The 144,179-nt window shown below is 38.5% G+C and overlaps 2 protein-coding genes and 1 non-coding gene across 3 annotated transcripts in view; 2 read left to right on the plus strand and 1 right to left on the minus strand.

Moving 5' to 3' along the window:
* Positions 1 to 10,508: 10,508 nt before the first annotated feature.
* SFMBT2 (Scm like with four mbt domains 2) lies at positions 10,509 to 65,675 on the minus strand. The gene is made up of 20 exons (XM_089487089.1): positions 65,669 to 65,675; positions 62,810 to 62,904; positions 60,604 to 60,844; positions 40,840 to 40,928; positions 39,207 to 39,453; positions 38,840 to 38,937; positions 36,614 to 36,715; positions 36,013 to 36,160; positions 35,099 to 35,181; positions 31,440 to 31,566; positions 30,715 to 30,828; positions 27,982 to 28,024; positions 23,689 to 23,768; positions 22,654 to 22,793; positions 18,379 to 18,488; positions 13,880 to 14,055; positions 13,312 to 13,481; positions 11,969 to 12,211; positions 11,396 to 11,524; positions 10,509 to 10,649 (listed from the first exon to the last, which is right to left on the minus strand). Exons 1-20 carry the CDS (start codon positions 65,673 to 65,675, stop codon positions 10,509 to 10,511), a joined length of 2,583 nt encoding a protein of 860 aa, XP_089343215.1.
* Positions 65,676 to 129,140: 63,465 nt separating this feature from the next.
* Positions 129,141 to 129,222, plus strand: TRNAS-UGA (transfer RNA serine (anticodon UGA)). The gene has a single exon. It is a non-coding gene; the product is annotated as a tRNA-Ser (tRNA).
* Positions 129,223 to 133,109: 3,887 nt separating this feature from the next.
* Positions 133,110 to 144,179, plus strand: part of LOC149298786 (store-operated calcium entry regulator STIMATE-like) — a 55,581-nt gene continuing 44,511 nt past the window's right edge. Inside the window, exon 1 of the mRNA XM_089487090.1 lies at positions 133,110 to 133,326. Within this exon, the coding sequence (XP_089343216.1) occupies positions 133,110 to 133,326 (217 nt within the window). The remainder of the gene's footprint in view (positions 133,327 to 144,179) is intronic.

A 144,179-nucleotide genomic window follows, 5' to 3' on the forward strand; every position in this document is an offset into this window, starting at 1 on the left:
ATGTATGGCTTGGGGGAAAGAAGTGGGAGGATGTAATAGAATTTAAATACTTAAAGGAATTTAACAAAGTACAGGAGGCAAGCCTATCTGAAAGGAGGAGAAAAGTTAGAACAAGAAATCATGGTCTCAAACTAGAAAGTCAGAGGCTTAGATATAGTGTTTTACCTTACTAAGTGAGTGGTAGATAAATAGAACAGCATAAGTGATGGAGGCTAATAAAGTGAATTTAAGCAGGCATGTGATAGACATAAGGCTATCCTTTCTATGTGATCAGGCCAAGGACTGATAGGGGGTTTAGATCGCTTACATCAGGAGAAATGGAAAAAACTAGATGGGCCGAAAGGCTCTCATCTGCTGTCAAATTCCATGTTTCATTCCGAACATGCTGTTCGAATGTGCCTCCAGCCCGGTTTTCTTCTTGAACAGACCCCGCCCACTTCTGGAACCATCTCCTTCCTACCCCTTTCTACTCCTGATTTAGACACCTGAAATCTTGGGGTAGTTATAATGTGTTCCAGCATAGAATGTTCTAGTGGTGCCTAATTAATAAGTACAGTGAACCTACCTTCATTTTGATTGGCTTGCAATGGGTATAAATACATTAGAAAAGTAGACCCCTGTCTCATAAAGCTAACAGTCTTGGTCTGTCTATTTTTGAACATGACACAGTTTGAATATATAACGTTTAGTGACTGTTGTTCTAATGTTACCTGAACCTAATTATTTTCAACCCCTTATTTCAAAAGGAGGAGGGTTTTTAGAAGTTGTCCTGCATTTTACAGATATTATCCATATGTGTCCTATCTCCTAGATAAAGACTTCTGGTACATGGTAGTACATGGTTATTCTTCTCCTAACCATACTATTCACCATACTTTACATAAAAACAGATATTGATGTAATATCGAGATGTTTTAATACAATTTTCTTTTGTCAAACATTATTTTATGGGGCTGACTTCTTTTTTTTTTTTTTTTTAAACTGCTTCTGTAACTAGATAGTGTCTTGTCTATTCTGGGCTAAATGATGAAGAAATTAGTGCATTTTCTAATGAATGCCATTTGAACTATCCACCACCCCCTTGACTTGTATTCAGTTGATTCTCATGTTCAAATAACAGTTGCCTCAAATAAGTATTTGGAGTTAGCAAATTACTTGTTATGTTCACTAACATTGTTTGTATTATATTTCTGTGATTTTATGTTGCAAAGAAGGAAACATGGTTTACAACCTAAATGATCATTCTACGTAATTGGGGTGTTTAGTCAATTTGTAAAAGCATACCCATTATTGCTTTTGCCATAGCCCTAAATAACAATACTTGGTTAGTAATGTTGATTATTCCTGAAAAAGGTTATTGAGATGAACAGAAACGCTTTGTTCTTTCTTTCAGGAAGTTCCATATATGTACTGCAAATATTCTCTTTTTAGGAAATGGCTGTGAAACAAACTGACTCTTTTGATCATGGAAATTCCAGCATGAGGTGTCATTTTACACGTTTTGCTGATTCCTACTAACCAAGGAGCCCTTTATACTGCGCTGGGAAATATGCGGGCCAAACAAACATTACACACACTGTCTACTGTAATGTATTTAATGTGCTGTTGTCTTATTTTACTATGTTTCATTTTCATGATAATCTGTAGCTCCAATGAAATTGAAGTTTAGATTAAAATATGAAGCATATTATTTTGCTACTTTATATTAATGTGGCCCCAAAGATAGATATGAACCCCTTCAGGACAATGGGCGGTCCCAAAACCATTGAAAACAATGCATTAAGGGGTTAATCATTACAGAAAAAGAACTGGCTATATGTTATTTTTACATTTTTACATATATTGTCAGTATGATACACGGAAGGCCCTAAGGTTTCTAGGCCCTAATGCTGCTCCATGCATGCATTTGTTTGCTGCCATAAGGGAGAACATGTTGGCAATAATATCATTTGGGAACAGTCACTTTAAATTGCTATGCAAACTATTACGCAAAAGGAGACAGTTTCAAATAAATAAAAAAAACTGCACAAATCCTTAAAATAAATAACTAAATACGTGTTTGCCATAGCTTTAGAAAAACACATTTACATACTCTGCTGACTCAGTAGCAGCTTTATTCTAGACAATAAATGAAAATGCAAGAACAGCTCGCCGCATATTGTAGGTTATTCATTTAGTCTTTACAGAATAAATCCCATTATACTATTCAGATCATATTAGGTACCCACTGAATAGGGAGTATCATTCATTTATAACACGACTAAAGCTAAGATACAGTTCCTGCGTGCTTCTGTGTCATAGTCGAATTCAAATTTATTAGGACGGCCATGCTGCCTTTATACACATGGGTCTGATTTTGAAATTTGTTGTAACTAGGCTGTGCTACGGTTATTGGCACGATAATTTGACAGGTTATATGGTTTTATAACTTGTCACAGATCACTGACACAAAATAGGCTTGTCACAATATTATATTAGCCCCAATACATTAATCTTCCCTTTAGTGAATAAACCTTATTATGTTCACTGTAGATATGAGTGGCACCTTTATACATCTTTCCACTTAATGTCTTGTTATATTCAAACTCAAATGCATTTTTTTTTCTTCCGGACATCCCGTTACTTCAAAATCCAGACCATTTGCTTTCCCTTTGTGATTTGAAGATGAATAACCCCTCGTCAATGAACTTCCAGTGACTTTTTGTTTGATTGTTCAAGAGTAATGTTTTTATGCATTGTTTTATTTTCAAATGTCAAGTGTGGTTTCTAAAGGCAAAATGTTTTTTTTTTTGCAAAATCACATTACTATTCACTGTGTACTTGTGAAAATGGAGTAAAAAAATCAGGAGGAATATTTCCTGCATACTTGTTTTGCAAGAACCCAGCCAATTTAAATTCTTTTCAATGACAATGTACACTTATGATCTTTTTGTGTCTGAGACAAAAAAAAGGTTTAAATAGACCTACCACATACATTTTTTGGACCTGTTAAATTCATTTAGCAACACTCGTAATTATTATTATTATTTTAGCCAAAGTTGGGGCTATTTACATTCTACTAAGTCTGTAGGAGCAAAATGAAGTTGGGGAACAGAAATTGTTCATCTGGTCTTTTCATTTTTCCAGTAAAAACCCAAACTTTAATCGGTCCTTGATCTTGTCTTAGATTCAGGATAGCTTTATGCCTATTCCTTGCATGTTTAAATTCCCTGTCTTAGCCTCTACCACTTCTGCTGGGAGCCTGTTCCAATCATCTACCATTCTCTTAGTGAAGTAAGGAAATGTGATAACAGACTATAATAATCATACCCCCCAGTTTTCATTGGACAGTCTTGCTATTGTGGGTACTAGTTAGGGAGATCCTCTGATCTCCATTGACCAGTCCAGGCCATTACTCCCACTCCAGCTACTTCTGGGCCTGGCCCAACACTGACTTCCAGGCCATGCCTCTTGGGACACCTGATATAGTTTTACTGTGGCCAGCTAGCCCATAAACCATAAATATGTCAAAATCCGTAGTCTTTTGTATAGTTCCAGCGGTTTCTGCTCCATCTTTAGAAAAGGAGGAACTTCTCTCACTATTAACAAAAATATACACTCTCACATTTTGTCCCGCTTTAATAAAATACTAAAAAAATCAGAAATGGAAACACAATAATGTTTCATATGAAAAAAAAAAACAAAGAAACAATGTTGTTAATATCACTTTATTAACATGATGGTTTGCAATTCTTCAAGTAGAAAAGGTGTTTTTTTTTTTAATACAAATTAAAATAAAACTCTGAATATAGATTTTTTTTTTACGTATTTACATGAAAACTTATATACAGAATGCAGTCTTACAGAAAATCAGTAACATGCCTTTGGCCAAATAAAACCAAATACAAAATCTAACATATGACTGTATACAACTGTTAATACAAACCACTGGAAACAACAAGACTCGACATTCTGCTGTAGTACGTGATTGAATTAATTTATTTCCAGAATTACTGCAGCACATCTTAACTAAAACCACTCACATTATATCAAATTATATTTTTCTTTGTAAAGTATTTTAATGATTGACATAGGTTAGTCTGCCATTGCTTGATACAGAGGCTGACAAACTTGATAATGAGGTCTACATGGTTTGGAATCCTGGCAGCCAACGGCATATTAGATAAAATCTATGTGCCTTGTAAGTCATAACTAACATTTTTATCACCATTTCTAAACACCTATTGACTGTAGGTTAATCGTAGAATAGTATGGTTTGCTAAATCCTTAGTTTTAGATTATGGTTTAGTACAGCAGCAGACAAGCCCCCTAAATAAATTGTGCATTTGCTGGAATGAATTTGTAATTATACTGATTAGAGATTGTCACTATATTACTCTCTGAATCATGAAGGTTGCACATAGAAAATAAAATAAATAAGCAAAATGTTAATTCTCGCAATGTAACAATCATTCATATGCATTCATATTTTAAATTGAATGCTTTAACTGTTTGAAAAGGTTGCAAATAATTTCTGAAAAAAACAATCTCTTGACTGTATGTATAAACTACAATGTATTTAATTCACAATTAATGGTTGTAATGTGAAACATTAAGCATATTCATTTTAAATAACTTCATCAAGGTTTATTGATCGAACATTGTAAAGGGAATTTACACAACCTTTCCATAATTTATGTGTGTGTGTTTTTTTCATTTACTATTTAGGCAGTTTTCTGTTTTGAGACAAAGGTTACATATATATATATATATATATGTATATATATATTTTTTTATCTTAATCACATTTTATTGTTTACTGCAGTCTGTGGGTTAATACCAAGTGATACAATTCAGTGTCTAACGACTGGAATGTTTACAGAGAGCAGGTGTGAAACATGTCGCTTATGACAAGTTAATTATTAATAAGTCATTTTTCCTGATATTGTTTATAATTATGAACCATGTAAGTTTTCTTGATAGGTTTGTTCATTGTATGAATGTGAAGTCAAAGGTTTATGTACAAAAAGACTTGATAAGATTGATAGTTATTTTATGCATCCCATAAACTATAAAGATCTTTATGGTGCAATACATATAACGAAGAGTATTCAGTTTTAATTCTACATTGACAAGTAATGCATGAAAAGAGAATTTCATGGCTTCCAGATACTAAAGGTGCGACAAAGAAAGAATCTCTTTATTACCAGTTTTGTGTGTGCTAGCTACTGTCTGAAGTACTGATACCATTAAGGAACAAATCTGGACAAAATTGCACAATCAACTCATAAAGTTATTTGGTTTGTTGTTTACTTTTAAATTATATGCTATAATGTTAGGGGGATAATAGAGTTTAATTCAAGAAAAATAATAAACATAGACATGTGCTGATCGTCACAAGCTAAGCAGTATCTGTTCTATATTAGGTTGTTTTTTTTCCCGAATTGTAGAAACAGAGAAATTTAACAAAAAATTCCAGTTGGTGACTCCTATAATGTCTGCCATTTATCTAATCATTAACCACAAAACGTGTCTTATTTTGTTAACATATTTGTTCCAAGTTTCTCAGATTCTTAGATTATTACACATAACATTACATTTGAGGTCTTCTAGTTTAAAGGGACCTCACTCCCACCACACCTATTACACATCGTTCCCATCATGCCTAGCAGACAAAACACGTCGCACATATGACACACATCAGTCCCATCACAACTATCACACAAAAAAAACTCACACCTATTACATATCACTCCCACCACACCTATTACACAAATCACACATCACTCCTTTCACATCTATCACACAAAAAAATCACTCACTCACTCAGCCATTACTGGACAGTGTGGCCTTTACTGTGCATTATGAACTGAAAAGCTTTGCTGTTTTACATGTATGAGCATGAAATGGCAGGTGAGCGTAGCTGTAGTGGTCAGACTGCTGTGAGGTAATACATAGAGGAGGGGCTTTGGAGGAATGACCTCACTCTGTTTCTAGGTAATTGTAGCATTTCAATCCAGGGAGCATTAAAGAGGAAAATAAAATGACAGGATTGATTCTACTTATCGCTACGTGACGCAATAGTTTAAGAGGCCCCCTACGTGAAAGAGCACTCTTTGAGTATCAAAATGATGGTTTTCTCAAACTCATTTGTGCACAAAACTTTGTCTGCCAATGCCATGCAAAGGGAACCTGCATATATAAGCAAAATTTCATAGGCAATAAAATGAATCGCTTCATTAATGCAGTTTTATCATTATAAAACATGTTTTGAATTTATTTAATATTTAACTTAAGCAAACAATGTGTTCAAATCCTGAAATGCAGCTCTATAGCGTTAACAATAACTAGTTATATTTACTGTTATTCTACGTATTTTACATTTACTGATGGCAAATCATAACTACTTTCTAATTATATGATATAATATGATATAGCATAATTTATATAGAAGACTGCTTCTTTAATACCATTATCCAAAAAAAGTGCCATGAGTTCACTAAGGAAGAAGAGCACAGAACATATAAGTACCATTACCCTTTATGCTCAATGTTGCTTTCTTTAAAAACCTAGATTAAGAAATACAGAATAAATAATACTTAAGATGGCTACACCAGCAGGCTAAAATTCAGATAAGTCTAGGATTGATATATTATTCTAAATTTCACATTTGTATTATATCAAAAATAGCCTCAATGTTGCAAATGTGGTGCAAATTTGATGAAAAATGCAGAGGAATGGGTCTGAAATTAATTCTTTACCAATATGTAAGCAATGCTGCACACCTTGCCAATGAGGCTTACAGAAAACAGATACAGCAAAACACCCAGACCATGCTCTCATTATAATTGGAGTCTGACACGGATGCTGGGAAGGATAATATGACACTCACATTATCTCTTCTCCTAGTATGACAGACATCTTTCTTCCACCAGAATCACACACACACACGCTCAGTATAATATACAACATACCGCTATTTTTATAATGGTCAAAGTATAGATAGAAGAGAGGAAATGGAGGAGAAATGCCATAGCCTAAACTTAGAACGCCCTATATGTTTTATAAGAAATAACTTCTGCACTGGAAACATGGTGGATACGTGGAACAGGTTTCTGGCAGGATTGATAGAGATTAGTCCTCTGACGGCAGCCGCTGTCTCAAATATCACCAACTGCTGTCAGCAAAGTAAATAAACCCTCTACAAATATTTTTCACATCCACTCTTGCAAAGTGATTTTTACAGACAATTTAGGAGGAAAAGAGCAAGTGTGTGCTACTTAATGTAAATGCAATTCACATATTATTATAATGGTACCAGAGATTAGGTTGGCTGTGCATTGTATTGCATAAATGCATGTCAGATGGGGGGCATCATTTACAAGGCACCAGCAAGCATTAAAAGAGGGGTAAGGGGTAGAAGATGGGAGAAGATGTAGAGATCTAAATATGTACCATAGTGCTGATTTGATTGTAATACACCCCACATTGTACATGTTGCATGTGTTCCTTGTCTAATGGACAATCTGGTCATTGTAAACCACATTGATGATCCAGAATTCAAAGAGAAAACTAAGTTTATCCCAACCATCAGAAATTAAACATAACTTTAATTTGCCTACAACAGAAAGCTACAGTTTACCATCTGTTAAACTGAAATGTAATCTGCTTCTCGCTGAGGTTCGTGAGAGTTCCAATTCAGCAACAGCAGGTTAGCTATCTCTGCTTGAAACATGTTACTGTAAACTAATATGCATTGACTCCTGTCCTTCATAATAAAATCAATAGTGTCTACCTCTTGTGTTCCCTTCCTGTGAATATAATAAATTTCATTATCATACCTTAGTCTAGTTTACAGCTAACTGATAAAAATAAATGTGGCAATTCATATTCATAAAACATATAGTACACGTAAAATTTAAACAAGTTGAAATACAGGAAGTGCACGTAAAAATATTTTCTGTATGTATATTTAAGCCAGGAATTACACAAAATCAGAGAGATTTTTCTAATTGACTACTCTACTTGAGTAATGAATTTTTTTTGCATGTTTCTTTGGTAAATCTTAATATAGGATTGTAAAAAACAGTTTGTTTATGAAAACTGTAAAATTTGGAATTAAAGAGACTTTATACTGGGGTAGCTTTGTTCGTCATGAACTTTCTGCATTTCTACACCATTTGAAAAAATGAGAAAGCCAAGAAAAGGAATCAGATGAATATCTTGTTCTAAGAAAAAGAGGCTCTTGTGGGGCAAAACATCGAATAAAATTGGTTATCACTATAGTTTCTTACTCTAAATGGTTGTATTTTGTTTTGTTTTTTTTAAATGCTAGCTGTTTGATTTAATTTGGCAACTCTATATATCCTGGGTCGGTCGTAATCCAAACAGCACTCCAGGTAACATGCATTTAGAATACCAATGTAGGCAAAGACTTCATGTGTCCATCCCTATGGTTGTGGGAGTTTTCTCCCCCCCTGGCAAGCTTCAAAAACACACATTGGAGCATTTTCACATTTTCTATGGTAACAGATAACATCCCACTGGTTAAGGGGCTAAGCAGCTGCTTAAGTAGCCTGACACCAAGACCATCTTACCTTCTAAAGTATTTTTAAATAGGCATGTTTAACAATTTACTGATCATACATTAAAGATAATTGCAAACATTTTCAGAAGGAAAAACTGACCTTATTCTGACACTGACAAATACACTAGCTGCATAATAAAATGAGTGGAGCAAAGCTATTCCTGGAAACATATATTTTAGCAATTTGTGCATTTTTATTAACCAACTCTTAATTCTTTAGTAAGGTAGAAAAGAGTAAAAAAGTTGGTAATCTTTTTGAAAATATTTTAGAGCCAACAGCGTAATGTTTATCATGACAAAAATAGAGTGCTAAACTTTAAAAGGGAAGTATTTCCCTGTTTTCATGGGTAACAGCTCCAAATGTTGCATTTTCTTCTGTATTACATATGGTTTGCTTTAATAAATTTGGCCATGAGTGTAAAGTGTTAACAACAGCATAACACCACATAATGATGAGCTTTCAATATACTGAGGGGAATGGTATTTTACGGGTTACTCTAAAAAATACCATATATGGTAATGTGATCCAAAGTTTAAATTAAAAATGTACTCTCTTTCACAACCTGCCCCCCAGAACTACATAATACAAAGATCAAGGTTAGGCCCACATTGCGGTTAAATGCTAGCATAGAATCCCCCTGAATAATTAGAAGTCATGTATTTTCCACCTACATTTACATCTTCAGCTATAAAATGTCTACCACCACATAGTACTGTAGATGGACTGGCATGGGTCTGAATGAGGAATGGTGGGCATGATTTTCATGCATCCCCACCTCAGTAGGCAGGAATAACACACACCTCTTGGCAAAAGCAATGTCCACTGCTGCCCAAATGTGACACAAGCAGCAGATTAGTGCTATAATAAGCACTACACAACAAATGACACATGAGAACCTTTTTAAAGAATATATGCAAACCAATGTCCTAATATACAAGTCTCAATATGTTACTAAGATAACCTCAATAAGAGACCATAAATATATGTTCCTTAAATTGTTGTTATCACCAACTAATGGAGTTCTCCAATAAGAAGGATCATTCAACTGGTTGTTGTGGTAAAAGGACCGCTTTTCAGACTTTGCACCGGAATCACTCTTTACACATAAACTCACTTGTGAGTTAATTCGTAGACTGATATATTACGAGATCTATACTTGAGTTCACTCAGATTTGAGTTACAAAATTGGTAATGTGCCATTCTATGTCCTCCTTCTCTTTCAGTAGTATTATTATTCATACCCAACAATGTTTATCAGATGTAACATATTTTCAAAATAGCGAATGAGGCAGTTTCTTGTACTATCAGTTATTATGTAAGTAGAGCTTGGTGCAACTTCCCAAGTCATTGGTAGACTGAGTAGAGCTGAAACCTCCATATTCTTCTTTAAGTACAAAATCTTAGTCAAGGTCTTTCCACAATACACTGAAATGTAGTCCTAACTATGTACCATATACACCGCTGATGCAGGAATAAAATGGCACCTTAGTAAAGAGCATTCTTGTAAAAAAATTAGAAAAAAGCAATAGTAGGAAGTGTGCTAATCACTGATATCAAAGCTTTCATGTAAGCCACGGATCACAGTAAAAACAACCACACACTTTCAATATGAAAGAAGATTACAAGATTTGCTAAAAGATCAGACATGCTTAAATATGCCCAAAGTCAGACAAACAGGAAGCCTGATACTTAACAATAATTATTTTTTTTGGCTTTTTTTATAATATTTTATAATTGCTCATGTGCGTTGGTTCTTCCATTTTTACAATTCTGAGCTATGTAGAAACAGAGCTACTTGCTGTACAATAGGAAAAGGGAAAATATGGCCTTTACAGCAAGCTTTTTGTACACATAGCAGGGCTCTTCCTTTTTTTTACATTATATCACAGCATACATATTATTTTTGCAACCTTAGACACACCGAAACAAGCAAAAAGAATTTCAGTTGGCATATTGTGCATAAAATGCCCCCTTAACTCTTTCTATCTGATGGCACAATTTGATGGCTGGACCTAGTTTCAGTTCCATACATTCCTGAACTGTGGGTAGAGTCAAAAGCAGAAGTGCTTGTCCATCAATATCCTAAAAAAAGAGTAAAACATGTCAACTACATTGTTCTGTAAATATCTGACAAAGGCTTCTCGAAAAGTGGCTTTAAGAGAAAATATTATTATTATAAATATAAATACTGTATAGTATAGCAATCAACAGTACAATAGTTGACTGCAATGTTATTCTTTTAGTGAATCTGACTTCATTTGGCAATGTTTCAAATAATTTTGTTTTTCTAGCCTAATTTTATTGAATGTTATAGTACTTTTTCAAAATATGGCATGGGTGGCTAATCAGAACATTCCAAATTTATATTGCTATGAAATATATATCAGATTAAATATATATCAGTTTTTGTTTAATCTTTCTATCAAACAAATATATATGGGTTATTGAATTGATATTGATTAATATTTTAATTTTATATTGAGAAAACAAACACTCAAAGGGCAAGTTTTGGTGCATCAAAGTGGATGTAATATGTTTAAAAGCATTAACCATTTTATCCTATATAGAATGTTATTGTTTTGAGTTAACCGTATCCTTGAATTAAAAGATATCTGTCCATAAATATGAGGTTCCATTTGAAAAGAAAGCCAACGTTAGAGACAAGAGTGAAATTCTCCTTAATAGTAACATCAAACCTGGTGTTTAATATAGGCATTTTTCTGCTTATGTACATGACAGTACTACTTGTTTAGTGACTTAGTACTAGAAGATAAAAGTAAAATATTTCATAACATAGCCAGGCAGGAAGAAGATGACAAAATACATACTTGTTCTTGAAAGATTTTTGACAAAGGAGCACAATCTGTGGATTTTATAAACCGAACAACATCAGTTACTGTCCATTCCAGAGGGTTACTCTCCAGGACAAGCTGCTCTTCTTCTTCCACCTGTTTGTCCTATAGCCATATAGTATAGACACAAAAAGTGTTGTTTTATGGAGAACATTCCATTACTTTTCATAACGTTTAGTTAAAAAAAAAAAACATACACATTTGACTGTATTTCATTTGTGAAACAAATTAATTTCTGCACTTTGACTAAACTACATACGCAAGATTTTAGCCCAAATTTGGGTGTTTATTTTTCACTACACAATTTATCCCCATACTGATTTCTTAAATTAATTAATTTGTCCTGTATTCCTTATTCAGTATCTATAGGAAGTAGTTAATAACAGCAAAGAAATAACTTAATTAAAACTTATAACCATTGAACTCTACCGATGCCTAATGAAAAATTCTGAGCCACTGCTTAGCGTGTAACTTTTACAAAAGGCTTCAAAGTGAGATCATTAAAAGTTAAGAGTTTTGTATGTTGGTATGAAAGTAAAAGATACATACATTTATTCCACTTTTGGTTTTGTCTTCCTCACGGCTAGAGAGGGAACGTGTTTTCCTCTCTCTCCTTGTTCTGTCTGCTAAAGGAGGCCTGTCAGACTCTACACTACTTCTCAGTGTCACGGCTCTGCGTGGCCGAACAGACTGCACCTCAGTGGAGGATGTGTCAGTGTGGTCATCGCGTAGCTCGGAACTTGTTTCTTCACTTCCTGTTTCTTCCTCCATTCCATCTTCTTCACCACTTTCCTGTCAAAGGATATTTAATGAATATTGTAAAACAATTATAACTATTTCACAAAAAATCCTAATGACACTGTTAATAGCCAATTAACAAGAATATAGTTGTGATAAAAAAAAACTTGAAAATTGATTTAGAAAAGCTAACTGTTTTTAGTAGAAATAAACTTCACCACTTTCTTATTACCTGGCAAAAGAAAAAATATGTTTTAACTTTACCATGATGCCAGTATATTGTTTCAGGTTCTCTTTAGATTAAAGTGGGTTTTGCTGAATGGTAGACATGCTAATGGGCCAAAAATGATTCAGACACATTTTTCGGTTAATTTTTGGCGCATTCATTTTCAAGCAATGAATTCTGTTTCCTGCTCATTTGTTTCCAATGAAAATTCGGAAACAAAATTTGTTGTCCGAAGCTTCTGGGCATACCCTCTCCTCAATCCGCCAGTCAGCTGGAAGCTCTGTCATTTTTGCGAAACACCAGGAGGTCATCTCTGTGGAAATGCAGACGAAGGAGGAAGACAGAATAGGGAAGAAGGAAGAACTAGAAGATTAAGCAGGTGTGAGAAAAGAAGAAGAGCTGTAAGACGAGGAAGCGGCTGACGGGGACATTCAGATAGTATGAGAGAGTTAATGACAATGAGAGTTTGAGAGAGTGGAAGTGAATGAGCCGATGACATTCGAATAAAAATTCTGAGCTTTTTGCTTCATTTTTGTTTGTTTTGTGGAGGATTTTGACCCACTTTCAGAGATTTGTTCAAATTGCAAAATTTGTTACATTTGCAATTCACATAAATCCAAATGATAGGTAGACCAATTTAACATAGTTAACCTATATTTTTTATTTTGTTTTATAATAACATTGTGTGCTGCCCTGCTGTGCTCGTGACATTATAATGCTCTATAGTTGCAAAAAAAAGTTGACAAGTCCTTTGGTGGACATGGCAAATACTAGGCAATATAACATGAAGAGCTTTACTGACATTCCTACATTCATTGAAAAACAGAGATGCATATTATGTATTATCTTAAACTGATGAGAATATAACACACTTTCATTATACACCAACTTGTGCAACAACTACTAAGGTAATTTTCAAAAGTTGTACCTCTGCTGAGCCCACTGGAGTGACATCTACTGTAGAAGTCCGCCTCTTCTTCTGCACAAAGATGGATTTCCTCCTTTTTCTGCGTCTTGTTGGTTTAGCTTGAGTACTTTCCATATTCTGTTCTCCAACTGTGGGCTTTGATATTTTTTTCCTCTTTCCATAGTAGTAAGCTGAAGTATAATTTGTGATTGTAATTAATATTATCTATACAAATATATAATTATCTAATAAAAGAATCAACAATGTATGATTATGGACTGATAAGCAGTTTGTGCTAACCTATCGCCTCATATTTAAACAACACAGACATCATTTATGTAAATCTATATACTTCACCTTTTACTTTTCTTGCTTTCTTGCACACACCATTACTATGAGCATTCAGATGAACAAATGGTACATTTCTTGACCATCAAAAATAAAATGAATACACCATTTTCACGTTACTTTGTTACATAACGCAAAATAAAATGCAAATGCAGGCAAAAAACCCTGAATCAAATTATTATCAATATCTCTACTAGTAATCCATCACAAACATTCAAATCCCTACACATTAAATACTCACTATATTTGGTCTTTGTGTGAATGGAGCAGTTCTCTGGACATATTTCTGTGACCTGCATTGAACTAAACAAATTAGGGCAGCATTCCAGTTTTGCACAGACTCTCCGGCAAAAATCAGCAACTTGATCTGACGTTCGGACAATCTTCACAGTTGCCCTGTAAGTTTTCCCTTTGTATCTGGAAGAAGAAAATGGCAGGCATAAGTGATGTGCGTGCAACTTTAAAAGGCATACAGGTTATACTACCAACTGAAACTTAATTTTGCCACTCCATTGCATCTATTACATGGTAGTTAAAGATTCTCCCTCTTGCAAACAAAATCTAAAAAAAATATTTTCAATAATTATACAAAATAAAAGTAACATTTAAAATTAGTTACATAAACAGACATTATATGGGGTACCATTTGGTTATATCCTTGAAGTATATAAAAACCCCAAAGGGATCGCCAGTTAAAAAATTAAAAATAATATTAAAACATGAAAAAGGTTAAAAAATTTAAAAACCAAAAAAAAACATACCCCTCCCACTAGAAATATAAATTTAAAAAACCTTTCCCTGTCCCAAACCCAAAAGTTCAAAAATAATAGAAAAATAGTGTAATACGCAAAGGGGTGCATTTTGCTCCCTTATAAAGTTACAAAGCCTATGCTACTGGGTTATTCTACTCCTTGGATGTTATCACCTAACATGTGGAAAAAATCCTAAATAAAATTGCAAAAATGCGTGTTTTTCATACTTTTTAACATATTACTTATACTAAATTATGGATTAAATAAGAAGCTCTTAAACAAAATATATAAACTATGTATGTAGACTAAACATAAAAAATGTTATTCACCTCACCGGTTATAATGTTATGGCTGATCGGTGTATATTAATATGAACTCTGTAAAGATGCTCAAGTTGCCGGCATTACATATTGTAACCTGAACCACATTAAAATAAGGCTGAATTGAAAAAAATGTGTTATTCTGCTACCCAAAGGTATTAAAGCCAAGTTAATTTTGACATCCAAAAGGTAAGGCTTTCCTTGTCTTAGACAATAACAAATAGATCAAACTTACATTTTCACATTTTTTCCAGTTTGTTTTCTGCTGGTTACAATATGACAGTTTGTATTTTAGAAAAGGAAAGTATATGTTACCCAATGACATATACTCCTCTAAAGCTACAGATCTAGGTGACATTCAAGGAGTTCCAAAACCCTTCCTTATATAGGTACATGATACATGAGACGCCTTGCTCGCTGCTTGTCCCTGACTAGATAATAGATCAACATAATGAGGTCTTCAGCACTAGAAATGTGTCATCTTTTAATTCAATAACAATTTAAGGTAATACAAAAAAAAATTTATGGGTGCCAGGAAAAGGAACTTAGTCAAATGATAAACCTTGTAGCAGGGGCGTACCTAGAGTATTTGGCACCTGGGGCGGATCCTGTATGTGGCAACCCCCACAAACACTTTAAAACTGCATAGCTTCTATCGTTATATACTGGCGTAGACATTGAAGGTGGTACAGCATTACTGTTATCATTATATATTGAGGCAGACATTGACGGTGGTACAGCATAACACCTACCACTATATACTGAGGCAGACATTGATGGTGGTACAGCATAACACCTATCACTATATACTGAGGCAGACATTGATGGTGGTACAGCGTAATCCCTATCACTATACATTGAGCCAGACATAGTGCAGCATAACTCCTATCACTATATATATTAAGTCAAATATATATATATATTATATATATATTAAGTCAAATGAAGTGGTAGGCCTACACCACATTGATGTGGTGTAGGCCTACCACTTCATTGTCTGGCTTAGGGATGCACCGAAACTTCTGGACTGAAACCGAAAATGCAGCATTTACCTATCCGAAACCGAATATGACCCCCCACCATAAAAAAAATCTCACACTTTTATTTAAAGTAAGTAACACAGCAAAATAGGACAAAAAAAATTCATTAACAATATTAATATATATATATATAATTGTTAACAGCAATCACACTCCTATCATGCCCAGGTATACCCAGATTCCAGCATGTACTAGCTGACTTGGCATGATAGGAGTATGATTGCTGTTAGCATCTATATACATCTATGATATACACAAACACTTTAACAGTCACTCACTAATTCACACTTTCATTCACATAATTAATTCACACAATCATTTATTCTCTCACCCATTCACACATATTAACACATTCATTAATGCATTCTCACAAACTCATTAATTATCTCCCTCATTCAGACAATTCATCCACACATTCACTCATTCTCACTATCTACCTTTCCCCCTTTTCTACCCCTTCTCACTATCTAACCCCCTCCCTCCCCACTATCTACCCCCTCTCCCTCCCTCCCCACTATCTACCCCCCTCTCCCTCCCTCCCCATTATCTACCCCCCTCTCCACTATCTACCCCCCTCTCCCTCCCTCCCCACTATCTACCCTCCTCTCCCCACTATCTACGCTCCTCTCCCTCCCTCCCCACTATCTACCCTCTCCCCCTTTTTAGTTAAAGGTTTTGGACTTATATATATATATATATATGAGGTCATATTTCGGCGCTCAGCATGAGATGCCGGCAGCACGACGGAGTTAGAAGCCTCGCGAAGGAGACTGAGGGGCACTGAGCGGTTGCTAGGCACCCCTCTGTCTCCTCCGCGTAAAAAAAAAAAATGGCCACGCTGCCGGGGATCCAGGCAATCAGGGACATGTGGTCACCCTAGCCCATGGCACCCCCCTGATGAGCGACACCCAGGGTGGACCGCCCCCCCCGCTAGGTACACTACTGCCTTGTAGACATATAATCATGCAACCTGATAACTATATGGAAAATTGCACTACTCTGTATTTGTGGTTTCTATCTTGTTTTAAGGGACATTTGCAGTGCATATATTGACTCTTTAACTCCAAACTCTGAAAAAACAAGTGAGGGATCCTCAATTTTCTAATACAACTAACCTGAAATAGAAGACTATACATAAAGTCATATTGGTCATATTGGTGTTATGATAAAAGCTCGCAGGTACCTTCTAAATTGTTACAATTAAAAGTGGTTAATTAATAACAAAAACACAATTATATTTTATCATATAATTGCAGATAAGCAAATCAGTGGTAAACTATTAAAATCTTATTCGAGTTCTTGGCCCCAGAAACACTTAAGAGAATGGCAGGTACAGATGCAATGCACGCTGTTTCATTAAAGTCATGGCTAATTAGATTAATTAGCTTTGCTTACAAATGTGTAACCTGCAAATGGAGTGATTCATGTTACAAAGCTTTCTGAGTGAGTAGCACAAGAAAAGTAGTTAAGAAACGTGAGAAATCACATTGTAAAAATTATTTTATTTGAATTTTAATGGTGAGGGTGATAAAGACCTGCCATTTGGATTGTAAAAAATTGAGCATCTTGGGAACAACCCATGAGATAACTGCAGGTAATAAACATTCAACTTTACTGCCCTATGTTCATTCAAACAATAAACACTTATATATATATATATATATATATATATATATATATATATATATATATATATGATATATATTCTACTTGTTATACTATGATATAAGGAGTGAATTAGATGCTGGTAATACCCAATTTAACAGTGAATAAAACACACTCACTCCGCGTAGACAACTTCCGCTGCAGCCGGACTCAGAACTGGCAGGGACTGGCAGAACAGCCTAAAACAACCTCATTAAGTACCTTACCAATTATACCCCTAATACATTTTCATTGAGGTTGCATGTTTGGGTCAAAATGAGTACATGAATGGAATTAAGTACCAGTAAAATATTAGTTTGAGGATTTGAAAGCACAATTTGATTACAGTTTCTATATAATCTATATTTGTATAACAGAGAGTAACGGCCCATGTTGTATGCGAGAGATTTTAATGACACTATTACCAAATATTGTATCAATGTTTTACATACAGAAGAAGAAAGATATTTATCTAGAAGATTCAATCCATTCCCATTCCTAATCCAGGTCTGCAAATTAATTTATTTTCTTGAGGGCCACAAGCACATAATCTTAGAAATAATTAAAACACTGGCTAGGTGTGGGCAGGACTAGTTTATAACAAATTAGGAGTAACAAGAAATCCAGATCACTAGAAACCCGCCTAGTTTATAGAGTAGACAGTATGTCTATTTACTTTGATATAGTGAGTATCTGAAATACTATTTTACATTAACAAATGAGTTACAGTTACATGTCATGAGTCTACACTAGCTACCTGGGATGTCCTTTTCCAGAGAAAATAATATATATTTGCAATACTTCCATTACCAAAAAAGATCTACTAATCTACAATAGAAAAGAAAATCACAAAAATGTGATGTGAGTACATCGTACAGTCTACACTACAGTAGACAAATCTGTATTGTTAGATGATTTAAAATACATTACTGTTGTTATTACATAATTTTATATTGATAAGTGGATGACATTTTGGTTACTTACTTGGCTTTCAGTGTTTCCTCCTGGAAATTCCATGATGTGTCTTCCACTAACTGGAGCTCTCGTAAAACCCTTCCTGGTTTGTAGGCAGCATTAATTACCATACTGAGGACCTGCCATGTAAAGATACAGTTAAAATACGTTTATTTCTTTGACAGTTAATGTGGTTTGTGCTTAGGGTACACGGGTCCTAGCTCTGTACCGTTAGACCTTTAGCTAGGATTATGGAGACATTTTTAACAGGAGTAACGAGGAGGGGTTTTGTGGCTGTAAAATCTGGAGCTTAGTCTATAATTGCAATAGAACTTTAACAAGCCATCAAACACATAGACACAACACCCAATTACATAGACTTTTCCATACTACCAAGCATTGTAATCATTTTCTGCCAACTGATGCATTCTCTTGGGTTTCTGATCCCCAATTCCCCTAAAAGACTTAATGTTTCCTACATAGAGCTAAAACAGTAGTATGAACCTAGATCTATTGCTGTAAAGCCCAGCTAATACACCACAATAAATTCCAAAACATTATATTGCAAACCATGAAAAAATTAACAATAATTAGCAATAATCACATGTTGGGACAGAACATCACACTGTATTATAGTAAAATATAGCAGAATTGAAGAGGTTCTTGTCAGAAGATGACAACAATATGTAATATGTAAGACCATCCTTGGATCCCAAGGCATACATAACTCTGTGTGTGTAATGTGGAGGTATACTATTCAATAATATAGCTTGTGTTGCTGCAACATTGCAGCAACACATAAATAATTTTCAGTATATCATACAAAACCCTCAAGCTTTTTATTTAATCAAGGGGCTTCCAGATAGAAAACAGAGGCATATAACATGGGGTATAAATCATGGTGCAACAAAACAAAGGAAATATAATTTGAGCATGTTTTTGCGACAATTATCATGTACAAATGAATGATATGTCATGGGACAAACATTGTAGTGGGAAAGACCTCTCTGGTTGCTGTGTTATAATATAGGACATGTAGAAAAATAATACTGGATAGATTTCACTAAGCCTAAAAAGGCCACTAATTCACATTACACATTTAACAGTGTTAAAAATTATAACGCAGGTCTATTTATTTTTCTTTTTTATACTGGATAAAAGAAATCCTATCTGAGTTGCTCTTTATATCGCATAACTCACTTTATCTAATAAGCATCACTCAACCTGAGTATGTTAAGATTTGCACTATAAATAAATACAGTGGTTTTGCTTTTCAAATTACCACATTTGCTAGTAACATATGTTTTATATACAATGTGAGTCCAGCTTCTGCAGCTGCCTTAGTCCTTAGGAGGTTATAAAAGATTCATGAATAATTCTTAAGTGGTCAATGTTCCCTTCAGCAACTGAAGACAGACTTTACTGAGGTTTGTCTAAATAACACAGAATATATTATCCAAATATGTTCCTTAAAAATACAGGCAAAGTGACCTGTGTTTCTGGAAGCATTTCAGGAAGGTACAATGAAGCACATTCTACAAACCCTCAGTTTTTAATGATCTGGCACATTTTATGCAGCCAGGATTCTACCGTGCATCACCAAAATGTACAAAACATCTTTCCTTCTACAAATTCCATCCTATTGCACCATGATACTCATTTCAAGACATTGTTGGCATGCATCACTTTAACATTGTGATTCAAAGTTTAGTTATTCAAGTCAAGAAACGTTTTGTTTATCCCCAATTCTTTCTAGAGTTTTAAGGGTTGCTCATTCCAGTCAAGAACTGACATTTTTTCAAGTGGGAAATATTAGAAATTTTGTTCCATACAATGACCAACTTTTTGTGGCAGTACATGTACGCTGGGCAAGTGGCATTGCGGTGATGGCTTTTGACAGACAATAGAAGCCTTCTACGCATGTTTCAGCCCGTTAATCAATATATCCAGCTCTATAAATATATATATAGATATTTCTTTAGAAATGCTAGGAATGCTATATATGGATCTATATACATTTACATAAAATGTTGACAAAATATTTTGAAGCTGTGTTGGAAATAAAGTTCTATGCTGGTTCTATTCACCAAGTTCAATATACCAAATTATAATAGCTAAACTAATGTATGTGTTCATCAGTCCCCGAGGACACAGAAACCACATAGGAGGTGACAGCTTTCAGCGAAGTTAACTGCAGTTAACTGGTCTACAGGAGGTCTAACGAGATTTCCCGCATGCACATGCACAGAAAGTGCCCGCATTAATTGGTTTCAAAAATGTTGAACCATGGATGAGGTGGGGAGTTCTCCATAAGGTAGGTATTAGATTATTAATAAAATAAAAATTATAAAGTATAAAAAGTACTTTAATATACATTACTTAGTGATGTGGTGCTGGTATAACATTTTGTTACCGCTAGCTTGTTTTTGAACCACCCACCGTCACCAGTTCAACACCCTAGTCTACCTATTTTCTGATGATTAGTCATGATCAATAATTCAGTTGGTATGAGGCTCACATTCACTTCCTGGGGGTTTACTTTCTTTATTGTTTGGAGAAAAAAAAATCTTTGTTTTGTTAACTAGATTGCCTTCAAAGTGGACCAATATAATATATTCCATTGCATTTGCACTTGCAGACAATTCTACACGTCATTCTTAGCATACATATTAAATAAGCAAGTGTTGTTATAAAAGAATCTAACAATTTTTGGTTGGAATTTTTTTCTGCTAAATTACCTGGAAAAGATGCCCATTTGAAAATAAAATCACACATGGGAACATTCCAAATTTGCCCTGGAGAGCCCATGTATGGCAGGCTTGGCACCTCATTGCTGGCAACAGTTAAGACTTCTTTGGGACTAGAGCTGGACAAGCCTGCTCAGCCTGGCACATGAAGCATTAAAAGGTGCAAGCTAGCCCATGCTCTGCCACTTGTTTTGTATGTTTTGGTTGCTCCTTGCCTGCTGCATATCTCCCAAGTGTCCCTGTTTGGGACTCAAACCACCAAGTCCCTCTTCCCTCCTCTGTCCCTCTTTTCAGAAAGAAAAGTGTGTTGAAATTCAAAAAGACAACAAAAAGAAGTGTTTTTCAAGTGCAACACTGCTTGTTTTGGCAAATGGCTGGACTGAAAAGAGACGGAAATGAACTCTCTCTTTGTTCACATAAATAATAGCACCATTTATATACATCTTTATAACGTGAGAACAACTTGATGATCTACCAGACATTCAAGATTAGGCATAGAAATATTATTTTTGTATACATTGTTTGAGTAGAATTTTATGGTACAATTAAAATACTATTCTCAATATGGCCTCTCTTAAAAGCAGTATATAAAAAAGGTTAACAATTAATATGGTTCTTCACAAGATCTTGATAGCTGTAATTCATTTACACTAGAGTGCATTCACTCCCAAAACCACATACTGCTACTTGTTGATTTCATGAGAAATTTTCCCGAGTAGAAACCCTTTTTCAATGCATTTGAATGCCAACTATGCTTGTGACTGCGTACAGGCTCAGAAAATCAGTGGAGTAGCATGCCACTATTTTCTAGTGTACTTGATGTGGGTGCTGGGATTATGTTAATTGTGTTCAATTTATAGTTTAGAATAATTAAGCCTTCTGCAACTGGAAATAGCATGCAGTTTGCCACTTCTGGTTTAATGTAATGAAAAACAAATGTCATTGTCGTAGCATGGAATCCGGCCCAGAAATTTTACAGTTTGGCTTTGACGCCTTCTTGGGGATTAGCCAAAGTTCAACTCTGAATGATTATGTAGTATTAGTGATATTTAACGTGTAAGGACATGTGCCTGTATCACTGCAGATACACACTAAGTATAAAATCAACAAGTATTACATCACATTCTACAAATAGAACCTTTAACCAGCTCTTAGAATCCTGTGTGGGCTTAATTACCTACTGCTTGGAAATGGCATGTTTATGCATGACAATAATATTTAATTCATTATTAGGTTTGTGGTCATTTTATGGTCTCTAAATGAATTCACACACAATTTTCTAGTTATGTTTAACTAAGTAGTATAGCATACTAGTATTTAGTATTACATAAGCGCACCTCACAAAAATATGTTTTTGATTTTTATATTTGTAATGTTTTGATTTTAGAATGTTACATATTTATCTAAATAAAGTGGATTAGTGCAAGGGTAAGCATCCAATGGGGGAACAATGTTGGGTTGATGTTGTAAGGGAGTAAGCTATGATGTATAAAGGTTTAGCCAAGTATGATGTACAAGCTGAGGTTATTATTTAAGAAATACTGTATTTTGAACATACCTCTTTAAGTACTAGCACACATTTGCCAGGGCCAACTGACTGAGGAAGTTCTGCAATCCGTCCTTTATTTAAATAAGGTCCTGAAAAGCAGCGGTGATTGATGAACAGCTGAGGGCAACAATATTTGCCATTGGTGGTTCCTAGGTAACGGTAGTAAATAAATTAGATGTTTTCATGGCGATGTGATCATGATAGCACTCTATCAAACAACACAGAGGTTAACAAATGAGGACCTAATTTCTGGAGCTGCAGTGAGTATACATAGACCTATCTCAAATAACGTGGCCCAAAATAGACCCCACTCTACTCTTAGGCTGTTCTGTGATTAGTCTCAGGATGGCTGTAATACTTTTTTCTGCATTACTTAAAACTCAGGAGACTTCAAGATTTTAAGCATTCGCTTATGTTTTATTACGTCTTCAAAATAGTTTCAAGGAAATTATCTGAAAACAAATTACTCATGTATTATTTCGTAAATTTCCAAATCATCTTAATATGTGAATTTTCCTTTACACGTTCCACAAACAAATAGAAAACAGCTTATTTTGAGAATATCAAAAATAGTGTCACTATAATTAATGATAGCTTATAAATTAAACATGCGATCAAGGGTTATATCTCTGTTAATTTACATAAGGACAAATTTGTTTGCAAATTTGTGGACTGCACAAGTAAATTAAATTGATGTTCTTTGGGAACAGTTCATTTCTTATATAATCCCCTTAGGGACGAATGCAAGAGAAATTTAGGCATTTTCACTTTGTTTTGTTTGTTAAAATCATATTAATATTTATGAGCCATCATTCAGTATGAAAAAAATATAAAAAAGAGAAACATTATTAAAATATGCATTTTAATTGTACATAACACAAATGAATAAAAATACTCCAAAACAAATTATTTTACTGGTCCTGATTTTGGAAACACTACAATTAGGCCAGCCTCGAACAGCCAGTTTATGTGAACAGAATTTTGACAGCACATAATACTGGAGACATTCTACTAAATAGACATTTTGAGAGCAAACCTGTATACCTGTTGTTGAGTAATTATCTGACTGAGGAAAAGGAGAAGGGTCTTGAGGGATTTTCTCTACAGGCACTGAAGATGGTAACCTGTGGAGGGAAAAAAACAGATTTAAGTGGAATACTTTAACAGAAGTTCTTGTTTAACAGAAAGGAAAAAAACAGCTTATGATAATATTGTGTTTGATATTTTAGAATCAAACAATTGGCTTAAAAGTTTAACGTCAACAAAAATGTGTTTCCTTGTCTCCTAGATTGTGTTCTAGCTTTGCCTTCTATGTTTTAGTCCTGTAGCAACATGCTTTTTTTAATGCCTTAGCCCCTCATCTTTTAATACTTTTTCTGCTTATAGTTTAAAATGTGGACAATTTCCCTAGCATTTCACTACATTTAATTTTTAATGTGCCATCAGACTCCAAAACATTAGCCAGATCAGTATTCCAAAATACATGTCAGGACTCAACAGTTGGTGACACTGCTTCCTAAACCCCACCAATAAATTTATAAAATCCACTAATATCCATCTTGCCAATTGCAACAATTCTTCATCTGGTATATGGAACTGATGAAAAATAGCTATAGTGTTAATCATGTGCCACTCAACACAGCCAGCTCGGTTCATAACCAGGACTGCCATCTGGCTAATATTCCTACTGAGTAAGACTTGGCTCCTGATTATGATCTTTTCAAAATCATAGTACGCTAGTCAAAAAGAATTAGGTTGTTTAGTATGACTCAATTTAGCCATGATGCTCTGAAAATGAACATTTTATTGAACCTTACTAACTATGGTTGCCATTATTTTTGGTAAATTATATTTCAGGAGAAAAGGGCAATATTTTAAACATATTTTTAATGAACGTAATTATAACACCAGACGGCAAAACTGAAATGGTTTAAAATACTCCAACCAAAGTTTGCAATGAGCATAGGGCTACTTTTAGTAGAAAACAAAGTAGTGTCACACGGTAATGTTTTTTTTACTGTGAACATAAATTGGAGATTTTATTTATATTGAGCTTTGTGTATGTTTGTGGGTGTGATTTTGTTGTACTTTGTTGCACTTGAGCATCAATCAGGGAACCTATTTTACTTTTTACTTACATAAAGGCATGGAGTGAGCTTGTGAGTGTGTAACTGTCAGTGTATAAGCACGAGTATATGTAAATGTGTGTTTGTTAGAATGTAGAATATGAAGCTGTAGTTATGGGTATGAATTATACACAAGTACTTCATTTTTACGTACAAAATTAACCCCTTAAGGACAATGGGCAGTCCCAAAACCCATACATGTACGGGCTTTGTCATTAAGGGGTTAAATTTAACTAAAAGTTAAACCTGCATATTATACCTGACATTTTACTGCATGCTTCATTAGACACTTGAATTGTGGGTGAACCTGCTAGGGAAATACACATTATGTAGGTTCCATATTATATATTTTGGGTGAAAATGTGTGATGAGTGATGATTTATATCACAGAAGGATGCTTTACATTTCAAGGGACGGATGCCTATGGTTTGCTTAAGGTTTTCAGGTTGGAAATATATCTATATATATATATATATATATATATATATATATAAATATATATAATACATTTAAATATCTTATAATTTTAGTTTTTCTGTAGAGAATATTTACTGTTTTAGATTGTAATCTAGTTGTAACCAGCATCCTGTTCAGCCTAGGCCTGACCAAGAGCGGTGCCCACAGCCACCCTCTCAACAGAGTATGCTGCTCCGTACTGAAATATGACATCATTATGGGATGATCTGCTCCCAGACTTTGTCGGCTTAGGCCAGACTACTGATCGGTACTTGGTTTAGTAGAAAATGTGTTCATGTCTCTACATTTATCTATCATGTAGACATCGAAGCTAAGTTAATTTTGGGGTTCCAAAAATGTGTGTGTATAGTTTTAAAACACATAATAAAAAGGCATTTTTCAGCAAATGTGAATTTCTTGGGAGTCCCTGAACCTGACAAAGAAACATTTTCTTAGTCCTCTCAAAACTGTGCTTTTTCAGTTCTGTTGTGGAAAATAAGAAAAAAAACATAGTGTATTTAATGTTTTGATTATCTGGCAGATTCCTGCAGATGCTTTTATGAAGTTGCTTGTGTTCTTTGAGTTTATTCAATTTTAAGAAGACACAGTACAATTTAATTAGAATAATTATTGAAACAGCATCATAAAGATACACTGTGTAAGGCTCGTCTTGCATAGACCAAATATATATTTTGTTAAATCCCTCCATAATCACATAAACATAACAATAAATCCAGGCATTAATGTTCCATTTACTAAAAAAACACTTTATAGCTTTCCTGATGCCAGCAATGCCAAAATGACTAAATAAAAGACAATATTGCCAGGGAATTGTCTCTGTAGGTTTCCTGAGTTCTCATTTCAATTTTTTAGTTTTACAGCATCAATAAAAGTAGCATTAAAATCGGCAACACAACACTAATTCCACCCCGAAAAGTTATATTTGCTTTTTAATGATGCATGTAATGGATGAATATCTATTTTATGAGTTTCCTGACATTAATGTCAAGACTAATGAATACAGCACTAGATACTCAAATCATTGATATACACAGCCGGTTCTGTAAAAAAAAACAATGGGAGTTGTTGAAGTACTTGTTTATTGAAAACAAAGTTCCTTTATACTGGAAAAGGGATACACCGTATTTGCTGGTGGTTTGCATTGCATATAATGCATAGAGATTACCTTGGGATACAGCACCATTGGGGATTTCTGTATTGCTCAAAGAAAGAAAAAGCCTAAAAATAGTTTCCTACTATATAATTCCTGCTACTGTGTGATGTATGTCCTTTTTACTGTTTCCATATGCTGTCTGCAGAGATCTCGACGTGAACAGTCGCCTCCGCAGCATTAGCATTATTTGAGTATTAAAACTACCAATAGATTTTCTAATTTTGTTAGTGTGACTGATTTTTGGATACTTGAATTATGTAAATGATTGCTTTACCTCAAGAATGCTGATGAAGTGTCAAAACTAGTTTCCTTTAATGAAATCTTCTCTTTATATGGAAGAGTGTAAAAGGTTCACAGTTCTTATTATCTTTATGGCGGGAAAATGTCCACCAGCATATCAGACTAATTCCAGCTAGGAGAGTAGTATAAAACCAAAATACGAGACAAATTTGTCTGCCTGAGGGAACCTCCAAAACCAAGCATAAGTTTTAGCCTTTTCGAGGCCTTATGAATGTGATGCCTTTGGCATTCCTCTATGCTTGAGTTGGGGAACTCCGCTCTGTGAGGGCCACAAACAGGCCAGGAATTAAGTGTGTGCATCCCTGCCTTAAGGCAAGTAGACCGGCAGAGATGACTCTACGCAAACTGTTTGCGGCCCTCAAGCTCTGGAGTTATGCAGCCCTCTCTAAAGGCTTTGTGATTTTCTAGATTTTTTTTACTCTTATTAAGAAAGCCAGAAGAAACTCAGAAGAGTTCAAAATTTTAAGCTCACATGTGCCATTACAGAAAAAAAAATCTCCATCAGAACACTTAACTAACTTGGTATATTATCAAATCATTATAGGGATTTTTATGAAGGCCAGTTCTGTCACACATTTTCAAAAGCAACTACGGCATGGTTCAATTGGCAGCAACATTTGATTAGTTGCTATGGTAATGAGAGCACCTTATTAAATTCTGCACCACAATTTACATAGTTTACAAATGTGTAAGTTAACACGTATGTGTTGTATAGCCTTGCAATAGCGCAAAACAAATAAAAAATAAAAATAAAGATTTGTTTAACAGTAAGCTTTTCTTGATTAATTACACACTTTCAAACATGGAGGGCGTCTTTTAATTGCAAATTAATTATGTGACAATTGTTTTAACCTTGATTTAAAACATTGTTAGTCTTTCATTAAAACACCTTATAATAGATTAATATAGTTTAGTGACCATACCACATACAAAATCTGACAAATATGCTAATTTGCAGAAACACAATCTGTGGAGCTGAGAAAATTGTTTTTGAGGCAAACACGCCTTTTGCCAATTTTGTTCTTTCATTGCGCGTTTTCAAACAAAGTTTTCTAGTAAATGGTATATTTAGCAATATGAATCAATTCTGATTTGGCAACATAATTTCCTGTAACAACTCTGTGTTATATAGCATCAATGAGATGATAGTTCCAAAAAAAAAAAATCATTCAACAAAATGTCTTGGTCTCAATTAAAATGTAATTTAATTATTGTTTGCCTGTGGCATATTTTCACAGCAGCTGAATGTGAACTGAAAATGTAAACTAATAAAGGACTTACTGTTTCTCTGGCTGAACCACAGCAATTATTTTTTTCTTTTTCACTGTAAAAATAATATTGCAAACCCATTAGTGTCATTCAAAATGTAGAACCATTATACACATTACAGATTAAGAAGCAATGTGGGGCAAGTTTGATGGGTTGATGTGAGAAATGCAAGTTAGAGAAATGCATTATTCATTTTTATAGCCACCAACTGTCTCAAGCTTCCCGGTTCAGTCCTGACGACGCAAATTATGTCCTGGCTGGCCGTTGTCTCACCAAAGCCTCATTTAAGGTATTCAAAGTACAATATGACATTAGCCTGCTCCCTATGTATTGTGGGTGAGCCATATGCATGGGACAAGTTAATAAGTATACAAAGGTACTTAATAGTTAAGATACAACTGCACAGACTATGGATAGTAAATTATTATTTCTTATTCTTAAGCAGGATTCCATCTTGTTTTACTTATTTTATAGTTTGCTATATCCAAAGAGAAAGAAACTTAAAAAAACTAAGAGCGAAATATCCATCAGCATCCGAGAAAAGAAAATTGAGATGCTTACACATTTTACTATCGCATATGATAGAAAAATGAAGCACAACTGCATTTTGTCAATTGAATTCTTCTTTTCTTGACATTTTTTTAAGTCCTGTATTTAATTCTAAGAACAGAGCATTTTAGAAAAGTAATTTAAAAACTATGTACTTTTACATTTTATACATAAATAAGTAAATCTTTGATCTTTAACAGTTCAATTCTGTTCAATTCCGATTAAAACATATGCCTTGTAAGATCTGATTGAAAATTAATATACATGGACTAATGCAAGAAAAATCAATTATAATGTATTTATTGAATATAATAATGTTTCATGCGCTGTAATTGCATAGGTGCGCATATACTGTAGCACCCCTCTGCTGTGTGGAGTCTATATTTTCTCTTGTATGATAATAAACACATGTGTTTTGAGTCAATTCCTATTATAAAACAAAACAAATGTCAAATTAGAAACATAGAAAGAGAATTTGATGGCAGAACCATTCAGCTCATCTAGTCTGTCCATCCTTAATGTAAACACTGAGGTCTTAGTCCGTCCTTGGTCTCATCTTTTAATTCCATTATTACATTAGCCTCTACCACTTCCGATTAAAGTTTACTTTTACATTTGTGACTCCATATTACATCAAGAATTCTCCATTTTCACAGTCCTTGATTGTTAATGACTCAAAATATGGAGACAATCAATGAGATCACACTGCTATGACTATAAGTACACCTGCATTGTAGTGTGGAGACACTTAAACTCAGTTCCTTCATCTGTGTGATCAGTAAGGATCCTGCATGAATGATTAAAGAAACACAGTTTGATTACAGCCTGGAGCACTTTTGCCAAAATGACAGGTTCCCTGTTGCTCTGATTATATGGCCCTGCCAGACTGTGCCTGCTTACACATTCTGAGTGTATTACTGCCACTTACAGGAGACACTGGGAATGCCTAAATTGGTCACAGTGCCTTGTGCTTTCCTATGGCATCCAGGCTTGAAATCGGTTTAATTCTCCAGTTTAGCTTTTTTAATGGCTAAGAACATCATTATTCACATTGAAACAAGTGTTTGAAGTGTATTTATGCACATTACAAATATAATGATTTTTGTTGTACATAGGCTGCATTGTAGAACTGTTGTACATGATCTAATTCAAGCAAAAGCCTAATTAGAGCAATAGTAAACTGGAGAATCTTCACTACCGCCATCACAGAAGGAATTTGCTGGCAGGTCGCTATAGCACTATAATATCTTAAAGGGGTATGTATCTGGAACCTCTCCAGCTCCTTCTGAACTTCATTTGCCATGATTCTGATTTACTGGCTGGCTCGCCAAAAGACATTGAATCACAGGCATACTAGTGAAAAAAATAGTTATTCCAGTTTTTAAGAATATATTTAGTTGTAACGAGGTTAAACTAGGAGAATCTCTGTAAAAGATTAGGGAATACTACTAGACACTGAACTCAATTATAGCATATGATGTCAAGTCGCAGCTGCAAAAACAAACAAAATATTACCATGCATAAAATTTGTGGTAGAACAGAAAATTTTATTTTTGCTACTATAAAGCACCGGTTAGACCTTGTCGAGAGTTTGCAGTACAGTTTTGGTCACTGATCTATAAGAAATATATTTTGAAAATGGAAAGGGTACAAAAAAACAGCTACAGAATTAATTAAGGTAATAAAAGGATTGAATCATGAGGAGCGCTAGGCTAAACTGTAATTATTTACCATGGAAAAAAGGCACCCCACATTGTATGTTGAAATGAGTTTAAGGCCAGTAAAAAGCCTTTTAGGGGAATTATTCATTTAACGGACTGAGCAAATTACAATATTGGTATTCTTTACAATAAGAACAGTAAAGCCAGTAAAGCATTCACACTACCATGGGTGAGTGCAGAAAACGTGGATGCTTTTAAAAAAGGGTTGGCATACTGTTTTTAATTAATATGGATTGATACCGAGAGTGATTGCCCATTGGAGTGGCAAAGCAATTGTCTTTTTTGGCATTAGATTAAGGTGGGGTATTTGCCTTCACATGACTAACAGACAGGCATGCATTGATGGACTTATGTATTTTTTTAACCTCGTTAACAATGTAGCTATTAAGATATACAAAGCTATATCCAGTGCATACATATCCCATACCACTTATATGTCACCCAACACACCTTCATTTTAATTCATTGTACTCACCGACTGCTTTTTGCGGGGTATTAAGTGGATAGGAATTTGCTTCACACCAGCCGACAGGGAAAATATCCATAGACTCAACGTCAACAATGTATTCTGGAACTGGCTTCTGTAAGCCTGGAAATTTACCAGATCACTTCAGAAATGTGCACAGAAAGACATTGACTTAGTCATATCTTTAAATTGCTTCAATTAAAATTAATTCAAGCAGTAACCCCTTTAAAAAAAAATCTAAACTTTAAAATTCCACCCACATTTATCATGGCAAAAAAAGATCAGGTTGCAAGGAAAGTGCTGATTTGTGCACTTAGGACACTAGTCTCCCTGTTCCTTACCTCCAACTCTAATCCTAACCTAGGTACCACGAACACAATCAAGCAAAGGACCTTTACCAAAATAACAAAACTAAAGGCTGCAAGAACAGTGAATAGTAGAACCCTAGGGATACACCTTTCTAACCTCTCTGACCTTTATGAAATATATTTTATGATCTTTTTCGTTTCCGTCTATATATATAGAAACTAAATTTACGTCCAAAACAATATATTGCAAACATATGATCTAAAATCACATTAGTTCACAATTCAGTGAATAAATATTCCCCTTCAGTATTGTACTTTCTTTGCTTTGACTTTATACATATATAAATGGGTTAGTTTTCTTTCTCTATGTCTAGCTAATCCTTTGACATTGCATTTTAGTTCATACATTTTTTAAGTTTAAATTACCTTCAAGGTGAAGCCATAGTAATCTTCCCTTCACTTTGGTCACAGATGCAACACAGATATCTGATGGGTTATTGGGGTTGACTGCCTCAAGTTTCATGTTTTTCGTAAAGCCACGAGAGTTGGCTATCTGAAATACAGCAGGTATTATTGTTGAAATAATTAAAAAAAAAATAAAGCTAAAGTATAACACATAACTATTAAAAGCTATTGACTACAAATAGTTAAAACAAATTGTCCCAGATTTTATGGGTCAAAAGATTAAAATAAAGTACTTAAAAGGAAGTGCTAAATGGTGTTCCTCTTAATACCGCTAAACATGGCTATCATGTTTGTCATTTTGTCAATAACAATGTTAGCGATACAAAGAATTGGCCTGTGGTAAAATCACACATAATACATTGTAAGCATATTGATTTCACTAGCACATAACGTTTGATGTGCACATTAATGTCTATATTAGAATTATAATTTAAAATATATATTTAAAGTATTTAATGCTTATTTTGGGAAACAATTTGCAGCAGTAGACTGAAAAACTATACATCTGCATTTTGGCGTACATTTGCTTTTGCATTGCAATATCTATTGTAAGTTTAATAGCCTGGATCCATACATAGAAAAAAAAAATGTTTTTACACATATCTAATAACATAATGCAAGGTTTGATTTTTAAGAAGCAAAGGGTATAAGTACAAATCCAGATACCAGTGTTTACAGATATGTGTACAGTTCTGTGAAGAACAGGTGGTTTCCATGGTTCTTCACTCCAACAACTTCTCTCAAGAGCTAGTTTAAAGCATCATGGCTTTAGGCATTTTCAAGGGTCCTAAGACACTGACGAAACACCTAGATTTGACAGTGGCACACAAACTCTAGACCTAAGGTAAGATCTAGCCTCAAACAGGCAGGAACAAGAGATAAGCAAGGTCAGCAACTGAGGACCAATATCAGGAACAGGTTTGGGGAAACAAGGTAGATGGAACCAGGCAAGGGTGAAAGTCACTGCCACATATAAAGGGAAAGCCAAGATATACCTACCCAAGTATAAAAAGATGGCTTATAAGAAGTTAAATGTTTGAAGCAAGATGCTAGACACTTCCCCATATCGGTGGGGGTTTATGCAAAGAGTGTCATACATGTGTCCTACTTCCGCAGAAAGCTAGGAACAGCTAACGACTGTAGTGTTAAAATACGAAAGCCAAAACTGTGTTAATCTATCCTTTCATAACTTAAAGCGCTGCCTGATTTTTATAGCACTATTGGTAGAGCACTTGTCAGGACAACAAAACTACATATCAGTTTCAAAGCGGTATTACTCTCAGTGCATGTTTACCGATGTCTGCCAGGGAACTATGACAAATAGCGTGCATTGGTCTCTCGGCGAGTATCAGAATGCCTGTGTTTGCTATAAAATCCAAAACAGCTTACGTTATGCCTTAGCATTTATATGTCTCTGACTGTCTGTTGGAGCATCTGCTTGTCAATCTAATGCATTTCTTCCCTTACTATAAAAAAAAGATTGTTTTCTATACTGAAGTGCAGTTTTAGGAAATGGAAAGAATCGTAGATGTAAAAAAATATGGACACTAAAACACAAGGCCCATGAAAAGGCACCGGGAATGTGTTGGTTAGATAATGTTACACAGGTGTACATGGGAAATTAATGATTCATTTGGCAATGATTGGATAATCTCTTAGAATATTGTGTATATCAAGTTAACAATTATTTCATGGATAATTGGATCATTATGGGAACAAGTAAGACAATTTGTATAGAACATCTAGGTCATTTCTCTTCATCATTTATTATGTCCAAATTCCTCTAGATAAGACCATAAAAATCCAATGTAACATTATGGTGAATCCAGACGTAGCACAGGTGTGGGTTTTGAAAAATATAAAAGCAAAGATAGAGAACCTGGCCAAAAAATATTAGATCATGTTTTTCAAGAACTTGAAACCAGCAAGTTATATAGTAATACTGTTGTAATGAGTATTGTTATGGATGAGTTGAAAGATCTTCCAGGTGATCCACATCTCAAAACATAAAAAAGAGCCAAAACCGTGACATTTCATTTATTAGTTTATTTGTTTTTCATATTACATCCGCCATTAACACAACATGACACAATTTAGTAAACTGAAAAATACATAGGTCTAGGGTGAGGTAGGCTAATTAAAGGGCTGGCCATTCTAATGTATTCACCTTACATTTTAATGGAAGGAGTCACGTAACTCTCATTTTTATAAAGTCCCTCTGAGATCTTGGATGGAAGCCCTGCTGGCAATAATCAGTTCCCTAAAATATCAACCATGACAGTATACACAGTTACCAATGTTATCATATGATTTTAAGTTACTGTAAGTCTGACCACAGAAGTATTTTTCCTGCAAATTTGGATACCCTACTGTTTTTCTTTTGGAAATACACTGGAGTTATAAAAACATTTCCTCTTTGTATAGAAAATGCATGCATTTTGATCTGTATGGGAACACAGTTATTTCTTATGCCAGTTACAGGATCCTGAAGCAAAACATATCATCAGCTGGGCAGTATACAATAATTCTCTGTGAAATGCCACCACACCCATATACAGAACACTATGTTTTAGATAGCATTCAACCCTACATTTTTACAGATTGCGCTCATAAAGTATGATGCATTCATGTAACATGGGGTTATTCACGCAGCCATGGGTTAAAATAAAGTGAAACATTTCCATTCACTGACTCAACCATTCATTACAGCGACCCTAGAGAGTTTCTTCTGCAAAAAAAGAGCTATGTTGACCTACATAATACATAGTTGAACCTCGAAGACTTACTGATTTAACAATGCATTTTACAAAACTAGCTCAGCCTTTTATGGGGACTGCTGATCACTTGCAAAAAAAAGACAATATGTAAAAAAACATCTTGCTTCAAGGTGTACATGTGACAATTACAAGAGCAGAATTAAATAGCTAGATAGAAAAATATATGAACTGGTTAAAAATAAATTAGACGCCAAAAGGCTTATTAATATTTTCTCTGCATTTGTTTACTTTAATCTGCTGTACACTTTATGACTGATCACACACTATGACAAGTTTAAAAAGTCACATGAAATATCACTAATACCATGTAAAACTGTGTGTTTCTCCCTTATTCTATACATGGAGCTATCACAATTAAGTCGATAAAATGTAGGACAACAGCATACAGGCCAGCATATACAAAAGCTACTAAGGAGTGACAGCATGTTGAATTATTACATGACTAACTGTTATTCCGTAAAGAGCTGCAAGGACATAGAATCAATTGTGTGGAACAAGATACTATCCCCAAAGTTATTGATTTTGATATATTGTTATAGACTGTAAGATTGCAAGAGCATGTCTTAGTATGAGTTGTACTATTGTCATTTGAATATATTGTCAATTTTAATGTTAATTTTCACTCACTGTATTGTAATAGCGCTATAGAATATGCAGGTACTATGCAAGTAAAACTAGAATTTGATGGTGATCAATACATATTTAAAAGTGACAATTTAATGACATTGTTATTTAATGCACTTATAAGTTAGTTAACGAGTCAGTCAACATGTTTCCATAGTTAAAATGAACATTTTATCAGGTAGAAGAATAATGCTAATATATGCTAAGTGCCACACTTACATTTCTAAAGGCGGTATGTGGTGCAGCGTCCGCTCCACACTGTTTTTGATAATCAGCCCAATCAAAGTCCTGCCCTGGGTAACCTGCGGATAATAAAATACCACGTGAATCATTTATAAACACTTCAGAGTTCAAAATATTATTATTAAATGCTCATGGGATTGTTTTCAAATGCTTAAACCTTTAGTTTGATAATCATATTTAAAAATGTATTTGTTTTATCTAATTGCTGCAATTTAGGGCCAAGGCAATATTTTTATAGCTAAGTATAATAATGATGAAATGATATTAATAAACTAAACAAATTATCACTAGCTACATTAACTACTGCTAATTAAAAATTGCTCAACTTCTCACCTACTTATTTAAATTAATTTTAAAACATATCTCAATAAATAATGAAATGCAGCGCCATTACTAATACATTTTATGGTTAGGCGGTGCATAAGAGATGTCTATTTATCAGAACCTAGCAAGTTGAACATTATAGAAATAATGACTTTCAATATTAGTCACATGCCTCGACCTAAATAACATACATCCTAATTCATAACAATAAATGTCATCAAGCCATCCAAACCAGCTTGTAGCATATTAAAACTAAACACAATAATTCTTTCCTATAGTATCCTTGGCTGATGAACCTTGTGTGCAGCATGAAATATAATGCAAGGTTGAGAAAATAGGTTGACTACAATAACCGCAGCAATAAGCCACATAAATTACAGCTGAGAAGCTGGAGATATAATGTTATTTATCTAATGTAATGTTCTGAAACAATTTGCATGCTGCACTGGTAGCTCTGTATACTGCAAAGATAACAGCAAGCAGACATAACAATAGCAATATTTCAGTTCAAATATACTTTGCATGCTTTCAAATGATCTGAAGAGCATTACTTTATTTAGACCAACCTTTGGGAGGTGTGAGATTGACCCCATTGATAAGGCACCATTGCACAGGCAGGAGGCCCAAAGAATCTGCATGGCACATCATGGACACTTCTCTGGCCTCTGGTCTCAAGTCATCAATAGTCACTTGGAAATATAGATTACTAAAAACCTTAAAACAAATTGTACCTTATTAGACATGAGGCAGAAAAGCTAATAAAACTAATTTAATAATAGTGAAACATCAAGAAGGCACATTGACCGTAAGCTATCCCTAAAAAATTGTTGAGTATTAAATGAAAACACAATGCAACGTCATATCTGGCGTGATCCTGACTGAGGAAAAGGATGGGGAGGTGAGGGGAGAAATCACTTAGGATCCTGAACTTTCTCTTGCACACTTTTTCTTTACAGTAGGAAGACATACACATTTGCTGTGGCTAACGTTTCTGAAACACATTCAAATTCTGAAACACTTTGAGAAATTCTGCAAAACCTAAATATACAAAATGATAATTTAGGCTTCCATTTAGCACAAAAACTCTAAACAAGTTCATGGTAAGGATACTAAACTAATTATTATTGGAACCTAAGGTTCATTCATTTTAAATTATACTACTCTTACCTTGGTCACTGTTGCAGGACGGATATGTAAAAGTTCATTTGGGTCCACTGCTTCCATCTTCAAACCAACAGTAAAAGAATGGCTCCGTAAATCAGCATGATCCTTCATTAAAAAAACACAAATAGTTTTATATAAATAAATGTCTCAATAGCAGTAATACTTCAGTTATTTACGTACATTTGAAAATGTAGTACATAATTAGTATTAGTATGTTTTATTGTTAGAAAGAATGCATCTTTCTCTACACAGTGACCTTGATTCATTGAAAGGTTCTCATAAAATAAAGATGATAAAAAAATGCAAGTAAGCAATTCAGTTCCCAGGGCAGAAGACCAAAACTAACATTTGGTGACTACACCAAATGTGCACAAACACATTTGATGTGTGTATAAAATTATCACAACAGCGTGTGCTGTCTTCATTTTCTAACCACTGTGCAGCTAATAAGATCAAAGGAAAACTTTTAATTGACATTAGGGCAAGTTGTTGCCTCAGCAGAAGCTCATTATAGCCAATCGGGTGCTGCAAATGGTATGAGCAATCTTACGTTTGTTGATGTTTGTTTTGATGTCTATTAACCCATGTGTAAAATATATAAATTTGACTTTTGCCATCAATAATATGTATTAACCAGTGCAGTTAATTTCTAAAATGATTATTATACTTAAGGGCCAAATACAGAGACAAAAGGGTTGCATTATTTGTGTGATATTGATGTCAAACCTTGTACTTCAAGCAGAGATAAAATGGAATCGAACATCTTTATCAACAAGCTGTTTATGTTAAATGGAAAAAAAAACATTGAAGCAAAAAGCAAACTGGGAACATCACAAGGCATCAAAGGACTCTTTACGTTCTAAATAATTAACAACATCGTACCCCTGCTATCAAAAGCAGTGTATAGCAGGAGGAACACATTTGTTGCATAGCTTTTAAAGAAAGAAAAAAATCAAGTTGAAAATTTCCTATACCTGTTTATCAAGAAAATTGCTAAAAATACTAAATTGCTCCAATTTCTCAAAAATCATCTCTGGCACAAATGACAAGATTGTTCCTTAGAGCAACATAATATATTTCAGCTGCAACATTTTGCCTTTTTCCTATGCTAGAATATTAGAAAAATATAAATAGTTTGCCCCCAAGCTGTTTTGTGATAAATAAGGTTTCTTTCATACACTAATGATTGGAGATGTAAAGATATGATATTGCTTTCTTTTGATTTCTTTTAATATTAAATTATGCTTAGAATACAATTGCAGTTTCAAATCCAAAGTAAATTAACACCCACCCTAAATTCATTAGGCAGATATAGGTGTTATTAATTTACAACTCTCCCCAGTGCCTTGAGCAAGACATCTGCTTCAACAATAATTTTAAGAATCCCTACAACAACTAAAAAGTACATTTTACCACTGGTTTACTAGATGGGTACAGCCTCTAAGACGAAACGGCAGAAGTTGCTGTGATGAAAGATATGTATGCATGGCATCGGCATAACATTATTCTCCTTAAAGCCTTACAGCACCTGCTGAGGTCTTACAGCAGGTTAACCCCTTTATGGCCATTTGACGTACTATAGTCAAAATGTCAAAAAGCTCGGTCACTAAGAGGGGTAAAACCCCTGGTCACAAAGGGGTTAAACAATGGACAGAATATACCAGTCAAATGGTTTATATACACACATTATTAAATTTGATGGTCGTTAACGAGATGTTGAATGTAAATGCATTTGATTTTCTATCTCATGTATAGCATCAAATGTGTTGGTAGCTCTAGTGTGGTAATCAAGTAGTCTAAAAATCCAACCATATTATACTTTTCCTTAAAATGAAGTATCACTCAGCACACCATTACTACTTGTATATCAACAACAGATTTGTGGAACAAGAAGGTGAATTTCTGCAACTCAGAGGATATAACATTGAAAATGTGTGCTTCTTTAACACCAGGTATGTTATAGCTGCCACTTCATATGTCTCCTAAATGTTATGACATTTAGTTGCATACAGGCAGGTAATACTGATCCAGAAAAAAAAATAATGGTCTTGGTTGAAAAAACAAATAATGTAATTGTGTTAATGTTTTTATGTTTTATTTTGTTGTTTTTTTTACTTCTGGATAAACTGAATGTAAGTGTAACATTTTGCCAACACAGATGTGTAAATATCCTTCTTCTCAGTGCATTAGGGGCCAAAATTCTATATTGCGGAATCAAAATCTCCATACCTTAAAAACCTCTACAGGAAGGGGACTCCGTGCTGCAGCTGTCAGAGCATTTTCCAGAGCACATTTCCATTCAGACTTGCTCTTGAGCGGACAAATGTCTAAAACAAGTGTACACGTTTATGTTATATACCTGTTAGATTGTATTTGTTAACATAGAAACATAGTTTGTTAACATATAACGTATATATAGTCTGATATGAAATGTACAAATTGTATATGCACATGGATGGTTTTCCTATCTATGGTCTGAAAATTATCGTGGCTTAGTGAACACAACATACAAGTGAGATCTTATTGATGTTTTAACAACATACAATATATTCCTGTCTGTGTTTATGACATAGCTAGTATTTATACTGTAATTTACCTAAAGGAGGATCCATTCTGCATTGATTCTCTTGACACCAGCCAACTGGCCTGAGTCGACAGTCTAAGTAGAACAGCCACTGGTCACACAAATCTGCTTCCTCCAGTCCAACATAACGCAAATGCAGTCTCCCCCCGACGTTCTCTATTACTTGGACTATCCAGTACTGAAAAGGATTCTGCGCATCCTGTAGCTCCATTAAAGAATCTACCGTAATAAGATCTACTGGAGTTTTTCCTCGAAGAGGCTGTTTGAATAAAGGTAAATGTCAGATTTGTAAATATCATTCCACGACAATACAGGAAAAAAATCTCCCAGTATGTTTTTATTTACTGGCTATATAACCAGAGCATTTCACGATTGCTAGTTGGCAATACACATACAGACTTTAATTTATTCCCCATTGTAGCACAAATGTGCTCAAAAGATTAAGTCTCTATACATAACATGGCTCCGTATAGCACAAATAAATTGACTGGATTCAATGCAGAGAGGTAAGTAATTGAAGAGTGTAATAAACTTGCATTACTTTCCAAAGATCACTTTTCGCAGATTACTATCACAATGCAAACAAACATATATTACTGGTCTTACTCAAAAAAGTACTAAAATGTCAGATATGAAATAAATACATTTTAAAAATAATTTTTTTTAATAGTAATATTATTATTATTATTATTATTATAAAACATTCCTATATCAGTATAATACACCATTTTTTATTGACTCTATAACCATCAAGAATTTCTGTTTACAGAATAGAATTACCAACTCTTTAAACACTGTGAAGGAGTATGTTGTAACTTTACAAGTGGACAGCTTTACATTTTATTATCACAGTTAAACGCTGATGTTTAGTCTAGGTCTAGGTCTAAGCAATGTCCTGATCATGTACTTAACAAGAAAAAAAATGTACACATTAAAATCCTAAAGCAGAGGTGAAGAAATGAAACAACGCAAGAACAATTAATTTCTCTTTAAGTGACTTTTAATAAGAGTAATTCATGGTGCTCTGATGACCCCTTTTTAACACACGTTACAGGAGTAATTCAAACACCAGCGTAACCTGAAAACCAATTATTGTGGTGTTCTAAGAACCTGCTATCTGTTTCCATGACAACCGACTGTCCTGCAGGTTGCACGCTCACTAACTCAAAGTTTCCATTCTTTTCAAAGGGTGCATTATATCATCTCTTAACAATAGATAGATTCCGAAACCAGAGTAAACATAATTTATGGAGTCGTTTATGAACCATATGCAAACATAAGTCTTTAAACAGAGGATTTCCTTAGACACGAAAGAACCTCAAGAGCCTTCATTTTACCCTGGCCTCTTCTATCAAACCCAGTGGATTAGTACATTTTAACTCCCAATTCAGCTGAAGCCACTCATCTTTTTTTTATTTCAACAGCTTTTTGTTTATCAATATTCTTCATTTTTGTAATTTAACAGTAGAATACATCTTTTTTTTTGTGCCGGTTCCAAGAGTTTATTAGGCTACAAATAATGAATCAACCACCTTTTTGAGACATTTTCCGTTATCATTCATTTTAAAATATTATTTTTCACTACGAAAAGAACAAATAAAACCTTCAGTATAAGCAATAGTAAATACATAAAACAAATACATACTCCTTCAAGAAGTTTAGCAGGTGCCGTTCTGGAGCCAGTTAAGTCGTGGATAAGGAACTCTGCCCAATCTGTCTGCTGTTCCTTTATTTCTGAGAAGAGAAATGCCATCTTAGTTATATATGTAATAAAACTACCTGTGTAATAGAGCAGACCTTGCCATATGCTTTAGCACCTTTACATTTTAAATAGAGAATGTTCTTGGAGGTTACTTGTTGCTTGTAACTTTTACATTTAAGTTAGCTGCTTTTTTTACCGGTGTCTTCAGATAATGGATGGGATGATATGATATTAAATTATTATATTCAACTAGATGAACATAGTAGAATTTATGGTTTTTTTCTAACAAGATTCAGCCCTGCATAAATGTTAGGATGCAGAAGAAATCCCTGAAATTCCCCAGTCCTTGTTACAATGGCTTCTGTGTAACATAAAATAGTATTTTTATGAATGGTATAGTTAAGGGCTTTATCTATTGCTCAAGGAAAGAGCCTGAGTTGTGTCTGGCAACCCTTTTGGTGGCCAGGCATGCTGGCCATTGTGGTGTAAAAATAGCCACAACTATACTGTTTTCCAGGCCTGGGGTAAACCAGCTAAACCTTTCTAAATCAACAAATACATTTTCATGTATTTTATTGACAAGGAACAGAGGCAGATGATGATGACGTCATTGTCTTCAACCAACAAAGTGTAACATGCATACACAGGGCCGGCCCGACAATGGAGCCGAGTGGGGCAACCGCTCCAGGCGGCACTTTTGAAGGGGCGGCACTTTGCCGCCCCAAGCCCGGAAGATTTCCGGCGCTCAGCATTACAAGCCGGCCCCGAGACCAAACAGGGAGACTCGCCGCAGGACTGCTGAAATGTAATCACAAGGGGGGGGCGGCAGAGACGGAGGGAGAGGAAGGATAGATAATGGGGGGGCGGCAGGGACGGAGGGAGAGGAAGGGTAGATAAGGGGGGGGGGCGGCATTTTGCCTTGGGCCGGCCCTGTGCATACATGTATACATAAGTATTTTGAAATCAGATTTCCAGCAGAAGAAAAGCCTTTTGAGGTCCTGTGTTTGTGTACACAAACACAAATAATTTATCTTTTTTTATATCACATATGTTCCACCTGTATTTTGTACACTATATATGAACACACACTCCAGCACTCATTTACAGATTGATAAAACATTTTTGCAAGCTGTTTACTAAAGGTAGAATTTGCAGGAGAGCTGCAGTTTCAACTTACTGACCTCAGTATGCATCATGAAGGGGCAACCACAGTGGGCTTTTCTCCAGAGAAGAAAAAGATTGACCCTATCTAATTCAAATCGCAAACGTCACCTAATCAACTGAACTATGCATTGTGCAGGGTCAGCTCAGCCCTTCCAGAACAATATCACTGCAGTGGTATTTTTATAAAGTCTAGCAAAACTCGAATGCATCTCTGTTTTAATGAAACAAACCCTAAAGTCTGGTTGATTGTCTTTTTAAAGTCTTCATTCATTTTATCATTCTCAAACCCCATATCATTTAAACAGACACTATTTTCAATAAATGAAACAGTAATATTGTATAAGTGATATAAGTTAGAAAGGAAAGAAAAAAAAACATGACAAAAAAGCTTTCCTTACAGACCCTGTCTGGTATAAGTATGGGATCTACAATAATGTCTCCTAAGATCATATAGCGAATATGTAATATGTATATTTTAATAATCGGACATTAGGTTGGTGTCTCAAGGAGAACAGCACATGCCCAACAAAGAGGTTACTGTTCTCTCTTTTGACAGATTGTTTGATTACTTTAGCAGTGCAGTATATTTCACTTTCAGAAACATCCACTACTAGAGTTATACAGTACTGTGCAAAGGTTTTAGGCAGGTGTAAAAATGCTGTAAACGAATGCTTTCAAAAATAGGTTAATTGTTTATTTTGCAGCATTTAGCAAATTGCAAAGTGAGTGAACAGAAGGTTTTGTTCTATGTTGTGCCAATGCTAAATGCTGAGCTGATCACACTGAAGGACATATTGTGAAGGCAAATAATCATGAAGTGCCTCATCTGCTACACTCTTTACTTTGACTGTTTAATAAAAATAAGCAACCCAGAATTAACCCAAACATGATTTAATAATATTTGAATAAACAAAATATTTTTATTTTTATAAAGACATATCGCCTTTCCAGCTGTTTGCTTTCCAGTTGGCTAAGGCATAGATATTTTTTACTCATAGCAATAAAAGAATACAAAGTTTTACTTTACTTAGAGGTTAGTAGATAAGTGGAACAGCCTCCCAGCAAAAGTGGAATAGGTAAATACATTAACCTATATCAGGAATCTAAGACGAGATCAAGGACCGATCAAGGATTTGCACTTCACAAATAGAAAATATTATTGCACACTAAAGCATTAAGAAGGCAACAAAAGGGTAATCTGAAAAAAACAAAACATTTGTATAATGGCTTTAAGTTTTATATATCTACAACTCTAGAAGCTGCTTTTGCTATAATTCATCTGTACATAAAGAAATTCCAAAGGAATGTTGAGTGCTTCAAGTTCTAGCTCTGGGAATTAAGAGTTTATCGCCATTGATTGTGTGGATCTGTCTGACTAAGAAGTTAGCCTGGAAATCTTACGGTTTCCAACTTAAAAATTACTAAATGGGTAAATTGTGTAAAGCTGTTATGGAGTCTGTGTACGGTCTTTTTTTGGATAGCTCAGAAAACAGAAGGCTTTACTGTTACATTCTGTATTTATGAATGTTGCAAGAATGGAATAATCTTGGAATAAATCTTATGTATGACCCAGATTTTTGTTTGTTTGGCAAGAACAATCAAATATTACTGTACTATCTACCTAAGTGGCTGTTGTGATTGCCAGGTTAGCCAGGCATAGCACCATCCTATTTAAAGTTACCTCAGGCCTGAATGATCAGACTTTTCATAAAGACATAGAATGCCATGAGGATGTTTAGTGGTTTACTTATACCCCTGAAGATACATACAGTATGTCCAAGGTCACAAAGGCTGTGTCTTCTATGGGTTTAGTAGAGTTTACTTAGTGCCCCTGAAGGTACATACAGTATGTCCAAGGTCACAAAGGCCGTGTCTTCTACGGGGTTAGTAGAGTCCTACTAGATTAGCAGCGGGATGTATGAGTTCATGTATCCACTGAGTACTTCAAACTCACTGCTCATATTGGTTTGCTGATATTGCCCCTAAATACAACCTACACACTATCTTGTTTGGTTCCTATTTAAAATTCTTCATTACACAGAGGTGTCCCATGATAAGGCCCATCTACAGCATGATCATTTTTTATTAGCTCCTGTGCCAAAATGGGATTTGCCATTTGTCCTAAATGGTTTATTTGAGGAACCCTTTTAAACACTAGAGTCTAATAATATAAAATATGTACTTTTAAAGACCCTTGGTGACCATCAAATCTGAGAATTACAAACTCTTGCTCTTCATGAGCCTCATCCAGTACTTTTTCCAGACAAGTTCACTAATGGAGTAATATACCATTTTCCAGACCTAAATCTTCCAATCTGGTAAATTAAGGAAGTGAACTTTGTTACAATAAGTAAATTAAAGAACGTCTTAGTTAATGATTTAAAATTAAGGAACACACAGCTAAAACAACATTTATGACTATGGAACCCTGTACACAATAATCAGTAATATAATGCTAACATAATTGTACAATTGTACATAAAGAGCTGACCTTGACACTTTAAAGCATTATAAGAGAAACCTATTTCTAAGGATTACTCACCCCACCAAACAATCTATGACTAAGCCAATGATTTTAATAAACATAACTAGAATTAAAAGGACACTTCCATCATCATGTGCATTTAAATTGACTTTTGTATGCACATGCATGGAGTGATTAATCACAATGCTCTTTTTACAATTATTCTACCTACCCCCCATCTATTTATTTACATTCCAACAGATGCATTCAGCTTAACTGGTATCTTGCCCCAGTGCTGCCAAAGTTCCAAAGGGTCTAGTGAGACCACATCACAGGCTAGTGTACAAAAAGATCTCATGGCATTCACTGTATGGTGACCACATCGGCCCTGTTTTCCAGGACATATTACATTTTTATGTATTGCTGACCAGCCCAGAAAGGAAGGGAACCAATTAGTCAGTTATATGTCAGCAATATGTAAAAATATAATTTTTATATGTGTCCTAAAAAACATGGCCGATGTGGTCACCCTAGTTCAGTGGCAGTGCTTTCCCTGTGCGAGCGGGGCCAGTATGTTGCAGCTCTGGGGCTACAGCATTTTCACCAGGAAAGTCTCTTTTTTTTTTTTTGTTTTCTTATGACAGCCTTTTTGAAAAAATATTTTCAAAATCATTATTTGATTGTGAGGCTGTATGAGGCATTAGACTGCTATCAACAACACCCCCCAAACAAAAGAGACAGATTGAATGACACATATTCATTCACAACCCAAAAACATGTAAAACCAGTAAAAATGTTTATGAAAGGGGTGTGCAAAGTGATAAAACTCTTAAGACCAGTGTAGGCAAGTAGTCATCCAAGGGTTAACCATTAAGACCAGAGGTAGACAAAGGGTCATATAAACCAGTGTAAGCAATTACGCTGAGTGATTTAGTTAAAGATGGAGGACGCCAAAGATGCTGTAACCAAGCACAATCCATCAAATGCCACACATTGTTAAAGTGTCCTACCATGCATTTGACTTCCCAGCCCTATTTAGCCTATTTATTTTCATCCGTAGCTATGATTAAATATTTTATATTGAAATAATATCAATATTAGTTAAAAATAAAAACAAAGTTAACACAAGATATATAGAGTTTGTTATGGTCTAATAACTAATATAAAATAGCTGACAACTAATTCTTTGAATAATTTAACATATTTTGTTTTATTATTATCTTGTTGTGATAGCTGATAAATCTTTATAAGTTGTTTATTCTCAGGTTTGGTAACTGATCTGCTCACACCATCTAAGCATTTGAAAACCACTTAAGTGTTATTAAGTACTAATGATGGATTTGTTTTGCTATCACTTGACATATTTTCCCTGAGTCCTATTACTGACTTCAGGATGTGTTGGACACTAGTAATGTGACACACACAGTAAGCAAACGTCAACACAATGTGACGGTGCAATATTAGGTGAAATAATACCTTTCCTTTGAGAAAATCTATAATTTAATGAGTGATTTGCACATCACCGAACTAATATACCCCTTGTTCTTGATTCCTGCAGTTGCAATTGCAACACAACTTTTTAAGTTACCATTTTATTTAATTTGCTATTTCTTTTTTTGTAAAAAATAAAATAATAAATCCAACTACAGCTACTGTATATTACCCGTGGTTGAGGTAGGATAACCATGGTGGCTGATCTAATGACATGTGAATTCTTAATTCCATTTTCTGTGTGCACACTGTTGACGTCATGGTTTAAAAGTTAAATACATCCATGCGTCTTTCTTCTGGTCCTACTAAACAATTTGTAATATTTTGCAGCGTTTTGTGCTAAGGTGCTTTGTGTTCCTTACTAAAGGGGAAAAAAATATTTCTAGAATAGAAATTCTGAGCAAAACACAGACAATATGTAATCAAAATAGAGAAATAATAGAAACAAGACATAATGAGTAAATATGCTGTTGGCACAGATAAGAAGAGATCCATAACTCCTCCATCATCAAAATGTCTTTATAATTTAACATAATAATAATAATAATGGGACTGCAAGGTTCTGTTTTCTAAGTTTTTAAGAGGAAATAATTTTTGAGGGAATGCTTAATTATCATGTGGGACAAAAGCAGACACAAGAGTGAAAAGCTTCTTAAATGTTACAGTTATGTTCAATGAAATGAAGTCAGATTCACCAAGGTTTATTTACCCAACACACTTAAAATCAATAAGGGGAACAGCACTTTTAAGATTTCATATATGCTTTAAATGTGAAAGGACAAAGTTAGAAGGATAACCTGATGGTTCCCAGTGACTGCAGGTCAAAAAACTGTGTGATCCCTGCTGTCATGCATGATAATAATAATAATATGTAATATGCTTATAGTAATATATTTCGGGGTGTTTTGCTCAACTCAATTATTTTACTTTAATATAAAATCATTAAAAATGTGTGGGTTGTTTTCTTTATATATTATAAAAATGGGAAAACACAGTAAATCAAGGGTTAAGTGCTGAATGGGATAAGCAGGGCTGTCTAAATCACATTATAATTAAATATGCTGGGTGGTTCTGTGCACTGTATGAATTAAAGGTGTTAATATTCACAGCTGTATTAATTACATTTGTTGCTAGGTATGATGCACTGTGTGAATTAAAGGCTTCTTTTAGGCATTTAGAAATGCATAAATTTAAGAGATTAGATTGTTATTGTTAGAGTTGATTGTTATTTAGGAGTGCATTAATAAAATACGTACAAAATAACTATAGAAGAATTCTAGCCATGTGGAGACATCTACATATTACACAAGTTAAATGTAAATTGCAAAGTTGGAAGCATAGCATTGTCCAAAAAGCTGAAGGGGACATACCAAAAGATGTTGGACAATGCTACACTTCCAACTTTGTGGGAACAGTTTGGGGAAGGCCCTTTTCTATTCCAGCATGACTGTGCCCCAGTGCACAAAGCAAGGTCCATGAAGACATGGCCGGATGAGCTTGGTGTGGAAGAACTTGACTGGTCCACACAAACCACTGAACTTAGCCCCATCAAACACCTTTGGAATGAACCAGAGCAGAGGTTGCAAGCCAGGCCTTCTTATCCAACATCAGTGCCTGGCCTTGCAAATACTCTACTGGATGAAGGGGGCGAAAATTCCTACAGAACCAAAATCTTGTGGAAAGCCTTCGCAGAAGAGTGGAAGCTGTTATAGCTGCAACTACATGTTGATGTCCATGTATTTAGATTGCAATGTCATAAAAGTCCCTCTTGGTGTAATTATCAGGTGTCCCAATACCTTTGTCCATATAGTGTATCTACCAGCCTAGTGAAGACATACTTTATAATGACATTTGCCTGTAAATCTCTAATTTTTAAACCCTTGAAGTATTTTTATGTTTCTATCAAAGGCCATATTGTGCTTTGATAATGAAGAAGACAGTAAGGAAGAAGCTGCAAGTAAAGCGATCTATGAGACATGAAAGAATGCAGTGAGAAATGATGAGTGAGATAAATTCATTTGTCTCAAGGTTCTTCAATATTTTGTGCTTGGGGGCTACTTTTAAAATCAATTGGGTACCAAGGACAAACTCACAAGTGGGGTCAATTACAATAACCAAACAATAAAATGCATACAAATAACACTAAGCAAGCCCCAAAAAACAGGCATTTTTCAAGAGGCATGCTCTCTTTCACACTCTGTATAATTCCAAGGACCATGTTTAAGAGTCCTTGAAGGACAGGAGGTTGGGAACCACACTTCAAGTACCGTATTTGCTCGATTATAAGACGACCCTGATTATAAGACGACCCCCCAAAATCTGAATATTAACTCTATTAAATGCCCCCTTAACGCCACTCTGCCTCCTGAAATGCCTTATACCTCCCTATATGCCACTCTGCCCCATAATATGCCTTTTAACCCCCTAAGTGCCAGAGTGGCATATAGGGGTATAAGGCATTCCAGAAATGCCCTATGCCCCCATTTAACACACACAAACACACACAAGCACACACACACTTACCGGTGCTTCCAATTTCCTGCTGTATTGCCGGGGCAGCGGGTTGACGTCCCCTTCCGCTGCAGCCAGAAGGAGGTGGAGTTGGCAGCGGGGGTTTGTCTGCGTCCGTCGTGCATACCTTCCCCGACTGTCAGAGAATCAGAGTGTGGCACCGGTGCGGGGAACTCTGATCTCTGACAGCCGGGGAAGGTATGTGCGACGGACGCAGACAACCCCCGCTGCTAGCCACACCTCCGTCCGGCTGCAGCGGACGTTGTCTACGCGGATCGCGTAGACGTCAACCCGCTGCCCCGGCAATACAGCAGGAAGCACTGGTAAGTGTGTGTGGGGGGGTGTTAAATGGGGGGGGAGACAGGAGGATCCAGGTCCCCTGCAGCGGTGAGGGGGATCTGGATCTTAGTCGCATAATCAGACCTCTATTTGAGGTCTGATTATAAGACGACCCCGATTAGAAGACGAGGGGTATTTTTCAGAACATTTGCTCTGAAAAAAACCTCGTCTTATAATCGAGCAAATACGGTACTACTGTTTTAGTCTATAAATGCTTGTATTGAGAGCCTTACATCCCTGATACTTGATAAATAGCTATTTGCTATTTGTTAGCATTAAAAATGTTACATTTACAGTTTATTTCTCTGTGTGCATATACAAACTATATACAACTTTTCATACAATGACTTTGTTGCTGTTCACTCAATGTATATTACTGTGTGGCACATCATACTAAATTAAAAGGAGCCCACTGCCAGAATTAATCACAAAAAAAAAGTAAAAAAAAAATGCATAATGATAAAAATAATAAAAAAAAAAGTAATTTTAAAGCAGATACAGAAAATACAATAATTTTTTGATTGGAATAGTGGAAGGGGAAGCTATAATAAGGGGCTGTTGTCATGCATGAAAATACCGTATTGGCTCGAATATAGGCCGCACTTTTTTCCCCCACTTTAAGTCTTGAAAGTGGGGGTGCGGCCTATATTCGGGGTCTAGCGCCCGAAGCCCGGGACATGCAGTTCCGGGCGCCGGGCAGGGTTAGGATATAGATCCCCGCAGCGGTGCAGGGGACCTGCATCCTACTCTCCGATACACTGAGACAGCCTCCCCTGCCAGCACTTTCAATGGGGGAGTGCCGGCACGGGAGGTTGTCTAAGAGCATCGCGCAGACGTTCACCGGCAGCGGCGATGTGCGTAAACAGCCCCCGCTGCCAGCACGTCTGCACGATGTGCTTTAACAATCTCCCTTGCCGGGAATTCCCATGGGGGGAGTCCCGGCAAGGGAGATTGTTAAAGCACATCGTGCAGACGTGCCAGCAGCGAGGGGTTGTTAACGCTTGCATCGCCGCAGCCGGTGAACGTCTGCGCGATGTACGCTAACAATCTTCCTTGCCGGCACTTCCCACGGCGGAAGTGCCAGCACCGGAAGCTGAATACGCGTACTGCGTAGCTGTCCCCCGCCGGCCCTGCAAGACCCCGGGGAGTCTGCACCGGTAAGTCTAGGGGGGGACCTCTTGGGGGCAGAGTGGCAGCATATCTCAGGGGGGGATAGAGTGGCAGCATATCTCGGGGGGGGCACATCTCGGGGGCAGAGTGCATATCTCAGGGGGGGATAGAGTGGCAACATATCTCGGGGGGGCAGAGTGGCAGTATATCTGGGGAGGGCAGAGTGGCAGCATGTCTGGGGAGGGCAGAGTGGCAGCATGTCTGGGGAGGGCAGAGTGGCAGCATATCTCGCGGGGGCAGAGTGGCAGCATATCTGTTCCACTAAGTGTTTTTTTTTTACTGAGAAATGTTTTTAGGGTGCGGCCTATATTCGGGTGTGGCCTATATCCGAGCCAATACGGTAACATACAAGTATCTACAAACTCCACATGTGCCTTTGTTGCAGTACTCACCTTTGTCTGCTGCATTTGAAACATGGAAGTGCTGTTGCCTCTGGAACACAATGGCACCTACTGTTGCTAAAAAGAGAAAATGCCAGATTTCAAAATATGCCTTCACACCTGGCTATGCATGTTATAGAAGCTGATACCAAAACACTCTCTTCTCTAAATCCATGTAGAATGCTAGGTAGACATAAAAGGAAATGCACAAGACTGTATGTCAAATTACTCAGAATTGTTCTTAGAATAGTATTTGTAAGTATTTAGACATACAAAATGCATTAATATTTACTGTATTGCAGCATATGATACCATTTAATGACTAATCTTCAATCAAAATGTCCAATTATAGTATGTGACAGCATGGACTGGCCCATCTGGTCTGCCCACTTCGGTTACCTTCTACATATTTTACTTCTTCTTTAAATCCAGGAATACCTTTGCTATATTAGCCTTTAGCACTTCAGTCTATTCTGGGTAGGTACTGCCTTTTCTGTAAAGTACACATTTCCCTTGTGATCCTACAACCTCCAATAAATTAAATTGGGGCTAAAATGGCCTTTCACACTCACAGTTTAGTAAATAAGCCCAAGAATAATGTTTCTTTGCATCTAAAATCGCACACTTGGATTAGCACAATTAGCTTTAGAAGAGACCATTGCCACTTTCTATACAGTAAGATTTTCTATTGTTATCTGTAAAATTTAACTCACAACACAAATATTTCATTTGGAATTCCAAATGAATATTATTGTTTTCCACTGATATGATTTTCTTATTCTGTGAGCCAATCCTTTGGCATTGCACCAGCCAAAACAGGAATTCATTGAATTTGAGATAAAGCACTACAACATTCATAAATGAGCATTTAGTGAAAATCTCAAAATTTAATAACGGCCCTTTAAGATCCAGAGGTGTGTTGTGGTTCAGGTGCACGATATGGCCAGGGGTTGTAATTCAATTCTTCTATGACAGAAGCAATAATTTTCCTGCTGGAAGCCAAGTAATACAAAATGTTGCAACTGTCAAGAATAGGTCTCTCTATAATCACTTCATTTGACTTTAACAGTAACCTTATTTCAAGTCAACATGACATCTTTGCAGCTCTATGGCAATCATGTTGTCATTATCTATTGAGTTTCAGAAGATCACATAATATGCTTACAGATATACACAATAGTTTTGTAAATGTTACCATTAATTACACGTTACATGACTAATAAAATTGTCTGGTTCTTGTTGATATGAAGACCATTTTGTTTTCAGCGGTCATTAGTGATTTGTAAAAATGAAGTTTGTCGATGATAATCATTGATGCCTGCATTTTGGGTATCTACAAAACATACTGTCAAGTAGCATTTGTGTATACAATCTTAAAAAAAAATCTTTGTATACAGAAAGTGGATGACTTCCAACCCCATTATAGCATAGAGGGAAGGATGACCCATTAAGAGTCTTAAGATGAGCATTTTAAGCAACAAAATATGCTTTAAACACTTGCATAGTATATTGTTAAATGAATGTCAATTAGTTGGTAGGAGGGGCTCAAACTAAAATGTCAGGACTGTAAAAGATTTAATAAAAACTTGGAAGTGTAAACTCAAACAGAGGTGGGAAGAAGCAGTGGGATTGACAACGAGAAGTTGAGGGACAGACAATGCACATAGCTTGTCTATTTTTCTTATCTGCTGTTCTACGTTAAACCTTACTTGGTCTTAGGCTTACTCTTGTCTTACGTTCAGGATAGCCTTATGTCTATCTCATGAAAGCTGGGAGGCAAATACACCTATCCATCTCACGCTCAATAAAGGCAACAGTAAATAGGGAATTAAATTATAGGGCTTTGTGAGAAATCAGATGCATAAAGCCCTGTGCATTGCAGATTCAGCTTTTACATAAAACATAAAATGATCTGTACATGTGTGCTGCAGATAAATGTAAAGATGAAGAGAAAAGTAATTGTTGACCATGCACTTTTTCTCAATGATAAGTTGCAGTAGTTTCCTTTGTGCCACACAGAAAATTGCAGTATAGCAATTAAAGTTACATTATTATGACTGTACAAGCCCCGGGGTGGTATATATATGACTTATATTCTAAACATCACCAGCTGCACAGTCAAATATATATATATATTTTTTTAAACTTGATTTTCTGTATACCATACTACTAAGATTGGAATCTTAAAACATATTTAACCTACATTTTCATGGAGTAGGACTGACATCAGGGTTTTATTTATTTTAATGATCAAATTATCAAGAAACGCAATAATGTCATGTGAAAAACTTATACTACTTCATATTAGTCCATGTAGTTTAATAATAAACTATGTCTATCAAAGCTGACATTGGGCAGTTTGGCTGAGAAGCAAAACCATTGACAATAATTAAATAATCATCATAAAGAACTGTTGAAAATGATAAATTATTTCCTTCAAGTGGCAGTCACATAAAGTATCTCTCTGTAATTTCAGCACCTAACCTAGGGTAGAACAGTTCAAACTGCAACAAATTATACCAAATGAAATCCTTGCTGAAAATGTTCCGTTTCCACATAGCATTTTGTTGTGTTATATTTGAGCCACATAATCCTAGTTTAAAGGCACGGCTACTATGGAGGATCATTGCCCGTAGCTAACAATCAACATTTTCAGATGCTTTTCTCTCCTTCAGTTTATCTTTAGCGAAGTCTACCCTCTGAGGCTCAGCACTGCACATGAAATCACTTTTTAAGAATATGACAGAGTACGGTCTACTTCTTCGCTGAACTGCACTGGCTTCAGGCAATCAAGCAATAACTATCTTCTGTTGTAGCAATCAACACAATGTTTTGATACTTGACTGGCGTTTCTTTATCTTGTCTGCAGAATCTTCAACAGAAACAGCTTCTATCTATATACAAAATCATAAAAGCAAGATACAGAAATGTCTGTAGTCACCCAATGTGCAACGTTGGATGATTTTATGATTGCATATATTCTAGTAACTAGTTGTGTTGTGTTAAATCTTAAAAGGGAAGTCTCATTAAAAAAAATTCTGTTTGTTCCAATAAATTTCATGGAGGCTGCCATCGTTGGCAGTCAAGTTATATTTTGGGTGACTTTCTCTACATAATCAGAAAAAATTAATCTCACCGAAACATTTGAGGATCTCCACTGTACAGCTCCCTCTACGCTTTCTGTACATTGTTACTTTACTGTTTTAATAAATAATGTATTTTTTGCATAATTTTAGTGTGTGCACCTTCTTTTTCTTGTTATCATCACATCGCTACACTGAGCTGATTCTTTACGGTAATGCCAAGCAGCCCCTTCCTACGTAGACTTTCATTAGTCGGAATGTTCATCTAGAAGATTAGCCATTCTAGTGTGTTTACCGCACGATAAAGATTGAGGGTGTTTGTCTAGTATATTGGACTAAGATAATAGAGCTTGAATTAGCATATGGCTAATAGACCGCTGCCTGAAAACATTATAAAATGCAAAAGCTGTTTCAAAAAACATCTTATTTTTAATCTATCTATATAAATATTTGGTGGGAGTTCCTCCTTTTATAGCAACCATGTAAAACAAGTCTTTTCAATTGTGTCTATCCTAGCAGAAGAGAAAAGTGTGGTTGCTTACTTTTGTAGAGTCGAGCGAATAATATATTTGGTTTATTTTCTTGAATGAAATTAGGGGTAAAGAATGTAGCAATTAATTTGGAAATGTATAAATATATACATATAATGTTTCATATGGACATTTAAAACAGTATGGCCATTGCTGTTTTCAAACGGGTTGCCCCATAATTAATTAATATACTGCTTCTACGGGAAATGATAAAGGTAGATTCTAAAACTTTCAGAAAATACAGCAACAAGTAACTTCCTGCTTTGTATGAAATATACAGTCTAGCAAAACATATGAAGAAAACACAAACGTGAAGAAAACACAGGCATTACTGTTATGTAGTGATTTCCCGTCACTGAAAAGTCCCACGTATTTCTGAAAGCAATTCGAGTGCCAAATGCTGTATGTACAGCGTTCTGCAGGGACTTTCCATTGCGGTTGCTCCACATTTAAAGCTTTTTCCCTTGATTCGCTCCTTATATGTGTGGCTCGCCGTAACTGTCTCCCAAAAGAAACAGCACATTACAAGTAAAAAGGATTACTAATTGCACCATTAGGGTAACGGCAATGAAACTCTGTATTTATGCTGAACAGACACAAAGAGGGGGATGCATAAAACAAAAGAGATGCTACTTGCCAGATACAAACGTGTAAAGGCATACGTTCATGCATTTGCATCTAAGTTACGATACTGCCAAGTAAGACTTCCAGGTGTTTTTGTGTCAAAACTTTACAGAAACTCAGGCTTGCAGTTTCATTAGAAATCACACCTAAAGCTCTTACAAATGTTTCCCTGGGGTTTCTGTAGGATATTCATCAGCTTTAAAAGACTTATGAATTCCATTTACTAAATTAATGTCACAGTTAAATTTGTTTACTGCAAAATCTTAAGCGCAACACCCAACAATGTAGATATGTATACTAAGTGCAAACTGTGTACAAATTCAAGTTAATGTGTACATACACTGGTGTAACTACAGGGTTTGTTTCTCCTTGTACCGATTTAAAATAGTTTAGAAACAGCCCTTCTGACCCAGACCGCACCGCTTCTTTGCCCCTTGCACCCCCTATGTTGGAAGGGGGTGCAAGGGGCAAAGAAGGCACAGACAAGTTGTTTGGGGGCAATGATGGCACATACCATCTGTTGGGGAGAGCCCTGGATAATTTGGGTTCTGTGGTCACTAGTAATACCCCTATGTACATATGTATGATATAGACCTGATGTCTAAGTTTCCTGTAGTAACAGACAAATACTTTATATGGTAAATTATATAGCGTATCAATTTTGTATGTGTATGTAGCCAAGCAATAATACCTCTAATACTTTCAGCACGTCTCATGATTATTGCAGTATTTAATGATCTTTCAACCATAATCTTTGAGGTTGGGGGCTCAAATCAACTAGGATTAAAATTATTTTAATTCATTTTCTGTATGCTCTGCCACACTACATTCAAAAGTCTTGCAATTTTATTATTTCTCCTCTCTATCCTCAACTTACAGAACATTTTTAGCGTGCAAGAATAAGGTGCTGCTCCTTCTCAAAACAAAGATTACATTGTAGGTAGGATTTGGCTATAATGAAGTAATATTTTATAAAGAGCTATATATCCAAACATTATACATATATCCATAGATCCAAACTACACACTTCTCCAGCATTCACTAATATGTAATGGTTTCATTAGAAAATAATATCTATATCTATAATTATAAATTTTATGGTTGGTGAATTCCATTTAATTGGTTTAGTATTCCAAGTAATAAATGAAACCATTGACATTGGTTATACATTTTATACATTATATGGTCGTTGATCCAATTATTTCTCTTCAATGGCTCAGTAAGTAAAAGGAAGTTGTACACACGTCTAAACACAAAGACAGAAACATATATGCACAATAAAAAAAAAATCAAAATTTAAAAAAAAAATAGAACTTACTAGAAAATAAATTATTTAATCTAAAATTGGCCACTTAGTATGCTTCAGTTACTGTATTTACTCGATTATAAGACGACCCCCCAAAATCTGAATATTAATTTAGGAAAAAAAGAAAAAGCCTGAATATAAGATGACCCTATAGGAAAAAAGTTTTACTAGTAAATGTTAATTCACGTAAACTATGTAAACTATGTTTTTTAATAAAAGCTATGATTGAGAAAAAATTTTTTGGTTTTATTTCCTTTTATTTTCCAACCTGCCCCCCAGTTATGCACATCTGCCCCCAGGCTTGCCCCAGAAATGCCTTATACCCCATATATTCCACTGTGCCCCATGATATGCATTTTAACCCTCTATATGCCACTGTGCCCCATGATATGCCTTTTGACCCCCTATGTGTCTTATGCCTTATACCCCTATATGCGATGGACGCAGACAACCCCCGCTGCTAATGGCACCTCCTTCCGGCTGCAGCATAAGTTGCCTGCGTGAATCGCGTAGGCGTCTATCCGCTGCCCCGACTACACACCAGGAAGTCAGACGCACCAGTACTATTTGAGGTCTGATAATAAGACGACCCTGATTATAAGACAAGGGGTATTTTTCAGAGCATTTGCTCTGAAAAAAACCTCGTCTTATAATCGAGCAAATACGGTATTTGACATTTGATTATTAGATTCTGTTCATACTACAAGATCAGTTTTTTAATGTAAATATTTTCTGTTAGGTTCACTGCAAAAATAAGACAGACATTTCACTTTCACATATGAATATTATATATAGTAGTTATCTATAAAAAAATTATTCTGGGGCACCATTTAAGAATTTTTAAATTAGCACCTAATGAACTAATATTTCTGACTGCTTTTCAGACTTTGTGCTGGAATTTTGTTATATATATTGAATGCCTGTCCCTCATAATATGAATTACAAGGAAGACAAAGCTAACATGTTTTTAAGTATGAGTGCCCTCTCAGCTCACAACACACATCCAATTTCGCACTCAAAAAGACATCGCAACAGCACTGTTTTTCAGGGTAACTGTTCATTTATTCTTAAGGGAAATACAATTAGATAGCTGATGGTAGTTGTTTTTTGTTCTCTGTTGCTGATTCAGATTCCATAGAAGTGCATGACAGTGAACTATTTCTTATCATACAAGTCCCAAAAGAATTTTCTGCTTAAAAAAAAAAAAAAAAAAAAAAAGGAGGAAGTAATTAAAAGTATGTTGGGTAGTCAACTTCAGAAGAAAAAAAAGAAAGAATTCATTGACATTCAAATGTGGGTTTTTTCGTAAAAGATAATATCTTGTATTTCCTTTAACTGCTCTAGGCATAAAGAAAAAATGTACATATTGTGGACTGTCAAAAACCTTCAAAGCCTCTGAAGTTATGTATTCATAGCTGACTTTTCTAAATTACTCGCTGTTTTGCTTTATAAAGTACCATTGATATATATATTGTATATCAGTGCTCTTGACAGACACCGTTTTGCGTTTCCCATCTCTTTTCAACCCAAGAGGCAAAGTTTTACTGGAGGGCTATTTAAATGTTGAGAAGGCATCAGAGAACTGCCTTTTTTTTTTTTTCGGCCTGACCTCGGCTATTTTCCAGACAACAAATTCTTCAGCTCTCCCGGTTTTGACCTTGGCTACCGTCCTGATCATAAATATGTGTGCATCTCCCGGTCCTGACCTCGGCTATTGTCCTGACAACGAATATGTCTGCTCTCCTGGTCTTGACCTCTGCTATTGTCCTGACAGCGAATACATCAGCTCTCCAGGTTTTGACCATGACTATTGTCCTGACCACAAACACGTCTGCTCTCCAGGTTTTGACCTTGGCTATCATCCTGGCAAAAAATACTTCTGCTCTCTGACCTCTGACTTGTTCACCACCAGTATACAGGTCTTGTCCACCCCTTGACCTACCAACTTCTGGACCCCCTGGTATTTGCCACCTACAGTTTATGTACTGCCTAGTTAGGCACCTCTCTATGGCCCGAGGATTATACAGGAGAACCCAGGTCACAAGCTGCTCTTTGTTGTCCAAGAGACTTTTTTCTGACCAAATCTAAGTTCCTCCAGCAACAGAAGGCCAATATCCTCCAGACTGGCTGCTATTTGCATTTTTCCACCAGCTTCTGCTGCTGCAAGTTATCTGTGACAATTTTGTGTTTCATTTGTAGCACCTGTAATTCCTGTCAGAGACAATTCATTCAATATGTGTTTAAGATGGGGGTTAGGATCTTGGCTCTGTCTAGGGCACACAAGTTCCTCCACATCAAACTTGCAAAACCAAGCTGGAACATGAAAGGGCCTGGTTGTAAGCATACAGTTGTTTCAAATGCCTTAGCATTGACATTATTGTTCACTGGGAATAAGGGCTCTAGCCCAAATCCTAAAAAACAGCCCCAGACCAAACTTTTCAGTAGGCAGTATGCATTCCAGTAGTTAGTGTTATCCTGGCATCTTTAATTAGACTGCCAGATAGTCAAGCGTGATTCATTTTTCCAGATAACAGTCTAGTGGCAATGTGCGTTACATCTCTACAGCCGAAACTTGGCATTGCACAGTGATCTTCGCTTTGTGTGCAGCTGCTCAGCCAAGGAAGCCCATTAAATGAAGCTCCAGACACACAGAGCTTATGCTGATCTTGCTTGAAGAGGCAGTTTGAAAATCTGTATTATTTGATGCAGGTGATATTTGCATGCTACGTTCTTCTGCACTCATCAGCCCCTCTCTGTGAGTGTGATCTACTACGTCACAGCTGAGCTGTTGTTAATCCCAGGTGCTTTCACTTCATAATAATAACACTTAGAAAGGGCCGGAGCAGATCTAGCAGGGTAGACATTTCACCAGCTGATTTGTGCCAAAGATGGCATCCTATGCAATGCTTAAAGCAACTGAACTCTTCAGTATGACCCATTCTTCTGCCAGTGTTTGTCTGTGATGATGACACATCAATGTGCTTGATTTTATACACCTGTTAGCAATAGGTGTGGCCGAAATACCTAAACGTAATAATTAGGAGTGGTGTCCATATAGTTTTGGCCATATAGTGTGTATGTAATGGTTTATAACCTAATTCAATAGAAATTTTTATCGGTTCTAATCACCCACACAAAATCAAAAGGTTAATATCTAATTTATATGAAGCAGTAAAAAAAAAACTTGGTCGATGTCCATGAAAAGCCAACCAATGTTACCAGTTGCTGACCATGAATTACTTACTTATTGGTTGTTGTTTATGTAGGTCACCAAGCTAGGGCCAATCTGGTTTTTCTAACCCAGCCTAAGTCAGGCTTTATTTGCTCAATAGATACTATTTTGAAGGTGAATGCAGTTGTCAACAGAACAACAGGATTTTAGTCAAGTAGGCTAAAACTGTTTATGTAAACTCATTTTCATGTAGGGGACACCAGCAGATATTTTTTTTTCCGGCTGTTATTGACAACAATTCTCTTAAAGTCAATAATTATGGGAGGGGAGTTTTCAACAATAGCTGAGTAGTTACCTACTCGGGAAGGGAAGCGACTGTGATCAAAGGGCATTCTTGTCTTGTTAGTTAGTATAGAGACAACATGGCATACCTATGGTAGGGTTGAGAATTTACTTCTACTGAATCAGCCTTGATTGTTGGCTAGTCTATTTGGGAATAAGTTCTCATGGAAGCCTCCGTGCCTTGGGCTCCTGGAGAGTCCTGGGGGCCAGCCTCCTACCTACAGACTATGAGCTCCTCCTTGGAAAGGATTCTGTTTTTGGGGAGGTGGGTACAAGGGTTCTACTTCTTCCCCCTGGTATAGAGTGCCACGTTTCCCCAATAATCAGAGACTCTAAAGACTGTGGAACTCGGACACAGATTTGGGGCACCTGCATTTTGCTAGGGGATTTTATGTGAGGTGTGTTACTCTCCATTGGCTGAGGATTTAACATCAAGATCTGATATCTAGCCAGATTCAGCCAGAAGTCCTGTGTTTACCATCTTCCCCGCAGACTACAATAGCGACCCTCTAGTGGTTTGAAGTGGACCGAGTGCAAATACCGAGCCTGAGGGCCTGATGAAAAAAAACTATGTGTGGTTTTCTGTGACTATTGTATATAAATTACCCCCTTGTACTGTTTAAAATAAAATAAAACTCAATCCTGTTTTCGCCTCAACATTGGTGCTGTCTGATGCTTGGGGTGTGCTGCTGTAATAACTCACTGCACTTTTCAGGACAGTACATGCGCTGAATACACTAAGCTATGGCTAGCCACAGTGCCAATGCATCCCCCATCTCTCTACAACACTGGTTCTGTCTGGCCCTGAAGGGGTTAACCGCTGGTGTTTTGGCAGAAGGAAGCAAAGCTTGGCGGGAGAACCCAGTTGGGGTACAGGACGTACCGTCACAAATTCCTCCCCTTTTTTTTTACTTTTATGAAGATGAATGGAGTATGGCATCCACTCAATCCATTAGGATCCTAGTATGTAATCTTAGTCATTATATATTTGTTGTCTTTTTTTTGGATGCCATACTTTGTTTACATTATTCATGGGGGTGAAAACTATGATGCAAAATATATCTTTTTATATTGTTTTTCCTTATGCATATCACTTTATTTTTAATAAAACATTATGCTTCTTGAACTTACCATCAGGAGGCCTGAGGACTTTATTGTTCTGTGTACACCAGCCCACCGGATGCAGGTCAGCTGTCATGACATCGCACCAGAAATCTGCTTTACGGTCCTCTCCATAGCCACAGTAGCGCAGTAGAAGTAACTGTCCACATGTGGTAATGATAGTAGCTACCCAGTATGTATCAGGATTATTCTTATTTGCCACTTCCAGTTTCATCCCAGGCTGGAAACTACTCTGAAGACTGACTTCCACCTTACAGAAAAATAAGCAGAAAATATTAGGAACACCGTCGTGAATTACATTTGATGTCATATCCCAGTACCTTGTATCTTAAATGTGAGCAGCACCTTTTAATGAAGTCTATAGAAGCCTGTGCTGAGCCGGCACAGCATCAAAAGGCAGGTTGAGGAGGTCAAAGATCTCTCCTGCCACAGGCCCATTGCGCAGCGGGATACCAGGATATCGAGTCGGCCTAGACCACGATACCTCACTGCTAATATGCTCTCATGTATAATATACATGCTTAAGAAAATTCTCAGGAAAACAGTAAATGCTTTAGAAATGGAAAACATATTATACCAGAATTGTATAAATTGATTTGTAAATATATCTATTACAAAGCATATCTGTAGTATTCTTATTGTACATTTTATTTAAAAAATATTATTCAAAGGTGCTGTTCCAAAGCATTAATCACACTCACATAGGTAAAGAAGCAACACAGAAACACAGAAACAGAAAAGCAACACAGAAACTTTTAAGAAGCCTTTTCAGTTTCTATGACAACAGCTTATCAGTGCCTGCTTTTATATTACATAACAATTAATTGTTCCCAGCCAAAATAGGAAATGGGGCAAAACTTTACTTGGTTAAAGAATTGTGTGTTGAAAAGATCTGAGCAGTCAACAATACTATGAATGATATTTGTAACAATGCATTTAGTTAAAAAAAAGTGTTACATTTAGTAGGGTAAGTGGAACAGCCCACTTAGGTATGATATGAGTTGGCATCTGAGGAAAATGGGAAAATAACCTGAAAATACATGTTCTAAGAAATGAGGTAGTTTGAACTGAAAGGAGAAACAAATGAGAGGAAAATTAAATGAGGATATGAAAATAGGAGAACTGAAAATTTTATCATTTTGATCTTGGTACTCCACAAATGTGCATATAATCTGTTTGTCTGAGTTCATTAATTTGATCTAGTATCAATTAAAGGGACAGTATAATACCCCAGTCATCGTTGCCAAAAATGGTACTTTATTATGCATTTTCGAAAAATAATTTAAAGAATGAAAGATAAAAAAACAGGGTTATCTTGTTCTGAAAGGGTTAACTTGTTCTGAAACCTAAATTAATGAAGGCCGTTTTAGCATCACGATGACTGTCCCTCTTTGGCCATTAGGAGTGGAAGGGGCTGTGGCATTAGTTTTCTTTGAATGTCTCACAATTTAACATAAAAAATTATTTTAAGCATGAAGTGTTTAAAATAAATGTGAATGCATTTCAGGACAGTAATGAAAAGTAGAGCAACACTGGTCTAACCACTCAGAAAAGCAAGGCTAATTTGATTTTCAAGCTAGCCCGTTTCTGTCTAGCATTAGAAATGTATACTTAGTTCACGGATTAATTTGACCTTAATCTGACATTCATACAACTACCCCAGTTTCTTTTAATCTAGTCATTGCTGAATATTTGTTTATCTATCAGATCTTCGATTGTTGCTCTTCTTTTGAGAGTTCTGCTCCTCTCTGCTGTAGTTTCATGCATCAAACAAACAAAAACCAAACGCAATACAGCTTATATAAAAAAAATATCAATATGCTTATAATGTGCACATATTACTTGTGATATTTGCAGAATTACTTTGTATCATGCCACTGGCAATTCAATAAGTAGCAAATGCAGCATAAAATTTAGAGCAAATTCGGTAAAGATTATATGTTTATCGGGGAGCTGAAGTATAAGGGATTGCAAGCTTTTAAACTATGGAAAGCTATCTAGGTCACTTCATCAGGCATATTCTATGAACCATGAAGAAGAAACCTTACTTTAGTTAGCCAATAAGTATATATATCTAACATGGTCCAACTGTATAAAAAAAATCTAAAAAAAAGACAACATAATAGTAACGGAAACACACATTCTTTTTATAGCTAGCAGCTCATATGATAGTATGTGGCGAGGTATCATGAAACAAAGTTACATCAATACGTACATGTTTAAAAGATGTGTGCGGAGCCGCACTTGAAGATGTTTCCTCTAGATATTCATCCCAGTTAAAATCTGCATCTTCAATACTGGATCCGTCATCTATCAAAACAGGAACAATAAAAATCAGAGCAATCAACATTGTCACTATGCTCCCCATCCTAGTTGACATCATAGCCAACTCAAAGACAATGTATGACAAGTTTAAATCAGACTCGTAATAAACATACATATACACAAACTTACTGCTGAAAAAAAATGTTTATGGGGCAGAAGATCACAGCCTTTCATCACTAAGTGGATAATTACATTTGTATAAACTCTACATTTGTATCGGTGAAAAACCATTGCGGGACAGATTAACAGGGGATCAATGGCTGGCTAAATCCACTATAGCTACTGTGCGTGTGATCAAGTAACTTGTAAATGCGTAACGTATGCGTGTTCAGGCAGGTCCACAATTACAACTTTTATTGTTTGGAGACTTTTGTGCTACTGAGCACAAAGGTCTCTACACAATAAAAAAAAGAAAAAAACAAAGGTTCTAGGCTAGGCAAAGCACCCAGATAAATGGAAATGACTAGAGCATAAATAGAGATAAACATTTGGGTTTACTATTAGCTCACACTCAACTACCTCCACTGGCACACAAGAAAAAATACAAGCCATTCTTATGAAGAATTCAGAGTAAATGAAATCAAGAGTCCTCGAACAAGTACTGATTAAGTAATAAATATACCAAACTTACAATCTGCACTTATAGCTACTATGGTACAAAAAATGACTATTTTCCAGGTGGTACTAAACACATTCTCCTTCTCTAGGCAAGATCATAGTAAGGTATAGTGATTTATAAAGGTATAAAAAATTATTATTCCAGAGAACTGCTTTCCATTGATAAACTTTAAGCCGGTTAGCGGTTGTTCGATCACAAGATCGTTCATGTTACTTTCATCATCTATCGGAGATTCTCTTTCACTGAGAATAAAGGATTCTGTTCAGAATAATTTATTTCATTAAAAATACAATCATTCAATTTTCCTTTTTGTGTGATTATAATGTAATACAATTTGTGATTGAAGATAGTTGCACATTTTTACTGTTAAGAAGAAGCAAGTGAACACTAATTGTTTCTACAAAGTCTAATTCAGGTCCAGAAATAACTCCATTATAGTTTAATTATGTATCATAGATAACATTTCATCAACATTTCTATTACTTTATCTGATGAAATGATAACCACAGTACATTTCTTTTTATAATTCAGATTGCCTTTGTCATTAATAGTACATTTATGCTAATATTTGCATTTACATAGTAATGCTTTTTTAAAGTAGGCAAATCTGCAAAAACACACAAAAGTTTATTTTGCTTTAATATTACTACGATACTCCATTAACATGTTCATATTTAAGGGTTGGTTTGATTTCCATTGAAAATCTTGATCTCTGTAATACAGACAGGGCTATCTAATTGGAGACCATTTTTTCATGGAATAGTGTAAAACATGGAATAGAAGTATTTCTGCTCCCCTAACGAAAAAATGTTTAATTACACATCACACGTTTTCAAAGGTATCAGTAAAAAATAGTATGAAAGCAAAATGTTTTATCCAAAACCATTAAAGCAGCATCTAAAATGTTATGGTAAACAGAAAAAGGGACTTTAAATAATACATATAAAATAAGCTAATGGCTTGTTAAGAATATTCTTTATTAATATCCTAAAACGGCTGCCTGTTGAGCTAAGATATTTGTGATAACAGCTTTACGGAGCTGGGGGATTGCAAATAATCTCTTGTACTTGGGGTCATGTGCAGTCTACTAAAGCAACACGTATGCAGCCCAGGAAAAATATTATAAGTTCTTTATTGTGCAGACAGGGGGATAACGGAGAAAGATATTGCCCCCCCCCATAAACACACACACACTTCCACCTGAGCATACCTGCATTGCTTAAGCATGCTGCACAGGAGCATATTGTACTAGAGATTCAGATTTATTGCAGTTCCTCTATAAAGCCATTATAGCAAACATTAGCTGCTAATGAAAGCACTAGGCAGTAGCAAGATGGAAGCACCTGCGTACATCGCAACAGAAAATCAAATTTAATTTTATAATAAGAAAACAAAACTGAATTGGTATATCTACAGAATGAATTATGGAATGGAACTATTCTCCTTTAGAGGCAGCTCTTATCTGTAAGCGTAATAACATAATCATAAAAAAAATCTCCTTGTAGATTCTGCATAACTGTATCAAGCAACATAGGCACTATTTCAAAAAATAGCTTCTTCAAATTGTAAAAAGTTTTTTTTTTTTTAAGCACTGGCCGTATACTCAGCAGGTCTCTGCTGTGTAAGCAATTAGAGTCTATCTAAAGTTGGTAGCTGCCAGGTCTCATTATCTTTAGCAAGCCATTCCACTGATCCCAGAGGAATACATTTCAAGATGAACGATACAAAATAAACTGGACTTCCATGCTTCACTTGATAATGGTTTAAGCTGACAAATGAGATTGTAATCATTAAGTGTGATGGTATTTATATTTCCATTTTACATTTTAACGGCGGTACTTAGAAGTTATAAAAGATTTCCAGTGCACAGTGATTGTTTTTGCTTTATCACACACCCAATATAACTATTTGATACACGTGTTTACTTATCAAAGACATTTATCTTGATAAAGTACAAAAAATGGGCAATCTCATAAAATATACAGGAAATGTGGTGCTAACCACTGTGCGAGCAATAAGGATATTTTAAGCCACTTGTGCGTGGGTGACTGCATATTTTTTTTTATCAGGGATGAGAAGGCAAAGCCAAGGTCAAGGAAATACTTGCTTTCTCTTCCTTCAATTGCATACCTTCCATTACGACAATTTATTTAATATACCATTCACAACTTTAATTGCACACCACCTATTTTCATCAACATCCGTCATTATAAATGTCCTTGATTGCCTCCCTGGGAATATTCACTGAAGACTGAGGATGCCCTTGTAAGGAGGTAGTGATCAATGCACCCTCTGGCATTTAAATGGTTAGTGGTCAGCTGACTTCTTCCTAGCTAAAGAAACAGAACTACATGTGCTGATGTCACCAGTAAATACAGAATGATATCACTAGACTAGCAAACGGTGAGATTTTGACCTATTCAGTACAGGACTATTTCTGCATACTTATTTGGAAGTAGGATAATATTCACATATTATACTTTAATGTATCCACAGTGTATTTCAATCTTTTTACATGATCATGGAACTTTTTTAGATGGCATATTTAGATTTAATATGCAGTGCACAACAATGTACATCTTAATCAAATGCATGTACTGTAGGTGCAAATATCTCAACTCCCTTTTTCTCTTTCTTATCTTTGTCAGAAATGTCAATGAATTTGATAATGTTAAAATGTCATTCTAAATAGAGTAAAAGTTTGTATTTCAGCTCCATATGCATTGCAATGTCCTCAACTGAAAAAAAACCAATGGATTAATAATCAGGGCGTGGGGTTGAAGAAAGAAAAAAAGAGGAAAGGGGGATTAATCTACCTCCAGCAGGCAAATGTTCACATGGGGTTAAAGTCACCTTCTGGAAGCTTATGTTAAATCAACGGGTTTCCGTACATAGATTTTAGCTTGTATTTGTAAATACTATTATTTACAATACTAGAAACACAAGTTAACAGTTTAAGCAGGCAAAATGTATTACAAGGACCAGAGTCTATCGCATTCTGTTTTGTGTCATACACTGAGTTGTCATCTTCCCCCATACAGGGTAGAGAGGATTAATTTGCTCTGTTTTACTTTAGCTACAAAGCTATGAAAGTTGCTGGATATATATAGATAAATAGATAGATAGATAGATAGATAGATAGATAGATAGATAGCTAGATAGATAGATAGATCTATATATATAAATCTATATATATTTATATGAAGCATTTGTAGATTTGTTTGAGAAAACATTTTGAATTGCGGAATTCTGATTTGTACAATGTATGGAGTATATAGTTAGAGGGGTATATAGCCATCAATTGTAACAAGTGATAATAATACAAGGACCCTGGGACAGACTGGATATAAGTGGCCTATAAATGACATACATGAGATTGCCTGCTGGATACATGCGGCCATGTGTTCAGCTAGTAACTGTTCACTGATGAACCAGATTTGCCACACAAGCAACAATAAAGCTAAGTGAGCCGCGTCACAAGGCACTGGCCAACTGAATTGCCAGATCGCCAGTGTAGGCCTGAAAGGACCTACAAGCAGATATTGTCCTCATTAATCACTTAATTAAGTACCATTAGTAATTATTATAATTAACTGACTATTAAAGTTAATAAAGTGCTATTAACGCAAAATATAAATATGTGTCCAGCTGTTGTCTTGAATACAGGAATACTTCATCAGCTTTTGCCCGAAACCGTTCCATACATTCTCAAACTTATTTGGAGTTCATTTTAAAGGAACAGAAAAAAATACTGTGCTTTTCCTGACAATGATTGTAAAATCTCTTAATTTCCAAACACCTAATATCAGGCTTTTCGGGTAACAAGTTGATGTCCCCTAACTGTGTGTGTGGTGCCCTTATTAACAATGAAACTATTAACCTGATAATAAAACAAACAAACCATATTTCATAGAGACTGTAATGTTTTCTTTAGTTTCATTAAACTAAAGATTAAAAGATTAAAGTTTCAGTAAATTATTGCCTCTGTCACACAACTAGATAGATAGAGATATATAATATATCACTTACACAATTATCTGTATAACACAACAACAAAACAAAGGTTTTAATCATGGCAATACATTTATTAAAACTACACTCTGAGCCTGTAACATATGGCATTATGTAAAATAATGTTTCAATGCAAAATGTGATATTAAAAGCTTATAAATATAAAAGCTTCGGGTATTTTTTGCCAACGTATTCAATTTTAAATGAGTCTAGGAGAAAAATACAACATGATAGAGCCCTATTTTTTTTTATACCTTTTATCATGACAGCGATTCTATACAGTTGGGTGTATATTTACCTTCATTATTCGTGCTTAAACACTCAAATCACAGTACTAGAGAAAGATCAGGCTTTAACTACATTTTATATGACCTTGTCATTTGTAGTAGGGAGGTTAATAATACTAAGATCATTGAATGACTTACATTGTTAGCAGTGACAGACTGAGGACTGAAATGAGTGCTGGGACTTTAAAATCAGTTGCAGATACAAGTGGATGTTTGCTGGATACACTTGGCTGCATGCTACACTTTCACAGCGTGCAGCAAAGGGGTACATTTTTGGAGCAATCAGGCATTGGCATACCTGAAAACCTCCCAGTGTAGGGACCTGGACATCTTCCTCTTCTAGGGAGTAGGCTTAATGTGGAGACAGGGCACGCCATGTGAGCGCGAGGCTAACCGCACATGGAGATGGGGCTTGTCCCCGATAGCCTTAAATTAGCTGAGAATAGGAGGGGAAGTGGGTCACTTGAATAATTAGAACTGGAGAGCTTTTTGTGGGGTCTTCCACACTTTAAAGCAACTCTAGTCCTCTTTTCTTGTAAAATGCATAGTGGAGTCAATTTTACTGCATGAAAATCAGTGGATACCTTTTTTTTTTTTATTGGGTGAAGATTGTTTCTGATTTCCCTCCTCGCCCTATCTACCTCTTCTAAAACCAAGAAGTACTCCCACTGAAGTATACAGGAGCTAAGCTGCCATTAAAGTCAATCAGACTACTCCCAGCGAGTCATATGTATGCTAGCTGGACCTTGTGATTGGCTGTTCCTACTCCTGTTACTTTTAATGAGAGTACTACAGTTGGTGTGCAGGAGGAGTACTTAAGTATGCTTCTGGTTCCAGCAGAGGCAGCAAGGGGTGGAGGATAATTAGTCTAATCTTCTAAATGAAATTGCTTAAGAATGCATGCACCAATTAACATGTAGTAAAATGTAGTGTAGTCTATTAGAAATGGAGTGCAATACAAAAAAAAGAACTTTGGGAAACAATTCCCCCAATAATAATTTTTCCCTTAAGCCAATTTACTTCTTTTATTATGGTGCAAAGTGCAGTATCAAAGAACTAGGAAGAAGGAAGCATTGTGTACCATTGTGACTGAGTTCCACCTAACAACTCATAAAATATTTGAAATGTAGGTGAAGGGTGTATTGCTTGTGAATGGTATGCCACAGCTCAACTGACTTGTTTCCTTATAGTATTTCATGACTTTCATGTTGAAAGCAAGCATTGTTAAGAAATGGTCACTCAATCTGAGTGATTCCTCGAAAATTAAAGACAAATCATCCACTTTAGGGTAGTTATTAAACAGTTTTTGCTTTTTAAATTTTTATACCACCTTTTCTTGATTCCCTGGCCTCTCCTCTACCAGATCTCTCCTGCACTTCCACTACACACACCTAGCTTTTCCCAATATCTCCTCTGCTTTAACTACACACAGTTGTCCTCCTCCACCCTGCATTTGACATTGGACGTTCACTACCATTTACAGATCTCCTTCAAACTCTCTTCCAACATTATTAACATCACACACCAACCACAACATCTGGGCTAGGACATGGAACACTGAGCGATAGCGCTATGATTGGACCTTTGCCCTACACAGAGACAATTCCCAGGTTGGGCTTTGATATAGACAGAGAGAGATTAGCAATTACAACAATGTAAGAGGACCACAAGAACAAATTGGTAGTAACATTGCTGATCTTCATTACAAACATTCAGTTGGCACAGGACAAAAAAAAAACATGCAGTATATGTAAATCACATGGCAATGCCCTGCCTTCACACTTGGACTATTCATCTGGGAATCAGTTTGTTTTTTATAACCACAAGCAACATCCCTTTCATCTCTTCAAAGTTCAACTCCACCATTAACAAAATGCCTTTTATACTTTGCTTCACAGACCCAACACAGCTTGTTCTTCAGGAAACAATTACATTATTGTATCTGACATAATAAACTGAAATTATCTTTTAAAGATCCTATTTTGAAAAAAGGTGTAGCCATCTTTCAATAAAGAAAAAAAGAATACTGGTACAGGTTTTTCTGGTATCTTAAGTTATCATTGTGCACAGCTTGTATATGTCAAACTCTGCACCTCTAATATGTTTATAAAATTGTGCACTGCCATTTCTCTAAATAATTTGCATCAACAGAAGTCCAGATTCTCAACATTTTGATACAAATTAGCACATTGTTTATTAACGTAATTTTATGCAAAACAACATCTGTAACTAAGCTTTTGTGTTATGCAGTGATGGTATTTTGTCCTCAAAACAAGTGTTGCTTTATACTCCAACTGTAATAAGTTTTTACTACCAAACATCTAAAAGCAAGTCACCACCTGCAGAACATGGGAATTATGCACATAAAATTGCTAGTAAATTAATTTAAATTGTTACGGTTTGCATATTTCCTTGGATACACTTGTAGGAATTTGAACAAAGGCAATATACAATAATGTATTCAGTGGTGCTTACGCTTTGAAAGTGTTAACAACCATTTACAGAGGGGGTGCTTTGTGCTAGTGACACCAACATGTTGGTGTGTTGAGCAAAATTTCCATTGAAATAAAAGGTTATGGAAGATACCGGAAAGTTTTTGAAAAAGTATTTTCACTAAAGTGTCTATATATATGGGACATTGTATATATGATCACCCTTCGCTTTCAAAACAGCATCAATTCTTCTAGATACAATTGCACACTATTTATTAAGGAACTCAGCAGGTAGGTTATTCCAAACATCTTGGAGAACTAACCACGGTTCTTAGACAGCCTCAGTTGCTTCTCTCTCTCTCTCTCTCTCTCTCTCTCTTCATGTAGTCCCATACAGAATTGATGATTTTGAGATCAGGGCTCTGTGGGGTGCTGTACCATTACTCCCAAGACTCCTTGTTCTTCTTTACATGGAAGAAACATCTTAATGACTATGGCTGTATGTTTGGGGTCATTGTCATGCTGCAGTAAAAAATTGGAGCCAATCAGATGCCTCCCTAAAAGTAAGATAGATAAGTATCTGCCTGTACTACTCAGCATTTTGGGAGACCATTCATTCTGACCAAATCCCCATCTCTAATTGCGGAACTACAGCCCCAATAGGGAACCCCTACCATGCTTCACTGTTACCTGCAAACACTCATTATTTTACCGCTCTTCAGGCTTCAATGAACACACTGCCTTCTGCTACAGCCAAATATTTCAAATTTTAACTCATCGGTTCAAAGCATCTGCTGAAGTTTCTGTGTTTTTCTGAATGGTTAAGTCGCTTGGCCTTGTTTTGACCTCAGAGGTATGGCTTTTTGGCCACAAGCCTTTCATGAAGAGCACTTCTGACCAGACTTCTCTGGACAGTAGATGGGCGTACAAGGGTCTGCCAATGCTGAGCTGATGGCACTGCTGGACATCTTCCGATTGTAAAGTGAAGTAAGCATGATGTGTCCTTCATCGGCTGCACTAAGTTTTCTTGGCCATTCATTGTGTTTATGGTCCTCTAATATTGCCCGTTTCTTTGTCCATCTTCAAAACCGCTTAAACAGAGAACCTGGAAACCCCTCTCTGCCTTGAAATATCTGCCTGGAAGAGACCTTGCTAATGTAATATAACTATAGTGTGTCTTATTGCCGTGCTTAGTCTTGTCATGGTGTTTAACTTTTGACATTAAACTGTCTTAAGCAACCTCACCTTGTTAGTGTGTTCGGCTATTCGTCCCATCTGTTTCTGTTTCCTTTAATGGTTATGTTGCAACCGATATATTAAACTGATGATCATAAGCACCTATTTGGTATAATTGTCTAATCATACACCTTACTATATGCTTACAAAATCCAGGACATTGTGCAAGCGTACCTAGAACAATTGATACCGTTTTGAAGGCAAAGTGTGGTGACACCAAATATTAATTTGATATAGATTTTGCTTCTGTTCACTCACTTTGCATTTTGTTAAACAATAACAATAAACTATTAACATGCACTAGTAAAAACAAGAAAAAACAGAACCGCACACTGGCATAGTTCCTTTTTATCATGCTATTAATAGTTCCTTAAATTTAACAATCTCTTTGTATAATGCTATTTTTTAGCAACTCACTATCACCAGTGACTCTGCATTCTGTTACAAATTAGCACATTGTTCATTAAAGTAATGATATGCAAAATAACAGCTGTAAGTACAGTCTCTTTGTTGTGTTTTTTCATTGTGGTATCTATCAAAAAGCCAGCTTTCTCTTAAATTCAAATAAGATTTTTGCTATTTAAAAGTGAAATTGCCACCTGCAGAATATGGGAATTATAAGCTTATGAGAAATTGCCAGTAAATACATTTATGTTATAATTTGGATATTTCATAGTATTACCCAAACAAAAAAAAAAAAAGAAATTATGTGGTGTGAAAGCTATGCTCCAAATAACATAAGCTAAATGTTAATGTCCTCTTCTGTCCCGGGACAACTGTTTCTGGTGGACTAGTGGGAGGATGGGAAGATCAGTTCTCTGGATGTCAGATAATGTCTTTATAATGCCAGTGCTTTGAGAAATGGACACAGATATGAACCAATGGGTAACATTAAAGGCTAAGTGTGTAACCGGGAAAACTACAGGCCTTACTTGATAGACCACATATCTCATATGGGGTGCAGTGGGAATGTGGATCCAAAGACTTGGGTCTGATGTACCGCTGCAAGTGATCTAGTCATACTATGGTCTCTGGTACAGTTATATGTATTTTAAAAAATGGAGAATCAGACAATCTAGTCAGTGATACTTGCAGATTGCCCTGTTGAGCAATCAGACTCCCTGGCCTGACACTGTTGAAAGGACCAGTTACACTATGCTACAGGCCCGTGTATACTATGGAGGACAATGCCTAGCAAGTACAGTCTCAATAGCATGCTGTTCCTAGACACCGCTCAACTTTGGCAGGCAAAGTGCGGGATACAATGTGATATCATGGCTCTTAGCAGTAAGGAAGGAGGCAATGGAGGTGCCAGAGCACTTGAAAAGTTTGTTCTAACTTCTTCCTGCCAAGGCTGGTAGCCCGATCGTTTTTGTACCTAGAGGTTCATAGAATATAAATCCAGCTCTGAGAAAGATTAAACAAATACTGACATCCCAAACTATAATTTATTTGTGCTCTAGATGCTAGTAAAGTGATGAGATGTTAAAAGCTGTGTTTTATGTAAAACTTGAATGATGTTACTGAACATCAACTGAATTACTCTAGTCTATAAAAATGGCAGATTACTCCATTTATTTAACTTACCAGATCCAAATAGCTCTCTGTTTCCATTTGATGGACTGCTGGATTTTTCCAAAGCAGATTTATCTTGATTGTTTAATATTGCAGGCATTCTATTCTCCATTATTAAGGATACAGTTTACTCTTCTGTCCCTAATGCATTATAAAGCGAAATAGTCCTAAAAAAAGAAATAAAAGGAAATTCACAGTTAGCAATATTGTAATTTAATTCCTCTTTTTTTTTTTGCTGTTGTGCTGGAACTGTTCCTTTCTAGACTTGTAAAGGAGTTCTTGTTTCCTAAATTATTCAATGCATTTAAAAGGCTGACACATTTAGAGTTCTTCACACAATGATCATTAAAAGGCATACATGTTAAATAATTAACACATACAAAAAAAACTTACAACATTGTTTCTTTTTCCAAACAGCATCTAATTCATAACATTTATCCGCCTCACTTTTCCTCTGCTATAAACCTCCTAACTTAGAAATAACTACCTAGTTTAACACAATTCCTTGTGGTCTGTATCAAACAATACAAAGCATGCCCATGAGTATTAGTGTGTATTACAGGCATTCTATGCAATTGATTCCTTATCTGTCCCCTTGCTGTACATCAATGTTTTATTAGAGGTAAAACCAAAATATGTTTTTACAAATAGAGCTATCTACTGTTCTACCTCATTGGAAAGTAAAAATAAATTGTGGTATAAGATACAAATGTAAAATCAGCCTATGAGGAACCATTAGCAATTAAAACCATATAATGCTATAGAAATCGACGCCTATATAGAACACAATGGGCCTGACTCAGTTACCTGCCTAAACCTTAATAGGTTTTAACTGACATGATTAACGCATGATTTGTGATCCAAAGTCCTGTCTAAAGTCAAATCCTCAGCGGAAGAAACTAGACAATGACCGCTAAAGAAAGCTATAAAACACGGAAACATCTTACTTTAAACAATTCAATGGGGCAGATAGGAAAATGATACATAGTAAAATGATAACAATTATTCAATTGTGGGTTTTGGGTTTTTTAAATAAACTAGATATGTTATTAAATTGGGCCCAATAGGACAATAATGTAATGATAGTTTGAATATATACACCATCATTTTTAACAAGAGTTTTTTTTTACTTTAAGAAGAAGACGGTCTTTAAAACAGACAATTGCCTTGAAAATCTAGAAATGAAGATCTAGGTGTATCAAGTGGCATCAACATTGTCAATTTCACAAACCCAGAATAAGAATCCTCTATTAAGCAATGGACACTATAGCGCACTTTAGAAGAAGCAACATTTGCACATCGCTTATAAGCTGTTGACAGACCCAGGTTTTTCTCAGACAGGCCAACAACATTTGCCGGTATTTAACCTAGATTCCTGTATGATGGTTTTAAAGATTCTCAGCAGAGAAGGGACATGGACTGCAAAGCTACCAAGGTTCGCATCTATCAAGCCTTACACTTCCTCTGGGTTGATTAAAACACGTTTTGCTAATCACAGGAAACTTTATATATCCATTTTAATGTTGTTATTATTTGATAATATTTTTGTTAAATGGGATTTTAAATCTATATTAATATGGAATGTTTGCCTCTGTGTATGTGCAGGATATTTATGTCATCTTTCTGTGATGTTTTCTCTGCTCTGGAACGTACATGTGAAAACCTATCCATTTAGTCTCACTAAGGCTAGGTTTCCACTTGGGTTTTTGTCCTGCGTTTTTTTCTTGATGAAAAACGCCAAGAAAACTGCCACTGCATTTTCCTGCGTTTTGGCGTTTTTTCTGGCGTTTTAGCCTTTCTGTGGAAATTGCTTTTTTGACCTGAGGAAGTTTTTCCAGCCTTTACACGTCAGAATTTTCACCCAGCTAAAAGGGATTAGGATAAATGGCAAGTATCTGCCCCCTCCTGATGTCATTTCCTTGGTAGAGTTCTACTGAAACACGCCCCGGCGGACCCTTTTGTCGCTTCTGTGGTTTGTAAGGCATGCTTTATTCCGAATGTCTGCTCCTCTAAAAAGATTGGCCCCAAATGATGGTGCAAATTGTTTGCTGTTGCTTTTGGCAGGCAGGATCCAGTTGATGCGTCAGGTACGTTTGTTGTTAATGGCATGTTTGTTCCAAATGGTGTAAAATTCAATATGAACTTTGTTTTGTGTGAAACTGTTTGTTTCCAGCCTATTTCTCGTAGGACACACAGATACTGGGTCCATCCTCTGCATTGTAACTGTGGAAAAAAACGCCATAAAAAACGCCAAGGCAAAACCCACATGGTTTTTTCATGGCGTTTTTTCTCTCCCATAGACTTCTATTGGAGAAAACGCCAAGATTTCCTTGCAAAAAACACCAGAGTGTCAACATGCTGCGATTTAGAAAAACTGCCACAGAGCCCAAAAAAGCAGAAAAACACCAAAGAGGACTGGAAAAACGCCAAACAGAAAAACACCAAGTGGATATGGCATTCTGCGATTTCCTATTGAAGAACAGCTAACATCTGGCCGCAGCGTTTTTTTTCACAAAAAAAAAAACGCCATGTGGCTGAATTGGCGTTTTTATGGGCGTTTTTGGCAAAAAAAAAACAACTGGAAGAGTAGAGGTTCTTTCCAATTGATTTCAATGTAGGTTTTTTTTTAAGAAGATGCTAAAACCACTAGTCAAGGAGTTGGATTGCAAACCATGCATTTGCAACCACAGTTAATACCAATTCAAGTTTAGATGGGTCATTGAATTGAGTCTCCTGTGTTTTCAAATAAACACTTTATTTAGAAAGGGTTAGCTTCAAAACCGAAGAATTTGTGATTATTTTAAAAAAAAGTTAGGATTCTGGGTGCTTCAATGCACACCCCAGTAGTCACAGGGTTAAAACATAAGGGCTTTACAGAACTCTTGGTAAAAAATAATATCACACTGGTTAGTTATTGGAACTGCTTTTCAATTCTGTCCTTTGAGTGGTATTTCAATGAACATTAACTGTCCCCAGAGGACTTTGCTTTTTTCTAACCTATAAACTTTACATCACATTTTCAATTGAATCCTATACATTACGGTACACATATTCCCCTAATCCCCATTTGACATCAAAAACTGATTGAGTATGACTGTAAATGAGCTTGTATATTACCAACAGCACCATATCCATCACCTTAAATTCAACTCAGGGGCAGCTCTTTAAACAGAGTGTGTAAGAGAAGACATGTTGTTAACTGGCATAATGTAAGAAACTGTGAAAAGCCCTCATTATTCTGACATGAATACATTATTAGGTTACGGGAAGCTGTGCAGATGTAACATTTGAGAGCTGTGTGATTTAAAATACACAGCTGTAACATATGCTAAGCACAATTTTCTATGCACACACTAAACATTTTTATGGTACAAATTGGCAGATTTCCACATTCCCGGCAAACGACACATGCTTGCTAAAAGGTGCGTGTTAAATATTCTGGCAACCTGTTGTCTGCCTATAATGCCAAGAGGCATATTTTGCATTTATGTGGGGTGCTGCCATAGGCCTGTCCAAAGGCAGCCCCCCTACACACATATATATATATATATATATATCTTCTGTCCTAGTGTTCTGAGCCCTTCTTGAAGAAGGGGAACTCGTGTTCAAGGCAGGACAAGGAACAGAAAACCAGTGCAGGACTCAGGACAAGGCAATAACAAGGAATAACACCCAGAGACTAAAGATAGCTCTTGCATAGGCAAGGGTTAAAAGGAAAGCGAAGGTGTATAAGGGTAAGGAAGCAAATATAACTGGACTTGTGCTCTCCTTTAAAAATATAGGGCAGGTGTTGCCCTTGCATGCTACTCGCAACCTCACGCTGGCGGCGGTCAACCGTGGCAGCTGCAGGAGAAGAGTATTTGGCGCCGTGTACCAGCGGTATGGTGGGGAAAGGTAGGAATGACATCGCTGTACAGTGATCAGTACATCGCTGATAGTAAATATATATTATATATATATATATATAATACCTTTCATTGCAGTGGAAGCACCTCTATCAAGCACGGAGGTTAGTAGGCTGTTATGATGAGAACAAAAGTGTTAAAAACAAATGTTTAATTTAAAGGACATTTCCAAACCAAAAAATAACATTAAGAAAGTATGAAGTATTTCCTGTCAAACAAATTTCTGCTGTATATAGCACTGCACAGCAGAATAGCTATCTCATTATGGAATTTTAAGACATTTTAAATTTACTGAAGGAAAAATAAAAAAAAATCTCTGGCAGAAGACCCAGCACGTTGATCCAAAAGGCAGAAAAACAGACTAGCACGGTTTTTGGATATGTGTGAAATATGGTCTCCTTTTTGTATATTTATTATTAATTAACTATAGACTTCTAGAAAAGCTAATTTAAAAAAAGGTTTTAAGAAAACTGAATATACCTTTTTAAGCCCCCAAGACTGTATTTTTGCTGACTATACAGTACACATTACTGCCATTATATGATGGCGTTTAGATTAGTAAGCTTTCGTGGAAGTTGCTTTGAGACCAAACCTTACTCTTGCCAGTAGCTTCTGAGAGTTATTGAAGAAACAGTCACATGATGAGAATGAATGGTGCGGATCATATTATTATTATTATTATTATCTTTTATTTATATAGCGCCAACAATTTACACAGCGCTTAATACAATACATAAATTCAAGGGGTATGACAAGACGAGAATTGACAGACTAAGACAAACCGATACATTAGGTGGAGAGAGCCCTGCTCGCAAGCTATATGTAAACTTGGGATGTTTCACTCCAGGTGATACCGATATAACGGTCACGTTGCTAAGACCCGCTACTTGCAGGCAAGTGGGTGCAAGTCGGTGCAAGGTCTCTGTGCAACTTGGACTTACACGTCGGCCGTGCCATCCCATCAGGAACCCAGGAGACATGAGACGCAAAATGGGGTGGGGGGGGTCGTCGGGAGCCTGTGACACCTGTGATTTAAAAATCCTGGACTGCTATGCAGAGACACCCTAGTGTGGTCCAGCGTTACATTTTTGGTGAATCAGATCTGTGTACCATACTTGGCTACTCTGACTACCCGCTCATTGTAGAACCTTGGCTTCATCTGACTACCCGTTTAGCATACCAAACCCAGCATTGGCTATCTATCTCTCCTGCATACCTGTGGTACCTGTCCTGGCATCTACCTGCAGTTGTGCCTATACAGGTACCCGGCTGCTCCTGCACTTCTTTACTAACTTTACTCAGTCCCTATATATTCCAGCCTATAGGTGAGCCTACACCTCTTATCTTGGGGCTCAACCCCTTGCTAGGTGTATCAGGGTGAAGAACTCCTGCGGTGTGTGAAATTTCCATAAATGCATGAATGTGTATCGGGCAGATGGGAACGCACATTTCATCAAGGAAAGATAAATATAAAATGTTTATCTAAAAATACAAATGTATTTTAAAAAAAAAGCAAACTAATACATATTTCCACAGTGTCATCAAGCACACAGCCTGAATGAGCTTAACAAATGTCCTCTGGATGGACTGATACATTGATCACTGTCATAAATCATTCTTGGTGGCGTGCTTCTTTTTGCACATGTTCATCTTGCACAAACTGCTCTTTTACAAGGCAAGAAGATTAAAAAGACTAACAGAGAAGAAATGTTTACCCATCGCAGTGCATCACATGCCTCTCGGTAAACTGCATGTCTGAAATCCAGTTTATAAAAAGTATATAGAACAGGAAATGCAAGATAAATTGGGTATATTTTAATAGCTTTGTTCCACAGATACAGGAAGTATGCTGCAAATGGCCTTGAAAATGTGAAGCGAAGGATATTATTGAGCTTTTGAGCAACAGCAGAAACATACTTTCTCAATACTGTACCGAGTTCAATAATTTTACATACTAAATCAACCTGCAATCCCCCCGAAAAAACAAATTACCAAATACATAATGCATGGATCTGCACATGAATCTTAAACAGCGTTATAAACGTGTTGTCCCTGTGACATTTCAGATATTAAACATTTTAATAGTCCATCGCAAAATGATCATTTAATCTAATAATGATGCTGCAACCAATTACTTCTCAAGACGTTCTGAATTAAGTCACCTGCATTCAAGTAAGGCATCAACTGTAGAATGCTCAGTTATCAGTAAGTCACAGTAGAATGGTAAGGAATCAGCTCCAGACCATAACAATTGGCCCGTTTATCCCTAGATCCCTAGTTTGGTGTAAAATCCATGATATGTAGGATCCCAGACATTTCTCAGGTATAGTCAGAGGGGTATAAATCAAACCAATGGGGAGAAATAATCATCCAAATCAGTTCCACTTAAACATTTATAAGCGGTCTGTAATATACATTGAATGAGTGGCAGCTTACTTTCTGAAGTTCTTCTGAATAAATATCCTCTAGGTTTGGCATCATTTTATTTACTGGTTACAAGGGTTACATCTTGAAATCCATACTAAGATACCCTTAGCCACCATGAGTGGGTAAAATTAATTTTATATGCAAAATCACCTTCATATAGATTGTTTGCTGATCCTTTAATTATTTACTCAGTCCAAAATTGTCTCACTACCGCCAGCAATTCTTAACACAACTAAAAATTCTAAAATAAAATTGATAATATCAATGAATACATTTTAAGTACACAAAACTACATTGACGGTACCATCTGCGTATAAATCTAACATATAAATCTAACGTGTAAAACAACCATCTGTTACTTAGAAATACTTGCATGCGTTGTTAGCTAAAAAATTGCTAGCTAAAAAAAAACATTTTGGTTCGTAGAAACCTATGCAGGGAAAATGTGTTCAGTTTTACTGTATATTTATGAACAATAATTGTCCCTATGGAACCTTTTCCACATGTCAATCATAATGATCAAACATCTTTGGGGATGTTGGCACATACTACATATTACTTAATATGTAATAATGCAGTGTAAAACTGTGTACATAGGACTAGTTCGTCCTAACAAGAGTGTTAACAAACTTTGTTGTTGGCGACAAAAGACTGTTGCGGGTAGCACGGGGAAATGCTCATGCTGTGAAATACCCATGTAGGTTTAAGTGTTAATGCTAGTAACTCAGGTTACCAAGTTCCTAAGCGTTATTACTTTTATAGCAACATATTATTTACTTTGTGGTTTTGCCAGCATAGCTCAAATATAATAACTAAAAAAATACAGGCGGTTGCCAAGTTTATCTACTGTAGGCTAAAAATCAAAACTAAATGTCTGCAAAATGGATCAGCTGAACAATAAAAAATTCAATTAATCAGTGCTTCATTTTATTTCTTCTACTAATCATGCAGAGGAATCACCGTCCTCATGCTTAGGTTGAGTTACTCTATATTGAAGGAAAGAGTTTTTTGTTCCAGAATGCTGAGCATGCAATTTGTGCCAGGGAAGTAGAATAAAGAGTAACATATATCATGAAACTGGGGACTGAACAAAAACTTTTCACAACTTAAAAGAGGAGAGGAACATACATACACACATTTTAAATTTAGCATGAATTTACTGTGAATAAGATATGGAATTATTATTATTGTAATTATTATTTAGATTATTTCAATAAACTACACAAAAAGGTTATACAAAGAAATTATATTATGTTTCCAGTTTAACCCTAAACACAAGACTATGGTCTATTTGTCTAGGTTTAATTCAAAACATGACCTACCTACCTACAAAATTATTATAAAATATATAAGAAGATATAATTCAAAATCAATGGTAATATTATTATATAGAGTCATGGTGTCAGCTAATTTCATATAGCTATACTAAAAGCTTAAACATGGAAATTATTTATTTACATATTTACATAGATAATTGTAACAGAGATAATTATAAAAAATTTTCACTTAGAGTGTTTGCAAATAAGTGGCCAGCATATGTTTTTTTCTCCTCATTTTTAATTTTTAAGGGGTAATTTATTTAAAAAAATCACATAGAGATTATGTAGTTACCATACATACAGAGCTTGATAAATATCAAGAACGGACAAGTATTTTTCCATAAAATCTTTACAAATGGAGTTAGCCTTTTACTCATCCCAACTGTTTTCTCTGCAGTATGGTCTTCATTGGGTTCAGTGACATGGGAATCTCTGCAGGCATGAGAATTGTTATTGTCGTCTCTACTAAATATTTCTCACAATATTATATATCTGAAGTATAAATATTGGGAAATCCATCACACTATATGGTCATATGTTGGGCCATATATTTCTTTATTTCATCACTACCAACCACAATCTTAGGAAGTCCTATCTAACACTAACAGAGCTCTACTGCGTCCCATGGAACTTAATCCAAGGCAATGCAGTGTCACTCTACTGCAAAATGTAGCCCTTTTTGGACACCATTGACGTACAGTATATATATAATACAGTATTGCGCAAAAGATTAGGCAGTGAAAAAACTGCCAAGTTCCTTAAAAAATGATGTGCACGTGTACCTATAAGTATTTTTGCTCTTTTAAAGGCAAAGTGTGGTCAGACCAAATATTGATTCAATATAGGTTTTTCTTCTGTTCACTCACTTTGCATTTTGTTAGATGATAAAAAAAAACTTTAAATATTTTCAGCATATTTTTTACATTTCTGCACGGTACTGTGCATATGTGTGTATCAGGGGAGGGCTGGCAGCCTAAGGCCTGGGGGCAAGTCAAGTGAAGTGGCTCTGCCCCCTCGCACTCACCTTTCACCCCTCACGCTCCTCCCATCACTATGCGGCCATCAGACTGCTGGAAAACTTATCTAAACGGCCGCTGGGTGCTGATGCCACCGGCCGGAGCTACTTTAATCCTTTTTTTTATTTATTTAATATGCCAGATCGGCTTGCCATATTAAAAATAAATAAATAAAGTATTAAAGTAGCACCGGCCGGCAGCATCAGCACCCAGCGGCCGTTTAGATTCGATTTCCAACAATCTGATGGCCGCATAGTGATGGGAGCAGCGTGAGGGGTGAAAGGTGAGTGCGAGGGGGCGGAGCTTTCACCCCTCACGCTGCTCCCATCACTTGGCGGCCATCGCATATGGCCACTGGGTGCTGATGCCGCCGGCTGGCGCTGCTTTAATACTATTTTTTTTTTCCATTTAATAGCCGATCCAGCTTGCCATATTAAATTTTTTAAAAAAGTATTAAAGTAGCGCCGGCCGGCGGCATCAGCACCCAGCGGCCGTTTAGATTAGATTTCGGGCGGCCTGGGGGGCAATTGCCCCCCTGCCCCCCGGCCCAGCCCGCCCCTGGTGTGTATATATATATATATATATATATTTGTTGGTAAGCCACTGCCTAGGGTTCTGGAACTTACATTTGGTCCTACATGTCATGCTACTTTAAGTAATTGATATTGAATATATATCAACAGCGGTAAACAAAGAATAGGAAAAGGGTTGAGCTTGATGGGCACAAGTCTTTTCTCGACCTATATACACACTTTTTAAATGAGTCCTGTAGTAGTTTGCTTAATATATTTGCAAGTGTAACTGGTGAGCTATTCCACATTTCTTCCACATTCCACAATGTGTGTAAGTCTATTTGCATATGTCTTTCTATTCCACATTCCGCAACACATATGTTTATTTGCATATGTCTATTTATTGCACATTCCACCGTGCGTACATAAGAATGCAGCTTCAAAAAAATACGACTAATGCAAGAATCGGGACTCTGGTGTGTTTCTGAGCTGCACCAAATCTTTAAATGTGTTTCATAAAACACTTTGAATGCCTTAAGTGGTTAAGGCATAACATACCCATCACTGCTCTATATAAAGAAAAGCTGGACTCAATTTTCCTTCTGTGAATTCTCTTCTATTTAGTCACAGATCAAGTGTGTTCGACTATACATACTGTTTTTTTTGCCGCCATGGGACATTGTGGTAGTTTTCAATAAAAAGAACTCGCACTGTAGTTTTTAGCACGTATATGTGACTACTAAAAAATCTGGACATCACAGACATCAGTAAAGGTCAGTACCAAATAACTCTTTAACTCCACTGACCTCTACTGCATACGCAGTAGATTCCCACAAGAGTCCAGTCTTAAATTGCTGAGCAGTGAAAACGGTATTCTCGATATGCAAACAGAATGAACAAAACAAAACTCAACAAAAAGTCAGATGTGAAACTACTCGCCAGCTAAAGGACTATGAACCAGGTCTATGTAAGCATCAACAATTCCTGCTTCCCATACCCACGACAAGTATTTGAGTGCCCAAAAATTGCATTTGGTACAATGTAGACATCTCAAGGCAGTTACAGGTGTTTTTCAGGAAAAACTGCAGTAACATCATTGTCATCTCTTTTTTTTCCACTCCTTAATTGGGCTGGTTGCTGATGACCCTTCCCTCAAGTATAGATTGTGACTGAGTAAGCTCTATAATTATGATATGTCTATAACAATTTGGATATTTCCCTGTGGTTGTGTTCAATCAAAGGTGTAGTATAAAATAAGGAAGGAAAGGGTGGATATGAGGTGGAGTATGGTGCTATGGTGAATATATATAGCATATATATGGCATCATTACAGATTTTATAGCATTACACATATGACTTACTAATACATGCCTCCCATTTGACCAAATTCCATGTAAACTGTTCCTGTGGATAGAGTTAGAATTGATTTGACAGTGAAAATGGCTTAAAGACAGTCACTGCTAGCCAGGCAAACAAACGTTTCTAATCTTGCAAGTTAATACAAGCCGTCCACCCACTCAGAATACTCTTCTGGAGAACTGAGAACCTTGTTGAAATTATGTATATGCCTAGCGTGGAAACGCATCTTCATTTTTAAAACTGAAAATACCAAATTTCCCTGAAAGTTCACAAATGAATCATGAATACATTCCGTGTGTCATGAAAAACACACACACATCCTGGTTCAAAGTACACAAAGTCATATTTAAAGAAACATTTTCATACCATCGTATCCTGATTCGAAACAAATAAGGAAAAAAATCTTTAATAAAGGGAAAAACAGTGGTGTGTTCTACCTAACAATCACAGCATAAATACTCTACCACTTGCTGGTATGCACTTGATCTATACTTCTTTGGCGCTTTCATGAATTCTGTTGCATTGCACAGATACAAAACAAGCAATCAATAAACTTAGCGAGAAAGGATGCATGATATACCAGTTAATATTACAGACGCTGATATCTGGTGGGAACGTGGAAATATTTTCACTCAACTGGTCCTTTCTACTATAGCAGATTGGAGACTTTCTGGAGAGCTGCGGGGACAGCAATCAAGTGTTCCAGCTTGGCCAGCAGTACAATTAATACAGTAACGGACATTACATAATAATAATATCATTATTATAACATTATTTTGAGTTAAAGAACATATAATTCTTATTGTAAAGGGGTAAGAAGCGTATATATAAAGCACATAACGTTTGACTTACAACCATATGAGCCTACAAAATGTTACTTAAATAGAACTAATTAATATGTTGTCCTTATTTTGTAAATATATTCATACCATAAGTGCATTGCTGCAGTTTTCTGTGCTAATTCTTCCTCAAACCCAGTATTTTGTAGTTTTGATCATTTAAAGGAGGACAGTTACATTCCAGATTATACCCAGTGCTAACTGTTATACCAATATGCAAAATATTTATCATTCTCATTTATTTGCATTTACTTACTAGTATAAAAGTTGCCAAATATTTGGGAACAGATCCCTGCCTGTAGCATTCTCCAAGAAATCACTGGAGCTGATTGGAGGTAAATTCTTCATGCGCAAGGAGATGTGTTCAGCTTAACACATCTCCTGCATGGCAAGTAGCTGGAGGGTGGTGGAAGGTGTAAAAATGTTAAGGGGCCACATAGCTATTACATGCATTAAAGTGGATATGATGGCTGGATTGCTCCTTTGAACAATTTGAGAAGAGCCCTGTAAGCATCCTATACTAGCTTACTTCGGCTGACAGTAGCATGCAGTCTTCACCCAGGGATCACATGAAATTAAGGTAAAAATGCATGAAATGCGTTGGTTGTGTCTTTTTTGGTATGTCGCATCCTGAAACTAAATAATCATCTCAATAAATTACAGCATGAAATATTTTTTTTTTTAATAAAAAAATATATATAAATATTAAATGGACTTTTTTCCCCATAAATTATTATACTCATGTTTCTAGAAGTTGCAGATTTAAAGATGGAAAACCTTATTTCACAGTGCATTTGTGTACTGAACACAGACGCACCCCACATTGAGAGTACTGTTCAAGAGACCCGTTGAGTTAAGTATTCCTATTTGGCTTGGCTGACCTGAAGCTTTAAACATTTCATCTGCTATAAAAGGGTATTGTGGTTTTTTTGTTTTTTTTTAGTGCATCATATTAAACACACACTGTATATTATAAATCAGGAAACCATAAAAACTATGATGCACCGCCAGTCCGAAAAAAAGTCCTGCTGTACTTGAACTCCTGGTATTTAACGTTCTATTTCTTAACAAGCTTGATATAAATGTGTTCTAGAAAAGTACAGGAAGGAAGCAGATTTCTGAGAAACAAAATTGCAAGGCTATGAGATCAGCTGTGTTCTAGAACCAGAGTGTGTGTCAATATCACGCAGAGACATATCTAGTGAATATCAGTGGGTTTCATTTGTATCGGGGAAAAAAAATATTTGGAATGAAATTGAAATCTAATTAATGGGAAGTTATATTTAGTGTCATTATTATTATGGCGCATAAATGTGGTTATTTTCGCTCTTTTTCCTGTTTACATATTTCAGGGGCGTTGCAAACAAAGTAACAGCCTGAAAAGTGTACTAAACAATGTGTTCCTAAAATACGCCATGGTGAATCATTCTTTCCAATACAATAACATCTCTGAATCTCGGTGCTTTGCTGGAAATATTTTTTCTGTAATTTAACACGGGCACAAGCGCCTTCCACGGGATCTGTAACCCTCCAAAGAAAATAAACCTTTTAAAGACTCAGAATGGTTTTTAACATCGGCGTTTTGGTTTCTGCCCGTTTATACATCATCATCGGACCACGTCCTCCATTCTGTCCCTTTCCTTAGCCTTAAAAAAAGGTGTATCTGCCACACAGGCTATGGTGTTCTTTATGTACCTGACAAAACTGTCTATAGCTTATGTCTTTTGATCCTCAGCCAGCGTAATTGTATTCAGGGATATGTTAAAACCAAGGATTATTTGGCCTGTGTAGAACTACGTTCAATACTATTCATGCCAAAACCTGTGTAAATTATACCGTATTTGCTCGATTATAAGACTAGGTTTTTTTCTGAGCAAATGCTCTGAAAAATACCCCTCGTCTTATAATCGAGGTCGTCTTCTAATCAGACCTCCGCTGGGGCCAGGCTGCTTACTGGTGCTTTGGTCGCGAGCAGCTTCTCTTATACCAGCGGCAGGAGAACAGGAAGCTAGAAGAGTGTCACATAACTCTGCCTCCCCCCTCCTTCCTCTGGGGGCGGGGCCAGAGAAGTTGCTCGCTCAGCCGGGCCCCTGCAGAAGTCTTAGAGTGAGAGATCTGCAGTTCAGGTAAGGGGGTGGGGGAGGGTTTTTGAATGGAATGAATGAGTATTTAAATGTTTGTGAATGAGTGTGTGATAGCATGGATGTGTAAGGGGGAGTGGTGGTGGTGGCATGGCATAGGGAGGCTGTACTCACACTCCTATCATCCCCAGGTTCCAGTATGTACTGGCTGCCTTGGCTTGATAGGAGTGTGATTGCTGCTAGCAGTTATATATATATATATACCTCCAGAAATGCCTTTTAACCCCTATTTGCCACTCTGCCCCATGATATGCCTTTTAACCCCCTATATGCCACTCTGGCATATAGGGGGTTAAAAGGCATATCATGGGGCAGAGTGGCATATAGGAGGGTATAAGACATTTCTGGAGGCAGAGTGGCATATAGAGGGTTAAAAGGCACATCATGGGGCAGACTGGCAAATAGGGGGTATAAGGCATTTCTGGGGGCAGAGTGGCAACCCTGGGGGCAGATGTGCATAACTGGGGGGGCAGGTTGGCAAATAAAAGGAAATTAAAAAAAATATTTTTTTCTCAATCATAGCTTTTATTAAATATGAAAAAATTGTTTACATGAATTAATATTTACTAGTAAAACTTTTTTTCCTATAGGGTAGTCTTATATTCAGGCTTTTTGTTTTTTTCCTAAATTAATATTTAGATTTTGGGGGGTCGTCTTATAATCAGGGTCGTCGAGCAAATATATAATCGAGCAAATACGGTAATTTCCCAATCCCAGAATTCTCCAAATAAGGCTGACACAGAAGGGGGTATAAGCATGCAAATTCAGTGACTAGTAGTTAACATGGGTACTTTAAATGACATATGGAATTATGTGGATTATGTTTAATATATAACCTGTAAACACCAGGTATATTTGAACGTATTAAATAGAATAATGCAGAATTCTAAAAAAGTAAAAAATCTGTGCAGGTCAGCACGTCATGCTTCACTCTCCCTGTTTCCACGCAATCAATTCATTAATTTACTAAGAAATGCTGCCAGGTTACATACCTGGCACCCAGGTGTAATAATTAACCCAACAGTAACCCCTCTTTGCCCTGACTCATGGGGGAATGGGTTTGGCCACAAAGCTTATTGTTTCTCATACAATTAGCATAATTTGAAACAGGGAGAAGGGGGCATTATTATTTTTAAATAAATAAATCAAATGCTCCTGGGAGGGCTTTATTACCGGATTTAAGTAAATAGTGTGTAGAATGAGTGTTTATGTCCAGTAAACGGAGAGATACTTAATATGAGGGCCAGCTTAAGAATATCTCAGGTCATAACCAGGGAAACAAATTGAGGTCCCTTATCCACGTACCCCAAAGTAAAATCTACACAGTGAATATTCATGCACCTACTATATAGACTTTTACAGAATATTGCATTGCATTTATTTATATAGCACCAGTGTATGCTTCTTTTATTTATATAGCCAGTGTATGCTTTCTACCTTTAACAAAGGAGGAGAAATGAGGTCATAGTCTAAAACTAGAGAGTCGGAGGTTTAGATGTAATGTAAGGAAGTTTTACTTCGCTGAGAGAGTGGTAGATAAATGGAACAGTCTCCCGTCAAAAGTGGTAGAGGCTAATACAGTAAGGGAATGTAAACATGCATGGGATAGGCAAAAAGCTATCCCTCAAGTTCTATGTTTTTATGTTTATAATTTTTAAAAAAAGAAGGTCCCTGGGATCTCCTTTTAAAAAATATGGTGAGCTTACACTTCTACCCTGTAGGAAAGATAAAGGGGGTACTTCAGTAATTATGTGAGCATGACCAATCATTTTACCCTTCTTTACATAGCGCAAACACCTTAAAAAGGATTTTATTAGCCTTCAACTGTTTACACAAATATCATCTTCAACAATTAAACCAGCCAGGTAATCCCTACTCCAAGACTGTGCCGACTGAACCCATGACCTCCTTATCCTATCTTATTTGTATAACCAGAAGTAATACCAGCAGGCTCTTCCGTAAACCAAAGGGAAACATGAGAAGTATAGAAATCAAGGGTGAAGTGATGAGTTAAAAAAGAAAACTCATACCTGTCCCTAGTCTGTTGCATCCTAAGGCAAAGACTCCATGAACCTCATTATACAATAGCTCTCGCCAAAGGGAAGACTTACTGTCACAGAAATGTATAAAACTGAATCATGAATGGTACAGCTAAACAAACGGTTTAATCAGTCAAATTCAATATTTTAATTAGAGTTATACGTGTGCATCTCTTATGTGTGTGTATGTATATATATATATATAATAAAATAGTAAACACTGTTGGGACTGCACTCGCGGACTCCCACTGTGTATTGCACCCTGGTACTTTGGCTAGTTAGTATAACTTCCTTCGTATTAAAATCCTCTGGGGATTTAAATTGATTTATTGTTCCAATGCAAGTGGCAATAAGTTCCATGTTTAAGTCCTCTTGAAAAAAGTCTCAATCAGAGACTGAAACGTGGAACTTATCGCCACCTGCATTGGAACAATAAAGCTTTTTCAAATTTAAATCCCAGGAGTGCTCATTTTGATGCGAAGATGTGTGTGTGTGTGTCTGCGTGTGTGCGTGTGCGTGAAGGCTTTATTTTCCAACTGAAGCTACTTTCAATCCAAACACATTTACATATTCTAAATTACTATACAACATGGATGTTACAATCCAAGCTTTAAGGGCTGCAAACTGGATATCCTTCTTGAACACAGGTAGATCAATCAAAACCTTATTAGGGCTCGACTTGAAATGTATGGCATATTTACTGTATGATTACTGTGAGATTTTCTTCTTAAAAATGTTTTTTTCACGCTAATAACTTCAAATCATATAATTGATCTAGTTTTGCCCTTTAGAAATAAAGGTGCCTTTACATTAAGGTCTTACTGGCATCAAGGGTTTAAAATACGTAGGTGTATACGAGACGGGGCATTTGTTCCCATTTAGAAACTTCACCACATGATTGATATCGATATGATTTAACAAGTCCCAAGCGTGATTCACATTTTCAAAATAATTGCAGCTATTCATTTTCCAGTGACCTAAAATAGTGTGTAAATAAATTTTCCGTATCTGACATCTTCTTAACTAATACATATTCATTTGAGGTGGTAACAGCGTTAGCCGATGCCTCATATGCCACACCTATTATATTTATACCACTGCATGGCGATGAATGATGTGAGTCAAAAATAAGTATGAGTGCACCGAGAGAATAAAATAATCTTGTCAGCCACTCCTCGGTGCATCTCAAGAAGTAGAATAACCAGACAGGGCTTCTAATGAAGCTACCCTATGACCTCACCTTAGTGTAAATATAAAATGTTATCCTCCTGACATAGCTTGCAAAACTGCCGTTTATAAATGGGTACAGTAAGTATAACTCGTCTGCTAATTGTGTGTGTCTACAGCTGATTCACTATACAGGCACTTTGCAAATAAATCTCCAAGCCCCATTTGTGAGCACATGATTTGCCAAAGGTGCAAGTAATGCATTTTTTTTTTTTTTGTAATAAAAAGTAGCCACGTTTCAAACTTAAACAGTAAAAAAAAAATCCCACTTACTAATTTCCCTGCAGCTCCATGGAACATTAACGTTCACCTTAACATGCCGTTTAAACAGGAACGCGGAGTGATGTTCCATATAGAAAATTGCAGATCTAAGCAGTATGGCTGGGTAGCGAGGTGTCGCATTGAGGATATTGTCCTGTCAGCCTCTATTTTTATCCATATACCAATGTTGATTAGCTCAACTAGTCTTAAAAACCGATTTGGTTTACTTAGACATCAATAGACCGGTGGAAAGAATGCATGTGTATGCATGTTAACATTTGAAGTGTAGTGTTTGTATTTTCACGCTGAGCTGAAATCAATTGTACATTTACCCACTTGGCCTGGAATTAACACTTTCAAACATCTTGGACGCATAGATGCCTAAGGCAATGGGTCAGACTTTTGGATGTGGCCTATGCTGGACTAGTGGGCATCTAATTTGGAAACACCATGCCTCATACCCATACTACTATACTGGCAGTGTACATTTCATGGTACGCAACAATGATGATTGGTAGGTGGACCAAGATGTGCCAAGTTCAATAGTAGTAGGGGTGGAGGTTTTAATTGGTCGTGGCAAGGACCCCCACAAAGAAAAGAAAAAGGTTAGATGTTTGGTTGTATGTTAGATTGTTCACGATTTAAATGTATTAAAGTATTGTTTAATGAAAAATGTTGAAGTGTTTAATAAACAGATGCTGCGCTTTTTCTAAATGCAACTTGGTGCCATGTGAGGTTATTATCTACGTCACATTCACTTATGTATGCATATGGTGTAAAATTGGGTAACAAGCCTGGTTTGGTGGGCAATACAAGGGTCTTGACACTGATATATCTGGAGCTTAATATTTAGCACATTCCTTAAGACTTTACTAGTTTCATGTTAATCTGGGAAATCCTAAAAACTGGCTATTGCAACACTATGTATCACTTGACCCTCTTTACAAGGTTACACAAACACTTAAAGTGGATCAGAATGTGCCTTCCTTAAACATAATAAACAATGTAATTATCTAATAAGGCTTCTATGCAAACCATAGAAAATAAAGGTATCCTTCTTGACTTCAGCACCTTTTCATTATTACGAGTAAAGGCTGGCGAGATAAAGAATTGTATTATCCTACATCAACTATGTAATATAGTTATTTATGTCCACAATTATTAGTAAGTCTCCCAGAAAGTCTGTTGAGAACCATCCCTTACAGAAGCTCTTGGTAATGACTAAGAAACCAAAGTTACTGTGCTCGCTTGTGTTCTCCTCTAGGAAGAGGTTCATTAGCTTTTAATACTACATAGGTACATTGTGTGGCATCTCATACTTTCATGAATTGATCTCGCTTTTTGATTCTGTAACAATGTGATCCCTGGCACTCTCTAACAGAATACATGTGTGTGTGGACAGTAACTGTAACTCAAGCCTACAACATAACTAACAGTCCTCCTTTGTTGTATTTTAAAAAGTACTTTTAAGATACTGATCTTTCTTAGTAACCTTATTCCAATGTTGGCAGTGTACCTTTTTAAAGAACTATCTAGCTCAGTAAAACAAATCTTTATTTTATAACATTTTGTTACTTTATGTCTATTGTTACATTTCTAAATGACTGTAGCAAAGGGCTGACCTGAAACATACTGTATAATAATTTTCTTGTTCCAAATCCATCTTAATAGTCTATTATACAGATCAGAGTTGGGCTGGCTGCATTCCGGGACCTAACCTTACTTGCAATTACACATATAGTCACCATGGTGTCATAGTGAAGACATTAGACAGGATTGACATTAATACCTGGATTTTTCTATGCCCGTATTATGAGGTTTCTATACATTCCTCTTCTATAAATGTATTTTGGACATGAATAGTGCACATTGTGCATGTTTTCTGTCAAATGTATTTTGGGCAGCTTTAATAGTAGGCTATTTGACTTGATTGCCCTTAGACTGATTGTTGCCAGCCTTTCTCTGGTTCATATGCTGATACTTCTAGAAGAAAAGTACAGGGTATCATTCTTTTTAAATAAATGTTCCTGTTATTTAGTGTTTGGTCACATTTGCTTACAGTTCTTGCTGGTTTGGAGAGAATCTTTTTTCAGTATGTCATGAGAGCAAAACCATAGAGATAAAGCTTCTCTATGGCACACCATAGAGTGTATCTCATTCTCCATGACTCTGTTATTTGAGTTTAGTGAAACAGCAACTCTATGACCTTCATTCAATATGCATGAAACTATCATAAAAAGCAACTTCTTACTAATTTATGCAAACTTATTTAAAAATGTCAAGCTTATTATACATTAGGCCCAATAACTGAACAAATTACATATCATATCATATAAATGGTTAATGATAATGGCTAGGCATTGTTCTGGTGAGATTTATTTGTATCAGAAAAAGTCTCAAGAACTTAACTAGTTCAGAAGGATTGTATAGAGGTTTTATGTAGAAGATTTAAAGAGGTTGCTCTAAGGCAGACACCTTAAATCCCAGTCTCAGGATTTGAGAACAATAAAATGTCTGAACTAAATGACATTACAATAGATTATGTTGTTTTGAATTGCTACATTTCAGCATTAGATTAGCACAAATCTTACAGTTTACTACATTAAATCTACAGAGTGGTGGTTGTGCTATGTAACAAGCAATATATGTGTATGTGAAACATACCTTATAGGTATATCATTGGAATCAACCATCTTAATATCCAGGTCTTTCCGGGTGATTACCCTTCCTATTACATTTTCTCCCCCCATGTTTGTTATATTATCTCACTTTATAGCAGCCTATTTATTTTCCCTACCATTGAAAGCATGAGCAGAGATGAAAGTGAGGTAGTGTTACAACTGAAAATTAATTGACATTCTAGTTTTTCTACCTTTTGAAATAAATGTCAAACTCAGTCTCTTTTTAAAAACATTCCTAAAATATTAAACTAATTGAAAAGCAAAAAAAACACACACTATAGGACATTTTAATTTAAAAAAAAAAAATATTCTAAAAGCTGTGATGATCACAGTTCCCCTTTATGTTTCAGGAAAGCTTATCTGTAAACGACGGTAGCCCATCGCTATTTATAATCTGTCTAAAGTCAGAAACACATTTCCAAATCATGTTCCTTTTAACCCTTTTAGTTTCCAGGGAGTATGAGCTCATGCAGTGAATTACTGTCAGCTGAGAAGACATAACCTAGGAAATATCTGGATTCTGTCACAGATTTCAAAGCTACTGATCGACTCATTGTGTGTTTCACATTTTTTAGAATACATCTGCACTGTGAAATCTGCCTAAGATGTTAACAGAGTTTCTTGTACAATTTAATTAACTTTCGGGGGAATGTGGTTGTGTTTTCCTCAATACTCATTTGTGTTTTTGAATAATTAAAGAATAAACAGTAAACATCTTCTCGACAGGTTGGACACCTATCTAAAAATGGGTGATGATAATCTTTTATAGAGTTTTTCTTTTGTTCTAAGATTACTGTTTTGGGTAGAGAACAGCACAAATAGAGTAATTGACCTTGGCCAAGTCCCAGGGTGCATTGATGTGTCCCTGCACCAGTGTATCTCATTCCTAATCAGTTATTAAATAGCAATGAGTATAAATAATAATGTTAAGCCTTAGTTCCAATGCAATGTGCTTTCAATTGCTTAGTCTTTTAAAACTCTGCCAAATTATCTCCTACAGGACCCTCTTGTATCCTGCATTGCTTTTTGTTGTAGGCTCTCAATGCCGAGACATTGTCTTCTCTTTAGGGAAGCCATTTGATTGTATACCTATAACAGCAGTAGGTTACTTTATCTGCTAGCAAATAGCCTCTTAAGGAACAAATAAACGGTATGTTCAAACTAGACAACACAGTAGCTAATATTACTAATCCAGATTTAATAATATAAACTGCAACATAGGCCCAATTGTTCTTTAAGAAGCAATACTAAGGATAAAAATTGCAGAATGGCAGATCCTAATGTCAAATAGTCATGTCGAGTATAAAGCGGAATGTATGGCGAAATGACAAGCATGGGCCATAGCATTCCATAAGATTGAAGTGGACAGTGATAAAGTAACAGACTGTTCAGCAAATAGAAACTTGGAAGACTACATCTGTGGGATGAACTTCCTCTTTAAACTTTTTTTTTTTTTTTTACAATGACAGGTGCAGCAGGATCTCTGACTTGTTACAATGTGAGGTTACATAATCCCTGGTGTAGATTTGTAATGTTCCAACTTGTCCTGGAGTTTTCATGCAATCCAAGAATAGATACAAAGTACCGCAGAACAGCCATAGTAAATATTTGTTTTGAGCAAATCAAATAAAAAAAATCATGTAACTCTTCAAGAGACCTTGATATCATTTTTTTTTATTATGTGTTATTTCTCATTGGCACGGCATTTTCACAGCTACCTTGGAATTAAACATAAAAGCAATCATAAATAAAATATGCAATCGATATATCGCTTCTGTAAAGCCAATATGTGACGCCTTTTGGCATAAAACTAGTTAATAAAGTAAAACAAATAAACGAATTAGCCAGCCAACTGAAGCATGGCATTTACAGACGTTAAAATTGGTCAAAGGAAAAAAATTGGCACAGCTCAAACGGCCTTAAATGAGAACTGTCACAGTTTAAGCATAAGTACATTAATCTATTGAAACAGCCTATAGCTTTTGTTGGTCAAACGGTGTAATTGTTTTTGAGTTCTTTTCTTTCAAAGGTTCACCTAATGAAAGCTAAGATCTGTGTCTCAACTAGCATTACCTGATCCATTTTTACATCAACTACAATCAGCAATTTAACAATAGGGCAGAGACAACTTCATGCAGAAAAATTATTAGGAAGAAGCTGAGAACAAGAACTTAAGATGGCTACTCAAATGGTATACACATAAGGTGATGTTCTAATTCACACACACACACACACACACACACTATATATACACACACAAAACAAGTGCATTCATAGTCTTTGTTCCTTATAAAGTAAGATTCAGATATTTCATCAATGTTTCAGGTCACCTCCAGACCTTTTTTTAAGATCAGCAGTAACACCTGGGCATTTATAGAATGCATTTGGAATGAGTACAAGAGTATTGAACTATATATATCTAGAGAGATAGATAGATAGATAGATAGATAGATAGATAGATAGATAGATAGATAGATAGATAGCTCGATAGATATGTATCGTCTTTTTAATCTGTAAAACCATTATTTGTTATTTACAATATTAATCTGTGTGACAGATCTGTTTAAAAGTCAAGCTGTCAGTAAGCCTCACTGTTTGTTCTTTGAGTGTCACTTGTGTCTGTAAGGATTCAATGACTTAAGTAGGGGTGATTTTACACTATATTTCATGAGAATACTCTGGATCTGCTGTGTTTTGTGATACTTAATATAATACAGTATGGTATTCTGTCACTACACTTTGCTACATATTACAGTGATATTATGGTAATGTTATGCAATACATCATTTAGTACCTTTTCATGTGCAGGTCATTGCACCAAACTATGTCTTGATAATACTAGGGAAAAAATTGTTGGTGTGAATTGTTATAAAGGTGTTATACTATTGTGAAACTCTGTATAAAATATTATTATTATTTACATTCACTTAACTTATAACATAAGAGTTTGTGATTCTTATGAATTACAGCTTTTTTGACATTATTATCTTACAAATCTATACTATGGCAACCTAGTTGTGATGTAACCACTTTGCAGACAGTATACTTTAATGTCCTTATTTGATGTATTTTAATGAAATTACAGAACACTGTAATTTTTATTATATGTGGTGCATGGTTGTCCTGCTATATTATACTCCATCTGATTGCAGTTTAGCAGTCCACAACACTAAGCAGCTATGTGAGATTTAAATCTATAATTTATATTGTGATAATTGTATAAACTGTATATCACATCTCAGTAACATTATATCACACCACCTATTACCTATGTAAGATGTCCTCACTGTTAGTCTGGAGAAGGGCTATGAAGCAAAGTGACAGGTGCACTTTTTCCCATATGGAGAGACATTTAATACCTGATACTGCAGAAGTTGGGAAACTTAAGGAATAACCAACTGGTGGTTCTCAAGTCATTGTTTCACTTCAACTCCAATGACCCTCATCCACCTTGTAACCGGACAAACCAGATAAAAAGCCACATGTTGATTATCTCCTTCTTACAGTTAGTTTTACTGCACTGTGATGCTTTTAATCTACATTGTGAAATTTTATTACATGACATCATTATTGCGATAATGCAGTAATCGGGGCGATAAAAGGAATTATATATAGACTTACTGTATATTAAATATACATATACACAGTATATTTAGAAATATACAAACAATAAGCAAAGCAATGTGTTTTGTGGCTATAATAACATTCTTTTGGGTCACTAAATGAAATCACACCAGTAGATCTAGGATTGCCTTATTTCCTGGGCATTATCAGAAATGATTTCATTTGAACAGGACGAGCCAGGAATAAGATCAGATTGTCTGTTTAGGGGTCAGTGTTCCAATGCAAGGAATGTTCCAGTATTTCAACACAGCCTTAAGATCCAATCAATTACTGCACTGTTAACCCTTCACTGCCTGTGCTCTACGAAAAAAAAAACCCCAAAAAAAAACATTCCCCCACATTGGATCACAATATAGATACTGTACATGCCATAGGTGGCAGATCTATATTTTTAAGAAAATAAATTACTCCTTGGCAAGTATTCAGCGTGTAAGGGAAGCGACATCTAATACAGACAAATGTAAAAAAGCGATTTGTATTTCTATAATAGGGCGATCTGGGGAGAGGTATAGTACCTGGCATTTAGGTGCTACATAAAAGCAGCTTTATATACCAAAAGCATTGACGATCTCATCTGCTCTCACCCATTGCTGGGTTAAAATCCAAAGATCCAGCCTCAGGACTGCACAATAATACACGTCCACACGCAACGTGCTGTCTTCTACCCACGGCAATTAATACCGTCCACATCCACTACGCTCAGATGTGTGTGGAAAAGAAGATCCCAATCTACAAATAGCTGTTAATCCATTGAGAAAGTAGTAAACATACCAACATCCTTCATCACACCTTCTGTAGTACAATGTCTTCACTGATCCTAATAGAATTCCCCCATCACCGATACCAAGTCGATCCTCAAATTCCAAATCACGACAGTGTAAAAAAATAATCCAGACTAGAAAGATCTTTTCACAAATCCACGCGGTCCTCCAGAGCTTTTGCTGACAGTCACAGACTTTTCAGGCTGTGCAGTCAGAGTGATCAGCAGCCCCTGTGGGTCCTCCACTTAATTCCACGCTCGTCACGGCACACGTCAGTGGAGGAGGTCCCACTCTCCCCACCCCACTCGCTGCTGTCACAGACACAGCTAGTTCTGTACCACATTGTTATTTTTTACTAGAGGAATCCAGCGCACATCATCTCGAGGCATTTCACCAAATTCTGGAGAAGATGAGGCATGCCAGGGGGCATCTTCACAGCTCGAGGCTCCCACATCAAGATGGGAAGTTCGAGAAAGCTTTTCCACAGTCGGATGAGTGGGTTTCCACAGCCTTGGACATGCCAGAAGATCTTGGCAGCGCTATTTACAGACACAGCTCCTTAAAATCCTAAGAGTCCGACTGGAGTATACAAGCTTTTGGGATCTAATGTCATGGAAACCTGGGAAAAGGGGTACCTGGGAATCAGGGTCTAGAAAGCAAAGATGCTATGAGGTATGGGGTGTTTATTCATAACTTGTTCAGGATCTTAAACTCACTTGTACCTCCAGCAACAACAAAAAAATGTCGTCCTTCACACACAACCTGCCAAGAACTTTACAAGGAGCTGAGGCAAGGAAAGCTCCTAGTAGCATCAAAGCAAAGCGAACCACAGTGGACCTTGCAACCTGGATAAGACTCCACAAGTTTCCTCTCCTGGAACCCAAAGAGACCTTATAAAATCTAATCCATTTCTCTGCCAAGTATTAAAGCATGGAACATTGAAGTGTTATAATGAACTCAACTTGTCCAGTTCTTGACTAAGGTTCCTGGGTATAGTAGTCCTCTGCAACTGATGAGCCAGGGACTTCTACCCTGAGCAGAGAGACATACCAAAGTTTTCTTTACATCTCCCTATCTTTTAACGACTGTACTTGGCAACCAGACAGGGAAACTGAATATGAGTAGATTTATAACACACCCTTGTAAACCACTTGCTGGAAACGCCAACAAAAAAAATCCCTCAGTAATCTCCATTCTCGGTTTCAGGCTGCACATGTATAGCTGAATTAGTTTACATACATTATACACAGATAGGCTGATGCATCCTTGGTTTCAACGACCACAAAAGGCCAACAGTTAAATACAGTTTTGTTTGTTTGTTTTTTTATCATGGTTACTTTTTGACTAATCCATATGAATAACGTTAAAAACCGCACCCTATGGATTGGAGAAGCAGTGCTGCCACCCATCCAACATAAGGAGTTCAACCCACAAAACATGACACATCATTCTTTAAAATAAGGAATTAATAAATATTTAACTAATGTTTCTTACATATCAGTAGACAGACTTCAACCTTTATAAATAATCTCAGCAGCCAACAATCCGACAAATCAAACAGAAAACAATAGTCTATCTCTTGATCTCCCTCTCTATCCATTTATCTTCTCATCAGTAGCCTATAGAAAAAAGGCCACATCAGCCTAAAGCCCTAAACTGTAATACACAAATTATTAGAGCAAACAAAGAACAGTTTTTTCCAGATAAGGTCCATTAATAATCACAATGTAAATATACGATGACAGCCACTCTGTATGTGGTTGCCTCTTGTTAAATGACCATCATATAGCTACCTCAGGTGACACCAGGACCTTTGCTCCCGAAAAGGCTTTACACCTGATGATTCCAGCTTCTGTAATACTATACAAAATACCCCATGATTATCCTTAAGGGTTAAATCAGTATGTCCCAGCAGAATCCAGCCTTGAAGACACTGGAGGTGCCTGGGGTCTAATTAACCTGCTCACTCTTTTTAAAGCAATAGGGAATGGTGCTTTGGATCCTATATAATTATGTGAACATGGGGAGAAAAAATAACCGTGCAGAGAATTAGCTGTCCCTTATGTCAATAACACTAATATATTTACACCCTCCTGCAATGTCTGCAACACACAGATATTTTCTGGTTTCTTCTGGAAACTTGTTATGGTATATTTTCAATAGATATAATATCAATGAAGTACTGTTAGATATACATATACTTAGTATAATGCACTAGAAATAATGCAATCTATAACACAGACTATGTGGATTTTCACAATGTCATGTATATAGGCTTTTCTTTCTTTCTTTCCTTCCTCCAATCTTTAATGTTTTGGAGGATTTAAAAATCCATTGCATAGTACGTTACATGTGTATTCTAATTTCTAGCATGGATATGGTATGGGTATATTGTGGTGTATAATGACAGCTAAGTCCATCCCATATATGGTATATAATGTGACTACAACGAGTTGGGTCCTATATATGTGACATCTGGGTGGTTTTTAATGTTTTTTCTATTATTATCTTATATTCTGAAGGACAGTATCATATAATACACTGGAGAAGTGTAAAACTGAATGCATTTTATCCTGTTCTTGGTGTGGCTTGTGTATATTGTGTATGTTTTATGTGAACTGCAAAGAAATAATATGCATGATAAGCATGAATAATGCAAAATACATGGTAATGCACACTTGGTATGGATAAACCTTTAAATTCACTCAATGCTAACATTATTAATGCACACTATTAACTCATCCCATCGTGTAATTACTCTTACGTAATATGTGCTTGTTATTACAATAGTGGTTCTATGTTTCTACTTGAATACAATTTATCACAAATGTATTATGAACCAATAATTATGATGTAATAACAGATGACTAGAAGAATATCTCAATACCCCTTGGGTTACTGTATCTGTTATCACCAAGATGAATAGCTCAATAGCCAATGATACATTAACGCATAGAATACATATTAAACAGCAGTCCAGATACACTTAATCTTGCTTCCTCTCTAAACCACACCTTTAAAACTAGTTTCACAGTAACACCAATGCAAAAATACCCTGATGATGATCACAATAATAAGCATGTATTCTGCAGATGCAATGCTTTACTTGTTAATATATTGGATATACGGTATAACGCCAATTCTCCATAGGCACAAGGCACAGAGCAGTGGGCATGTTGGGTGGTATGGATTAGACGTATTTGGTGTAATGATCACTAGTTGTGGCTTCGGAGTCTCCGGGTAATGTAACTAATTCGATGTAGCAGTGTCCCCTCGTTCAGCCCAATGTCATGTACTCCGAAGAGCATGGAGAATGTACTTTGGTTACTTGCCAGTGCCGTGTACTTTATACATCAACAAGTCTTCTAGTGGAAAAAACCAAGACGTGATCGCACTTCTTTTAATTAGCGTTTAATTCGCTAAAAAACCTTGAAATGTAACAAAAGAAAGTGAAACCGAAAACCTGCCGCCTGGGAATTCATTTTTTCCCATCGCAAAATGTTGATTTTGTAGTTTTTTTTTTCTTTTAAAAGGCACCTCGCCCGGCCATGTTGAATGTGACAGCCTCTGAACGTGCGAGTGGCAGTTAATGTTGCACACGGATCGGGGCTGTTTGTGTGTGTGTGTCTGTGTGTGTGTGTATTTGTGTGTGGGGGTAGGTGATCATTGCAACATTAAAGCGGTTTTACACTTTGTGCTTTGGGGAAGAGTAAATACAAGTCAATTCGAAAGGAGGTCACATGAGCTGTGTCGGTCTGTGCATAGATCGCAGGATATTCATTAATATATATTACCCTATAGATGTATATGAAACCTCCAAACTATATAGGGGGTGCATTTGGACACGCAGCAGGTGAGTCCCCGATCGACCCCCCACCCCCGCCCGCCCCTTACGGGCGATCGCTAGGCAAAGCTGTGCCACCCATAGAACGGCAATTAAAGGACAGATCTGATCGCTGACACAGCGCTAAAGGCAAACACTTTGCTCAGAACTTGAGCTCGTATTTCTGCTTTTACAAAAACAGCCTGGAAACCAACAGGCAGCATTTATAAATATATATAACCTGCTGAGCGGAATTCCAGTCAAAAAAGCCCAGTCTGGATGCATAGGGGGCGAAGCCAGGTTTCCTGCCCCTTGATCTTACCTGGGTGAAGTTTTTTTCCACCACCGTGTAATATTGGAATCCCCTTGATGAGTGTGAAAGGCGATCAGTCTTCCCTCCGTACTACAGACTCATTCCAACATGGCATCCTCTCACTGCGCATGCACCATGTGCTTTTACATTATTTTCAGGCAACTCCTTCGCTGACCTTTACAGCAGTTGCAAAATTTCTTAGCCAATTAAAGATTGTTTCTAGTCCTTCCCACCACTACCCCTCCCATTCATTTTGATCACATACTGGAAATTTCGTTATTTTTTTCTTATTCATAACTACACATATATATATATATAAGAGGCACATTCATTATAGAAGTGGGCACCAGATCCAGAGTCCTTGCCCAACAAGTTTGAGACTTATCAGCATCCCCATCACCCTCTTGCCCCCCAGTGCTGTTTCAGGATGATAATGTCTAGTATGCTGAGCTGTCTGGGCATTTCTTGGAAATCATTGGGATGTGTGTATTTTTTTTACCATGTGTCAGACTGATAAGAAACCGAATGAAGTTGCCCATCAGTAACATTTTTTTTAAACTTTTTATTTAGACGCTTATGATTTTCATAGGATCCAGAGTTGCTTCTGGATCTGTGCCATGTCTGCTATGGCGTCGGTGGTATAATAAGACGTGTTCCTTCCTCTAGAATCCTGCACCGAATGTCTTCCAATATTCGGATCGTTGCTGTAAATGGCAGAGTGTAAAGGCAGACACTTTGCTTCCAAGTAGAAAACATAAAGCTCACACTCAGCTAATTGCTGATCCTTCTCTCTTACATGGAACGATAAAGTCTAGATGTAGTTATCGTTTACACGACAATAAAATAATAAAGAAGAGAGGGCAGAAAACGAGCATTTCCTGGCAACACAAACACTCTAGATCGTTCGCGTCTGAGAAATAGACTGGGCTCAATTGTTTATTGTATTGTATATTTATACATACATATACACTGTATACATATATAGATAGATATACCGATTTTTCAAGATTTAGGGTTCCGTTTGCACGTAGTGTTTTTATGGGGTACCTGCCTTTTCCTTATCCAGGGACTCCTAAACCGTATCAGTCCCCACAAGAGCCCTTTAATTCTTATTTATAGCGGCAGACATGTTCCGCCATAGCCTCCCTTAAAGTAGTATGGGTAATAATATTACCGCATTTCTCACAGCATTGACGTCATACACCAAAAATCGGGAGTTTAGAGGACAACATGTCAGACTTCGACTTGATTAACGGCATCAGGTGCCACAAAGAGACACTCAGTTGGGTAGAATTTAAAATACATACATTTAAAACAGGTATATGTTTTTCTTTTTCATTGTAATATTAAATGCAAATTAAGTGTAATATAAATATTATCGGGATTTAATGGCATTTGGTGTACTTTTTAAGACTGCATCTACTATCAAGCATTGCATCTGCCATATGTGCTTAAGGGTTTGTTTTCCCAGTGTAAATCTGTTTTATAGAGTTATTTAAATAGCAGAAGTTTTGAAGAACGATACAAACATACCCTTAATGTTACTACTGGGGGCAAATGTGATACATAGTATTAAGACAATACTTTTGCCTCAACTATTAACATTAAGGGTATGTTTAGTTCTTCAAAACTTCCGATGGATTCCTACACTATGTTTGTTATGACATTTCCATCTACCAACCGCATTTCTCTCAGGACTATTTTTCTACGATTCCAAGATTGTAAAGTATAAAGATTGTAAAGTATAATAGGGGCAAGTAAATTTTAGGAGTACAGGTTACACACCTTGGGTAAACCAGGTCCGTAGACCAATGAATTAGTGCCACCTAGTGGACATTCATATGATCGTAAGTCTTCAGCCTTCAGTGTGCTAGGTTTCACACCTGGAAATAACTATTATTCAAATAGTGCATAAAAGCGTCAGGTACCCTTTTTATTGAGAACATTGTAAATATTATACTTTGATCGCCATGTAAAAATAAATAATTTTAATGTATAAAAAACATATGCCTACATTTTACTTGAGGTGACAGCAGCATTCTCTTACCTGTTTCATATCTTTTTCTTTTTTTCTCAGGTAGGTCCCCATTTTTTGCATTTCAAAGTATTTTTTATTTCCGCGTGCAGCATTGCAACTTCGGTTAAGCTGCCTGCAGCCTGACTTGTCGCTGTTGGAACCTGTTTTTTTAATCATTCATCTGTCAGGACTTTGTTCATTTGGTTTAACATTCAGTACAGTGCTGATTCTTTCTGTTGCCTCAAGCAGACCAGTTTTTTCAAATCTTATACATGGAAGAAACTCTTGTCATGGTGTTTACATATTAAAATAAACAAATACTTACTAAAAAACCTTTACCTGTATATCATGGGTAGCATTATCTTTTCTTTGGGATATACATAATTAATCCTCCCCATTATATTATCTTCACCCTATTATTAAGTTGCTGATTGGTGTTGATTTGTTCAAGCAGTATCTGTAAAGACAGATGAGGAGGAGGTTGATAACATCAGGACAGGACATTGATTAGATAATGTTGGCTTGGCCATAGGCTGCCCTCATCTTAGTGTTTTCATCCCAAGCAAAACCAGCACGGTCTAACAACTAAGACAACAAGCCACTGTACATCCTATAGAAGTGTTCATAACAATACTTCTTCACCGCTCTGGGGATGATGGATGCAAAGCTGATCTGTCCTTTCTAAGTGTATCCTGTAATCTTACATATACCATATATACTATATTGCTGATTGACATCTCATTTGTAAAATGAACTATGTGCTATTACATTGCCAACATCTATGGATTGGATAGTGATATTTGGGACATGTCTCTCTGTAGTCTGTTCACTAAACTGCAATGTGTAGCAAGATAATGTTATAGTAAGTATTTTTCAAGTAAAAACACAACAGAATTTTCACAAAGGATTCAAGTACACCCAGTTCCATGGTGTACATATATGGATACAATTACTGCAAAAACTGTATTATTATTATGTAAAATTATTATTATTTTTTTTTAGATTTTATTAATTTTCATGTTACTTACATCAATGCTTTCCGCCTACAAAGAGACTCCTTATCAGGGCATACAATTAACTTTATAACATACAAATGTGTTCAGTGTTAAATCTAAAATATATCCCCACAGTTATTCAGATAAGATTCCTTGGGTCTGGTGAGTACTTATATTTAGATATTTATTTTGGCAGAACTATGAAAAAAATAAAAAAAATAGCCAATAGTAAACTGTATTGAATAGGTAAATAATTAAGCCACAAATAGGTACAGCAATCAAACGTATTACAAACGTTATGTCACTTGTTAAATGGTAAGTAGGAAAAGCCAATATTCTCAGTCTCCCTGGTATTTTGAGTTCAGTGTTTAATACATGGAATGGTAAGTTTCTTAGAAATTTAAGGCTACCAAACCTTCCAATGAATTAACCTTAAAAAGAGGCAATGTTGAAATTAATTGTGACTCTGCTACATTTAAATTAACAGTGCAATTGCATGTCTTTTTGCTTGGTGAACTTCATTTGGTAAACGGCTAATACAGTGAAGGGATTTAAACATGCATGCTCAATAAAGCTATCCTGAATGACAAGAACCGATTAAGGTCTTTATATCAAGAAAAATGGGCAGACCAGATTGGGTGAATAGTTTTTATCTGCTGTCCAATCCTATGTTTCTTTTTGTTGACTCTGCCCAAGCTTAGCTCACATTCCTTACATTCCCATACTTGGTAGTCAAAATTCATTCCGTAGACATGAGTAGCACTCCCTCTATTAATTATTATACAAAAACTTCATGTAAACTAATGTATACATTGTATATGCTGGATATATATACTATATGTTCATGATATACAGATAAAACTTGGAAAAACTGTAATTTCCTATAAATATATATATATATATATATGTGTGTGTGTGTGTGTGTATCTCAGTCCCTTGTTTTTTGTGATGCTAGTCATGCCTTAAAATAAAAGAAGATCATGTAATTTACTGTTTAAATTTAAACCTTAAACTTAATAAAAGTTTAATAGAATAGCACAGATTTCCTAATAGATGCTGTTGGGGATTTGAAAAGTATTTCATTTCCTTCCCCTTGTGTGATGTAACACGATGCAGAGCAAAGATGTTTCCGAACTTCTGTGGGAAAGAATACACAAATAACTGTCAGGTTGGTTTAATGAAAGTGATCACAAACTTCCCAGAGGACTGGTGCTGATGCTAGTTACTGGAACCCAGATCTGTTTGTTATTCAGTGCAGGTAACTATTATGAACTGTACCGTCATGTCGTATCTCAATATATCAATTTTGTTTTATACGTTCACAGCTTTGTATATTACATATACCTGAAAACATGTCTTTGCTGATTCAGGGATCTCAAGGTTTTGAATGGCTCCTTGGAGGTGATGGAGGTGCATTGCCAATGCACAATAAGAAAGACATTTGCCCCTTTGCTAGTATACCAATGCAAGAACACAATACAATATAAGCAATGGCAGGCCATTTTTAAAAACTTTTTATGTACCAACCTTATTATATTGGAAACAACTGATTGTTTATGTGACCTAAATATCTCAGGGTAATCCCAAATTAAACTTTAAATGTGCAGCTGGTTCAATAATTTCAATACTCAGTGATTCTGTTTGATAGACTCATCAGCGGCTATAGTGAGTATAAAAGAGGAATAATACTGGAAAACATTGATAATCTGTGAAGCAATCAGAAGCACAGTACATTGGTTGCTATGATGCAGGCTCACTTTTGCCACATTGCACTACACTTGCTTTTTATACTTAATACCAATTGAGTTGTTAAAGGGGGAGTGTTGACATCAAAACTACCAAAGTGAGTTTAAGGTTCTACACTACATTTATGGATTACTGATTTTACTTGATGTGGACATTGGGGTAGGATGTCTCCCAACAAAACTTATAGGATGAGTGTGGCTATGTTTATTTATTTATTATTATGGATTACAGATTTTATTTGATGTGGCTATTGGGGCTATTCTGACTTAACATTAGACTGAGAACAGTCTGTGCAATAGTTCGTACTAGTACTCCATATTGTTACATCAAGTGGACTAGGAGATCCAGATTGAGTCTATTATTGGAGACATGTGACCAGTAATTCCTGTCTACATGCTTGCTTTGCACTAGAGCATGGCACAGTCATGCTGGAATAGAAAAGGGCCTTCCCCATTCTGTTCCCAAAAAGTTGGAAGCATAGCATTGTCTAAAATGTCTTGGAATATCCCCTTCAGCATACTAAGACATTTTAGACAACGCTATGCTTTCATCGGTTGCTATTGCTATAAAACAGGGGTTCTCAAACTGCGGCCCTCCAGCTGCTGCAGGACTACATCTCCCATAATGCTCCTTCAGCTAAGGGGCTGGCTGAGGAGTATGGGAGATGTAGTCCTGCAGCAGCTGGAGGGCCGCAGTTTGAGAACCCCTGCTATAAAACATGGGAACAATCCTACAGTATGAGTATATGTTTACATGGCAAACATGTATGTAGATGCATGTACCAGGGCAGCTAGGACCATTGTAGGTGCAAGATGAGCCGGATCAAGTTGTCTGGCCAGTAGTCATCTTCATGTAAGAGAGGCAGGTATATTTCATGTACAGACACCACACCAGTGATGTCACAACTCACTTTATCTGAGTTAATGAGTCTAGTCCAATATACCCCTGTTCTTATCTATAAATCTATATGATAATTGCTATTTAATTACTTGAGGCATATTTATCTCAAGCACCACATCCATCACAATGTTTGCTACGGCTGTTCATCTGGGCGTTTAAATGTCTCTTATTTCCCTTTGTAAAATGACATTACTGGAAGCCAGTATAGTATTATGTAACTGGAATGCAAACACACATACATGTTGCTTGTATAGATGAAAAACCAGAGGCACAAATGACATAATTTTCACAAATAACATTTTTCACAGTTTGTAAAATATTTTTTACAGTTTCCTCTGATGTTTTTATTATTAGTAATGTAAAAAGTCCCTTTATGAATAGTATTAATATGGATCCGGATTTTAAAAATACAGATTGCAGGCTTCAGCATTCTTTGATGCATTCATGAATAATGCGCAATTCGACAGGCTGCGAAGTATGCAACCATTTTATTGAAGAACATTACTCTACCACAATTAATAAATGTAGCCCAATATACCTCTGTTATTATCTATAAATCTATATGATAATTGCTATTCAATTACATGAGGTATAAACAATGTTCCCTCTAATTTTTCTTAGGTGGTGTGGGCAGAAAATTTCTCTTGTGCAAAAATTTTCCCAGAGCCAAAATTTTGTGCGCACAATATGCTTCTGCAAACGTTACATTTAAATTGTTATTCTATATTTTTGGTACAGCTCGCTCATGGTTAATAACACTACATTATAGTGTGATAATGTAGTATTAGTTACACAACAGTATTACTTACTGTAATGTTTTTTTAAAGGTGAAATTCTCACTGCATAAGTAAATTATGAGCGGATCACGAGCGGAGGCTCCAGGCCGCATAATGGATAAAAAAAAATAATTGGGAAACACTGTTGAGCGCAGGGGCGTACCTAGAGTATTTGGCACCTGGGGCGGATCCTGTACGTGGGACCCCCACACACACACTTTAAAACTGCATAGCTTCTATCGTTAGGCAAACATTGACAGGGGTACAGCATAACTGTTATCATTATTTACTAAGGCAGACATTGAAGGTGGTACAACATAACACCTATCACTATATACTGAGGCAGACATTGACGGTGGTACAACATAACACCTATCACTATATACTGAGGCAGACATTGACGGTGTTACAGCATAACTGCTATCATTATATACTGAGGCAAACATTGACGGTGGTACAGCATAACTGCTATCATTATATACTGAGGCAGACATTGACAGTGGTACAACATAACACCTATCACTATATACTGAGGCAAACACTGACAGTGGTACAGCAGAATATCTATCACTATATACTGAGGCACGCACTGACGGTGGTACAGCATAACACCTATCACTATATAGAGAGGCACACATTGACCATGGTACAAGCCAGACATTGACAATAATGCAGCATAACCCCAATCACTATATACTAAGCCAAACATTGATGTGGTGTAGGCCTACCACTTTAGTGTCTGGCCTAGTATCTATATATACACACTATATATATATATATATATATATACTATATATATCTATATAGGGATGCACCAAAATGAAAATTCTGGACCTGAAAATTTAGCATTCACTTGACTGAAACCGAAAATGACCCCCCCACACATTTAAAAACAAAAAAAACACTTTTATTAAAAGTAAAACCAAAATTAGACAAAAAATATTTTTATTTTTATAATTAACAGCAATCACACTGGTTGCTTGGGCATGATAGGAGTGGGGTTAGCAATCATATATATATATATATATATAAATATTGTTATCGAATTTTTCTGTCCAATTTTGGTGTGTTACTTACTTTTAATAAAGGTGTGGTTAACACCAAAATTGAACAAAAAATATATAATTGCTACCAGCAATCTCACTCCTATCATGCCCAGGCAGCCAGTACATGCTGGAACCTGAGCATGATAGGAATATGATTACAGTCTCCCTATGCCATGCTATCCCCCCCCACACACACTTACACATCCATGCTATCACACACACACTACAGCTTAACACCCATCACTCTCACACACTCACTAATTCTCTCTCACAGAATGTTTTCCTACCTTTTCTCTGTCTCTCTCACCTCCTCTTCCTTCTTCCTCTTCTATGTCCTCTCCTTCCTCTCCTTCTGGTGCAGTAAAGACGGCCTTAGGCGTTGTGGCGCCCTGTGCGGACTACTCCTCTGGCGCCCCCCTCTCTGCCCCTTCAAACTAATCCCCCTCTCTGCCCCTTCAAACTACCCCCCCTCAAACTACCCCCCTCTGCCCCTTCAAACTACACCCCCCCTATGCCCCTTCAAACTACACCCCCCATGCCCCTTCAAACTACACCCCCGCTCTGCCCCTTCAAACTACACCCCCCTCTGCCCCTTCAAACTACACCCCCTCTCTGCCCCTTCAAACTACACCCCCTCTCTGCCCCTTCAAACTACCCCCCCTGCCCCTTCAAACTACCCCCCTGCCCCTTCAAACTACACCCCCCCTGCCCCTTCAAACTACCCCCCCTGCCCTTCAAACTACACCCCCCTGCCCCTTCAAACTACACCCCCCCTCTGCCCCTTCAAACTACACCCCCCTCTGCCCCTTCAAACTACACCCCCCCTCTGCCCCTTCAAACTACACCCCCCCTCTGCCTCGTCAAACTACACCCCCCCCACTTACCTTGTTGCCGGAGAGCGGGAGGCATCCGTCTTCTCGCTCTGCCGCGGTGCCGGCATTTCATGTTGAGCGCCGGAATAGTCTGGCACTCAACATGAGATGCCGGAACCGCAACGGAGTCACGGACGAGTAAGGGGCGCCGAGCGGTTGCTGAAAAGAGCACGAGCAACCTGTTAGGGATATTAATGAGACAAAATAGGCAAAACCAATATTTTATCACATACGCAAAATAACGACGCTATCAAATATTGTAGTACCACATCCACAATATGAATTTAAGGAGATACCCTATATTTTATCTCCGATCCTAAATTCTTTCAGATCGCCGAAAATTATAATTCAAATTAGATAGATATCGCCACGATAGTCAATCAAAAATATTTATTTATTGTGAATACAATTTATAAAATCTATATATGGGTCACACAGTGCATAATATAAAACACAAAGTTCTTAAAACATGTCAAAATTGAATCAATTCAAATACAATATATTATCGATAGTTATCAATATGAATTAGTATTTTATGAGTCTAACACACAATTAATTTCCAGTCCACTCAGCAACCAAAAATTTATAATAATCAGGGCAGTAATAAAAATATCACTATTTCTCTTATATTAGTTTAACTAATATGACAAATTAAAAAGTAATTTAATAATGTCTACGAGTATTAGTGAAATTTCTAATAGATGCAAATGATGTCAAACTTCATCTACAGGTAAAAATACCTTTTCATTATTGTTATTATCACGGGTTATAAGCTGCAGTCTCACAAGCCGTCATATACAATAATGCAATATATTATTTCCCAGAAACAGGGAATTCTATACGAAGAAGATAAAATTCATCTCTATTCAGAATAATAAAACAATTATAATTACCACCACTTGTTGCTGTTATCCAACTGGTCCTTGTAGAAATTAATCCAGGTTCAGTGGCAAGAAATTAAGTGGAAAAGAATATAACTTTCTACCAGTTATATAGGTTAGAACTCAAAGTAACTCCAAGAGTGAAATATGGTGCCAGAATCTTAAGATTCCAATTCTCTGGGGTAAATTTGGTGAATAAGTCCGTCCTTTTCCTTTTTCTCTTTTTTTTTTTTAATTATCCAAGACATAAGCTTAAAAACAGAGCTTATTATCATAGCCTCCACCTCTTGATTGGAATTCTCCAATCATAACGGTGGGTTTTACCCATTAAAATTAGGATTTCTACTCATATTTACACCATTGTAATTTCTTAATTTACCTGTGAGAGACGCTCTGGTCTAAGAATTAACTTAAAACCATTACATATGTGTTTGGAATTTATCCTTGGTCACCCTAATCGCCAGGTGTTACCTCCTAGATAGTAACTCAGGCCTTGGTAGTCTTACCATGTATCCCCCATTCCAAGTTACATTTCTAAAGATATGCAGCGTCTACTCCTTAACTTTCTCATGGAAGATAACATTAATTGTATCATATATACTGAAACATCTATATACATGAATACTTCTTTGTTCTCAATTATAGAGGGAACAAAGAAAGAAATAATCATTATATGATTAAGTAAAATAAAATGGCTTTGACTCCATTTTGTGCTCATGTAAAATACAGAATATATAGAATACATGTTTTCTATCATAAAATATCTGACAAACCGCTCGGCGCCCCTGCCGGGGACTAAAGCATTGTTTTTTTTAAACTTTATTTAACATGAATGATGTTAAATAAAGTTTTAAAAAAAAACCAAACAAACAAAAAAAAACGATGTTTTAAGTCCCGGGCAGGCGCCCCTGCTACCATGTCGCACACCCCTAAGGCCGGCCCTGGTGGGCGTGGCTTCAGTGCTGTGCGCCGGGATCTGACATCAAATCCCGACACACGGCATCAGTTGCCGCCCGCATCGAAAGGGAGCAGGATCGGAGGTCTGTATTAACAGACCTCCCGCTCCCTTGATTGATTTTAAGCCGGTTGGAGGGAGATCCTTGATCTCCCCAACCGAGCTTGCTCCACTAGCGGCGGACATTACTGTCCGTCTCTGGAGAGGTGCTGTGCACACAACCGAAGGGGGGGGGACGGTCCGCTACTGGTTGTGCGCACAATTTGAAAGCTATGTGCAGTGCTCCCTCTGAAAGCTATGTGCACGCGCTCAAGCGCACAGCTTAGAGGGAACACTGGGTATAAATATCTCCTGCTAGGGCTGGTCATCCAAATTAACTAACACATATAATTGGCATACTAATGGTGCACTTTCCTAGGCTTATACCTGACCCTTTCTTTGAAAATAGGCGAAAATACATTAAATAATGTGCTCTTTATGTAATTGACCTCTAGCTAACCAATTACACTGCCATTAATAACGTTATGCCAGATCTGCCTTCCGGCAACTTAAAACATAGAAGTACAACAGAGGGACCAATACAATGAATGATGTAATTAATTATGTTATTATACAGGAATATATGTGCTGCCAACATTGCCTGGTAAAATGCTGTGTTACATCTAGGTGCCTGCTTATAATAACTTACTTGCATGATGATCACAGGAAATGCTTGGTCACAATGTTCATGTCTGTAAATGGAACCCTTTTAACCACATGCCCACATCCCGTACATGCAGGATGTGTATACATCATATCAACAGTGATTCTTAGTATTAAAGGCTTTGGGCACATGTATAAAATGTGAGTTAATACTGGTGCAAAGCCTCAATCTATATTAATCTAAGCCATGTTAGTCTATATGTGGCAAAGGCAAGCCCCGTAAAATGGTTTCAGGTCTAGAGCAAAAATACTGTAGGTACTATTGATTTTGATCAATATTCGCCTTGTTTAATTTGTCCCCTTCTGACTTTCTCTTAGTAGCATATGGTAAAATGTTTTCATAGTGCAGAAATAGTTAATGTGTCTAAATAGGATAGTCCTATGAATGTTGTGTCTGGTCCTGGTTTCTCCTCGCCTTAAGTTATGTCAACTAGATATGGTTTCATTCCAGTGCAGGCAAACCTTTCTTTTTTATTATTTAGGTTTTATAGGTTTTTATATCCCCTATACAGTGAGCAGTTCCCAAATTGTGAAGCCAACATTGCAAAAACTAGATAGAATTGTTTGCCACACATTCTGGATCAAGGACTTGTACGACAGACATTTGTTTGGAACTCATCGATACTTTAATTCTCACTATAACATATAAACATGTGTTAGCTCTATGGGTCAAAAGATGGATTGTGCAAATCTTTCTCACCCATTTTTTTTTATTATATTCTAAAGACATAGTAATAAAGTGATCTTTTGTTTCTACATTTGAATAATAAGGGTCATCTGCCCAGAGGGAGGCCTAGACTAGCTAATGTCTATTGGATAGGACAGTTGGATGACAGCATAAAAGTCTGGGCTGTTTTTTAACAAAGAGGAAAATGCTACGGTCCAGATTAAAAGGGTTCAATATGTAACTAGGTATGGTGATCCCACAGAACACAGTCTAATGAATATACCAGAAATCAGAGATCATGTCTCATAATGTACAACAAAAGGCTTGGGAATAATCCACAGATCAAAACTGAAAGCCTCTGCTACCCAAACAGCATTATACAGGGTTTTGTTATTAGATCTTCTTTTTCTTAATGAACTAAAATGTATTATTGTAATAGTCAAGTGTAAGCCAATGTGTCGTTCTCACAATTCTCATCTTTAGGATGACAAAGGCTTATTGGTGTTGTACTATGGCATTTACCTGCCCTAGGCCTGACCTAGGACAACCGTCCACTCCTCATCGTAGTCTGTCCTGCCTTTAAGATACAGAATGGCTGAATATGTCTTCATATCCCTGCACTTGCTGAGCACAACAATGTATTTTTATATATTTATATACTCCCAAAAGGGTTCATGGTGTGCTGCTGACAGTATTGTACATTTAGATGGCTTTTTTTAACACCATCTTTGTTCTACCTTTTATTAATTATTCCCATACTGGAAAAAAGCATTTTTGGAGTACTGTTTAAACGTTACAAGACACAAACAGATATATTTCACAAATTTCACTTCCACATTAACATTTTGTTGATGTACTTAATAAGGCATCTCTATTGGTTGGCTTTGTAGACATTGAGACAGGGATGTTTGCACTAAAAGTCATGAGATAGTAACATGATTTGTTAATTGGCATGCAATCCCTCTTACTGCTAGCACAACCTTGCTTTGTCAACCCATTCATTTTAAAGATCAGTACGCACATGCACACATAAACACACACACACATATATATATATACACACACACACACATCAATTTAAGTTTACTAATGCTAAAGTTTAAAAAAATTAGCAGCATTATTATTAACCATGTGTAATGGGAGATCTAAATAGTTTTAAAGCAAGTTGTCTCCAAACTGGCTAATTTTCGCCTGTTAGGATTTTCAAGGCTTCTACGATGAGGTTTAAACCCAACTAGCTATCTGGCAGTTGACTAATGATTAACTAATACTGCTTATAAAAGGCTACATAGTTTTGCAACTAAACTATACAATTTAACTCAATATTTTCCCTGCCCTCCCATTCCAGCCCTTGTTGTAGCAGATGAAACAGTTATACTCACTGTCCTCAGATGTAAACTTATAGCTGCCACAGTACTGCATTTACAAAATAATAATAATATTCATACATGTGACTAAATGTTATTTGCAATGTTTCATGTTATTACAGTGCTAATATTTGGTCCAGCTGGCATAGCACCATTAAAAACGTTACTATTGACAGGATTGGAACTTGGCAATTGTGGAACCGCTTCACAAAAAAGTTGGGAGGTAAAAATACAAAAACAAAATATAACTTTGGGTGTGCTCTTCTGTCAGCAACAACAGAAGAGAGAAACGTGGGAGTAATTATTTTGAGGACTTAAAGATTAGTGGGCAATGCCATAAAGCAGGGGTTCTCAAACTGCAGCCCTCCAGCTGCTGCAGGACTACATCTCCCATAATGCTCCTTCAGCTAAGGGGCTGGCTGAGGAGTATGGGAGATGTAGTCCTGCAGCAGCTGGAGGGCCGCAGTTTGAGAACCCCTGCCATAAAGCAACAGAAAAAGCAAGTAGGGTGCTGGGTTGTATGGCAAGAGCCATTGGTAGCAGGAAGAGAGAGGTGGTTCTGCACTTTAGAGATTTTTGGCCAGACCACACGTAGAGTACTGTGTACAGTTCTAGAAACTCTATCTCCAGGAAAATATTTCATTCTAGACAGAGTTCAGAGAAAGGCTACTAAAATGGTGAATGGTATAAAATGGTGAATAAACAAAGACTACAGGATCTCATTAGCATAGCTTAGAGGAGAGAAGAGAGGGGGGGGTATAATCCATTATTATCCAATAGGACATTCTATGTTTTATATGTTAAATGCATTATATGATTAAAAATTTTGAGTTACATATTTCAGTGACATTCCTCTTTTGTGGAAACTCTGAAGGACTCTGCTAGATAATGACTCAGGTTTCAATTTTTTTATTTATTTATTTTTTTACAGAAAAATAATCTTTACCCCACAATGAAAAACAATTTTAATTGTACTTAGTTACAAATAGTGGTTACCAAAGAGTATTGATAATAATAATTATTATAATTATGTTACATGACAAGTTTTAAAGATATTTTAATACAATTGTATTGTATTATACAAATATGTAGAGGCACTTCATGTCACAGTGGACACAAACTAATAATAAATTGACATACTTGTATTACAAATTCAGTTAGAATTAATTCTATAATCTATTGAATAATGTATGGTTCCTTTTATTACAAAAAAAAGCTGCTTGTGGCGTTTGTGGGAGTATTTGCAGACCTCACTTAAAATACGTTTTCTCAGCACGGAAAGAGATCTGCAGTTCCTTTCAAATTATATCCGCAGGCAGTGTTACGAGACAAAAATTAAATTTGCCACAAAAACACACCAGAATAATGAAGTACCTATTTGTTGTAAACATAATACAATTGCTGCTTGTCTTTTGGCGTACTTAAATTATTTTGGACTGTAGTAATAACAGAAAAGTATTTGTTGACCAAAAAGAACAAATGGATTGTGGAGAACACTGAACCAATTTATATTTTATTGAATCTAGGAAGCTACTGTATATTATTGAGTACAAATAAAAAGTATAGATCTGCAAAAAGCCTAGGCTTTAAAAGTGGTAGGGATTTTAGTTATAAAATGCTCTGAAAAATACCCCTCGTCTTGTAATCGGAATCGTCTTCTAATCAGACCTCAAATGAGGTCTGACTATTAGACTAAGATCCAGATCCCCCGCACTGCTGCAGGGGACCTGGATCCTCCTGTCCCCCCCCCCATTTAACACCCCCCCACACACACTTACCAGTGCTTCCTGCTGTATTGCCGGGGCAGCGGGTTGACGTCTACGCGATCCGCGTAGACAACGTCCGCTGCAGCCGGAAGGAGGTGTGGCTAGCAGCGGGGGTTGTCTGCGTCCGTCGCGCATACCTTCCCCGACTGTCGGAGATCAGAGTTCCCCGCACCGGTGCGGGGAACTCTGATCTCTGACAGCCGTGGAAGGTATGCGCGACGGACGCAGACAAACCCCCGCTGCCAACTCCACCTCCTTCTGGCTGCAGCGGAAGGAGACGTCAACCCGCTGCCCCGGCAATTCAGCAGGATATTGGAAGCACCGGTAAGTGTGTGTGTGCTTGTGTGTGTTTGTGTGTGTTAAATTGGGGCATCCTCCTGTGCGGTAACCTCAGCTGCTGCCGGCATCTATCACCGAGCGCCGGCGAAAGTGCCGACAGCAGCCGAGGTTGCATACGCGCGTACCTTCCTGCTCCCGGGATAGCCCGCCCCAGGACCAGGACCCGGCGGCACTGTGCCGTCCCAAAGCAGATCCGGTAGACCTCTTCAATTTTCTGGAGGAGGCGGGGCCTAGCGGGGTCACACAGCGTCATGCTGAAATCCCGTGGGAGCTGTAGCAAGCGCCTGCTGAGGCATCGCGGTGAGTGAAGTGCCTGAGTATATTAGTGTCTGGGCAGGTAGGGTAAGTGTCAGAGTGGGTAGGTAAGTGTCTGGGTGGGTAGGTAAGTGTCTGGGTGGGTATATTAGTGTCTGGGTATGTAAGTGTCCCCCTATATGCCACTCTGTCCCATGATATGCCTTTTAACCCCCTATATGCCAGAGTGGCATATAGGGGGTTAAAAGGCATAACATGGGGCAGAGTGGCATATAGGAGGGTATAAGGCATGCCTGGGGGCAGATGTGCATAACTGGCGGCAGATGAGCATAACTGGGGGCAGGTTGGTAAATAAAAGGAAATTAAAAAAAAGAAAAAAAATAGACATGAATTATTATTTACTAGTAAAACTTTTTTCCTATAGGGTCGTCTTATAATCAGACTTTTTCTTTTTTTTCCTTAATTAATATTCAGATTTTGGCGGGGGTCGTCTTATAATCAGGGTCGTCTTATAATCGAGCAAATACGGTAATTATAAATTATATATGGTGCTAGATACAAACATTCAAAAAAATGAAGGAATAGGCTGTTCTTCCCTTTATTGCTGAAATAAGTCCTGCAATTTAGTGAAAGTCATGCAATTTAGTGAAATTGAATAACAGACAGATGACACAACAAACTGAAACCTCTGAAATCACTACTAATTTAGAAGGCATTTAACATTAAAATCTTGGGCACTAATGGAAACCCTAAGCTTACTATGCCATATAAAGAGATGACTGAGCTACTCCTACCAGGCGACATGCAGCCCTCTTATTAATGAAGTCTGTTTAGTGACATCCACACAGGTACAATCGGGCTACGGGACCATTATGTTTAATGATAGCCCTGGACATTTAGTTTTGTGAGCATATGGTCACATTTGCTGTAAATCACTCTATAGCTACCCATTATTTTCATTGACTGTAATTATTTTTAACAAATGAGTACCATTTTGGGAATCTTTCAATTTCTTGAAGAAATATACTATATTGTCCCTGACCTAACAATGTTAGACTATAGGGAATTTCCTGATTCACACAATATCTTTATGTTAACAGGCTTTAAACCCCTGTACATCATACTCAATATTTGTATTTGTTTTATAACAACCAAAGAGTGGGTACATATTATGTGTATGTATTTAACACCCGGTTTCTGTTTTACAAGAATGTACCTGTCCACTGAATATGGGATATAACAAAGGTTATTTCTTAGAACTTGATTTCATAGACATTTATCTTCTCGGAATTTGCCCTTTATATCCTGATATCTTTTCATATATTCCGAGAAAGCTACATGGTAATTCTTTGGAGGTATTTCTCAGGGTTTGAGTATGTTAAACAAAGACTAAGGATTATTACACTGTAAGGTGTGAGTATGAGTGTATGTATGTTTGTGTTAGTGCACAGTTGCCCCTATCATCATACCCCCAACATCCTAATTCATTCCAGCGCCCCACCACAATCATTATATTCATACCCCAATCATCATATTCCTTCACACCATCATTTCCATCCCCTATCATTATTACCAAATATTGCACCACAATAATCCTATTCCATTATCATGCCCCCTAACATAACTTCTCATCATCTCGATACCCACCTACTATTTACTATTATCATTTTAAAACCCTTCCCTTAGCATGTTCCCTTTATATTCATACAATATTTAACAATTATTTTCGTTAATTCATACAATTTAACATATTTCTCCCCTCACCTCCTCGGCCTCTGCGTCTGGTCTTGCTTTACACAGAAATGTCCCAGTATCCTAGTAGGCCAGTCCGTCCCTGAGTGGAAGCTTCTGAAAAAATATACTTCTGTGTTTTCAAATGTATGCTAGTATTTCAAAATATTTACAATCTATATCTGGCATTATAAATGAAAAAAACAACAATGTATAGGTAACGAAAGAAATATAAATTGGATTTTTGTTTGGTATCACAAATATGGCACTTAGGTGATATGTCGTAGTGAAATGTTTTAGAAAAACTTGGAATAGCCAATACGACTGGCATAGTGTATTAAGGAGATTACCCTTGGAATATATCCCTCTAATTATCTGCACAGCTATTTCTAAGAAAACTGCTCTAGTATGTGTGTGAATATTAATGTGTAAAACCACTGCCATCATCAGCATTGCAAATGTATACCCTGATTTAAGAATGTTATAATGGATCACAAGAGATGAATTTGTATTTAGCAAAATACTATTCTGCACATATTTTAAGGTTTTTAGAGATTAATGCATTTTCTGAAATTGCTTTATAATTAGTGTGATAATAAATCTAAGTTGGTCATTAAAAAATATTGCCCATACAGGAATATTAAATCTGGCGTTTAGTCCTTGAATACTATAATGGAATAACTCTTTTATGGGAGTCTTCTACAGTTACTAGACTTTTACAGATTATGCAAATTAACAGTTAATCAAGTAATCAATCAAAAACATAATAAGCACTGCCTATTGACTGTGGGAAGGAAGAGTGTAGATGCAAGAAGATTCTAGCCAGGTGGGAACTTTGGACAAAACCAAAAGGTATATCAGGGGGCTCAGTTGCATATCACTGGCATATAAGGAGTATAAGGCATATCAGGGGCACAGTGGCAAATCAGGGGGCACAGTGGAATCTCTGGCATATAGGAGGTATAAGGCATATATGGGGTCAGAGTGGCAAGCTGGGGGTCAGATGTGCATAACCGGGGGCAGTTTGGTAAATAAAAGAAAATTTAAACAAGGCTTTTTTCTCATAGTTTTTATTAAATATGAAAAATAGTTAGCATATGAATTAATATTTACTAATAACTTTGTATTAAGACCTAGTTTGAGAAACACGTGTTTGGGTTCTTGTAGCTTTTATTATTATGTCAGTAAAATAAGAAGGTGAATAGAGAGAGGCCATTGCAATAAAGAAATGAAAGTGTAAATTGTACGTTTTTCATTACATTATTTTAAATTGAAAAAAAATTGCATTTTTTTATCCGATTAATCAATTAATCGAAAAAATAATTGGCCAACTAATCGATTATTAAAATAATCGTTAGTTGCAGCCCTACATTTGAGTAAATAATTCCAGCACTATGCTGCCTTTGAGATTCATCCAGGGGCACACATTCTGCACCTTGAAATATTTGTATACCTTGTATGAAAAGAGTTCTACACAAGCCCTTGTATTAAAATATATTATTTTAGGGGGGGCGTGGTTAGCCTGCCGACGAGAATGGCTGCTTAACTTGTGTGCTCCGTTCCACCCGCTCCTAAACTAGCTCGCAAACACCTTCTACGCTTGACATGGGCAGGAATAAAAAAGTGCCAACGGACCCGGGTACTCCGGGGACCGCCAGCAGGGCTCCCGCGGCTTCGCTGAGGGAATATTTCCAGACTCCGGCCCTGCTACACTCTCAGCCGGAGGACTCCAACATGGCGCCGTCTCCCGCGTGCTCCCAGGCCTCGGATGAGTCCTCTTCACAGCCACCATTGAGTGGCTCCCCGGAGCCTTCTTCCCGCGACTGGCGACGCATCTTCTCCACTTTGCCTACCAAAGATGACTTCAGCCTTCTCGTGTCTGAGGTGAAACAGACTGTTCGTGCGGAGGTTACGGCCCTGCGCGCCGATATAACGCGCCTGGATGCCCGACTCTCGACCGCTGAGACCCGGACGCGCGACGTTGACCGCCAGCTTACGTCTTTTCAGCGTTCCTGTACCTCTCGACTTACTCACCTGTTTTATCATCTGGAGGACCTTGAGAACCGGAGCCGTCGTTCCAACATCCGCGTGCGGGGTATGCCCGAGGGAGAACGCCCGAGGACCTCCGTTGCCTTTTGGACAGGCTGTTCTCCATGATCCTGGGCCGGCCTGACGACCCCAACAGGCCACCTATTAAGTTTGATCGGGCTCACAGGGCCCTGCGATACGGTGGCGGCCCTGGGGATCCTCCGCGGGACATTATCTGCTGTCTGCACAGCTTCGTCCAAAGGGAGGAGATTATGCAGAGAGCCAGGACCCGGCGATTCTGGTCATTTGACGGGCACCAGATTTCCCTCTTCCAGGACCTGTCCCGCTTCACGCTCCAGGCTCGCAGGGCTCTGCGGCCTGTCACGGCGGTCCTGCAGGAACGTGGGATCCCCTATAGATGGGGATATCCCTTTGCGCTGATGGTGCGCAGGGGCTCTGCTGCGGAGACGGTGCGGATTCCTGCGGATGTGCCTCCCTTCCTACAGGCTCTGGGGCTGCCGGAGATCGCCGTTGAGGACTGGCTCGGCTGGGACCCAGGACCTGGACCACGCCGATCTGCCTCCGGGGTGAATGGACGCCGACAAGCTGGACCCCCCCGTCGAGTTGCAGTGGATGACGTTCCGGTTCAGCCTTAGGTGGTGTGCTCCGACTTCGCCGATGCCTCTACGTGGCCCGACGCCGAGTGCTGCTATGCTGCACCCGCATCGCTTATGGACATCCTCGCTCTCTCTTTGAGGCTTTCTCCAGGACTGACTGGGACTTACTCTCCGTGCCGTGTTGTCCGCATGGCCCACGTGAGCCGTTGTTTTTATTTTTTTTTATTTATTTATTTTTTTGTTTTGTTTTGTTGTTTATGTTTATTTTTTTTTTTCTATCTTTGTTATTTTATTGTTTTATGTTGCACGCTGTCCGAGGCTACTGCGTCCTGCGGCGGGGTGTTGTACGGCTCCCCACTGGCAGGGGCTTCCCTTGCGGTGTATGTAGCATACCCACCAATACCTCCCACAGGGGACACCAGTGTGCTCACCCGGCCTTCACGGGCAAACTCAGGTTTTTAGGGACCCTAAGCCAAAATATTTAATGGTCTAAAACGCAGTTAATCATAAGGTTACTTATGACTACATTTCTTAACGATATATTCTGCCTTCTTTATGTAGAGTATGCCACACTTCTGCAACTCCTTTCCATTCACTGTGTAATGCGTGCCTTAGCCAATGAGGGTCATATACAGCTGGTTAGTCTGCCTATAAATGCATGTGTCCACTCTGGCATCGCTCTCTATCTACTGTGACTATTCGGGGCACTACACAGGGCAAACAGATTAGTGCTTCAAGGTCAACTGGACTGGCAAGGTTGTGTTGGTAAGGGGTTTGCAACCAATGACAACTCTATTAGAGAGTGTCAACGGCTTCTGCATTTTGTTATGCTTTTGGCAAGCAGGCTTGGTAATAGCTGCTGAGCCCCATGTGTACTTGCTGTTTTGGGGCAGCTGTAGGCTGGGATTATTAGTTGAACTGCCCTTTATTCTCCTACAAAACAACAAGCCACGTCTGCAAGCTATTCAGCTCATCTCCTGCTAGGGCAAGTTTGTTTGCTGCTTGGAAGTCACTGAATTTACACTTGAATTACCCTACCTTGCAAGCTTTGCTTATGCACATCTCATTTAGATCTTTCTGCCATGAATCTCGAATCTGTGACCTAGTGTGGAATTTAGTCAGTCTGCCGATTACTGATAGGGTATTAAGATTTAAGAAAAACTTAAAGCTGAAGCTTAAAAGGAATAATAACTGTGAGGCATTCATCGATTACTAATTGTATCCGTATATCCTTGGCAATGCTTTCTCCCGTATCGCTGTTATTTATTTCATATGTTGTGTTGTGGTTTTTTTTTTTTTTTTTATATCTATATATGCATGTGTGCATATTTGTGGCCCTACTGAAGTTGGCTGCCCTTGGATCTTCACTGTTCCTCGACGTCGGGTGCGGGGTCTTGGCTGTCCATGCCTGATTGCCTGATTCTCCTGTCGGGGCACTTATTGGTTGCCTGTTGTTTCTCATTTGGCTCTACTGCCTTACTTCGCATTACATTGACCGATTGTTATTTGTTTTTGGTGTTTTTTCTATATTTTTACGTCACAGAGCGGGTGGCGGACCGTTCCGTACTGCTCTTTTCTAGATACAGCTCGCAACTTAGTTATTGTTGCGAAGCATTCTACTTTGGTTGCTACTCTCACTTCCCCACGGGGCTCTGGTGTCACTCCCCCTCTCTCTGGGGTTCCTGTCATCCCCCTCTGGGTCACAGGTTCTGCCCGGTAACTGACACTTTCACCCCACATTACCTTTGCCCTTTCCCTCCTTTCCTGCGGTTTCCTTCCCTCCTTCTTACCGACCTCCCTCCACACCCCCCTGCGCCCTATCCTCCTTTTCTCGCCCTCCCTGTCTGGGACGTTGAGTTCATTGCCTTCCGACATGGCTTACCGTCCAGCCCCCCTGACGGTCTACTCTGTTAACGCTAAGGGGCTGAATATCCCTGAGAAACGTTCTAGGGCACTTAGGGAATTTCGATGCCATAACGCGTCTATTGTCTTGTTGCAGGAAACACACTTTAAGGAGGGCCAGGCACCTATTTTCAGGGACTCGCACTTTCCCACGGGATACTTTAGCAACAATGTAGAGGCCAAGTCTAAGGGCACGGCTGTCTTGATTGCCCGTTCGGTCCCCTTCGTCCTCAAAGCTACTTTACTAGACGCGTCGGGTAGATACACCTTTATTAAGGGCCGGCTGGCGGAGGTCATGTTTACCTTTGCCAGTGTTTATCTCCCGAATAGGGGCCAGCATGCTGCCCTGCGCTCCATTCTCACCTCCCTTGCTGACTTTCAAGAGGGTGCATTGATACTGGGTGGCGATTTAAATGTCCCTCTCTGCCCCGAGGTGGATACCTCGTCGGGATCCAGCTGTTCTCCCCTGAGCCAGTTGCGTTCTATACGCGGCTCCTTGGCGAACCTCCGCCTTGTCGATTGTTGGCGTTCCTTACACCCAGCTGATCGCGACTACACGTTCTACTCCTCACCACACAACTGTTACTCCCGCCTAGACTATATTTTTCTTGCTCAGTCCCATCTTGACCTTTTACGGACTAGCTCCATTCTCCCGATGACATGGTCGGACCACTCACCGGTTTTCATGACTTTGGACTCGCCTTTGTACAGGCCTAGGGAGTGGACGTGGCGACTTAACGACTCTTTCCTGCTTGACGATGCTCTAGTGTCCCAGACGAAGCTGGAGTTGGAGAGTTACTTTGATGAGAATGATAGGCAGGAGACGGCCCCCCCGGTCCTCTGGGAGGCTCATAAGAGCGTGATACGGGGATTCTTTATTCAGCAGGGTTCGCGGCGGAAGAAGGCTCGTTCTCGGGAGATTGATAGGCTTACTGGGCGCATTATGCACCTGGAGACTATTCATAAACAGTCCCTGACGGACGACGACTATCGCGAACTTGTGGCCCTGCGGGGTCAACTTAGTGACTTGTTGAATTCGCGGTATCGACGGGCCTCCCTGTACAGCCAGAAATTCTTTCAGGAACACGGCAACAAGTGCGGCAAACTGTTGGCCAAAATGATTAACCCCCTGAAAAGGGCTACTCACATCCATAAAATTCGCACGGCCGCGGGGGCCGTGTCGCCCTTCCCTTCTAAGATAGTGGAGGCGTTCCACGCCTACTACTCTTCCCTCTATGGTTTATGTCCAGAGGGGTCCCGGGTGACCCCACACTCTGCGAGCGAGCGTCTCCACCAATACCTGACGCGACATGTTAAACGTAGACTTACCCGGGAACAGGCGGCTGCGCTTGAGGAGCCTCTTTCTGTCGAGGAGCTGTCCCTGGCTTTACGGGCTACGCCAAAGGGGAAGTGTCCGGGTCCGGACGGCCTGCCTCTGGGTTATTATAAAACCTTCTCGGATCTGTTGCTCCCTCGTCTGCTCTCGGCTGTGAACTCTCTTCGAGAGAGTCATCGCCTCGCCCCTCAGACCCTGGTGGCGACAATCACCATCATACCCAAGGAGGGCAAGGATCCCTGTTTACCTCAGAGTTATCGGCCCATATCTTTGTTGAACGCTGACCTGAAACTTTTTGCCAAGGCGCTGGCGCTACGGTTGGCACGGTTTCTTCCGCGATTGGTCCACCCGGACCAAGCGGGGTTTGTCCCTAGGAGGGAGGCTCGGGACAACACTGTCCGGCTTTTGAACATCATACACAGGGCGACTGCGGGCTCCCGTCAGGTTCTGTTCCTTTCCACCGACGCCGAGAAAGCTTTCGACAGGGTGGATTGGACGTTCCTACACACTACGTTGCAATATCAGGGTTTGGGCCCCCTCATGTTGACGTGGATTAGGGCTCTGTACGCTGAGCCTACGGCCCGTGTTCGTGTTAACGGTGCTCTCTCCCCACCGGTACTTATTGGGAATGGCACGAGACAGGGCTGCCCCCTCTCCCCTCTGTTGTTTGCGCTGTCTCTCGAGCCCTTCCTGGAAGCTATACGCTCTAATCCTGATATCGTGGGGTTCGGGGTTGATGGAGTGCAGCACAAGGTTGCTGCCTATGCAGATGACCTCCTCTTTGTGGTTGAGAATCCCGTGGTCACGCTGCCCAACATACTGGCTGAATTTCGCTCCTATGGCGAACTCTCCAACCTCAAGATTAATTACTCCAAATCTGAGATTTTAAACGTGTCTGTACCCCCGCAGCTTGTCCAGACGCTGACTACTAGTTTCCCCTTTCGTTGGTGCACTCGGAGGATGAAGTATCTGGGTATCTGGTTAACGCCTACTGTGGACGGGCTTTTTCGGGAGAACTTTCTCCCTCTCCTGTCGACGCTCTCGGCGGACCTTAAACGGTGGTCGCCCTTGTATATTTCTTGGGTGGGCCGAGTTAACGCTGTTAAAATGAACCTACTTCCACGGGTGTTGTACCTATTCCAGACGCTCCCGATCCGAGTACCTCACGACTTCTTTGATGCCCTCCGCTCTGCTGCGACTCGCTTTATTTGGGGTAATGGGAGCCCCAGGCAGAGATTTTCGCAGCTTACTCGACCCAAATCCGCGGGTGGTCTTGCGTTGCCTGACTTTTACAAATACTATCAAGCCGCACACCTCTTGCGGGTCATTGAATGGAACATAGTGGGTCCGACCGCAAAGCCTTGGGTTGCTTTGGAGCTAGGAGAGTTGCGTAGCAGTGTGCTGCACGCAGTGTGGGGCCCTAGAGCCGGTTTGGGGGTGGGGCGACACCCGTTCCTCTCGCCAACTTTGGCGGTATGGAGGGCCACGGCGCTGGGAGCTCGGTTGACCACGTCGCCTTCGCCCCTGCTACCTCTGTGGGGCAATCCTGATTTCGCCCCGGGTCGTGATTGGGCGAGGTTGGAGTTCTTGGACTTCCCCCGCCGCTTCGGATTCGGGCTCTGCTGAGTGATGGTGGGGTTGTGCCGTTGGAGGCGCTGCGGCCGGGAGTTCCACTTACCTGGACGGAGCGCTTCACATATCACCAGGTTGTGCATTACATCTCCTCACTTCCTACTTACCGTGGCTTACATAGGGACCTGACGATTTTTGAGGGATGGTGCGTTGGGGAGCGTCCTCCTGCGAGGGCTATCTCATCGCTTTATTCCTTCTTGCTCAATACTCCCCTTCCCACGAGACCTTCTTTCTGTGAGACATGGGAGACTGTATGCGACACACGACTCTCTGACGCGGACTGGGAGAAAATTTTTATTTTTACGCACAAGAGTTCTAAGGCTACTAAAACACAAGAGACGAATTACAAGCTCTTGTCGCATTGGTATCATACGCCCCAGAGGCTACATTCTATGTTTCCGCATACTTCTGACAGCTGCTGGAGGTGTGGCGTGGGCGTGGGCACCATGCTGCATATCTGGTGGGACTGCCCCGGGATACGGGAGTTCTGGAGGGAGATCCACCGGATACTCTCGGAGCTCTCTGATTCCCCTCCGCCTTTTCAGCCTCTCCATATGTTGCTGCATCACACCTCGCTCCCTGTATCCAGATATAAAAAGTCTGTGGTCCGCCATCTCCTTGATGCGGCCAAGAGTCTCATCCCCTTACACTGGAAGAGCACCTGCCCTCCGACCATCCGGGAGTGGGAGGCCAGGGTTGAGGGGATCAGGGAGCTGGAGGATCTCTCTGCCACATCTGCGCGGCAACGTGAGGTGTATACATCGACTTGGTATTACTGGTTGTCCTATCTGTCTCGACGCGTTTCGTAGGCTCTGTGACCTGGTGTTCCCGGCCTGGCACCTGTTTTGATGTCCGTTGCTCGCCTCCACTGGGGCTTTGTGTGCTTGGAGCCGAGCCCTGCTTGGCCCTACTCTGTACCTTTTACTGTAATCATCTTGTTGCTACTGTTACCTTGACGCTCTTTTATGGCTCGATTGCCGGTATGATGTCATGCGTATTCTCGATTGTCCCTCCCTCACCCCCGTCCTCCCCTTCTTTCTTTCTGTATCCCTTCCCTCTTTCCCTTCCCATGGAAAATGTTGAAAATCTTAATAAACATTGGATTTTGAAAATATATTATTTTATTGTACAAAAAGAATATTAATAAAAACATATAGAATATTTCATAATATAGACAACAGAGGTTTCTAGTTCTCCTTTTTCAAGGGGTTGCTCAGGAGAACCGAAACGGCGTAGGGGAAGTGGAGGACAATATGGGTAAGGAGTATAGTACTCTTAGGATGTCTTTTTGACTATTGGGATTACCTATATACTGATTACCAATGTTAATAGTCCTTTACATGTTTACAAAATTAATAGGTGCACTCCATAGTGAGTAATATGTAAATATACTTGAATGACTTAGCACTTTATGATCCATTTATTGTTTACATACACTTGAGACACTTTATATATATACAGCCATAGTTCCTCCATATGCTCTGATTAGTTTCCTAGAAACCTCTGTTGTCTATATTATGAAATATTCTATATGTTTTTATTAATATTCTTTTTTGTACAATAAAATAATACATTTTAATACAAGGGCTTGTGTAGAACTCTTTTCATACAAGGTATACAAGTTTAAAGGAGTTTCCCTGTTTTGAGGATGAGATTCTTGTACATACCACAGTATTTATAACATTATGTTATTTGTGGAAAGTGTGGTTGGATTATTTTGTGTTATACCTTGAAATATTTGGTAGAATTCCAAAAAACACAAATTGCATAGCATCATCAATGAAGAAGAACAGCACACTTCTTTTATTTATTTTTTAGGAGGATGTGTGTGAAAAATGAGGTCTTTCTTTTGGCAATAAAGTGTATGGTTTGCTTAACAGTATCACATGTCAGATTGTTCTGAATATTCCTGCTGTGCACTAAGCGGTTCAAACTACTCTCACCTGGAAGCCAGTCAGTTTACAAAATAACCTTGCAGAATAAGGTCAAGCAGAGTTTGGTGTTGCTTATAAAGTCTACAAGCTCCATATGTTCTAAAACAAGTCTTTTTTTAAGTAGAAAAGTAGAAACTGCTCCATTTCCCTAGCCTTTTAAAAAATAAATTGACAGGTGTTTTACAGCTGAGGGTTAAGGAAATAGTTTCACATTAATTCGAATTTTAAACTCTTACTCTTTTGATAGGCAATGTCTATTTAACATTGGCAGTCAATGGGGAAGTTCCAGAGGACACTCTTCATTTATTACCCAGTATTGGCCAAATATAGATGTTATACACCTTAATATCTACATATCTACCTATCTGCCTTAAGATCTACCTATCCTCTCCTGACCTTTCTCCCTATGTCTTAGATTGTGTCTCTTGTCCATGCCCTTATTATCTCCGGCCTCAATTATTGTAACTGTGTCTTAGCTGGTGGAATGGGAAGGACCTGTACCTCGACTGGGTACTCCCACCAAACGTTGCTTCCTCCCGCCGGCTCACCAACAATTATCCCCTTCAGCACCAGACAGAACCAGCGTTGTAGATAGAAGGGGGGACGTCGCTGCACCGGAGCTGCGTTGGCACTGTGGCTATCCGAAGCTTAGCTACACAGAATGGCTATTGTGCTGAAAAGGACAATAAATGATCATAGCAGCCCACCCCAAGCATCAGGCAACACTCATGCTGAAGTGAAAACAGGACTCAGTTTATTTGGAAACACACAGCCTTATATACAGTCCAACAATGAAAGGGACGTAAATCACATTAAGATATCCACGCCCTGCCCAGACAGCCCGGTGCCACACTCAGGCCACCAAGCTCCATAATGTCTGCTGTTTTTTCTTTAAAAAAGCACCAAACTTTTAGGATGCGGCCTATATACGGGGGCGGCCTATATACGAGCCAATACGGTATATAAATATTAGACCCTGCTTCCGATATATATTAATTAGACCCTGCTGCCGATATATATAAATATTCGACCCTGCTGCCAATATATATTAATATTACACCATGCTGATAATATATATTAGACCCTGCTGCCGATATATATATATTAATATTAGTCCCTGCTGCCGATATATATTAATATTAGTCCCTGCAGCCAATATATATAAATATTAGACCCTACAGCCAATATATTTTATATTGAAAAAATTGGACCCTACCCAAGCATTTCCTTGGGCCCTGCTCCACGCTCGCTAGCATCCAATCACTCCTTCCGCTACCACACCAAAAAAACAAATATTTGCCATACTGACTGCAGATCAGGGGAAGGCTTCTTTCAACAGCATGTTAGTGTGTAGTCGTGGCCGAGTGGTTAAGGCGATGGACTTGAAATCCATTGGGGTTTCCCCGCGCAGGTTCGAATCCTGCCGACTACGGTGTTTTTTTACTCATAGAAGGAGGATATACCTGGACTATTTTTACATGTTGTAACTGGGTTGTCATTTAGAGTTTTGTAAAATTGACTACAAAAGCGTACAAGCAATATCTGTTCCCAGATACATTGTTGTCCTATTCTAAGATCAACTTCTAGCAAACCTTCTTCTTGTGCGTATATAACAGTCAGATTGACACCAGTATTGTGTAATTCAAATGCAAGCAAAAAAAATATCAAAATATAGAAACATAGCCACCCGGCGGGGATACTTGCCACGATATTAACCAGGACTAGCATTGTATAATGTTGTCCAGCCACTGTGTTATTTATATGACATAGTACTAGCTGAATTGTACATTGACACACTGATTAGAAGATTTTCTCAAATTTGATTTGCTTTACAGTATGAGAGCTGTAATGGTACCATTTATTAGCTTTTACGAGACAGAGTGGAATGAAAGGAGAACGCCATAATAATTAACTACTAGGATTGGAAGAAAATTAATTGGATGGTGAGGCTACTGGTTCATGGAGTTTATTCAGTTTTTCATCAGAATGTCAAATGCTGAATACCCACCAAGGGCCATAGATTTGTGGTCGGGTAACAGACCGATTACATTCCCACTGCACGGAAAAAAACGTTACTAAAGTGCCACCAAATACAAGACACTAACAAGCATATGTGATATTAAATAAAATCTCAACCACAAGCTTTTAAGAAATTCTAAATCTTTCATTTCCAAAGCAAATAACAATGAAAATCAAGCATGGGAATCGAGCACCAGGAGTCAAACACTGCTATCGCTCAAATGATGGGCGAGGACTAGCTGCAAGCATGTTCTCCATAAGCCATAAAAACTGTATCGGTGACTTTCGTTACAGATATAAAGAGCGTGTGGGAGAAGGATTGTATGCTACAACTGCTGACACATGCACATGTGTACGTCCAGTGTTGTGAGTAGTCGTGGCCGAGCGGTTGAGGCGATAGACTAGAAATTCATTGGGGTCTCCCCGCGCAGGTTTGAATCCTACTGACTGCGGCAATTTTGTAAAAATTACCAGCAAGCACTTTTTTTTTTTTTACTCGTACTGCCAAATATCTCAGTTTACAAAATACGAGAACCGGGATTTCTGCATTTTGTTTTTACAAATTGGTCCCATACAATATGAAGTAAACTTGAGCAAAAAATAAAGTACACTGTCTCCCAGATGAGGAATCAAACCCAGGTGTCTCACATGACAGGCAGGGACACTAACCACTAACCTAACAAGTACCGACATTGTTCCGCATAACACATCCATGCTCACACACTTATATTGAGCAAATTGGATTTGTCCCAGGCAGCAAGGCTCATGATAGCACCATTCGGTCACTTAACCTTGCCCACCATGCCACAGTCTAGTCACTTTGTTGTTTATATGACATAGTATAAGCACAATGATTAGAACATATTCTCAAATTTTCTTTTACTTTGCGGTATGAGAGCTGTAATGGTACTGTTTATGAGCTCTTACAAGACAGAGTGGAATGAAAGGAGAACTACTAGGATTGGAATAAAATTAATTGGATGCTGAGGCGACTTACTATATGTTTACTATAGATCTTGCATGATGGCGGGCTTCTTGACACACACTTGGTGCTCCCATGAGACACATAAACCAATTAGCCATAACATTATGACCACCTGCCTATTATTGTTTTGCAGTGGCATCTCCAGCTTTCATATTAAGGGGGTGCACATGGGGGGACATGGACCAAAGTAGGGGGGGGCAATTATAAAATGCTACATATACACTATATATATATACATATATATATATACACACACACATCTATATATGCGTTAGACATCCATTTTTAACTACATAATAATATGTACTTATCTCTTTGAAGTAAAGACCTTAATTGAAATATGATTAAAAAATAACAGCTAAACTGGAAGTTATTTTTCATTCTTTAATATTAGACCCTGCTGCCAATACATACTAACATTATACCCTGCTGCCGATATATATTAATATTAGACCCTACTGCCAATACATACTAATATTATACCCTGCTGCCGATATATATTAATATATATCGGCAGCAGGGTATAATATTAGTATGTATTGGCAGTAGGGTCTAATATTAATATATATCGGCAGCAGGGTATAATATTTATATATATTAGCAGTAGAGTCTAACCATCAACCATCACTGCCCCTAAATTTACCCCAAAGGCCCCATTAACCATAACTGCCCCGAAATTAACCCCCACCTCCCCTAACTTTCAGCAGCCCAAATATTAATTTTATACTCGCAGTTAGATAAGTTGCTGTCTGAGCAGTGTGGATGCTATAAGGAAAGGGGTGGGGCCATTCATCAGTGAGTCAGAAAGGGGCGGGGCCAATCATCAGTGTGACTGCAGGGAGGTACTGGGAAATACCGTAGTAACTGCAATCTATGATCTACAACCATTGTATAAAATGCACCCAGTTTTAAGACTTTAACTTTGCTGTTAAATTTCTAATCCTTGGGCAGGGCTCAGCTACTTTGGGGGCAACTCTAGGTTTTTGGGGACCCCAAGTAAAACATTCAGATACCTCTCACCTAAAAACTACATTTTTACTTTTTGTGCAGGAAAAGCTACACATAAATCAGTGTTAGTGGCTTCTAGGGGTCCCTAACCACGTGGAGGCCATAAGTGGGTGCTTAAGCCATTTATATCCCAGCGCCACCACTGATGCAGACTCCAATTAATGATTAACCCATTTGTGCAAAGTGCAAAGCAGAAGGAACATATTTTGTGCCCCACAGACATCACACAGATGCTTTGTCCTCAGGGCAACCATAAACATGGTACCATCAGCAAGTACCCCCATTCTTTGCATGCCTAAACATGTCTACTTTCTTGGCTAGAGCAGAGGACTGAGTATTCTGAGTATTTTTTGCTTGCATGTTATTATAAAACTGCTCTTCCACTTTCTCTGCTGAATCTTCCACTTATATAATGAAATGTAGAATTACAAACATCATATTTCAGAATGCCGAATGTCCAAAATTTTACCAAAAATAATTCTTTATAATCATGTAAACATTTGCCTCATTCGTAGTTATTTGAGTCACAAATGCGAGCGCTTATATGTTCTTAGTAGTCGAAACAAGAAAAATGCTTCTTAAAGGGACACTCCATGCATCATATGCACTTTAATGCATATTATAGCTGCGTGGTCCTTTTGCAAATGCATGGGGATTCTGCAGAATCTGGGGTCGGGGGTCTGTTCAAGATGCTTGGTTGCATGAGAAAATTATTTTGTTATTGCTACACCATTAACATATTTCAGTTCAGACATCCTGGAACTTCTATATTAATCTCCCCGCACCAGTATTATGAACCCTGAAGTGGTGCAGCATTTGTAAATACGATTATTATGTCCATTAAAGAGTAATGAACTGGTTGATCAAGAAAGGGTTAATTAAATTTAACATACCTAAGATATACTATTTGTATGGCATCCATTGTACAGGGCTGTGACGTATGATGACGCAATATAACCAACAACCTGCACAGTGCTGCTGAATATGATGCTGCTATATAGATCACTAAATAATAATAATAATTATATATATATATATATATATATATATATATATATATATATATATATATATATATAAAATGTAATAAAGTGCTAACAATGTAGTATTGTTCTAGATAAAACATAATTGTTTGGGAGACAGTGGTCTTTCCAGATTTGACATGTCTTGTCTGGGGGAGGATTAGAAGAAGACTTTAGGAAAGAGCAGGACATGGAGGTCTTGATCAGACCAGGAGGAGGAGGTGAAAGAGGGGAAGACGTCCCCACTCCATCTGCCTTTGTTTGCATGAAAGCCGAGTCTTGAAGATGGCCCTGCCCCTCTCACACTTCTGGGATCTTTTGAAGTTAGATGATTCTGTGGATCCTGCAAGCATGGAGAGCTGGAGATCTCTCCGGTTTGTGACCAATATGAGTGATCTGGTGAAAGCTGCACCCCAGGGTTGTGATAATGGGGCTCTCATGGATCGTTTTGGGGTCCTCATCCAAGCTGTATTAGCTGTGGTGGCGTTCAGCACTCTAATGTGTGAGTACCTACTAAAGTTTTCAGTTTGTGGGAGAAAGCTCCTAATACTTTACTTTTGTTGATCTATTCACCGCTTTCGTGGCAGCGTGTAAAGCTGCAGATCGCTGCTTGTGTAGGTTTAGCTGCCCTAAAGTATGACTTAACCCTGCTCTTATCTGTAATAGTAACATTAACCACTAATAGTGTGAGGACTGCAACACATCCGTGTGTAAGATCTCCCAGAATAACTCATTGTCCAGATCTAGGCAAGTTCATGCATGAGTACAGGCTAGGATATGAGAATATGTCTCCTTGGGGCAATTAAGGACACCATATGGCTTCTTACCCCAGCTGTATGAAGAATATCCTGCAACATTCTTTAACATCCAAGGGTTTCTATATTCCTCCATTGTTTTCAACGAAGCACAATCTTTAGAGATAACTTAACAACAGATGTGCATGGAACTCAAACTAGGCTAAAATCACTTTGTCGTGGCACATAAAGTGTTAGTATTTGAAAGCAGTGTGGAAGTGTTCACGTGAGATAAAACTGGTTATATTAGGGACCTTGCTTGTGTACTTAGCCAGATAACTTGTGTTTAAGTTCTTGTAAACTTAATGAGCTGAAGAAATGTTGGAGATTGTTATTTCAATGGCCAGGCAAGGGTCATTATTCATAATGCTTGATTTTGAAAAACTATTTGAAATTAGGGATTGCCCGGATTAAAGTAATCTTGCAGATGCAGTAGGATTTGCTGTTTTCAAGAACCTGGCCCCACTGACATTAAAACAAAAATTAAAAGAAGCACTTTTTGGTCATGTGAGTGTGTATTCTGCAGACATGCTATATTAAGTTTGATGGAATGTGGTGTACAGGAGCTCCAGACTTCTTGGTACACTGGTGGGCCCTTTGACGTTGGAGTTAATGATATCTGCCACTGATTTCTAAAATGATTTAACGCTATTGTATGTACAAGGTGTGTTATCATATCACTGGTTTATTTTGGTTTGAGATTGGGAACTTAATTTTTTCTCCCTATAATATAAATGATGTTCTGAGACATGGCCATGTAGATTCTTAACACCGGTCCCCTCAATCATTTTTTGCATTGGAAAACAGACCTTGTAACAATGTTTTATTGTTGTTACTCATTGTCCATTTCTTGGGAGCATTAAACCCACTTTGGGGTTCTCAACATATTTCAAAACTCAGCCCTCTGGCGTTCAACAACGCTGCAAAACATATTTGTTAAATTCTGGTTTTCAGTAACTCAATAACCTACAATAAAATGTGAGAAGCAAAGCTACCGGAAATGAACTTTCCTTTAAAAGCACACTGGAGAAATTTGGTGCTCCTTGATCTGAATAACCCCCCCCCCCCAAAAAAGACAGTGCAGAGGTGTCCTGAGCATGGGGATATGGGGCCACTGCTCCATTTTACATTTTATAAAGAATGGCTGTTACCATTAGGTGTATTGTGCAGTGTGTCTAGAACACAATATCTGATCTAGAATGAATACTACACCAACATGCGCCGTATCTTTGTATGAGCCACATCTGATTCTTTGCTTTCCTTTCTGTGATCCCCAAATGCTTTGTGTTTGTGTGGTAAGTGTTACCTCAAATCACACACAGATTATGGAAATGTTTTTTTAACCCTTTCATTACCAGGGGTATTTTTATTAATGATATATTAAAAAATACTAAATATTTTTTTGTTTTACTGCTGCTAAATACCATATTTGCTCAGTTATTAGACGACCCCCCCCCCCCCGAGATTTTAATATTAATTTAGGAAAAAAAGAAGAAGCCTGAATATAAGACTACTACCCTAATAGGTAGTGACTGGGAACACCCCGCAAGAGCTGCAGTTTTGAAGATGCTTTACAGTTCGGCCCTTGTCAAAGTCGCTTGGATCCTTATGCTTGCCTGTTTTTCCTGCTTCTAACACATCAACTATGAGGACGAAATGTTTACATGCTGCCTAATACCGTATTTGCTCGATTATAAGACGAGGTTTTTTTCAGAGCAAATGCTCTGAAAAATACCCCTCGTCTTCTAATCGGGGTCGTCTTCTAATCAGACCTCAAATAGAGTCTGATTAGGAGACTAAGATCCAGATCCCCCGCACCGCTGCAGGGGACCTGGATCCTCCTGTCTCACCCCCCCCCCCCCCCATCATACACACTTACCGGTGCTTCCTGCTGTATTGCCGGGGCAGCGGGTTGACGTCTACGCGATCCGCGTAGACAACGTCCGCTGCAGCCGGAAGGAGGTGTGGCTAGCAGCGGGGGTTGTCTGCGTCCGTCGCGTAGACCTTCCCCGACTGTCAGAGATCTCTGATCTCTGACAGCCGGGGAAAGTATACGCGACGGACGCATACAAACCCCCGCTGCCAACTCCACCTCCTTCCGGCTGCAGCAGAAGGCGACGTCAACCCGCTGCCCCGGCTGGAAGCACCGGTAAGAGAGGGCTGAGAGGGGAGAGAGGAGAGAGGAGAGGGGAGGGGAGGGGGGGGAGAGAGTGTGTGTGTGTGTGTTAGTTAAATGGGGGCATAGGGCATTTCTGGAGTGGCGTTAAGGGGGCATTTAATAGAGCACTCTGCCTCCTGAAATGCCTTATACCTCCCTATATGCCACTCTGCCCCATAATATGCCTTTTAACCCCCTAAATGCCAGAGTGGCATATAGGGGTATAAGGCATTTCTGGAGGCAGAGTGCTCTATACAATGCCTTTTAACTCCCTTAATGCCACTCTGCCTCCTGAAATGCCTTATACCTCCCTATATGCCACTCTGCCCCATAATATGCATTTTAACCCCCTAAATGCCAGAATGGGATATAGGGGTATAAGGCATTTCTGGAGGCAGAGTGGCATATAGGGGGTCAAAAGGCATACCATGGGGCACAGTGGCATATAGAGGGTTAAAAGGCATATCATGGGCCACAGTGCCATATTGGTGTGGCAAGCCTGGGGGCAGATGTGCGTAACTGGGGGACAGGCTGGAAAATACAAGAAATAAAAACAAAAAAAATATTTTTCTCAATCATAGCTTTTATTAAAAAAAATAGTTTACATGAATTAACATTTACTGGTAAAACTTTTTTCCTTTAGGGTCGTCTTATATTCAGGCTTTTTCTTTTTTCCTAAGTTAATATTCAGATTTTGGGGGGTCGTCTTATAATCAGGGTCGTCTTATAATCGAGCAAATACGGTATATCCTACCCAACCACAGGTGCCATGATAACAAGATTATCAGTGTTATTCACTTCACCTGTCGGTGGTCATAATGTTAAGGCTGATTGGTGAGGTATCCTGTTCCTTTTTATTTTTTACTGATTTTATCAAGATTGTGTAGACTTATGGAGGGGGTGTATTGTGTTTGCAAAATGTACAGTTTTTGATTTGTATTTTTGGCAGGAATGAACTTTTGCGTTAGTCACACTTGCCATGTGTTCTTAATTAGCAGCAGTTATTTAAATAAAACAACTTTAAATGTGAATCTTCCTATTCCCAAATCCTATCTGTTCTGTGCAGTAAATTAATGTAATGATATTTACATATAAAATGGATATGGGCTGGAAGAAATAATATATATTTTTTTACTTTTAGCTAATTAGTGAGAGTTTTTCTAAGCTGTCGACTTTGATACAAGGTATACCAGTGGGATTGTTTACTAGACTAAAAGATATTTTTTCTGGCCTTATTTATTTTGATATTTTGGCAGGAGATCCCAGTAAACGTGTAACGGATGCAGGATTTCCTATTGAAGAATAAAACCAGTAAGACTAAAAAAGGGTTGATGGACCATTCTTTTGTATAGTGTTCAGTAAGCAATACAGTGCGTATCATAAATGAGTTTTTACCTATATTAAATGTGGATGATTATTATAGATTGAATACCCTAAAGTAAAATAAGCATAATGCCTCCATCACTTGTAATACATTGAATATTATCTGAGTAAATGCAAATAATTGTTCTATTCCATGTGTAGGTAGGTCATAAAGGACCTTCAAAGAATAAGGAACCTTTTGTTGGCTATAGAAAATTAAATACACTTTTGTCAGTTAATATAATGTATTCTGGCGGCAATCTTTCACATTTTTCTTTCTATGGAATGAATGGTGGGGTGATGGTGGGGTCTTTGTAAGATAACTGAAAATAAGTTTATTGGACTCTCCATTTGTGTGTCTTACATATATTAAATTAAGTAAAAGTATAATTTATCAAATATCCCTACCAACTATTCGATAAGAAAAATGATATCAATAATCGTTCTTAAAGGGACAAAGTAATCAAATAATTTACTTAGTATATATACACACATGTATGTGTATATATATATATATATATATATATGTGTGTGTGTGTGTGTGTTTAAAAGACCCATATTGTAATGCCCTGACGGGCGTGGTGACAGCTTCAAATGTGCATAGACGTGGCAAATTAGGACTTCTTAACTTCAAAGTACAACTGTGAATGTCTGTATTATCCCAGACTGGCAACATGTCACATGGTACCATCCAAAACCTGACCTATTTATAGAATTAACTCAACTAGTCATGTGCCCCATGTGATAAGTTTTGGTTTATCTGGCTAATTTGAAAATCGTGGAAATCCGATTTTGTAAACTGAAGTTAAGATTGGAGCATATTCTTTTTATATACGTTTATTGTGCTAGTCTTAGCTTAACACAGAATGGGGTTATATTGGGCACTTGAACTGTGGTCTTGTCACTTAAAATCATCGATCATGCCACCCTTTTGTTAGGTGATAAAATACTGTTTTTTTTACTTTTGTTCCAGAATTTGTATTTATAAGACATCTAGCTTTGGGTTGTAACATTTTTAGTAAGAACCTGTGAAATGAATTCTTAATCCTGTCATGTTACTATTAAGTGTGATGTCACTGCATCCAAACAGGAAGTGTAACCAGTGAATCTTAAATACAATGAAAAACAACTGTAAATAAAATCTTATAAAATCTGTAATGAGAATTTAGACTTAAACCCCTTGATGTGTCTGAAAAACGTATGCATTATGCATGAACAAAAGCAGAGGGGAACAGGAATGTAATGGCCTTTATGAGATAAATTTGAAGCTTATCAAATAGGTAGTAAGGAAGTACGTCTGACATCAGTCATGGGAAAATTAATGCAAAGAATGTTAAAGTAAATCATTTTAAATATCAGAAAACGAATAGATTGCAGTTAATGGTGAATTATTAGAGATCAAATCTTCTTACTGGTACTGGACCTGTTCAGTTTGAAGAAGAGCTACTAACAAAATGAAATGTTTGAAGGCTACAAATGTCCATGAAAGACTAAAGGGTGTAGCGTTTTTGGAGAAGAGAAAAGAGTGGAAGTGGTAGAAAAAATACAAGATGCAAATGTATTTCAGGAGAGTCAAATGTTAGGAAAAGAGGTCACAGTTTAAAATTAGAGGATCGGAGACACAGATGTAATGTAAAGAAAATGTACTACACCGAGTAGATGGTAGATAAGTGGAACAGCCTTCCAGTGGAAGTGGCGGAGGTTAGAACGGGGAGGTGTCACGGGGTCAGGTAGCGAAGGAGGATCCAACTATGCAGATATGCACTGATAGAGAAGTCCAGTAAACAGTCCGTGATCAAGGGCAACGGCAAGCAGCGAGGTCAAACGTATCCGAGGTCAAGGCAGGCAGATCAGAAGCATAAACGGTTAAACAGGTCCGAGGTCAAGGCAGGCAGATCAGAAGCATAAACGGTTAAACAGGTCCGAGGTCAAGGCAGGCAGATCAGAAGCATAAACGGTTAAACAGGTCTGTGGTCGTAGGCAGGCAGCGCAGAATCGTGGTCAAATAACAGGCAAAGGTCGGTACACAAGGTAATAGAGAAATGGCAGGGAACAGCACACCCAAAAAGCATAACAATTTGAACGGGTAAAGACAGTGGAAACAAATGGGGCTTAAATAGGAGATGGTACTCACATACAGGCCGCGGCGCGCGTGGCGTGCGTTGGGTCCATCGCGTGACGTCGTCGCGGCCGACGCAGACCTACGACGCGTCATACCTGCGGTACGGGGAGGGGACGCGCCTGCACGTCCTCGGCATGCAGGCGCGATCCCGGCCAAGGGTGTGGAGGCAGGGCTGCCCTACCGACGTCGGATCGCGGTGGAGGCGGAGCCACGCCGCTGACGCGTCCGCACGGCGTCGGCGGCAGTGATAGGCGAGCCGCCGCGAGCCCCAAAGGTACGTGCCGCGGCGGCGCGCGTGACAGGAGGGATGGGCATAAAGCTTTTCTGAATATCAAGCAAGACCAAAGCCCTAATTAGATTTAAGATTTTGCAGCTGACTAGATGAGCTGAATGTTTGTTTGCCTTTTTTTTCTTTTAATGCAGTTATAAGAAGTTTTCTGCAGACATTAAAAAAAGATTATAATGCTCAAAGTGAAATTCTACCATATGACCGTATTAACTTAGATGCCAAAAAAAGCCACAAGGGGAAACGGCCTTGAATTTTTTGCCAAGTGACCAATTTGTACCATTTTGATTTTGAAGAGTATTGCAGAATGACTGCATTTTTGAATGTATCCTATTACACTGGTAATTTGTAGATTATCTATTGAGCATTTTTACTAGAAATATATTCTGGCTATCATGATTTTTCCTTTCATTCCTTGTCAAATGTCTGCTAGTGACCTAGGAGCACCCGCAATACAAAATCCCCCCCAAAAAAGATTTCACCCTAGTAAATAGATAAAATCCATCTCTCTATTAGGTTATTCACTAAAGCAAAAGTTTAAAAAACTGAAGTGCATGGCTAGTTTTGGTTAAATTGATGATCTGAAATAAATATGCATCATAAAGGATAATCTGATCTCTTCACCTAGAGGAAGCATACATGGGTTGGAATAAATCCTGCTGTATTACTGACTGTGCTATTCTACTTTACATGTAAATGTACTTCTACATCAGTCACATTGACTCACGGGATTCAATGTGCAAATAAGGTTTACAAAGTAACCTTTTTGTTTGTTTATAAATTGCAATATTAACCCCTTCAATCCCGGAGAAATTTTGCCATTTTTGCGCTATGTCGGTTCAGCGATGATTCTCTTTTACTGTGAATAGTGTACCCATATAAACTATATATTGTTTTTTCAAGGAGAGATAGAGCTTTCTTTTGATACCATAGTTGGATGATTAGCTGAAAATTTAGAATTAGAAATTTAGTAAAAAGTAGCAAGAATTAGAAAAAAAAATCTGTGTTTTTTTCATTTTCCCTCTGAATCCTCACAAAATTAGGTAAAAAGACAGAAAATTCCATCCAGATTTATCCATTTAGGTGTCCTGTAGATGTCGATGTGCCCAAAGTGCCCGTTCCCGGCCGCCTAAGGGCTCCCCGGACCTCGGGACGCTCAGCCCGGGTGCAGCACCGGCGGTCCAACCCGCCCAAGTCCCGGGCCGGGTCCCGGGAAGAGCACCTAAGGCAGACCCCCGAGGGTCCCGCCAGGGGCTCCCCGGACCTCGGGACGCTCAGCCCGGGTGCAGCACCGGCAGTCCAACCCGCCCAAGTCCCGGGCCGGGTCCCGGGAAGAGCACCATGGGGCAGACCCCCGAGGGTCCCGCCAGGGGCTCCCCGGACCTCGTGACGCCCGGCCCGGGTGCCGCACCGGCGGTCCAACCCGCCCAAGTCCCGGGCCGGGTCCCGGGAAGAGCACCATGGGGCAGACCCCCGAGGGTCCCGCCAGGGGCTCCCCGGACCTCGGGGTGCCCAGCCCGGGTGCCGCACCGGCGGTCCAACCCGCCCAAGTCCCGGGCCGGGTCCCGGGAAGAGCACCATGGGGCAGACCCCCGAGGGTCCCGCCAGGGGCTCCCCGGACCTCGGGGTGCCCAGCCCGGGTGCCGCACCGGCGGTCCAACCCGCCCAAGTCCCGGGCCGGGTCCCGGGAAGAGCACCATGGGGCAGACCCCCGAGGGTCCCGCCAGGGGCTCCCCGGACCTCGGGGTGCCCAGCCCGGGTGCAGCACCGGCGGTCCAACCCGCCCAAGTCCCGGGCCGGGTCCCGGGAAGAGCACCTAAGGCAGACCCCCGAGGGTCCCGCCAGGGGCTCCCCGGACCTCGGAACGCTCAGCCCGGGTGCAGCACCGGCGGTCCAACCCGCCCAAGTCCCGGGCCGGGTCCCGGGAAGAGCACCTAAGGCAGACCCCCGAGGGTCCCGCCAGGGGCTCCCCGGACCTCGGGACGCTCAGCCCGGGTGCAGCACCGGCGGTCCAACCCGCCCAAGTCCCGGGCCGGGTCCCGGGAAGAGCACCTAAGGCAGACCCCCGAGGGTCCCGCCAGGGGCTCCCCGGACCTCGGGACGCTCAGCCCGGGTGCAGCACCGGCGGTCCAACCCGCCCAAGTCCCGGGCCGGTCCCGGGAAGAGCACCTAAGGCAGACCCCCGAGGGTCCCGCCAGGGGCTCCCCGGACCTCGGGGTGCTCAGCCCGGGTGCAGCACCGGCGGTCCAACCCGCCCAAGTCCCGGGCCGGGTCCCGGGAAGAGCACCATGGGGCAGACCCCCGAGGGTCCCGCCAGGGGCTCCCCGGACCTCGGTGTGCTCAGCCCGGGTGCAGCACCGGCGGTCCAACCCGCCCAAGTCCCGGGCCGGGTCCCGGGAAGAGCACCATGGGGCAGACCCCCGAGGGTCCCGCCAGGGGCTCCCCGGACCTCGGGGTGCTCAGCCCGGGTGCAGCACCGGCGGTCCAACCCGCCCAAGTCCCGGGCCGGGTCCCGGGAAGAGCACCATGGGGCAGACCCCCGAGGGTCCCGCCAGGGGCTCCCCGGACCTCGGGACGCTCAGCCCGGGTGCAGCACCGGCGGTCCAACCCGCCCAAGTCCCGGGCCGGGTCCCGGGAAGACCACCATGGGGCAGACCCCCGAGGGTCAGGCCAGGGGCTCCCCGGACTTCCTGAGGACCAGCCCGAGTGCAGCACCGGCGGTCCAACCCGCCCAAGTCCCGGGCCGGGTCCCGGGAAGAGCACCTAAGGCAGACCCCCGAGGGTCCCGCCAGGGGCTCCCCGGACCTCGGGGTGCCCAGCCCGTGTGCAGCACCGGCGGTCCAACCCGCTCAAGTCCCGGGCCGGGTCCCGGGAAGACCACCATGGGGCAGACCACCGAGGGTCCCGCCAGGGGCTCCCCGGACCTCGTGCAGCCCAGCCCGGGTGCCGCACCCGCGGTCCTACCCGCCCCGGTAGTTGCTCGCGGGCGGCCGGCGTTTTCGCTCTAAGTCCCCCATTCTGGCAGGCCGAGTTGCTTGAAAAGCCCTGGAAGTCTATGAGGTCGGATTTGCCTGCCGCATCCGACCCTCGCTCCATCGAAGTCGGCATGCCTTGCCGGGTTTTCCCGGTGGTGACGTGGAACCCCGTCCCGGTTCGCCAGGGACGTCAGGCACCCTCCGCCGGATATATAGGGAAGCTGCTGCGAGTTCCAGAGAGCCGGCTCCCAACGACCTCGGGAAGCCCAGCCCGGGTGCCGGCCAGGTCCCGGCCCCGGGAACCCCACCGTCCGGTAGACCTCCGAGGGTCCCGCCCGGGGCTCCACGGACCTCGGGACGCCCGGCTCGGGCGCCGCACCGGCGGTCCAACCCGGCCAAGTCCCGGGCCGGGTCCCGGGAAGACCACCTTGGGGCAGACCTCCAAGGGTCCCGCCAGGGGCTCCCCGGACCTCGTGCAGCACAGCCCGGGTGCCGCACCGGCGGTCCAACCCGCCCAAGTCCCGGGCCGTCTCCCGGGAACACCACCTTGGGGCAGACCCCCGAGGGTCCCGCCAGGGGCTCCCCGGACCTCGGGAGGCCCAGCCCGGGTGCCGCACCGGCGGTCCTACCCGCCCAAGTCCCGGGCCGGGTCCCGGGAAGCCCACCTTGGGGCAGACCTCCGAGGGTCCCGCCAGGGGCTCCCCGGACCTCGGGAGGCCCAGCCCGGGTGCCGCACCGGCGGTCCTACCCGGCCCCGGTCCCGGCCGCGGCTCCCTGCCCGGCCCCGGCTCCCGTGAACCTGCCGCCGGGTAGACGGCTGAGGGTTCCGCCCGGGGCACCCCGGACCTCGGGCCGCCCAGCCCGTGTGCCGCACTGTCGGTCCTACCCGTTCCCGGCAGCCCAAGTTGCTCGCTGCCGGCTGGCGTTTTCGCTCTAAGTCCCCATTTCTGGCAGGCCAAGTTGCTTGAAAAGCCCTGGAAGTCTATGAGAACGGATTTGCCGGCCGCATCCGACCCTCGCTCCATCGAAGTCGGCCTGCCTGGCCGGGTTTTCCCGGTGGTGTCGCGGAACTCCTTCCCGGTTCGCCAGGGTCCTCAGGCACCCTCCGCCGGATATATAGGTGAGCGGTCGGCGTCGACCGCCACGACCAGGACAACGACCGATCTGGTGCCCCGGGCCGGGGAAGGCAACCCTCGCTCAGGCGGTCCCCGGCGGGCCCCCTGGTGCAGGCGAGCGGCCCGCCTCCCCGCGCACTTCCCGGCGCGGACCCCCGGGCCCCACCGCGGCCCGGCCCGGCCCTTGGCCCCGAGGCCTCTCCCCCGGGCTGGGGGAGAGCCGCCCCGGGCGCCGGACCCCCCTCGCAGGTGACTGAGTTTGCTCGGCCCCGGACTCCCAGCGGCCCGAAGCCGCGGCCGGTTGGGGCTACCCGCGGGCGCTCCACGTCCCACCCCGGGTTCCCCCCGCCGCGGAGCACGCACCTTCCTTTCTCCCGGCCCCGAACGAAGGGAGGGGGAGCGCGCGCTCTCCCTCTGTCCCCGCGGCCCCCTCGCCGCGTCCCCCTTACGCAGACCCGATCCGAGGGCTGCGCCCCCGGCGCCCGCCGCCTCCCGCCCCGGCCCCCGGGGCGGGAGCGGTCCGCCGGGGGCCGCGTACGGGCC

The sequence above is a fragment of the Sceloporus occidentalis genome, unplaced genomic scaffold (assembly GCF_023333645.1).
Source record: "Sceloporus occidentalis isolate IW3139 unplaced genomic scaffold, rSceOcc1.0.p SCAF_31, whole genome shotgun sequence".
Classification (NCBI taxonomy): domain Eukaryota; kingdom Metazoa; phylum Chordata; class Lepidosauria; order Squamata; family Phrynosomatidae; genus Sceloporus; species Sceloporus occidentalis.

What these genes read in the sequence shown, in the direction of transcription:
- SFMBT2 (XM_089487089.1), bottom strand. An exon ending in CTGCTAAACTTCTTGAAGGA is followed by an intron (nt 39,454 to 40,839) that starts GTATGTATTTGT and finishes TTATTCAAACAG; the next exon opens with CCTCTTCGAGGAAAAACTCC. An exon ending in GAGGAAACACTGAAAGCCAA is followed by an intron (nt 14,056 to 18,378) that starts GTAAGTAACCAA and finishes TTCTTCTTCCAG; the next exon opens with ATACAAAGGGAAAACTTACA.